Consider the following 144,179-nt stretch of genomic DNA (forward strand, 5'->3'; position numbering starts at 1 on the left):
ACAATCTGATAAAACACCAGTTTCGGCCGGCCTTATCGGCGTTTCGGTCAGTCGTTGAGCCACTTTATTACTCCCTCCTCGCCAAATTACAAAGCAGCTAGGAGGTTCATTTAGAAACAGAAAATAAAAGCCACTCTTGACTTTGTTGAATAATTTGTTTAAATGCGACAACACATCGCGCACTTGAATGGTAATTGGCTGTTCGGTTTTTATCGGTCGTAAAAGCAGAAAGAGATAGATGGCAATCGTAACTGTGGTAAGCTGGGAGGTTCTTCAATTTTATGATCATCTAGATTTGAGTCGGAAATTTCATCACAGGAAGAAGCTGCTATAATAAACACCTTGAGCGTATAACGACTGTTTACTTTTCCAATTCAGCTTTTAGATAAGGAGATTAATACAATGCTTTACAAACTCCATTCTTCTGAAGGAATGTAGATACAGTAAACTCTCGTTAATTCGGGTCATATTACACCGGACTTCGCTTAATCCGGACAGTCATTTAGATGTATGTACTGTATTAATGAAAGGCGAGTTAGAGCAACAGTATTTTTGTCAGCAGTATTTTGCAGTTTTGTAATGTATTTCGGCAATTTTCACTTATGAAGCTTTCTTTTATTCTCTTAAATTCAAAATACATTTTCGCTGCGTACAGTAGTTTGTTTATGTACCTTGGCTCAACTTATCGGTTATTTTGTTCAATCCGTACTTTCATTAATTTGAACGACCTGGATCTGCTATTAGTCCGGATTGATGAGAATCTACTGCAGTTTTATTTCATGCATAATGAAAAAGTAAGAGCCCAAGAGAGACAAAGACATGTGTCTATTTGTCCCAGAAAAGATGCAAAGCTGCAACTTTTTCAAATATTTGATTCATTTGGGATCCAATTCATTAATATTTGGATAGTTGGACGCATTATCTATATCCAACTTTCAGTTAAAAAATTTTTTTTTATATAATATATTAATGCCTGTATGAGTGTGTATGTTCCTTACAAATGCAATTTAAGTCGGATCTTTACCAAATTTGCCAAAGAGGTCCTTTGATGCTCATGAATTTCTATTGAGAGGTTTTTGACAGAAATTCCATGAAACGGAATGTTTAGGAAATGTAATTATAAAAAAATCCATTGAAGAAAATCCTCCAAAAAAAAAAAAAAAAAAAAATCCAATTTAAATTTTGATTATTTTTTTTTTTTTTTGTACACGCTGACGGGAATATAGGAATATAACTTTTTTTACTTAGCCTGATTGTTGAACATTTCATTTCAAAGAATTTTTTCAGTTTTTTTTTTCCCTTCTTTGCATAGCTCTCTCTCCTTAAAATTTTAGGTTTGAAGTTCTTTTCCTTTTTTAATACACAGTTTAGAAAGATAAAAGCTTTTCTTTGTACTAAGCGATTTTTCTTCGTACTATACCAAGTTGTGTGCTTAGATCCGTGTGTTTTTATTGGCCATGTTCCGATGCCTGACTAGACTGCGTCTTTCATCGACGCAGAAATTGTTTTTGAAATTTCTGCGTCGACTTGCGTCCAAACCAAATGCTATGGAGAATACAGATACATCGTTTTTTTTTTTTTTTTTTGGGGGGGGGGCGTTATTTTAATTAAATAAAACGCTTGGTTTTTTGCATATTTTCTTTTATTTGGATATTGGATTGGCGGTTACGTTAGAATCAATAGAGTTAAGGTAGATAAATATTATATAAATACATAGAGATAGTTATGCAGATTGTTCATAGATAAATAAATATGTATACGTAGACGGACAGTAAGAGATAAAGAAAATGTTTTATTCAAATAAATATATATAGATAGATATAGATTGATAAATACCATTGTAAAATTTATTTAAGCAGCCGCCAATAGCGGCAATCGGCGTAAAACGTGAATGGCATAAAAATCAAACTAAGCAGCTTGCGGCTAGTCTTGAATGAAAGTAGAAGCATGACAGTTTGAATTCAGATGCATTTCATTTGTGAAGTTTTCAAAAAAAATTTTAAAAACCTTTTTACAATGATTTATTTCTTGATTTATTTGCTAATATTACGAGTCTGACAGCTCAACAACAGATTGATGGAAAAATATAAGTTATTTGAATTCGACAATTTCATAAAATAAATTTTGAACTTATGAGAGACATACGTCCCAGGTCCTCCAAGTGTCAACATGATTCCAAAGCTTCTGCCATTTCGACGGATTATGAGAAAGCGCACGAACACAACAAATAAATATACAATCATCCAGCTAAACCCGAAGATGACTTCATATTTCTTCTTCCCGACATGTTTCGATCAAACCCAAAGCCCATCTGCAAACTTTCTCAAACCATTTGCTAACTGTGACGAATCACCGGCTCCGAAGAACACGAAAGTGGGCCGCGGCCGTCAACTAAGCAGGCAATTACCGTCGTATAAAGAAGCAAACTCCAGGCTGACGTTATTACAAGCTCTGGCAAATTTGCGTCGCTATCCATCACTTTGGCGGTCAGCTGATGACGATAATGATACCCCTTCTTCGAGTTGTCCAGCTGTTTTCTCCAGCGCTAGTTTGGGAGCTGAATTCCAAACTTGAAGAGTTTGTGGTGGGTTTGACGAGCGAAGTTTTGAAGGGCATCAAGGGGGATATTCTGGAAATTCAAGGATTCTTATTCGGTCAAAAACTGTTTATAGTTGGACGGGAATATTTGGGGTTTATTGTAAAAATTCAGGCAAACGTAATGTGAATTGGTTTCAAACCACTTTCTTTTGGTGAATCTCCAAAACCTCAAAGTGAATTCCTCTCCAATTACAGCACTGGGAAAATCTTCCGTAAATACAAAAGCAATAGCTATATAAAAAAAATAAAACGGAGAGTAAAATTGTGAGTTTGTGTCTTTGTCAGACGATCGCCTTATGATTAGATAAACGGGATCATAACTTTTTTTATGAAACTTCGGTTACGCTGCCATGGGTCAGATTATGATGCATTTCAAATCATTTTTCTAAAAATTCAAACTTTTCCTTTTTTATACAGTTTTAACAAGACAAAATTATAAAATTTATTATATCTCATTGAAGAAGCGTCACTCTTTTTCGATTATACAATAATCCTCGTAAAAAACTGCACAAGTTAACGTCTTTCTAGAATTCGCAGAACGATTAGTACACGTGAAATATTTGTTTAAGTATTTTTTAAATTTTATTTTAATAAATGCTCTACTTGATTTTTTTTTTTTTTAATTTCATCGTCTGCACGAGCGAGATTTAATCAGACTAAAAAAGTAACCAATATCGGTTTTATTGGAAGCTTACATGCAACGTTTGGACGGTGAATTGGTTTTAGGAAGAAACGGAAAATGCTTTGCACTTGGATGGTTGGAAATGCCAAATTGCCACTTCCAAACTATCGATTGTATTTTCAGTTCGTCCATTTTATTTTTTAATTAATTACTTTAGCTCGTCTAAGGGTCGTCGTTTTTGGTCCGGTATTGCAATTCCTAATTGTGGCAGTAGTCTTTCTAAACCGTAAACCTTTAACTTCATCAACGAAATTTACTTTGAAACCAAATATTCCTCAAAAGTTGGAAAGGCATGCAGAAATTCCACCCATTACTCCGAAATTTGTTCAGTCATATAGTGATATATTGTAAAAAAGCAGTCGAAAACTTTGTACTATGGAATGAATAAAAATGACAACAACGTGTATAAAGTACAAATAAAGTATTTTTAACTCTTTTATACTACTTTATTTGTATACACGTTGTTGTCATTTTTATTCATATAGTGATATAGCACTGTGATTGTAATTTTAATTTTCAACTGATATATTTTTTTTAAATTTATGTTTTAGAAACTATTAGCGATGGCTGGCTTCATTAAGTAAGCACTGCGAGATAATTATGAGATTAAAAAAGCTTTTGTCCAATGGGAATATTCTTGAAGGAGCAATACTAGTTCTGAAACGTGCTGTCTCGATGAGATTTGCTTTCTTTAATTGTATATTTGTTCAATAAAATAAAACAAATTTTATGTAGAGTTTTGCAGCGATAATCAGTAGTGTTGGACAAGCCTAATATGATATTTTATTCCCGGCGGGTAAGCACTGTTTTGATCCCCCTCCCTTCCGTGGCTGGGGTGGAGGAAGGTGAATTCTGGCAGTGCTAGGGGTGTCATCGCACGCGTTTTAATAAATTCTATACTGGATGCCTCTTAGTTATGTGGTAGAAGTTAGTAATGTCTCAATCGACAATATCTACATAGCCTAAGGCTCATAGTTTTGTTATCAAGATTAGCTTTGGAGTACTCAACGAGCTAATGTGACTCTGTATGCAGCAGCTGCTCGTTCGACATGCCAGCTAGTTCGAATTTGATGGTGTGGGACAGTGTGTGAAACGCAAGGAACGGAAAAGGAAAAAAATAGATGCATCTCCAGAGAGATAAGGAGATAAGCAAAGAAGGCACTCCAGGCTTAGTTAGTTCGCTCACGCAGTTGACAAACAATTCCAAGTAGCTAAATTTAGAAACTCCACAAGTATATTTAAATTAGTAACAATGGCCGACGAGATCGTTTTGCGTATCGTCCGATGAACTGTGATGAGCTTCGAAATCACTGTTCCCGCCTCTATCTTAAGAATATTTATCGCCTGTTGGAACATTCTTCTGGGAGGAGAGAATAGAATTGAGGAACACAAGATGGAGAAATGCTTTCTTGTGTGTATCTATTAATAGATTTCTGATAAACTAATCGAACCGGAAAAGCCCTGTTTGCTGGTTGGTTGGTTAACGTGTGTGAAATGGGAAGATAATTTTTATTTTTTTTATTCCACGAAAATTAAAACAGGAACTAAGCACAGGAGGGAGTACAAACTTGATAGATGTAAATTGTTATGGCTGTGTAATGTGTCCTAAAGCAGTGTTGCTTAAAGGTTGTTCACATCATCCAGCTCTTTCGAAAACTGGACTCTTTTAGAGCTTTTTTTTTTCGGCGTACTTAACTTTTGAGCAACTACAGTCGACGCTCGATATAACGACCATCTCCGTGCCAGAGTAAAAGGTCTTTATAATGAGTGGTCATTATAAGAGATAGATTTTTTTTAAAATATACACATGCATCATGTATGTTCCGTTGTTTCAATACAATTGGCACTTTTTTAAAGATTCCAGTAAAATGTCCAAATTATTTTTTATCATGGGATTTTTCATTTTTAATTATGGGTGCAAAATATGACAAAATATTTCTAAGTAGAAAATATAGGAAAAATTGTATTACAGTACTTACAAATCATTTATTTTCTGAAGATAAAATCAGAAAGAGTTGCTTTCCTTTTTAGCACATATGATTTTTGCAAAACATAATTTTCCATTCAAAGAAACTAAAAAGTCTCTCGAGCATTTGAAACATTTTTCATGCTGGGAACTTTGGTCTCAATTATTTCTTCTTCATCTGATCATGATACATTAATTTGTTTTTGTGCACAATATCGAGCGGTACTTCATTTTCTGACAGACACGTGTTTGACACATTCTAAATCATAATTGATTTTAGCATAACAGTTAAAATTTAACTTCACCAATTTCATTTTTTTTTAGAAATTTTATACATCATTTCATCTTTTTCGTCAAAATTTTCATCTTGGATTGCCTGAAAAATCGTTTAAGCATTTTTCCTTTGCTTTTTAAAATCAACATGGTGGAGGCAATTCTTGATGGTCTTTTCTGAATTCCATGCTGATTTAGAAAGATGCAAAGCTGTAAGGATACCCACTTTGTAATCTTCACCTTCTTCCAGTCCGTAGACGGTAATGAAGGTCATTTCAAGTTACATATCAGTAGCATTGGAAAAAACACCAGGAATAGTGTGAATCGCTGAATTCGGTCGCTGTATTGGATTAAATGGTGCAGAGCAGTCGTTATAGCGGAAGCAAATTAACATAGAGTTCATTGGAACAAAGTTGGGACTATTACCACTGGTCGTTATAATGGATTGGTCTTTATAATGAGTGGTCGTTGTAATGAGCGCCGACTGTATTATCAGTCTTTTAAAGACTATTCCTCAAAACGCACTTTAATATGTCAGCAATTGCCCCCTCCCTCCCAGAAAGGAAATTTCAGTCCAGAAACAAATTAGCTATTGCATTAATCTTTGTTTATGCTACAAAGAAAAAATATTTTAATTGATTTTGATCATTCAGACAAGGAAAATACCTGTTTTCGATTTATTATTAAATCAAGAAGTAATAGTCACTGGGACAGTTGATATTGTTTAGTTGCAAAATTTGTTTTATAATTGTTGTTTCGGTCAATGTACATCGTAAGTCAAGCTCTATATTTATAGCCTTTTTTAAATAAATCACTAACGATTACAATTTAGTAGTTAGATTTGATGCATATGTTTTCAAAAAATTTTGTTTTGTGACCGAACAATGACTTAACCTTTGTACTTGTTTTTACCTTTCGGAAAATCCCATTTTACCCCTTTAGGAATAATTACCGCCAGGTCGTGCCACTGCTTTAATGGCTGTCCATAAATGATCCCAAACATTTTTACCCTCTCCCATTTTGTCACAAAGTATCACACTTCCTTTTACCCCTTTCCCCCATTTCGTCACATGTCACACTATTTTTCATAAACATATTCTTACACAAAAAGCGTGATGTCACACTTCTTGTCACCTCCCCCCTCCCCCTTGTCCCAAACTATCACAATTTTACTGCCCTATCCCCCTCAAAGTGGGACATCATTTGTGGACAGCTTCTTAAGTAGAAAAATCAAGATGAAATGGAGAAAACTAAGAGAAAGGAAAATCAACACGTTATAAAATAAAAAAAAAGTGGATCCAAAGGGGTAAAATGTGGATATACTGCAAAACATGCATTTTCTATTTTTAATTAAGATATTTAATTAATTCTTTTCAGGGCCATATATCGAGGTTATAGCAAAAATGTTTGTTTTAGCTTTAGAAACTGGGACCAAGTTAGATGTTTACATGTTACGGTTTAACTTTGATTTAACGATACCCGGTTTAATAATTTCCTCAATTTAATAATACATTTCACTGGTACGGATTTGACTGTATTGAATGTCTATGCTCTTCGATTTAACGATATCCTTGATTTTACAATAATTTTTTTCAGTCCCTGGACAATCGTTAAATCGAGGTTTACTTGCTTCTGATCATTTGCAAATGGTATGGATACGAATGAACTGCTGACGAACTTTCCTCTGAAATTATTATATCAACTGATGGAAAAAACCATGAATTTATTAATTAAAGAATAGACTTTGTAGTAGAACGTTTAAGGAATAGTCTACTTAGAAATGTAAGAAAAAGTTCAAGAATGCTGCTGTTTTTTGAAATACTGTAAGAATAAGTCTTATGAGTTTTCTGAGGTTGGGTAATTTAGGGCAGCAGCATAACTCCCCTCCCCCTGCCCACAAAATGGGACATGGTTAGATTTAATTGAGTGTTGTATGATGCCGTTACAAATTTTGAAAATATGTGTTATTTTAATTCTTTTATGTTCTTAATTTGTAGAAAACTTTACTAATTTGGTGTTTATTCCATTGATTTTCGTAAAAATTACCTTCCTTTTTGAAGCTTTACTTAAACGTAGTTTTTCCTGCTTAGCAGTATTGAATATGGAACTCTTAAGGTTGGGCGAGATATCGCCAAGACAGCTTCATTTTTGGCAAATCATTTTTGAAGTCAAATTTTGTGAGAAATCACCAAATGTTAAATGAACTTAACTTTAATAACCTTTGAAATAATTTCTTTAATTAAGAAATACGTTCTTTAATGAATAAATACGTACCTTTGTGTGTGTGTGTGTGTGTGTGTGTGTGTGTGTGTGTGTGTGTGTTTTTCACCATTGAGTATGATAAAGATACATTTATTTCACTGTACTCTTACTTTTAATAAAGGTTTATCATAATTTGCTCTTTTAAATGTATCACTTTGGGTCAACAATCCAAAAAATCGAAATGGTTATACTTCATGCTAAACCCACATAAGCCCAATGTGTGTAAAGTGCATTAAAAGTTACATTAAATTTAAAAGTTTGGTCTTCTTTTAAAAAAAAAAATGATTTCCTCCTTACCTAACCCTTCCTTTTAAACTTGCTACAGTTCAGTCGACAAACTAAAGAAATACGCAAATACAAATGATTCTGAAAAGAGGATTGCTCATATAATGTAGTTACACAACTGTCAAACTGAGAAAGCACGTTTAGGTATTACGTAACCTTCGAAAATACGAAATAAAATGTTCACTTTTGACATTAAATGCAACATAATTAATGGGATACCACACAAGGAAGACAAAAATTAACCAGAAAAGAATTCTGCACAAAATCGATTGTTGCAGGGATTTAAGTTCATAAACCTTGTTATTTTCCCCGGTTTTGTGGCGAGTATCAGACTAATTTCTAGTAACCGCATAAGATGAAAAAAATTGTCATAAATGGAGGATTAATGTATCGCAAAAATATCGCTCAAAAAATCAAAAATAAAGCTAATAGTAACACAAATATTGAGAAACGAAGATTTGTAAATGGTTTTAAGATGATGTGCTCGATTTTCTATCTGCGCCCCCCCCCCCTCCCCTCTCAAAAACTTAGGAAATAATCCAATTAAAACGGGTTGTTTTTCTCAAGGATCTCGGCAAGGACACCCATTTCCAATGCTTCATTTTTTTTTATTTGAATATTTTTCGTGCAAATTTGAACAACTTAACGAGGAAATTTTAATCATGGGTAATCCCTATTTAGACCTTTTTCGATGTTGTTAGAGGGAGAGTTGTTCGGGGGCACTCCTCTAGAAATTTTTCGAAATTGAAGCCCTGAAAATAAAATTTTAGAAACTGTGTCATGATTTTGGAAAGTGGGAGCTTCGGAGGCGTAGTATTTGGAAGATTATCATACTTTCCGACCAGAAATGGGAAACAAGAGGAAATGAAAGAAAGCGGAAGGAGAGGGACGTAATTAGATGACCAATAAATCTGCAGTCAATGGAATGTTATTACTCGAAGATTTCTTTTTAAAAGAATTAAGATTTTTTTTCAACATTTTTTTTCTTACAAAAATGCTTTTCCAAGATGAGTTATTTTCAACGCTTCAGTAAAAATAATAATTTTGAAAAACATTCAACTCAGCATCCTGGAGTGGGAACGGGCTCTGTGTCCAACCTCCTTTGGTTGTGTTACTGTAATTTATATCAATCTAATGTATGTAAAATGCATCATAAGTTTAATTAAAATGCATTTAATAGTCTGATCTTAGGGCTGTTTCAAGCTTGATTTTAGTCCCACTTATTCAATTCCTTAAGTATTACGTATTAAATAAAACTTAATGTTTTCGCAAACAATTAATTTGTAATCTTTAAATATTTATTTTTAAAAAGAACAATTACTAGCACGTTATGTGGAAAGAAAAATCAATTTTTATTCTTTCTACGCTGACAATTTCGTATTTAGTTTTTACCGTAATTGATACTTCTCACCAGTAGCGGATTTCAGGGGGGGGGGGCACAGGGGGCACGTACTCCCCAAAAGGATTAATTAATTTCACTATTTTATTTATTACTTTTTAACTGACCTTTCATTTGCACTTTTTTTACGTAGCTAATTAAAAAAGAACACAATTACACATACACAGCATATTTTGAATAAAAGCATTTTTGTTTGCTAAAGAAGTATTAGTGGAGTCCGAGGCCCAGAGTTGCAGAATACATTTAACTCATTGGCTTCAAATTCAAGAGACCGCATTATCGCGATTCGTCCACTAATTCTTCTTTGATTGAATCAATAATTAACATTTCTTTTTAATTTGTAGGCGCACCTAAAAGAGTCATTTTGAGCTAGGAACCTATTTGCGAAATAATAGATTTCTTTTCCAGCTAATAAAAGATGCAAAATGAAAGAAATCACGTGGTAGTTTCTTAGAAAAACCATGATTTTTAATAGAAACGGCATGTAGTATCAATATGTTATCTCAACTGTATCATGGCTAATTGTTTTGAAATTCACACAGAAATAGTTTCTGAATTCTTCAGTGAAACTTATATATGTTATGAAGTTATGATTAAATTAATTTTTAAAAACTCAAGAGAGGTATGGGTTTATTTAATAACCTTGCCCTCGTGTTATAATCATTAAGACAATGTTCCTAAGTAAAGCCGCTCATTGTCTAGCATCTTGGTGACATTATATTGAGTTTAGTATTTAAATGGCTTGAAACGTTAAAGATGTATTCCGTCCACATTCAAAGTATATTAGTGCAATTCATGTACTTAGAAGTAGATTCATTGACCTTAAGGAATCCTAAAAAATAAATAAAAAAATAAATAAATAAATAAAAAAACACGCACATTTAAAAATAAAGTCGTCAAAACTTTGTTATGAAACATCAAAGGCGGGGGGGGAGGGGGGCATTCAATTTCCCGTGCCCCCTCCAAAAGATTTTTCTGTATCCGCCCCTGCTTCTCACTAATAAAATAAGAAGCTTCATAGCTTTCGGGAGACAAATTCGCTAACAATGTTTATGGATATTATTCCCTATAAAATGAAAAGGCAGTCAATATAGATGTAAAATGAAAGCAGAGCGTATAATTTAAACACCACAATGATGGCACCGATAATCATCTACGTGATGATTTCGTCATATAACTAATTTCAAGATATCGAGTTGCATGTTTAACAATGAAGTTATCACTTTTCTACTTGATCATGCGATAATTCAACTTTAAATACAATTTGATGATTTGAGGCAATGAGTAGCAAAGGTATGTAAATGTTTTTTTTTTTTTTTTAATTTTGAGTAACACGCGTGCAAAGTTCACATCCTATGTAGACTCTCATTGAAATTTTCCCGAAATCATGCTGTACAAGCAGCACCTACCAGGGCTATTCTAGTATCATCTTTTGCTCCAAAACAAAGAGCTTATCCATTTGTACTTATAGTCGTAGTAGTTACCGTTTGTACTTGTTACCTCCAAATTTTCAACCTTAGCTTTTAGGTACTTCATTTGTGAAATCCAATCACTCAGTTGCTGTTGACTTTTATTACTCTTGATCTCATTTATTTTATTTTTGATTTTTTCGATAAGTAATTTATTGGAATGCGCCACTATTTATATTACTATTTTGTACTGTTGTCGTCGGAAATGTTAACGTCAATCGCAATATGTTTAGATAGTAAAAACAGGGGTCCTCACCTCCATAAGAGCAAGGGCGCAACCCCCTAAATATCTCAAGGGGCATCCCCCCAAAGCAAGAACCCCCTCCCCCAAATCAGAAAAACACCCTTCAAAACACCCCCTTTCTAAAATTTCAATGACGCAGTTTGCGCCATGACCCCCCTCCCCCCGCCCTAATTGGGCACCCCCTGGTAAAAAAACAGGGCTGCCGAGTCGGAGAGAAAATGATCGACTTCAGCTCCAACTCTGACTCCTGGAATTTGAGGTTCCTTTACTCCAGCTCCTTTCCCCCAACTGATCGCCAACTCATGACGTCACTTCCGTTGTATTGCGTTTAATTAGTTCCTTTATGTGTTAAATTTTACCTCCAACATAAAAGAGAGAGGGGGGGGGGAAGAAACTGGAGAGAAAGAGAAAAAGAAAGCTGTGTCCCTGATTTATAGGAAAAAATCTTAGTTACATACAGCCAAGAAAAGTGACACCACTCAAACAAGAAGTTCGTCCATCAATATTCTTGCTAAAATTGCAAATTATTTCAAACATATCTTAAACTGATTTCTAGAAATAAAATATGCTTGCTCATCTAAAGAAAAAGATGTGTAAAAAATAAATAAACGATCAAATAAAGCCGGGGAGACTGGAGATACTTGATCCCTGGGGATACATGATCCCTGAGCCAAAGTTGTACCAAAATCATTAAGTAAAATTTTGAAACCTTACAACAATGTTAAACTTGTGCATAAAAATTGGCAACACTTAGTCTTACTTAAAATACACCACCAGCTCAGTTATTCCATCCGAGGACTGCAGTTTCGTGCTTTTTAGCACTCATCAGCCCGGAATATGAAGCACATGAGCTGGTGGCGAAAATGCTGCCAAGTGTGCTAAAAAGCACGAAACTGCAATCCTCGGATGGAATAACTGAGCTGGTGGTGTATTTTAAGTATTTCTGCCGTAGCCCTGGCTTAGGGCGGTAACTTACTACAAAACACTTAGTCTTTTTCAGTCACTCTGTTTTATCTCAAGAAGTGAATGTCTGAATGTGTCAAGAGAACTTTTTTTAAGGACAGTATTCTGAATTTTACATTGTCTGTTCTACAAAACTTTAAAAAAAAAATTGAGTAGTGTAATTTTCAGGTATAGACAGTCTTTAATAATTTAGACATATAAATAGTAACCTGCCACTGATTTTTAATAATAGAACAAATATGTTTGTAAATATCTCATTAGGGATACTTGTTCCTTTCGTTTTGAGGGATACATGATCCCAGCGATCAAGTATCCATGACAATATAAACACAATGAAAACAATATAACTGTTATTTACTTAGTTGACATTAACTTTAACTATTCAAAACCATGTTAACATACTAATATTTATCATAGTATGACTGGTAGATCTAAACAATAATTGCAGTAAATCTGCTAAATAATTAAAATATCAGTTCGCACTTGTAACCAAACTCGGTTTTTTTTTTTTTTTTTACACATAATGCCTCAAATATCTAAACCTAAGCTAACTTTACTGATGAAATATGTTTTTAGCTAGCAATCGAACTTGAACGTGTTGAAATAGTTGTCAAATCCTTGTTTGAGTGAAAAGAATGATTTCGCTATAGATTTACAACGAAAAAGAGAGTTACCAAATATGTAGGTCAAATAGAATGCAAAGTTGACTTTCCAGAGTTAGAAATATGTTTTTTAAAGTGAAAATATAATATACTTAATCAATCTATTTTTCCTGAAAACTTGACAAAAGTGTATGAGAATGAATGTGTTAAGTTACCACATCCTGATAGGTTGAGCGTGACAAAAAACGAATTGTTTGCATTTGACTTTTCGGGTTTTGAAAACATATGCTAGGCTTTCTTTTCTTTTTCATAAGTATACTGATGCTTACATTTTTCTTATCTCTTTTTTTAAAATTAATTCAATTGATAAAATTCTTAATTTTTGTATTGCAAGACAAGAAGCAAATAAGTCAATTTTTGTAGTTATCATCGTAATTTTTTTATTATTTGGCGTAATATTAGCTTCCTTACGCTACTTTTTAAAAACTATTACTTTTACTTATAAAATATATTGTTCACAACTGTATTGGAGAATATGTAACTGATCAAAAGCATCTGAAGTTCATTAAAATTGTGTACACTTTTTTTTCTTTTTTTTACAATTTTCCAAGTAGAATTTAAAACAATGTTATTTTTGTGTTCACAATTTAACATCTACGAAAGAAAATTAGAAATATTGTTATTTTTAGAAACATTATGTAGGAAACTAAAATCCATAGGTAAATTGCCGATCTAATGAAAAGTCTATGTATTTTCTAAGTGGGATCAAGTATCTCCCATGAAGGGAGCATGTATCTCTTGATGGGGGGATACATGATCCGTTTATGAAATTTTTGAAAAAAATTCTTTTACCAAGACTTTGTTTAATTTTAACTGAAAAAAATGGTGTCAGATAGAAGACAAAATTACCATTGTTCACTCAATTTTTTTTTAAAAAAACTGATTATTTACAGCAGAGAAAAAACAATTGAAAACTAAAGTGGGGATCAGTATCCCCAGTCTCCCCTATAGTAGCTCCTTTTAAACAACCAAAAAAGATGAAGCAAAATTTCCGTGATTAAAAAAAAAAAAAAAAAAAAAAAAAAACATCGTGTTTCCGAAATTTAAACTGTCAAGCTAATTAAGAAATGATGGCGTTTTACATTCAGGGGGGCCCCAATGGGAGGTCACTGTGACCTCCCGAAAATTTCTTTATTCGGAAAATTTGGAGACAAAATGTTGCAACATTGAGATTCTTTTTTCTTGTTAATTTTAAAAATTGTTTGTTAATAATGCCATAGCGTTCCTTCCGATTAAATGTTATGATTGTATGATATTCGTGCATGCTCGTATTTTATCATTCGGCAAATTGAAAATTGTTTTCATCTATGAATCAGTGATTTAAATTCCTCTGCGTTATTACGTTTACTCACTTGCGTTTCTTACCACTCCTCATTGCTCGATGATATTTTATTAGTAAATTGTTTCTAATTACATTCCAAAAATTCCAAAGAATCTGCTTTTGAAAACTGCTCATTTTAAAAATATGTATCACATTTTAAAAACTTTTTGAAGACTCCTTTTTGTCAGTGGCGGCTCGTGGGAGGGGCAAGAGGGGGCCCGGGCCCCCTCATATTTTGAGAAAATAATTTATATATTTTATTTATTTTCCCTTTTTTTTTTGTTTTTTTGTGTGTACCTGCTTGAAATCTAAAAAAAATGGATTGTACCATATTGTACCACCATTTTCACAAGATTTGACCGTTTGTTCCTTTTTTGACTCTCTGTCTTCAAGTATAATTAGAGTGCTATAATGCCAATTTAGAGAAGAAATCGTAAATTTTTTACATTATTATTGTTTTTTTTTTAGTTTTGAATATACCTTAAAAGTTATTACTTCTTCACGTTTTTAATTTAGTTGCAAAAATTGTATGTTAAATCAAAACGTATCTGTGAAACACATAGAGCAGAAGAGATTTCAATTGGAACAAAATAATGATGTTAGGGTAAATCTCAATTTCTTTTTAAAAGAAATCTTTGAAGTTCAATAGTTACAGCAAAAACATTACGGAACATCTCAACTTTCATTTGAAGATCTTCAATTTTGCAAAATTTCCAGGGAAAGTCTCCGAATACCTTATAACATCGCTTAAAATTGCTTTCAAAAATCGCTTAAAAATGCGTTTTTGAAGCTTCAATTTCAAAAGATTGCTGTCCTTTATGTTACCGAATATGGTCCTACAATCGCGTGTTTAAGACTTCATTATCAGAAAATGTTCGGGCAAGGGCCCCCGAATCGCCTTCCTTTAATGTCATCAAAAAATAGATTTCTTAAACAGCCACTTATGAAAAATTGAAGTGGACTAGTCTCTGAACCCCTCCTCGTTATATCGTAGAACATTGTGCGCTTTTAGGACTTCAATTTTGAAAAAAAAAAAAAAAAATGCATGGGAGAGCTGCAGAACTTTTCCTTAAAATCTTCAAATTTTGTTACAATTGAGTTTTTGGAACTGCAATTTCAAAAAATTGGAGGAGGCAGGAGTAATTGATTTTTATTTATTTTTCAAAAAAAAAAAAGAAAAAAAAAACACGATCGAAGAGAGTCCCGGAGCTCCATCCCTTACCCTACCGTCAATAAATATGGCTTAAAACCGCGTTTTAAGGCTTCAACTTCTACAAATTTCTGCGGAGTCCCATGTACCGTTCTTTCCACACACATCACCAAAGACAATCTAAAATTGCGTTTTTAAAATTACAAGTTTCAAAATTGAGAGATTTGATGATGACCAAATCAAATCAGTCAAATTGATGAGATTTTTTTTCCTACTATGCCCTTATGCCCCCCCCCCTAAAAATTATTTTCTAGTTGTGTGTTGTGTTGTATGTACGTATGTGCTTATATCGTTACAAGATTTTTTTATTCAAAAAATGTCTTCCCATTGTTACACAGAAATTATTACGTGTTTTAAATTACTGCTCATGTAGTTTTAAAGAAAATGTGACAAGTTATCAGTAATTTGAAGAAGATAAAAAGAGAACTTTTTTTTCTTTGTCTGCATAAAAATTCTGAATCTCACCCATGTTCGCCGGCAGATTCATATGCAGAAGCGTACACCCGCATGTAAATCACTAAGAATTTTTTTTTTACTATGTTTAATTTATTTATTCTTAGCTTTTTTTTTAAAATTAGCTTACCTATTTTTATTTTATTTTAAATTTTAATTAAATTTTAAATTATTTTTCATTTTTGTTAAAGTTAATTAATTTATAATTTTTACATATCCCTTCGATCACTACCGAACACTATTTTTGCACTTTTGTAACTTGGTCTTGTTTAAAATAAAATGAATTTTACTCATTCAAAATAATTAGGCATTAAAAGATTAAAAATAACATTGCTATTAAAACAGTTAGATTAATATTGCTTTTTAAAATTTATTTATCTATTTTGAAAAGCCGGGGGGTGAAAGTGCCTCCCTTGCCGGTTCTGCAAGGGAGACGTACTGCAGCGTCAAGGGGAGAAAGTGCACAATCCTGCCGGCAGTCATGGACATAAACATGAGATTAATATTTTTCGTGATTTACTTTAAATTTTATTAATTTAACACAAAGAAAATAATTTAAGAAAGTTTTAATGTTAAAAAAAAAACATTTTTTAAAAAATAATTCTTTTTTTTTAAATTAGGGGGGGGGGGGTGCGAGTGCACCCATGATCTGGCCCCCTCACTTTTTGAAGGCACGAGCCGCCACTGCTTTTTGTTCTTCGGCTTTTAATTGAGCATATTTCCTTCATTTTCGCTCGTCACTCATTTTCATTTGCCGCCGAAACTTAACCCATTAACAGAAAAGTTTTCAAATATTAATGCATAACTGTCATTGTGGCCACCAGCTGACTTGATTGTTTATCGAACGTTTTGTACGTAGTCTCCTAGTTTGCTTATTTTTTAACTTTATTTGACTAATTGCAACTGTGAGTTTTGTGCCTAACATTTTTTTAAGTAATCATTTTCATATTAAAAAAAAATTATATATTTTAACCTCGATCTCAGTTACAAAAGAGTAAAAGGAATGTATCGTTTGAGCAATTCGGGAAACTTCTGACGGTGCTTGGTAAATTCAAATAAGTGTTGGTATGAAAGCGCAAATCCAAAAGATCCGATGAAATATAAATGTTTTTTTAAATCAAAAGACTTGAGTGATAACCAAGCTTTCTTAGATAAAGAGTACAAAATAAAATAAGTACATGATTTATTGGTTACAACTCTGAATAATTGTAGTTAATACTAAAATCTTCATATTAAGGTTAATTCTAAAGCTGCCAGTAAAATTAAAATTAAGTCAAGAAATGTAGGTATAGTAAAAGCTATTTATACAAAGCTGTATACCGCCGCATTTTGTGTAAAATTTGTTCCAGACGTACATGTACCCGACCTCTCCCCGCAATATAGTGCAATGTTTTCGTTGAAATTTTTAAGATCAAATTTAAGATTTATTATTTTTCAGAATTAAAGTATTTCAATTTTTATAGACGCTGAAATTAAGTTGAGGTGTCAACCACCAGATGGGTGTCACCCGGGAATTAGGGGGGTGGATCGCCCTCTCTCAGGAAAAGTTTTTTGACTTAGCAAAAAAGATTTTTTTTCTTTCAAGTTACAGCTTTGAAAAATTGAAAGCGCAGGGTTTGATCAACATCTATTTGGAAAACATTAAAGGGGAATAAATTAATCCTTTTCAATCTTTTAAAGAAGGAATTTTTAAGTCATCTCACTTTAGAAACCGCAACTATTGGATAATTTGATTTTCCAACTGAACTTCTTACGTTGTATGCATCTTAGGTTTACGATGAAATACAGCGCGAAAATTTCATAAAAAGGAATTAATATTTCAATCGCTGTTTAGAGGTTTTCCCCCTTCTCATGAGGGGGGGGGGATTTGAGAAAAACAAATAAAAAAGCCGGAGTCAGACGTTTCAAAATCCAGGAGTCGGAGTGGGCCATTTTTCTTCCAACTCCGCAGCCCTCTGTTTACATCCCTTTGCTTCTCACTGCCTCATATGATCAGGGTACGACAACGCGTTGCCCAGGCGACTAAAAAAAATTCTTGGCGACTAGTTGTCTGGAATAAGATTCTTTTTTGCACTGATTTAACATAACCTCTGAAAAGTAATTTGTCTGATCCCTAAATTTTTTTCCTGCCACCTGAGATTTTGTTGCCAGTTTCTGCATGTGATGCAGATTTTTATTAGAAAAACTGAAACATTTTGAGCATTTTAAAGTTTTACACTCGCCGCGTCAGCTTATTAAAAAATAGCCCAGTCTTTTTTCCCCTCTTTTATAATAGCTGTGTTTCTGTCGGAGATTACTAAAAAGCGTGCGATTGGTGCAATCCAATTACCAGCTCCCTTTTAGGAATTGCCGCAGAAATAAAAATTGCCCCGACTTGTGTGAGTATTCGCAAATTGTGCACGTTTTCCAGCAAGGTAAGACATAAAGAACCCCATTTATGGTCCCCGCTTCATAAAAATATCATAGCATGCCCCACCATTGCTCAATGCTCGCTGTGCCCTAGGTGTAACACGAATTAATTAGAAGCTGGCTTTTGTTATAATAAAGATAGAATTCGTTTTTCTTTCCGGCAAGGAAAGCAAGATTAAAAAAGATGGGGGGGGGGGGAGGGGGGTGTTCGAAGACACTCGTTTGAAGGGAACTCTTTTGCCGATCCATCTCTACGTCATTATAAACCGTCACGTGTTTCCTGCCTTTGGGGGTTTTGTGTTCCCACAAAAGATTCAGGGTCGTAAAATTTTGCCGGGTGCCACTGAAAAGTTTTTATGAGATCATATTTGGCAACGCTCCTCTCGGCATACCATGGGCCACCGAGCTTTTTCTTCTTGCCATTATTATTATCGTTATTTTGCACTGTGTTTATTATTGCATGTCCTGTAACAGCTGCGACTTTAATACTTTTGCGGTGCGTATTGTGGAAGACGAGAATCTAAAACACTGGGAGGCAGGGAAAAAAGTTTTAATGAAAAGGATCTGAATTGATGCTTTGTTTTAGCGGCGAGGTGCGTTGTTCGGTTTGCCTGTGCTTTCGTTTATTTGGTTTTTTACCACCGTGTAATGAGTTAAGACCTTCTTTGTAGCAAGCGGCAATAAATTTTGCTGGTGGACGAAGCATTGCTAGTTTCATAAAGAAAATTTTTCTTTTTTGAAATGTTCTATAAAATTTTACCCAGAAATATCCTCACCATGTTGTATGTTTTCAAAGATACCAACTTTGTTGAGCGGTTCTAAAACTTTTTCACTCTGTATTGACAAAAACTCTCGTTTCAAGATGTGGAAATTTCATATGAGTTGAAAGATTAATTTGTTTTTGGTTACTTACAGTACGGAAAAATTTAAGGCACACATAAATCCCAAAATGTTCTTATTGAAGAGCATCTATAGAGAAGGTTTTTATTATTTCCTCTTTATTCTCTTTTAAGGATATTTTTTGAACAGTTCAAAATTTTTTAACATTAAGGACAACACAAAAAATTATTTTTTGGCACCAAAAATTGAAAACAATGTGCTTGCAACAATGAAAACTTTATCAATTTTGGTCTAAAGAAATACTAGATGAAAAAAGGTTACGAATACCATATCTCGGACTGGCGCAAGTCAGAGATGAATATGACTGAATCAAAATGAAATGAACTCAAAGCGCAAATATTTTTACTAGGGCTGTGGAGTCGATGGGAAAAAAGACCAACTCCCAACTCCGACCCCTAGAATTTTAGGGCCGTCGACTCCGACTACGAGTCTTGCACCCCAAAATCAGTCCGACTCTGACTCCATAGCTTTGGCAGAAATGCAGGCTCGGAGGAAAATGACCGACTCCGACTCTTGGAATTTTAAAGCCTTCTACTCCCGACTCCGACTCCTTCATCTTTAAATCAGCCCGAGTCCGATTCCTCAGACTTGGTTTTTATCAGAGCTGCGGAGTTGGAAGGAAAATGACCGACTAGAGTCTTGACTCAGACTTCTGGACTTATAGAGCCTTTGACTCCGACTTTCTTTTTTGCCATAAAATCCTTCGGACTCCGATTCCACAAGCTCTGGCAGAGGTGCAGACTTTGACGGAAAATGACCAATGACTTCACATAAGATCAATACAAATAATATTTACAATATGTATATTTATTTGCAATTATCAATGAAAAGAGTGCGTTTTTTTTTTCTTCATGGCCCTATAGTTACATAAAACATGTTCTCTTTCATTCTTTGAAATTTTAAAACATTTCCTTGTAATGGCAACGCAGATGAATTACTGAAAAATGATATAGACTTGAGTTAGACCTATAAGGGAAAATATAATGATAGAAAATGGGGAGATAAAGAGTAACCAAGATTTTTCTCGAATGCTAAGCATGTTAGTATGTTTCACATAAGACAGCATCTTCATTTTCAGAAAAAAATATCTAACTTCTTTGTTATTTCATTATTTGTTATCGTTTGCTCAAAAAGACATTTTGAATTTAGAAGAAGAAGAAAAAAACAGGGGTGCCCACGCACGGGGGGGGGGGGGGGGATTATGGCGCAAGTTGCGCCATCAAAATTTTTGGGGCGGGATTTTTTTTTCCATAAGGTTTTCTTTTCTTTAGAACATGAAATTTTTGAATTATGGAAAGAAAAAATATTTAAACTCATTCAACAGGAAATAGATGCATTAATAATAATTCTTTCATGTACCCCTCAGGACCGTTGCCGTAGCCCCCCCCCCCAGATTTTCAGAAGTGGGGCCGCCAATATCATTTTGGCGATGCAACTAACGAGGAAAAAGGGAAACTGTCCGTTGTATTGAAAAATTAAAATAGTAATTATAAATGAACAATTGAAATAATAGTGAAAAAAAGTATTTTTTCTGTAAAATTTTAATGGAAAATGTAATCTTAAAAAACAATTTAGGAACATCCATGATTCTCTTTTATTAAGAGTATCTAAGTAAGGGTCGCAGAAATGTACGCTTCAAACATTTTTATTAACACATAAAAAAATTATTCAGTACAGCACTAGGCCACAGAGTGGTATGTCTGCCTAGTCGGAAACTATGGGCTCGACTCAAATTATTGTTCATTCAGTAAAATTAGCATAATGGGAGGGTGGACCGGTCCCAAACTAATATTGTGCCCGCCTTGTCTCTTGGCGGCCCTGGTTATACAAAACCGTGCTTCATGGTTCTTCAGTGAAAAAAAATATATAAATAAATAGGACAGCTTCATTAGGACAGCCCATAGGATAAGAGTCGCCGAAACATTCCCATATGTTTTTTTTTTTTTTTTTTTTTTTGATGAAAAATGTCCTGAAAATCATTGCTAAGAGGAGAAAAATGTAAGGGTTGCCGAAATAAATTTGAAATAGAGAGAGAGAGAGGGGGAAAAAAAAAACAGTTTAATGCAAAGAGAGATCCAAAGTATCGTAATGAATACTCACACCAAAACTTCTAAATGTTTGAATGTAAAAATCGTAAGTAAATCAAAGCTTGATCAAGACATGCAGGTGGCATATTTAAATTAAAATGAAGTGGAATAGAGACCTAAGGTATCGCAGAAAATTACCACATCCGTTCAAAATGTTAAAAGTCTTTTTTCTAAGGCCGTAAACGCTTGTAATGCAAGAAAACAAAAATATTAGACTGGAAATTGGGAAACTTTATTATGGAAAATCCAAGCAAATATACGTGTTTGGCAAAGGAAAATTGGAAAAAAATATTGCCACAATATGTTTATCAATAATTGTAATTTACAATGAAGATAGGAGGGACGTAGTCAAACTGAAAGGAAGAGTGGGGAACTCCAAACCCTTCTTTTTACGTCCGCAAAGCTGGCCTGGAAGTGAGTTTTTAAAACTTAGGTTTTGAAAAAATCAAGGGAAAACATTCTCAAACCCATCCTTTACCCTAACGTCATTAAAGATGGCCTACACCTGAGTATTTAGGACTGCAATTTCGAAAAACCGTGAGAGTGCTTCCAATGTAACCTCCGAGAAACGCCCTCTCAATTAATCATTCATCATCATTCAAGGACTAATAAATTTCGTCTTTTGGACTTTAATTTCAAAAAAACTCCCTGAGATGTCCCGAAACTGTTGTCCTCCAAATATTACCAAAGATCCTCAAAGATTTCATTGTTAAGGATTCAATTCAGAAAATTTTTCGGGGGAGATCTCCAAAACCTTCTACCCCTCTAACATTATTTAAAATCGTCTACGATTGCGTTAATTTAATTTCAATTTCGAAAATTTACCAAGGGAGGACTCCAAATCTCTCCACTCCTTAACTTTACCAAAAAATCTTCTAAAACTGCGGTTTCAACAGATCAAAATTTTTTTCAGAGAATGCCCCCCCCCCCTTCTCTCTCTCTCTCTCTTTCGCCAACATCATCAAAAATGTCTTAAATCTCGTGTTAGTGCTTCAATATTTCAATTACAAAACATTTCTGGTCGCAAGCCCCTTCAAAACTCACATCCCCCTTTTCATCAAAGGTTGGCTTAAATTACGTTTTCGGAGCTTTAATTTCAAGAAACTGACGATGCACTAAATTTCAGCAAAAAAATCGCGCAGCATACAATCGCGTTTTTAAGGCTTCGAAACTTCAAAATATTCTGGAAGGGGGGAAGGCATCTCTCTCCCCTTTAATATCACCATAGATCGTCTAAAACTGCATTTTTCAAACTACAATTTTAAAGTTTTTTTTCGGGGGAGTGCCCCCGGACAACCCTTTACGTGTCACAATCGGAAATAATTCACAATTGGGAATGTGCTTGAAGGTTGTATTTTGAAAAATTATAGAACGATGACCCCGAGTCTCTTCCTCACTTAACATCACCATAGATCGTGTAAAACTGTTTTTTAAATAAAAATCTTGAAAACTGTCGGGGGAGAGCCCCCGGACCCCTTCTTCTGAACATAATTGAATATGACGTACGATTGTGTTGGGAACTTAAATTTGGAAAAATTATCGGGAGAGGCTATCCTGGACATCCTCTCCCCTTCCTCCCAAACGTAAAATATAGCCAAATATAGCCTAAAACTGCGTTTTTTATGTCTTCAATTTCGAAATAATGCAAGAAGGTAGCCCTCCGACGCCCCCTAATTCTGATTGAATATTATCCTTACAATTAAATTTATATTGCTAGTACTAAGGTCTAGAGTCCCTATATAGAAGTCCCTATATGAAGCGTAGCTTCTATATAGGAACTCTACTAAGGTCTAGTAATATGACTTTCCCTGCTAAACCAGAAGCCAAATCCTCTCTCTCTCTCTGCATATTTGAACATGAGTTTGAAACAATTAAGGGGCCGCCAAAAGCGTACCCCTTCCCCCTCTCCAAGTTTTTTGACCTAGCGAGAGCCCTAGAACTCTCTCCAAAATTTAATGAACGTGTCTCTTTTTCAATTGAAGGGAACATCACAGACGGCATGGAGTTGGGGTACGTTTCAAAGCTGGATCAGCCGATTTGATTTCTTTTCAATTTTTTATAAATTTTCTGGAAGTAACACAATTTTGCATGATGAATACGTGTGACAGTGATGAGAGGGAGAGAGGTCGAAAATGTTTTATTTGTAATAATTCTGACCAGTATGCTCTTAGTCTTTCCCCGAGACTTAATATTAACAGAAAACAATTTTTTAGATATTAATAATGGAAAAAAAGAAAATAAACGTCAATCACTCAAGAAACCAGTATTGAATAAACTTAAGTATAACACTAAAATCTTAGTCAAACTCCAATCTTGTTGTGATTTCTGGATAAACGCAACTACACTTTCTGAAATTGACACCCTCTTTTCGTCTTCACTTACTATTTTACGCTAATCAATTACCATGATTGAAAAACATTTGATTTTCATAAGATGTGTGAAAGTAATCATTTTTAAATGACAAGAAAAAATTGTATCTGTGAAAAATGAAAGAATGCTAATATTTTATTTTCAAGAATAAAAAAATTAATTCAAAAAAATGTGTGGTTAAAGCAAAAAAAAAAAAAAAAATGCGCCCCAGGCAACTTCTTACTCTGCCTATTGGGAAATTGGGCCCAGAGCCTAAGTGACTTTTGTTTTGTGCTCTCTCAAACCTGAGAGCTTTTTTTGTGCCCTCAAACCTGTGTGCATTGTTTTTTTTTTTCTTTCTTCCCTCAAACCTTTTCTTTTCTTTATTTTTTGCCCTCAAAACTGTGCGCCTTCGTTTTTTTTTTTGCTCCCTTAAGTCTGTGGGACTCTTTTTTTTCTTACTTAAAAAAAAAAAAAAAAAAAACTGAGCGTATTTGGGTTTTTTTTTTCATACCCTAAAATTTGTCCAACTTTTTTTTTTTTTTTTTGAGCTCTTTCGGATTTTTTTTCGCGTCCTCGAGCCTGTGTGCCTTTGGGAGTCAATCCTCGGAGACCCAGTCCGCCCCTGCATAGATACCGAACTATACAGGCAGACCTGGACAAATGAAGCCTTTTTTTAAATACCACAACGTAAAGCAATATTAAAAAAAGGAAAAATTAATTTGAATTTTGAAATTTTGAATTCAAATTATGTTTTTCGCAATCACGAGTTGCGACAGGACCCTACTCATTGGTTACTACCCTACTCACTTGTTTCTAGACACGACTCCTGTCCCTCCAAGCCTACCTCTCCTCTTGGGTGGTTACGTGTGTACAGTTGTGTATGTGTAGGCTTTTGTGTGTGCGTAGATCTGTGTATATGCACGTTGGCGAGTGTGTATGTGTATGAGCGTGCATGTGTGTAGGACATTGACGCCACCGACTAGCAGCGGCTACCGGGGGACGGAGTCGCGCCTGCAGGTGACGGTGGGGGTTGAAAAAGGCACGGACAACAAACACGGTCAAATGAGAAAAATAAGCAATCGTGATTGCTCAAAAAAAAAAAAAAAAAATCTCAAAAACTCCATGACGCAAAGAAAAGACTATTCATTCACGAAGACATTTTTCTCTGAGAAATTGATAATATTTTTCGAAAAATAAAGAAATGAAAAAAATTGTTCACATATATCCTTTTAATACATATACAGTGGCTCCCAAAAGTGTTCGTACACTTTGAAATTCTTTAGTAAAACCAAATTAACGCAAAACTGAATTCGAATATGAAGTCCAATATTTTTTCACATCATTCCTATATCGTTCTAAATAAAACCCTGTAGTGTTTTAAAAATATTGACGGATCTTCTTTTTGAAATAGGTCAAAAAACGAAGATACAGAGAAATAATACGCCACAAAAGTCATCGTACACTGAAATAGTTTCGAATCAATTCATGATTAAAATTATCATATGTCGTTTTTTTATTCTTTTCGCATTGTGTTGACCCTTAAAAGTCATTTGGCTTTAATTTTTTGATTATTTATTCCTTAATATTGTTTTTCCTCACCGTTGCGGCAAATTGGTTTGAAATGTCTCTAAATAAGTTAATTTAATCCATTCTATAGTAAAGTGCTTGATAAAATGCTTTAAAGAAAATAATCGGACCGAAAACAAGGTAAGAAAAGGTATACCGGCAAAGTTGACAAAGCGTAATCGGAGATTTAGTTTAAAAAAATATGAAAAATACACATTTGAGTGCTGTAAAAGGTTTTGCAGAGTTAAATGAAAACTTTTACATTTAATTTTCACCTAAAATTGTGCGCAAAGTTTTCTGATTAGCTGGAATAAATGAGACCTCTTCCCGCAGAAATTTTCTTATGGCCGTGCGAAAAACAGAAAGCTTATGCTTTTCGTCGCAAAACCAACGATAAATAAGCTCAAAACGTTTTGGAATTACGTCTTACTTACATATAAAAATGAATTCAACATTTTTGGTTAAATTGTTGTATAATTGTGAATAGAAGAAAAAATTTGGAACTTAATCTTAAGAACTTAGTTGGACCAGTTAATCAGGACAGTGAAGGTGTTCTTGTGTGAGGGTGCATATCAGCACCAGGACTTGATAGTTTGGAATTTTTTGATGAAATAATGAACTATGCTGTTCATTTAAATATTTTAAAAACCAATTTTGAACTCTTAGCCAAAAATTTGGTTATCGAAAACTTTTTTTTTTTTTTTTTTAATCAAGATAATGACAAGAAGCACACGGTTTTCAACGTTTGCGTTTTTTAGTGCCTCAAAAAATGTCCTAAACTTTCAAAAATACCCTTTCAATCTCCAGATTTGAACTTAATGTAACATATTTAAAGATATCTGGAGGCTAGATTACGAAAATACGGCTTTGATACGAAATTGAGCTAGAAACAGTAAGACTCGAAGTGTGGCTTCGAACACTTACTCAGAAATTACGCAAAAAAAGAATGAAATCTATTCCCAGACGTTTAAAAGGTGTTGTTGATACTGCATGATATTATACTAAATAATAACTTAATAAAAAGTTAGATTATTCAATAATATATAGACATTTTTTAAAGCGCATGAAGACTTTTGTGAGATAAAATTTCCGTCACTTTTTGGTTTTTGATTTTTAAAAAATTAAGTTTATATATATATTTTTTTAAATTCATGTAGTTTTGTTGAAAATTGATCATGGATCTTATAATTAAATACCTATTCCGAAATATTAATTCTAACCAATGGATAGAGTCCTATCCATTGGTTAGAATTAATAAATTAATCATCCCCCCCCCCCCATCTTGGCGATGACCCTGAAGAGAACGTGAAAAAAGTATTATTAATGCATCTATTTCTTGTTCAATAAGTTTAAGTATTGTTTCTTTCCAAAATTCAAGAATTTCATGTTCTAAAGAAAGAAATGTTCTGGAAAAAAAAATCCCCCCCCCCCCAAAATTTTAATTCTATTCAATGGATAGGGTCCTACTTCATTGAAAGTCGTAGGTGTACGAACAACTTTTGGGAGCCACTGTAATTTGGAAACGATTTCTCGTTTTATATTCTTTTTTTAACATTTTAGCAAACATCAAATAAATAAATAAAGTAATAACTAACAGACGAAAACGTGAAAAAAAAAAAAAAAAAAAAAAAAAGTGAGCATCGAAAATAAATAAAATAATATGATTCATAATTTTTCAAAAAACGTATCTATTCTCATGTCCTTTTGGTCTATATTGTCTCCTCCAAAATAAATAAATAGCTAAAAATAAAAAAGTTTTTTTTTTTTTTTTTAATTTTTTTCGTTAAAACTGCAAAAATTTTCAAAAGCTTCCTATTTACTTTTAAAAATGCGTAATATTACGCTATACGGAGAAGATTTAACTCCCAGCTTCTGAATTTGAAAGCAAAACTTGTTTCAAAAAAAGTTGATTACGAAACGTTTAAAAATAAATTACGTATAAACAATGTGCATCAAACTTTTCTTAAAAAGATCAAGTCCGGAAATTAGTTGAATTAATTTTACACTAATCCTTGAAATACTAAAAATTTAAATTAACGATGATATTTTAGAATTAATTTCAAAATTCTTAATATTGAATTATTTTAAATTTCAGGTTGCAGAAAAGCGACCGTAAACTTTTTTTTTTTTTTTTTTTTTTTGCAAGTTACTACACAAATGTAAATTGCTTACTTAAATATTAATATCTCTTTTGCTCGGCGATAATTAAAAGTATAACAGTTTAATTTTTAACAAAAAGCGAATGTTATTTCTTTTTTTAATGCTTTTAAAAAAGTTATTTTTTTCCATAAGGAATTTTTACCGACAAAATTCCTTCTGGAAAATGGACTCCTGAAAAACTACTATAAAAGTTATTATTTTTCTTATTTTTCTTTGAAAATACTCATTTTTTATGCCTTACATTGGAGACATTTTGCTGTACTTCAGTTTTATATTCCCCTCACCCTAATGTTTATACATTATAGTATTGGGTTGTTCGGAAAGTCATTTCGTTTTTTTTTGGGGAACATGAAAGACAGGTTTCGTATAATGAATAAATATTTTATTAAATTATATATTGGCCATTCTGGTCCAACACCTTTCGCCATCTTTCTGGCAGTAACATAATTCCCCTCTCATAAAAGTTTTGGTCCTTGCTGGCAAAAAACTGGTTCAGGTGGTTTTTGACATCTTCATTTGAGGTAAAGGTTTTGCCATCCAAAAAATTTTGCAGGGACCGGAACAAATAGTAGTCGGAAGGCGCCAGATCTGGAGAATATGGTGGATGTTGCAGTACGTCCCATTCAAGCTGTAAAAGTTTTTGGCGAGTGACCAAACTTCTGTGAGGTCTCGCATTATCCTGGTGGAACACTACACCCTTCCTGTTGATTAATTCGGGCCTCTTCTCTTTAAGTGAATCATTCAATTTGTCCAGCTGATGACAATAGACTTCTGAATTGATCGTTGTATTGTCCGGCAAAAGCTCAAAAAAAAAAAAAAAACGATTCCTTTGACATCCCACCAAACGGAGAGCATCACCTTTTTTTGGTGAATGTTGGCTTTTGACACGTTTTGAGCCGGTTCATCTTTTCTGCTCCATGACCTCTTGCGTTTAACATTGTTGTATCCAACCCATTTTTCGTCCCCAGTAATAATCCGCTTCAAAAATGGATCATTTTCTTGACGTTTGAGGAGCGAATCACACGCGTCAACGCGACGACACAAATTTCGCTCCGTAAGGACATGGGGCACCCACACATCGAGCTTCGAGGTTAAGCCCATGCCTTTCAAATGGCCATAAACAGTCGAATTCGACAAATTTAATCTCTCACCGATCTCTCGTGTGGTTATTCGCCGATTTGCATCAACTAATGCCTTTATCGCATCTTTGTCAGCTTCGACCGCCTTCCAGACCGTGGTGCATCTTCGACATCAAAATTGCCGGATTGAAATTTTGCAAACCAGTTCTGGCACTGGCGTACTGTTAACACGCCCTCTCCATACACATCCGTCAATTTTTTTCTCGCTTGGACAGCATTTTTACCTTTTCTGAAGTAAAAAAGTAAAATATGACGAAAATGCTGCTTATTGCTCTCCATATTTAAAAGGACACCAACCAAAAACTACTGCGTAGAATTAATAGAACTTTTTCACACACAAGCCTTGCAATATCAGCTCTCAAGACATATAATGGTTATGCGGCTTAAGTGTGAAGTTGGTTTCGAAAAAACGTAATTAAGTCCTCTGACGGGAAAAAACGAAATTACTTTCCGAACAACCCATATCTTATAAACTGTAATTAACGGTGTTTTGATGCACTGTAACACTTTTCTCACAAGTATAACACTGCTTGAATATTTCAAACAATAATAAATGTGAGAGTTTCAAACACTGAAACATAATTCCTAATAAATTGAAAGAATCCATTCGATATTATTTTCCCCGTAAATAATAGTGGTTTCTTTTTTTTTTCTTTTCCATATTTAAAAAAAAAAAGAAAGAAAAAGCTTGTATTAAGAAATTCTTTTATAACTGATAGAAAGGGAAGCTCATTTACAGTAGCAGATTTATAGGTTTGAGGGCCCTAAATGAAACTTGACTGGTTTTTATTGAAAATTTTTCTCTGAATTTTTCGGGAAGATTCAAGCTTTCCGACTTTTAGCGAGAAAAATTTCTGTTTTTGCCACTACAAGCGCAGTCAGAATTACTTGGTTTTATGACCAAAATAGTCCTTACACGTGTATAAACTGCTGTATTTGGATTGGCAATAATGTTAAAACCAAGACCTCTTGGGGATGTCCCCCCCCCCCCTGCTGCGCCAGTGTTTGCCACAAAAGGCAGCCTTTAGGCACTCTAGCTGCTCATTATTTTGTAGAAACCTTCCTGAACACTTTTTACTGTGTAGCTATATGATTAAACATCCATTGCTATCATTGATAGTGAAAGGGGCATGTATAGATATTTACAAAGATGCTTATAACGAAAAATCAACTTTTTAAGACAATCAAACTTTACTCTGGAGTGTACTGTATTTATTAGACACGTACTTGATCCATTTAAAGGAAACAACTTGTTTCAGGTTGGATCTCTCTTCGATTACATATTTAAAAAAAAAAAAAAAAAAAAAAACTTTCATTTTTTGAATCCTTAAAAACTACATACTTGAACTTAGCAAGGCACTTAATTTAGTCTTCTAAAATACGATGAGAACAAATTTCGAACTCGATGAGCCCTAATAACCAAAAATATACTGAAGAGGCTTGCAAAATCAAAATAAATTTACTTTTCAGTATTTGCTGCATGTATGTTCTGTTTGCTGGAGAATGCCTACCTTTTGTTACTCAATGACGAATAAAAGTTTACTTGTACAGTTTGAAGTATTTTTTATAATAATTATTGATGTTTTAGGATATTTGACTGCAAAAAAAAAAAAAAAAATCTTCTGTTAAATGTCCATGTTGCTAAATGTTGCTTTTTTCTTTTTAAATTTTTATAACTATAAAAGTACAGTCATTCAGGGTATCTCTAAACCACCATTTCTCTATTTCAAACTCCGTCACTCATACTTAGATAATTTTATTGTATTCTTTGGCATAAGACAAAACATGCATTCCTATAACATTGTATACTTATCTGAAATTAAGGAATAATAAAATTATTAAATCCATTTAAAATGAATTATTTGCCTGGTTCAAAGCTATCCTGCCTTTAAAGATCACTTTGAACCATTTCGGAAAGGGGAGGGAAAATTATCTATTTTAAGAAAAGTATTGAAATTTTAATGCAGCAAAATAAATTTTATAATAGTTCAAAAACTTTTCTTTTGACCTTCACAACAACATATAAGACTCCTATTCGATGATTTATAACATGACATACAACATTTGAAAGAATTGAAACTTGGTTTCTATTTTAAAATTTTATAATATCTATTAAAAGCTATCCCATTTTTTTTTTTTTGGTTTACTTTTTTGTTACTTATGTGATTATGTATTTTTTAAAATTAATTTTAGCTTTTATTTATTTATTAATTCATTTTGAATTTGAGGGGACTGGACAATTTATTAAATGTTAAACAGCATATTACTTTTATTGGTCTTTTTAACTTTTGTGTCTCGATCGTGAAGATATTATAGACACAACTTAAAAGAGAGACGTACTGTCCACTCATCTGCAGTTGTACGGGATTGGTCTCACGAGGGCGTTTATGAGCGCGTTGCATTGTTTACAACTCGCGTCGTCGACAACGCGGTGCGATGAGTGGAAGAGAAGGCTGGTGTTTGTAAACTACTTCCCCCTCACAAGGAGTTTTATTCTCTCTCTTTGCAGGGACAAGTGAGCGGAGCACGTGACAGCAGGTGAAGTCGGTCCCCCTTGTTTACAGAGGGCCATCCATCTCCGGCGTGTGACTCCGCCCCGGACGACCTTCGAGAGCCGCGACCTGTAACAGCCAATCGACCCACCCCGGCCAATGGTGCGCCGCTACGTCACCAGGGGGCGGAGCGAGTCCAGCCATCCGCCGATCGACTCTCTCCCGCTCACAACACGCGGCGACGCTCGCCGAGCTGAGATGTTGTTCTCTTCCTGCGACCGATGGCAAGCTCGAGCAGCCCGTACCACCTCTCGTCTGCCGGCCTGGTGAGCTCGCTCGGCCAGCCAGACAGCCCCGGTGGCGGAATGCAGGTCGCGACCTCGCAGTCGATAGCCGCCTACGCCCGGGACGCCCCGGAGATGAAGTACATGCCGCCCCAGCACCACCAGAGCCACAACGGGCACCACGCGGCCCTCGCGCCCCAGCACCACTGGGTCAGCCTGCCGCCGCACAACGACGCGTGGTCGGCCGCCATGCCCCCGCCCGGACTCCACTCGTCCGGCCAGGACGTGAAGCCGCCGGACCTGCACGCCGTGCACCACCGTCCGCCGCAGCACATGGCGGCCTCGCACCCCTGGCACCACTCCCCGCTCGCCTCCTCGCCGCACATGGCGGGCATGGGCGGTGGCGGCGGCGCCTCCCAACACCACCTGCAGCACCATTACGGCATGAACGGCATGCTGGGGGCGCAGCAGCTGCACCCGGCCATGCGCGAGATGCCCCAGCACCACCCGGAGCACCACCACCATCACCACCACGAGGAGCCGCACCCCATGGACCACCACCACCACCGGCACCCGGACGACTGCGGGCCGGGGCTGGGGGGACCCCTCGGCGGGCTGCCGGGCGAGGAGGCCCCCAGCTCCGATGACCTGGAGCAGTTCGCCAAGCAGTTCAAGCAGCGGCGCATCAAGCTGGGTTTCACGCAGGCCGACGTGGGGCTGGCCCTGGGCACCCTGTACGGCAACGTGTTCAGCCAGACCACCATCTGCCGGTTCGAGGCGCTGCAGCTGAGCTTCAAGAACATGTGCAAGCTGAAGCCGCTGCTGGCCAAGTGGCTCGAGGAGGCCGACTCGACGACGGGATCGCCGACCTCGATCGACAAGATCGCGGCGCAGGGGCGCAAGCGGAAGAAGCGCACCAGCATCGAGGTGTCCGTGAAGGGCGCCCTCGAGAACCACTTCCACAAGCAGCCCAAGCCCGCGGCCCAGGAGATCGCGAGCCTCGCGGACAGCCTGCAGCTGGAGAAAGAAGTGGTGCGCGTGTGGTTCTGCAACCGGCGGCAGAAGGAGAAGCGCATGACGCCGCCCATGAACAATATGGGGAACCCCATGGGGGGCGGCGGCGACGGCGGACTCATGATGGGCGGGAGCCCCCTGCACGCGCACAGCCCCAGCAACCTCATGCAGTCGCCTCCTCCGCCCCCGCACTCCATGGCCGCGGCCCACTGACCCGCGGCCGGGGCCGCGGACTCCGTCCATCCCTACGACGACGAAATCCCGCCCGACCGCGAGCCCCTGCCGCATACACAGTTCTTCTTCTCGCTGCTGGGGCGCCCCCACGGACAGCAGGTGCCCTACAAGTGAACGAATTACCTTCTCACGTGGACCCCCCACACACGGACCGCTCGATCCCCTTCCTCTCTGGCAGAGGAGGGAAACGGGAGAGATGCGACTTATAAAACTCAAGAGTTGTTTCTTTTTTTGTGTGCCAATCTGCGGTCCTCCTCTTATAATGAATTGAAAGGAGTGGGGTCCAGTTTCGATGAGAAAAGAGACCCCGATCTCCCCTGTTATCAGTGTGTGGCATCAGATCCGAATTCCCAGCATTCAAGTGCAAAGGTAAGCGATTTTCATCTTTTAACAGTATTTTTTAGTATGAATAAGTTCGCCTGTTTAGAGTTGCTTTTGATACTACATGACCTATTTATTATTGCTCCCCATCAATTACTATAATTTCTAGTGTTTGTCCTCAAAAAATTAATAACTACTACCGCTTAAAAATAATGCTTGCATCAGATTGTTACGTTTCTCAAAAAACTGAAGTTCGTCATTTCTTGTGAAATAAATTTCATCATTTTGTCTGAGAAAGGTGCACAACCAAGTTTCCCTTACTATACAGCGTTCTGTTTCTCGAAAATCCAGCTCAACTTTTCACAAGTTAAAGAAGTAAATCATTCTTCAAATGTGGTTCAAATTAACCCAGATATTATTTTTGTTTCACCATTTGTTATTGATGTCTTGTTTTTTTCTCTGTTAAGTGCCAAAACTTCGCAGAGAACCTCATGCTATTACTCCAAAGTGAATATTGCTAACACCGTGTGCAAAAGAACTGTGTCACTTTGTTCGCTCCATATATTCTTCATTCCTTATGATGATTTTTAATGTTTTTCTGTGCTTTGGCTTTCTCGATGATACTTTTAGTCTATTGTAGAACTAAACGTTGCTCAAAACACAGCTGCATTTTAATTTTAATTCATAAATTTTATTAACATTAAATAAAAAATTGTGATGAATTTATTATTGTTACTCTATGCTATAGAAGAGCAATTGTGCCGATTTTCATCGTGGTACAAAGTGCCTAGTGCAAGTCTGGGACTATGGAGTTAATTCGTTCAGTTTTACTTAAAATCTTTCATAATTATACCATCTTATTTGTATTTAATCTATCCATAATTCACTGAAATTGTTTTCCTTTCACATTTTTTCCTGTTGATATATTAATAAAATACGAAATGATAATGGTTATAAAGCAAAAAGTGTAATAAAATAAAGTAATTTTTAATCCTATAGACCGTTTTAGATCTTAAATTTAACAAATATTTGACCTAACAGATCTAAAAAGCATTTTCTTAAAAAATTCGAAAAATGAATGTTAAGAATTTTTGCAAAGAGTATGGTATAATTTCTTTTTAAAAATAAAATATTAAGCATAGAACTGTGCATAAACGCAGTTCTATTATGGAATAAAAATTGCTTGAAGTATGTACCATACATTTATTTTTAGAAGCACCGGATCAGATGTGTTGATTTTTTTTAGTAGTGTCATAGCAAAAAAGTTTTAATATATCTTCAAGGAGTAATTCTATACACAGTAACGATGCGCTATTATTTGTTTCAAAATCTAGAAGCTTTTTAAATTGCTAACTTATTCTATAATGGTTCGATTACTAGTTTTGATGTTTTCTGTCGTATGCATACAATAAAACACCGATCGTTTTGGTTATCACGTATTTCCAATACATTTAACATTTACCGAAACTGGACAAATTTTCCTGCTTGATGTTAATGAAATTAAAAGCAAGTGCAACTGTTATTTGTACATTTTGATGTGATTTTCTGAATTTTACTGTTCCGATATTATTAGGCAGATATGATACATGATATTTCATTTAGGATAGCATTTTATTTATTCGATTGTTTGTTTCATGATACCTCAAACTGAATTAGCTAATAAAATAGAAAATAAATGTGAGAAAGAAGAATTCTCAATTGTAAAAGTTAATTAAAGCAAAACGTTTTCTTAAAGGGGTGATAAGAGATTTCTATTATATAAAGTTTTTAAGCATAAGTTAATTTAGTCTGAAATTTTGATTGGATGAATTCAAAAGAATTGTGTTCACACTTTTGCTTTATAACTTGTGAAGATAAACGGACCAAGGGTGCCCATATGCAAAATTTTAAGGGGAGGGGGGGCTCAGATATTTTCCCCATGGTTTAGCAGGATATTTTCCCCATAGAAACCGATTTCAGTACAGATTAGAGTTATTAAAATTTGACTTTTAAAATAATTTATTCATTTCTGGATGGAGAAGAAATGTTTTTACATTTTTGCAAAGAAAGAAGTACTAAAAGCAAGGAAGTTCTAATTTCATAGGGGGGCTTGAGCCCCCACTTGCCCTCCTCCCCATATGGGCGCCCTTGAAACGGACACATGGTTATATATATAAACTACTCTCCTTACTCTCCTACAATAATAAATTAGCATTTCATCATACGATTTTTTTTGCCATAACTGCAATGAAGCAACTCTGATTGTAGGTCGAATGAACAAGGAATTTCTGCAGAGAATGGTTTTCTTTCAATATTAAATCTAGCAAGCATTTTCTTGTAACTATTATGATATTGATTGGAGTTGTATTGACATTTTCATCACCCATGGGCAAGATGAAAATTGCCGCCATTGAATCCCCATCACACTGATCGCATATAAAGCACAATTGCTAGTTTAATTCTTGATTAATTTAATTATCTCTAGCATGGCAATAAATAATGATTGAACTTCAATCATTCTTGGCCTTTTTTTTTTTTTTTTTTAGAGTTTTGTTACTTGACTTTCTTTGAAATTTCATAGCATTTAGCGTAGCCGATGTAAAATAATTAACATAAATCAAAGGTAACAAAGAATGAATGTGTCGCCCTCTATATATCTACCGCTGTGCACGCAAAAGACTAAAACTAATCACCCAAAGTATTTTATGTTTGAGAAATCTAGCATTTTTTAAGAATATCCGCCTCCCCCCTCGTTTTTCCCCTAAAGTGTCTCTAAATCATCCCTGATCAAAACTAGCTTCAGGGGGAAATAACTAATTATTGGCACTGTGAAATACCGAAAAAAGTGATTGAAAAATCTTGTGGATTTCATGACTGAAAGTGATGCTGATGTGATTGAAGACAGTCAGTTACACTCATTTCTAATATTTTCTGCCCCAGAGAACTTGAAATTGTTTCTTAATTTGATTTTCTGTCGGGGGAATCAAAATGCATTCTGTTTCTGATATCTTTTTTTTTTTTGTATGCTATTTTTTAATATCATTTGTTCAATTACTAAATCATATGCTGTCTTTAAACTAATTTATTATTTAATATTGGCATTAAAAAATTTCAAGACATATATTTGGGCTTATTCTTTCATATGCTGTCTTTAAACTAATTTATTACTTAATATATTGGAAATAAAAAAATCTCAAGACAAATATTTTTGGGCTTATTCTTTGAAGAATGTTAGTAGCCTCTCAAGCTTGCAATACTTTTGGCCAGTAGTGTATCTTATAACTTGGCCTTAGATGTGTGCCCTTGGATTCTTGGCCTTAGATTCTGTATGCCATTTTCCCTTTTATGTCTCTATTATTACATTTTTAATCAAGTTTCGTGCTCCATACAAAAGTGCTCTAATATCCAAACCTAGCATTAGTAGTACTAATAGAGCTAAAATATGTGTTAAAAAATGTAGTTGAAAAATAAAAGCTCATATATTGATTAGCTCAAATTTATATTTCAATAACTATTTGATTTTCTTTTTTTTTATATTATTAATGGTATTGCATTATAAGCAGTTATAAAATTCGATATGTAACATATTATTAAATTAAATAATTTTCTAAGATTGTGCGGCAATCTACAACTTTCCTGCAAAGATTTTTGTGTTCTCAACTTTTTTTTTTTTTGAAAAATATCCAAATATTGCAATAAAAAAGTCAAAGTGTTAATGTATAATTGTTTGTTCTTGAGAAAATCAGTTACTAAGTAATTGCTCCGAGTTTTTAATCAAAACTAATAATAACAACTACTACTTTCAGAAAATACGAGGACAAAAAAAGTAGCTTCATTTTTCCATGCTTATTTGCAGTGGCATAATCAGCCGTATCGTCAAGCTTTATGAAAATTCTTTTAATTGAAAAAATAAAAAAGAAAATATCTTTTTTAAAATTCATCTAAACGAAAAAAAAAAAAAAAAATGCAAAGAAATAAACGTGTGATAAATTCTGCTTAAATATCTCAAAATTTATTTTTGATAACTAGAAAACTGCTTCGGCTTGTTGTTCAAAATTTAAATAAAACTGATTGTTTAAAAGTTTAAAATGCTGATGATATTTTGTAAAGTGATTAAATACCATAAATATTCAGCTTTATACATTGTTAGAGGCGAATTCCACGTGTTAAAGTTTGTAATTACTCTCATCAACAGCTTTGGAATCAAATTTGGAACATCTTCGGCACACCATTTAATGAATGATGTTTTCCGTTTCCGAACGATTTGCGATCTTTTAAAAGCGAATGAGTTGAAAATTTCCCCTCGGAGTAAAAATTTGCATAATGTATGCGCATAATGATGTCAAGTAGAATGCATTATTAATTTTAAGTGCTTTTAAAAGCAAGGGAGAATCAAATTATATTCACGCAAATGCGTGCCGAGTTGTTTGTTTACTTATGGTAATTTTTTAATGTATGCTGATTTAAACGAAGACGCTACAAATTCTCTTGAAACAGAATGCATATGGTCGGCGTTCGGTAACTGTAACCGCCATGAATCATTCATTCTTCACTCCTAGTTTAAATTAATGAATGAAATGTGTATCGTAACGTCTGAATAATTTTTGAAATTTTGTATTTTCTCTGGAAAATCTGTACGGAAATTTGAAAAAAAAAAAAAAAAAAAAAAAAAAAACGCTGTTTATGAAAGACTAGTTTGCAATCATTTAGTTACTAACAAATTATTTTATTTATTGATTCATGATAATTATTTATTAAACTGATTTCTTATTGCAATTAAATAGTTGATTTTTTATTTCGATTTTTTTTAATTTTTATTTTTTATCAAACAATATCACTTTATATTTTTTTTTTCAAATACACCCTTAAAAAATATGCTAATTTTGTAATATCTTTCGTTTTAAACTTTCTTTTAAATATTTCTACTATTTTGCACTAAACTTAATTATTATTGGACTTATAATTGCAGTTTTCAAGAAAAAAATGCCTGATTATTAAAATTTTACTCAACATCTTTTCTTCATTCTTTTTTCTTTTTCTAAGACTTTTCAAAAAAAAAAAAACCTAAGTGAAATAAAAATGAATAAAACATGACTTGAGTTTGGAAAAAGTTTTAAGGTTTGAAAGAATGTATTCGTAACTCCAGAGCTCGAATACGCTACCTTGCGGTGATTAACAATACTAAAGAAAAGGGTAAAACATTCCATCCCACGTGCTTTCATTGGGGTAAAAAGAAAGCTTCCCACAAACAAGATGAAAAATAATTGTCATTCACTAAGCGTCAAAGCAAGTTATAAGTTACGGCATGTGTTTGTTTTACCTTTTTCATACGCCATTAGACAGTGGCTGCAGCGCCCCCTGTAGTTTATTGGAGTTACGAATTACAATAAGTGCGGAAGCAATACAAGGCGTCAGATTATAATTGTTTTTAACATACGCTTTTTGATAATTCGTCTGGGTATTAATTTTTTAATTCAAGGTATTCAAGAACGATAGGGTTCTTAGCTGATATAAGGGAGCAAATCAAAATTACCGATGTCAGTTGTAGTTTAAAGAAGTTGAAATGGAACTACGATAGGCAGCAACAAAGTTGCTATTTCATATTTTCTATACCAAGAGATAAGAAGAGATCACAGTGTCGTTGGAGGGAATTGTCTGGTTTTAAGGAGCGAAATGAAGAATAGCTTCAGGAAAATGAAAAGATTTGAAGTATTTAGGAGAAGTCTTTACCCTGCAGTGACTGAAAAGGTTTATGTCGGTGGGGTAGAACCCCTCCCTCCCCCAGAAAATTAAGAAATGTTATACCCCTTCCTCCAGAAGAAAATGCTAGTTGCGCAGGTGTTCCTTGTTGGAATAATCTTATCGCTGCCAAATTTAATATCATTTCGACCTGCAAAAGAAGCTGTTTCAGTGAAAGACCGAAAAGGGAGAATGTCGACTTTCACCAGGGATTCATTTAAAAATATTCGGTTTATCACCGATATCTTTCCTTTGTAAATGTTGATATTCACCGGCTAATGTCGACATCTACCAGATTTCGGAATTTTACGATAACAATGGTGCTGAATTACATCGATTTAAATCGTTTTTGAAGACTGAGTTTTGAGTATTTAAGATTTCAACTTTCATCTTAATATGGAAAAGTCTCATTCATATTTTCAATGATTTTCAACCAACAAGAACGATAATTAACTAACACTTGCTTGATCGAATAATCGGTTGAAGAGCTAAAATTCCGGGCGAGGTGGCAGGTTTCCCGCCGAAAATCCTTAGATCCTCTCCCAGACACTCTAGTAGCCTTGTGGCTGAGGGTGACCATTAATTTTGCTTCTTAGAGAGCCTTCTTTTCTCTTAAATTTGAATCTTTAAGCCCTGGGTGTTAGTTTTTCCTCAATATCAAACAACTATATCTACGAAAATTTTTAGATTATGTAAAATTAAATACTTATGTCCACCAAGTACCTTGATTCAAGCTTATGTATTTGCCATTAAAGCACGTAAATATTCATTCAATAGTTTTGAAAGAATAATGAAAACAAGTTAGTCAAATGTATCACGAGTTTATTCGTGTTTTTCTTCTCATTTTACAATCCTACAAGAACGGAATTACAATGTTTGCTTCTAATAGTATAAGTTACTCTTTTTATTGTTTTTGTTTAAAACTTGTAAATAATATTATTGCGAAAATAGTCTAAGCGGTTAATATAACTATGAAAAGTCCTGCAACCCCCACCCCCTCTCCAAAGTTGCAGGATCTGGCATTGCTTGTAAACTTAGAATAATTGTACGTTTTTTTTTTTTGGTTACGATTTTTTATCATCTTCCTTCCCTTAAGCTATCCTTTATTCATTTTTCTTCAATGAAATATTTCATTTTGGATTGATCGATTGCTTACATTTCAGATTCGTTTTGAAGCGAATTCTTTTTCCTGTGTATTAGACGGCAGTGGTGTAGCGAGTTTTCTTGGTGAAAGTTCAAATGAAATGTTTTGAAATTGAAGTCCGAAAAGCACAATTTTAGGCCCTTGCATACATGTATTCATACATATAAATTTGTTGCATCAGGGGGGGGGTATAACCCCTATCCCCCTGTCTACGCCACTGACATACAGATCTTCCCATGCCCCAAAAGCAATGGCGCGCCCCATAAACAACGGAGCACAGACAAGAACGAGACACCACGAGAAAACAAATATATGCTCCTCAAAATATCCTCATTCAATGCAGCAGTGTGCACTATGAGCCCCCCCCCCCCCACCCAATTAATAGTACTTTTTCAGAATCATTTTTATCATCAGTTATCTGATGCATCGTTTTGCTACCAGCATTCACTTCTGGGTAGCTTCTTAACCATCAATACCATTTAGATGGATTGTTCTCTCTCTTTTTTTTTCGGATAATGACGAAGTTATTTCTCGTGGAATTCTTTACTTTTCACGTGAAGCCTGATCTAATTTTTCGATATCTCAGTTGTTTTCTGCGAAATAATGTTTTCCTAATCCCTCTGGTTTGACTTCTCGCTAAATTTGAGTTGGCACTCCCATTCTACTTGGCTGAAAAATAATGCTCAACACAATTTCAAAGATTTCATGTATGATTATTTTTTCCTTATTTTATAAAATGATTTTGTAATGTAATATACGTATCCACGAGTAAAGCGTTTTAATGTGTCCAGGTACATCTGAAGTTCAGTTACATCACATTCAAGCTCATCATAATCAATGCTGCTGGAAATAACAGATTTTTTTTTTTTAAACCAAGCCCTTTTCATAATGCACTCAAAAGGACAAAATAACTTTTCTGGGTCAGAAAGGAAAGTTTAAAAATTCCTGTAGTTTTCGAAAATTTCAAGAAAATGACACCACAAACGAAGAAAAGTGTGGCTCAAGTCATGAAGAGAATTTAATTATCATTATCTAGCTTTCAATCATAGCTTTGAGTGTTGAAACATGCATATTTTTCTTATTGGGAAAGTTTGGTTTGAAATGACTAGAACCGCACATTTCTTAGTTTGTGGTGTCATTTTCTTTGAATTTTCGAAAACTACAGGAATTCCTAATTTGTCCTTTCTGACCCAGAAAAGTTATTTTGTCCTTTTGAATGCATTATTAAAAGTGCTTGGTATTTAAAAAAAAAAAAATCTGTTATTTTATTCTTTTTAGTGTAAATGTATTTCAGAAATAGAATAATTTTAACCTTACGAAACTTCACCTTATTTTTTCATATAAATGCTCGGTACTAAAAGGGAGAAAACCTATATACGTGTCTAAAACTTTAAGCAGTTCAGGGGCGTAGCTAGGGGGGGGTTTGGGGACAACCCCCCAACCCCCCGAAACGTTAGTCTCAAAAAAAAGAAAGAAAAAGAGGGAAGAGAAAGAAAAAAAAGAAGAAAAAGAAAAAAAATCAAAACGACTTTTTCTGAGTAACAAAGGTCAAAAATTCATTTCGCTCCCCCCCCCCCCATGCCATTGAAAATCTGCTCCATGTGTGACCCTCAAGCATAAAGCCGCCTTCCTCTGCTGCGACAATTTTTTGATAATTGAGTGAAAGTTGACACTTCGCTTTAGAAATGAGATTGATTTGTTAAATCCACGTATATGCAGCCTTTGTTTATCATTGATTCTGCAAATTGTTAAATATGTTTAATTTTATGAGCCGCGCAGTGGGAATATTGCATACAGTCGAATCTGTATATTTCGAATTTCACATTAAAGAAAAAAATCGAGATAAAGACGTTTTGAAATACGGGGGCTTTAAGAGACTTTTTATAGAAATTTGAAATATGATGGTGAAAATTTGAAATCGATACTAAAGACAACGTGGGCTCTTGATTAAAATTCCTCTTTATTAGTTTTGTTAGGTATTTATTCTATTATTACATTATTTAGTGCTTTATTGAGAGGTTAAGGAATCATTTTGACAGTAAAAGAAACTTTAAGCATATCTTTTTCAAGAAGAAGTCTTTTATTACTTTTTGGTCCCTGATTTTTTTTTTTTTTTTTTTTGGATTCATTATTTATGCTCTTGAGGTTAGCAATTGCAGCAAATCTAACTTATTCAGTATTCTAATATTTTCCTTTTTTCATCACTTGAAAAAAACTTTTACTTTCTTTTCACTCCTATCATTTCGGTTTTCTAAGGAATCACAATTTTAAGAAAGAGAGCTACCAAAGAACAGTACTAATCCGGATAACAGAGCGAAATGGTTTTTAACTTGAATGATCTTTAAACATGAAATTGAAATGTTCATCTTAACATTTCAAACCTGTGAATTTCACCCCTTTACTCTTCTTCCAAGAAAGTGCGCGAAACGACTGTCCTTTGGTTAATCTTCCTGGAAAGCCTATTCGTGGAACGCATTTCTCCCTTTTTTCCACTGCCTCCTAAGCTCTTGAAGACAATTCCTCTGTTTCTGAGTTGAAGAAAATGTTTTTGTTTGCTGCTTTAAAGATCATTGGGCTTTGAATCCGAAAATGATAGCATAACCGGAATTCGACACGATAGAGGTTTTTGTTGGTCTGATCTCGTGTGTGTCATAAGTCATAGTCAAAACGACCTTTGCTAACCAGAGTATCCATTGCAATCACATTGATTTTTCATCCAGTATTTACTGCATATTCTTTTGGAAACGTACAGTCTGTTTAAAATAGTACATTCTAAGTGAAAATTGTTGCATAATGAAGCGAGCAAGACCGATAACAAGCTTTTTTCAACCAAAAAAAAAAAAATTAAAATGACGAAAAGGATTGCTCTAAAAAGAGAAAGTTAACGTCGTCTGAAGAAAACGAAGTACAGTCTGCAAAGCAACATCAGTCCCATCGGGCCCTTCTGAAGATAATTTTATTTTAATTCGAAAGAAAAACTGCATAGCATTACATGAATAAAATGTTTAAAAACGAGATGAATCTAGATTATTTCTATTAGCTTGGTTCGGATTAAAAAGTAGAAAAAAAAAAGAGACTTATGTTTATAATACCCGAAAATTGCTGTTGCACTCTCAAATAGATATTTATGTAAATTCTAAAGCGGCTAATAAAATTAAAAATAAAGACTTGAGAGGAGAACAGATGGTATGCATTTGAGCGAATAACTTTCTACCGCCTATATTTCTTCCCTAACTTTTTTTACTCAAATTTTATTAACTGCTTTAGATTTAGCATAAATGTAAATACATAAAAAGCAACATATAAATATACCGATATGAAAAGCAATTTTATTTTTTGTGGGTTATAATTCAAGAAGTCTTTTTTTATTTTATTTCATACTTTTAGTACAAACCAAGTTAGTAAAAATAGTCTTTATAGTCTGACCACCGATGAGATTGAAAGTCAAACATCCAATTTACAGGCAGAAATGGAAGTATCTATTAGCTTTCAAGGATGCCAGCTTTTGTAGATGTGTGTTAGCCTCTAAATTAAGCAGTCACACTGAAATTAACGGAACACGCTCATCAGATATTTGATTTCCCCTTGATTTGGAAAGACTGGTTTTGACAAGAGAATGCTAGAAAATTTCAATTTAAATTAAAGAAAAAAGAAAAAAAAGTTGAATTTTCCACAACATTAAAAAAATAAAAAATTCCTTGCTTTTGTTTTGTTTGACACAAGTATCGGAATAGGGTCACCCCTTTCCACAGTATGTAAGATACACCTCCCTCTCATTTCTTTAATACTAAAAAATGTATATATATATATATATATTTATATATATATATATATATATATATATATATATATATATATATATATATATATATATATATATATATATATATATATATATATATATATGTGTGTGTGTGTGTGTAAAAGAAGAACCCCCCCCCCGAAAGTCGGGTCTAGCTACGCCCCTGAAGCAGTTGGCACTAAAATTTAATCCTTGTTCTTCTCTAAGATTTATGCTTGCTAATTTCATGCTTTCTTCAGAGAACCCTTGATTCAAAATGCTCATTTATGATTGCTTTTAACATTACTGTTACAAGACAACAAAATTTGTAACGATGAGTTTTATATTTAAACATTTAAGAATAAAATTACATGAAATTTGCTGTTTTCCTTCCTAACTGAAATAATAATTTTATTTTAGAATTTTAATTTTTCAGTGCTAAGTTGCACCTTAAGATTAAGCAAATCATTTAGTGAAATCCCGAAGTCTCTAAGTATTCTAGTTGCAGAGATAGAAGCAAAACCAGGACGCAGATTTCTCCGTGACAGTCAGGCCAAATATAATAGAAGTGCTTTTAAAAAAAAGATGCTGCATTTGATTTTGTTGTGAATTGACTCCACTAAGCGCAGCCAAGATTTACTATCTGGAGAGGGGCAGCGCTGTAGTTGGGAGGGGAGTGGGGGGACGTGAAGGAACGCCGGGAAGAGGGACACCCCTATACGTTACCAAAGTTTTTTAGTTACTGCATTTGAATCGAAGAGAACATGTTATATTAAACCACAAGAACTGAATAATTAAAAATTTTATTCCTTTCCATATAGTACTAGCATTTGTTTTAGATTTTATGAATTGAGCTTTCAAAAGAGCAAGTCGTTTCATAATAATCGTCAAAAATAAGTGCTAGCATAAATTGTGCATTACCTCCCACATTTTATTGAGTGCATTTTTCCACACTAAGCAATGAGTACCTTTTTATATCATCATAAATGCTCCAGGTAGACAAATATGTCGCCAAAGAAAATTGTCCTACATTACAGAGGCACATAAAGTCACTACAATGGTAGGGATCCTGAGGATCTCTACACAATGGCGGCTTAGAGCGCCATCTATCAGCTTTCGTGTGTATTAGGGAAGCAAGGTTTACTACATGTATTCATTTCTAACATGGGTCTAATGTCCGTGAAATGTTTCATAAAAATCATTTAATGTTTTTAAGTAATAATTTAAATTGATTTAAAAAAAACATGAAATGTAATTGCAGTGCGTTGTAGACAACTCTCGCTGTTCCTTTTGTATCAAATGATCGAATTGTTGTTTTTAATTAATAGAATTCAGTATTCATTATCGAAATTCACAACTTGTGAGGTGCAAAAACCATAATCATCGAGGTGATGAATTTTCAGTCGTAGCGAATAATTGTGGTACATATAGCTTGGATAGAATGTATTTCAGAAGAATTTCATGAATTTGGTAAATTTTGTGACGCTACCTAAGGATCACAAAAAGCAATATCATTTCTTATACATCGTTTAAGAGAGGCAATAATGTTACTCAAGAACTACTTTTGAAGTTCAAAATGGACATTTTAATCACAAGTGTCTTAATGATCAATTATTTTTGAACGTTATAGCTCAGAATTTTCTACTTTAAAAAATGTACTAATGGAACTTCAGGAGTGAACTATATATGGGTTCAGCCTGACTAGGAAGAACTTTTTACCAGGGTTTGAGTATCCGTTCAACCTCTCATCCCTAAACCGACATCTTGTCATATGAGTTTATCATCCGATTTTTATTTTACTTGCTTACTTTTCGCAGATATTGGTTAAAATTTGGAAATAAAGAATGTTGGATATACGTTATAACAACGTTTTTTTTTTTGTTTTTTTTTTTGAGCAATCACGATTGCTTATTGTTCTCATTTGACTGTTTTGAGTTCCTATCGTTTTATTTTCCCACCAGCACCCTCTGCCAGCACCACCGTCGCGTCGACCGGCCTCACCATGCTGCTCCTCTTGCGAAAACCGTCTTCAGGTTGCGTCCATATCCTATACACACCCGCCTACACATACACACACTCATGCCTGCGCACAGACACTAACACACACTCCTACACACACACACACACATACACACACTCATGCCTGCACACAGACACAAACACATATGCCTACATACACACACTCCTACACACACACATACACACACTCATGCCTGCACACAGACACAAACACATATGCTTACATACACACTCACGCGCACGTACACAACACGCACACACATGCATGCATACATACACACGCACTCACACACATGCGCCTACACAAACACATACACATGTGCCTACACAAACACATACACATGTGCCTACACAAACACACGCGCATTCATACACACACGCTCGTGATTGCGAAAAACATAATTTGAATTCAAGATGCCAGATTTTCAAATTAATATTTTTTTTTTAAGTTTGAACCATTTGATCGTTAGCGATTTTTTTTTTTTTTTTTTCAGATTCAAGGACCAGGTCTTTGGACCTGTGGAGTAGGCTAGACCTGAACTTCGGATACCAATTCGTAAACTAGGCTTATACCATCACCTCACTATCCCACTCTACTGAAGTGAAACAAAAAATATTTCTGCACGATTTTTTAAAATTTATATATATTAAGTTATTTATTTTTGTAAGCAACGTACAGTAGAAAATCATTGCAGCAAATACCAATGGAACGGATAATTAAACAAAATAGATGTTATAGATGTTCAGTTCCCTTGTCATTGTCGTACATTGCTTGAATCCCGTTACAACCGAATTCCGGGTACAACGAACAAAATTTGCGGTTCTTTGAAGTTTTTCATCAGTTGCAAACTAATAAACGAAATTTTATTGCCTCGTCTCTAATGTGCGCCATTTTCTTTTATGTTTCATGCAAGAACGTTACTGGAGCATTACTTATAAGCGGGCCCCTTTGTATCGAAATCGGGAAGTCAAGCATAAATCTTTCGTTCCGATACCTTCTTAAAGATGAGCTTAAAGTCCATGTTAGTTTATTTTTTTCTATATTCCGGACTTAACAGACCACCAAAAGCCAAGAAATCATTTTCTTCTTCCTTTTGGTGCGAAGCACAGTGAGCGACATGTGACAAATGACAGTGGGAATTCTCAGTCATTCGAATCGTTTGATCGGATTCCGACAGGTGTGGCAAAAAAAAAATATTTTAATCGTCGAAGTAAGCCTTATGAATGTTGCATTAAAAACTTAATCTTCTCATAACATTAATTTGCGAGTTAAATTTTGCGAGCTCGTGCTGCTGTTTTTCATTTTTTGCTCAGAATGTTGTTTCCTCTATTCAGCATTGTTCGATATGTTACTTAAAAAATGGTGGGTTGCCTTCAGCGGTCAGATGTGCTTACATTTGTTTTGGGTAACTTTCATCTATATCGCTAAACTTTGCACCATTTCATTTCATTTTTTTTTTCAAAAAAATGAACGTGAAAGCTCAGTGTTGCACTTTCCTGGCAAGGTTGTGAAATAAGTTTTCTACTCTTTATTTAAAAAAAAAAAAAAAAGTTGACTGTCTGTACGCAGCTTGTTACATCATTCAACAATTCTCTTACAGTTGTTTTGTTTCGAAGTTAGTTTTGAAGGGGTTGAAATTTCTCTTCATATATTGTGATATCATGTGGAGTGGCGCAGTGAAGGGGGGGAGGCGGGTTAAAACATCCCCTAGAGGTATTGGTTTTGACATAAATGCAAATTCTAATACAGTAGTTTATGCGTATGAAAGGGCTGTTCTGATCAAAAAACCCCTTTAAGAAGCTATTTTTGACCCAAAAAAACCCCTCCAGTAGGTATGTTTGATCAAAAAATCTCCTCCTGGAGGTATTTTTGACCAAAAAACCCCTCCAGATAGTAATTTTAATCAAAAACCCTACCCTCCGGTATTTTGGTGTCCCGGTTTTATTTCGGAAATCTGACAAGCCTACCTCAGCTGAAATAAGGGACTTTAGACGTCCCGTATCAAAGTTCCCCCGGGACGCAAAACAGTTTTTCAAAAGAAGGGACACCCTTAAAATCCGGGACGTTTGGCAACAATGATCCCCAATGAACACCATACTCGAAAGTTTTTCTCAACTGTCGAAAGACATCTTTCCTTTTCAGTTTCTTTTTCGTTCATTCATTTTTTCTTTCATAAAATCAGTTTAACTATTCATGCCTGAACATTAATTCAACCTTGTAAATTCAAGCAGAGGATATCTCTTTGTTCTGTCTGAAACCGTCATCACTTATCGAAAAAGTATGACACCGAGGAATTCGTGATGGGGGAAAAAACATCATCAAAAAGTTTCGTACGTGTTAATCGTTCTTGAGACAGCAAAAATTATTACTTTTTCTCGCAGTTGCATGAAAAATTGCGATGAGCTCATAAATCAAGCATGGTTGCGGGCTCGGGTCAAAATCCAAAGGGTGGCGACGTCATTGCTCGTGCGCGTTTTCCCATCTCCGCTTCACACTTCGAAGCTAATTTAGGTTACGAATGAAACTGTTATTCCGAAGAATTGTTTACTTTCACTGATGAGTGTCGGGTTACTTCTTTTATATCTGGTTCTTAATTCTGAAAAAGAATAATGGAATTCTCTCAGGTGTCAATTGTTTGAATCCTTTTTGAAATGTTGCCGACACAAACTATGTTGGTATAACAAAATTTTTTTAAAATAATTTACTGGACTGTAACTTTTAACCTTTCAGTGAGCGAGGCCTCGATACTAACACTAAACGTCGAGCGTATTTGTTAGATGCCCTGTTGTAAAATATAAGACAGTAAAACACCTCTTGTGCTGCAGGGACCGAAAAAGAAGGGTTTCTGTAGTACAGGGGCTTTATAATTTTATTTATTTATATTTTTTCTCTCATCATAAATATCTTTATGCAAGACGTAAATCTCAGCATAGTAATATCTCAAGTTTATGTATAAATATACTGAACAAATATAATAGTAATATAAATACATATAAATACAATAGTAATAAAAAATGAACTATTTTATCAGGTTATATCAATTTGCGTTTCTGAACCCTGCTTGATGCACTAACGAGAGCTAACTTTTGGGTTCATCATTGCCACAAAATTTTACTCCGACGTATATTTCTTTTAAATACAACGCGCGGAAAGCGACGCTTTTCCGTAATAAGTACAATCAGTAAAGAAAGCGCAGGACCTGACTAGCTAAAAGTTAGGCTCTAGGCTCACAATAATTTGGAGGCTCTCCGAAGGCTCTGTAGCGGAATGCTGTGATTGTTTTACAGGTTTAGGCCTCGTCAGAATGCATTTTTGTGGCCTCTTTCTCTATCACAGAACTATGTAACTCATTTTATCATGTGCATTTATGAATCCCCTTCAAGTCCCCTGATTGTTTGTGATATGGTTAATTCGACTGGTTGAGTGAATAAAAATCCTCCTTTAAGGACTTTTTTTTTCAATTGACAAGTCATTATTTTTTAAAATTAAGATTTTAAAAATACATGTAATTTTTCCTATAGTTGTAATGCTATGCGTAGTTCTTTAAAAAATTTGGTGCCCTTTAGGAGGACCCCAGGTCTAGGCCTAGTCGGCCTTTGCGGTAAACAGGTCCTGAAAATATGCAACTTTTTTAAATAGAGAAATGGTTTCTTAGTGATGCAGTTTAGGCACCCTCTACAACCGCAATCCTCGATTTTAATCAAAGCTGTTGTTGGGGGGGGGGGGGGGAGGATGTTTGAGGGAACTCACAAAAAGAAAAGGTGATTTGAAGCCAATTTACATTTTTTCAGCAAAGAAACAAATATTTTTTGGACGGCATGCTTCCCAATTGCAGTGCTAGTTTCAACCCATACTGCCAATGTACGGTAAAATAAGAAAAAACAACGTCAAAAAGCATTAATTGCAGATTACTGCAGCTTTTTTGTCGGATGTCACACGTGTTTCGGCGTTCCTTGCAACGTCGAAACACGTGTCTGCAGTAATCCTGGGGTTCCCACCTGAAGGGGGGGGGGGGGGTCATGGTGCAAACTGCGCCATTTTTATTTTTAGAGGGGGTTGTTTTGAGGGGTATTTTTCTTTTTTTTTGTGGGGGGGTGCTCTTTTTCTTGGGGTTTTTTCGCGATATTTAGAGGGAGGGGTGCCCTTGCTCTTAGAGGAGCACCCTGAGTAATCTGCAATTTATGCTTTTTGTCGTTTTTTTTATTTTACTTTTTATGCTTAAAGGTATTTATTTAACTTCAATAAACTGTAGTTTACATAAATGTGAAATCTGTTATGTCCCCCCCCCCTTCTCACAGGTAAATTCTGGCTGAACTAGTGCAATTCCTCAAACTTGTTAAATGCCTTCCTTTTAAGGAAAAATATAAATGCTCACCTCAATCATGCGCCTCTTTACTGGTCATAAATAAAAGGAAGTCGCATCACAAAAGATATAAAAGATACCATTTGATACCAAATGTAAATAACGCCGATGAAAGTCAACAAAATTACTACTAACTGATAGCCATTTTCTGCTTTGTCAAGAAGCATGGTAATTTGTGTACAACTTGCTGGAAAATGTATGGAAACCGTTCCTCGTTTATGATCATTGTTGGAAAACTTTCCCTGTCCTTCAGGAGCAGCTGTCACTTGTTACATATCAGGGTCCAAAGAGTTTGCTACGATGAGGGACGCCTAACTGTTGTCAGTAGTCATACAGTCACGCGACGATTTTCCATCGTTGATGTGTCTGACAGCATTTTTCTTGTCATGCCAACCGCTCCCAAAAAAAAAAAAAAAAACTACGAGCAAAAAAAAAAAAAGTAAAAAAGTAAAAAATGAGTTTTGAATGTTATGTCCTGTACAATGAGGCTAATACGTATTAGTTGAGTACAGGATTTATCTGGCAGAACTTGAAAAAATTAGAATGTGATTTAGACAAAACTGCTCTGTTTGTGTAAAGTGACAATTATTTGTTTATGCTCGGAACGGAGCATTTAACAACTATCGGTGACATCATCTGTATTTTTTTTTAATTAGCATGTTTTTATAGTTTGCGCTTATTACAATTTGTACTTATTTTTAAGTGAATTGAGTCAGTGAAAAGGGGCAGGCAAAGCATAGGGATGTAAGTGGATATTTTTGAGTGAAACGCGTTTAAAGTTGCGGTTCCTGGTAAACTTTCATTGAAAAGTTTTTCTGAATTACGCTGTATAGCAGCGCCTATCAGGGTTTACTAGAGTAACTATCTCTTGCCCCATGACAGAGGAGAGGTTCATCTATTATTTGTACTGGTTGTCTCTAAATTTTTAATTTTGGCACTTGCATCCCTTTGCTTTTCACTGCCTCAATTGATGTAATGTTATATTTTTAGTATGCAACTTAGCCTAGGTACATTCGGCACTGATTTGAAATATAAATGGAATTCTAGACAGGATTTCCAGCAATTCATACATTTCACGACACTGCGTCAAGAAATCGATAGACTTTCATACGTATGTACATTATACTACTGAATATTATAACTTGTTAAGTTAAAAAAACTAGACAGAACTGGTTAGTTAAATAAAAACAAAAAACTAATTACAAACATTTTCTTAAAACACGTAGCCTTTTATGTCTTATTTTTTATATTTTTGTATGTTGATTTGTACCATACTTAGTTAAAATGTAGTTTATTCTGCATATTCCGAATTGTTAACAAGTTCTTGCTAAAACATATTTAATGAATATAACAATGGCTTTTAAACTTAATATAACAATGGCTTTTAAACTTAGATATATTGATTTACTTAAATTATGTATGTAACTTTCTTCAAGATATGTATGATGCAAATTTCAGTGAAAGTTACATAATATCCCAAGCTATTTTCAAAAATTGTTTAAATATCTCTTTCAAGTACTTTGCGCAGAAATTGATGTCAATCATTCATGCTAAAATGTTAGTGTATTTATTTTTACTTTTCAAACTCTTTTCATCAAATTTTGCGTTGTAGATTGTAAAGTAACAAAAACATTGATTTGCTTTTATTATAGTAATTCCACCGTGCACTTAAGCTCAAGATCAGTTTCAATTGTTTTATCTTGAAATAAATTATATTGTTCTTATGATATTAAAAGTAAATTTTATTCGGATAGAAAATATTTTTCTATCTGTGATCAATAAACCTCTTAAAACCCAATAAATGATGGTATCACAAGAGGAGAACTCTGCGATAGCAATTTGTAAATAGATGTGGTTGTTTTATTAACATTAAATCACTGGAAATTACACTAATTTGAAGAAGAATATCAATTGACTTATCATTTGTGAAAAGTGGCGGTTTTCCCTTATACACTAAGGATTCTGTAAACAACACGTCTGCTCCATTATGGAGGAACATAATTGACCGAACTTAAAATGCGTTGCTTTAGTTCAGCATGATTTTTTTTCTTTTAAAATTGTAGTACAGTTTCTAAGTTTTTTTTAATGCATTAGTTTCAATTTTCTTTTCAAATTGTGTTATTTTCCGAAGGTTTTTTTATGTATTAGATTCAATTTTTTTTCCAAATTGTTGTAGAGTTTCTAAGTTTTTTTTTTTTTTTTTTTTTTTTGATGCATTAGTTTTAATTTTCGTTTTAAAATGTTGTACTTACAGTTTCTAAGTTTTTTTAATGCATCAGTTTTCTTGATTCTTTTTAAAAACTATATGATTTTACAGGAGTTTTTAAATGTGAACTTTAAAGCATTATCTTGAATTGTGTTGTTTTATTTCAGCAAGACTTTTCTTTTTTAAAAATAGGAGAGTTTTGAATTTTTATAAGGCATTAATTTTCAATATTCTTTTCAAAAACTACAGGACATTACAAGAGTTTTTAAAAGTGAACTTAAAAGTATTGTAAATTTGAAGTCAGTAGTTTTATTTCAGCAAGGTTTTTTCTCTTTTTAAATTAGTAGAGTTTTAAAAGTTTTATAATGTTTTAATTTTCAATATTCTTTTCAAAAGCTGTGACCTTGCAGGATTTTTTAAAAGTAAACTTCAACGCATATACTTATTTTAGTGATTATTTAGTGCCTTTAGAAATCTCTAATCAATTGTTTTAAGTAAGAGCTTATACTTAATGTTTTGCCTCCAACACTTGCGAATACTGTCGTATTAATTATTTTTTCTTTAAATATTATGATTACTTCTGTTAGAATTTAGTATTTGTCTAAATCCGTAAAGTCAACAATGTTTTCAACATTGAAATTGAAGCAAAGTAATAAAAAAATTACTAACTCTGTTAATAAATTTTGCAGAACTTGGATTTAATTTCTATTTTAATTTGATTGACACAAAACAATTTAAATATGAAATAACTTTAAAATTTAAGAACAAACCACATATCTGTTTCCTTGTTACTATTTAAACAATCTTAAACAAAGAAAGTTTAAAAGTTTCTTACGAAACATAAAAGTGTTCAATTTTTATTTCCAGACCATTATTCTTAGATTATTAATGTCATTATATTTATTATTACAGCTATAGGTTATACTATACTTACATTATTATTGTTATTAATATTAATTAAAAAACAATGGTGTATCTGTTTTGTACAGTTATCAACTACCATCAATAGTTTTTATAAGATTTTAAAAAAAATTAATCCATAATTTCACATATTGTGAGAGGTTCTTTCGATACAGATCTTGTGCCGATTTCCTATACATTTCCGATATATTTATGGTAGGGATGAACTGATAAACCATATTTTGGCAAGTAATGAATATCCTGTTAAAATTTTAACCAAATATTCGGCCGAACACCGAGTATTGGGTAGAAATGTTCGGACTAATATTTGCATTAGTTGTGAATTTATAATAAAAAACTGTTTATCTACTGTGTGTTTTTTGCAAAATGTATATACATTTTCGTTTAAATCCTAAATTTATCTACATTAAGAATAATTATTAATTTAAAATAAATGAAACATAAAATCAATCGCTCAAAAAACAGAAGCAAATCAATAAAGCTAATTTGCAACTCCAGAGCTCGAATACGCTACCTTGCGGTGATAAATAATACTAAAGAAAAAGGTAAAACATTCTATTCCACGTGTTTTCTTTGGGGTAAATTACAGGCTTCAGACACTTTGTGGTGTAATGTAATTTTAGAAAAATAGAAAAGAAAGTTTCCCACAAACACGATGAAAAATTACTGTCATTTACTAAGCGTCAAAGGAAGTTATAAATTACGGCATTTGTTTGTTTTACCGTTTTCATCCACCATTAGACAGTGTCTGCAGCGCCCCCTATAGTTTATTGGAAATGCGAATGGCTCATTTTTTTAATTATATTTGTGGAGTGTTAATTATTTTTTAAGCTCCATATTTCATTAAAATTTTGCAATAAATAAATAAATAAATATAATAATTGATTTAACACAAATATTAATTCAACTCTTCACATTATGAGGGTTCTCTTTTTTTCTGGTTACTGTTTCATAGTTTAATGAGATAATAATAGTAAGGTTAATGCAATGTGTCATAAGAATTAAGAAAAATTGAAAAACAACGAAATTTAAATTTATTACCTGAACTGTTTTCTTTTGCATTAAAGTACTTTGAATGTGAGAATACTTTTTCCAATTGAGTTATTTTGTACTATGGTTATCTTAACTTTCACTCTCGGCATAAAAAATATCGGTTTGCTTACAAATTGTCCAATACTTTAATTTGTTGCTAATTATTAAAGTATTCGGCGGAACTTAATTGTCTGCCGAACAGACGAGAATACCAGAATTATAAATTAATAATTATTTCTATTACAATTGTCATTTTCTATCACTATAATTATTTGTTTTCATCACATTAATGAGAAGTAAAATGGTTAGTTTTATATTAAAGAAAAGGTTTCGTTGATTTCAAGAGTTGTTCCTTCCTTGCTTTGAGAAATAACAAAAATTTCCTTGAAAACATTACATAGTCAGATTTTGTTTTATCAAAGCAAATTCACCAAGAAAAAATATGCGAGTTCGTCCCATCATTTTTTACAAATAGTCAAAGACTTTAAATCATCAAAGAATTATTAAAGGTTGATTACATTAGAATTTTTTTTTATACTAAAAAATTGATTCCCCCCCCCTGTTAAGTTTGATAGTTGATTTGATGGGAATTTTGAATAAATTCTTCTTCTCATTGTTATTTTTTTAGTACCGCAAATCAAAGCATTATCGATGAAATCAAACGTAGTTTAAAAGTTTAGTCAAGGAATTTAATCACTCGTGGTGCAAATAGTTTTGAATCGGGCGAAGCAAAACACATTATTTAGTACTTTTTCTAAATCTTTTTTTTTTTAATTTTATTTTCATCAAATTGTTATTACTAATGATATTTAGATTTTTTCTTTTTTTTTTTTGACCAGATTGAAACTTGCAAAATAACGTTTTATTTGAGTAAAATGTTTCAAGGATTGCAATTGAAACTTAAATAACGAACTAGCTGCGTCTCCCTTCTTTGCACGATCTACCTCGAAAATAAAAGTTACGTCAAGAGACATGTATTCAACACTCGGGCTTGAAAAAAAACAAAAAAAAAAAAAAAACAATAATCAGTAAAATTTTGCGGCAGATTGCGGAAAAATAACCAAAAAGTAAACATTTTAAATCCCCCGATTACAGGAAAAGCCTTTAAAACAAAAGCAAGAATTTTACTTCGAGAAAGAAATGGCAACAAATCTTTCGTCTCAATGATTTTCTTCACGCTGTAAATTTTAATAAAAGCATTGTTGAAGAAAGTTGAGATGATGCACTGAATAATAATTTGAATGGAGGAAAGCCTTCGAAAAAATAGGGATTTTATGTCGAAATATAAGTGTCATAATTAATAGTTTAATTGATATCTCCGCTAATTATCTTTGGAGGATTATGTTAAATAGCCAAACATAAAGACGGGAAGATTACGAATCCATCAATACCTGGTTCGATGGATAGTTCACTGTTGTTCGGGAGAAGAAATTTGGACATAAATGACTATATAGATACATAGGTACATATATAGGTGCATACATAGATACATACGCTCAGTTTTTAATCATGTAAGATAAAAAAAAATAAATTTAATGTGAAAAAACTTAAATTAAAACTTAAAACTATAAATCATTCATTTGAAAAGTTGGAAGAGTGTTCCGGAAATAAAATTTCAAATACGACTCCCCCTCCCCCCTTTCCCAAATTAGATCCCTAAATGTGAGCATTTATATACTTTGGAGCTTTAAATTTTTTGCGGCATAGTCCCAACAACTAATTAAGTCAAGTTTGTTACAAATTAATAATCATTAATTTCTATCTCGAAATTTATAATTTAAAAGAGAATTACAACTAACAAATTCATTAAAAATTCAGGAATTTGAAAAATAGACTTACATATTAGTAGGGTTTTTTCCTAAATAAATTTATAAAAATGCAATACTGTGTAGGCCTTTGTATATGTAGAAAATTACTGAAACATCTTGCGGCAAAATATCAAATACTAATTAAGACAAATTCATATCAATTTAATTTTTTACCTGAATTTTTTTTTTTTGAAAAGAGGATTAATAATCAAGAGAATTAAAAATGTGAGACGAACTTACATATTTTTTATTGGTGAATTTTCTTTGATTTATCAAAATCGGATTAATTGCATGTAACTAATTCATTAAAAAATTGATAAATTTTTCGAAAATCGCATTTTATACTAGACGAGGCTTTTTTCCAGCTTAGACTGCTAAATGTAAAAGTGGGGACATGTACATGCGTAGGATGTCCTTAAAACGTTTTGCGGCAAAATACTAACTAAGGTGAACACACCAGTAGTGGCCAATGCTTCAATAGTGGCTACTTCAAGGTTTCAAACGTACTAGTAGCGTCCACATCCACAGTGAAGTATATTTTAATCTGTGGGTCTACAATATTAATTACCTCTCTTGAAACGCAATGGGCGTATTATAGCCAACTCTTCCTTAACCGTCCCAATTCCTAAAAATGCCCGAATTTCAATCTGTTCAATTTTTTATCCATTTTTCCCCAAACCTCAAATTTGATCCGGTAGTGGCTACTCCAAAATCTGGAAATTTCAGTAGTGGCCATCTAACATTCTCCCATCTGAAGAATTTACATTACTAACTTTAAATTCAAATAACTGATGAATAAAATTGATTCAATATGGTAGTTACATCGTTCTTTTTTCAAAGTATACAAGTAAACTTGAAGTGGCCACTACTTGTGTTTTACCTTAATTAAAACAACTTTATACCTAGTTTATTTTGTTTTTTAAAATTTCCAGCGAGAAAAAAGAATTGCAAATGACTAATTCATTAAACATATGAGGATTTTTTGTAAAAATGCAATTTATTTTGACCTGGGTTTTTCCGTAAACAGAATTTAAGTGCAATACATTTGCACGTGCTGAAAACTCTCGAAACGGTTTGCGGCCAAATCTCAAAATCCTAATCAAGACAAATTCACACCAAATTAATTTCGGTCCCCGCGTTGCACAAATAGAGCAGTTGGGAAGAATTCGCCCATCCTCGTCCCATAACGTCTTTGTGTGCAAACCTTTCAGGTTCGAAAAGGCATAAATTAGTCTCGGCTTTTGTTTGGGTTGCGTGCGCTTTCTGGAATAAAGAACAGAAAGAGCAAACGGGAAGGCCAACCCTTCGAACGCGACGCCGTTCATTGTTTCTACGATCCTCAAACCGCGACGAAACAATTTCGAATTTTTAATTTTTTTTTATCGCACAAAAGGTGGCGAAGCGTTTCCGTTTGCCCTTAATCAGACTGTCTGGACGGCTTGTCTGTCAGATTACATATTTTACCTACATAAGTAGTCTGCTTGATTTAAATAAATCTGTTGTTTGGAGGCGCATTTAACGCTTTCACTCGTTCAAGGGTGATAGTGGTTTTACAAATAGGCCATTTTGCTTCCAAATCGCCCAGCATGGTTGGTGAAGATCAAGATGAGCGGTCGCCATTCGTCTAGTGGCGTTTAAATCAAAAATATTGGCGACTAAAATATTAGTGCCGTTTGCCATCGGATCGCCTCTTTGCCAGCAGCACTCTGCTATCAATTAGAATTCATGCCATTAATTTGATACATCAATATTTATTTAAACTGATAACTTTTATGTTTTAGTAACAATTTTAAAGCTCTTTTATGCTTACTTTTTTTTTCTTTTTGACTTGCAAATAAAAGAATGAGAGGGGTGACTAGAAAAAACATTAGTGGCGACTGATAAATTTTGTTTTTCATCAAGCACGGTGGTTGAAGATCAAGATGAGCGGTCGCCATTTGTTTTATGGCTTTTAAATCAAAAATAGCGGCGACAAAAAGAATAGTGTCGTTTGCCATCCGGTCACCTCTTTGCCAGCCCCACTGTGCTATCAATTAGTATTTATTCCATTAATTTGTTACATGAATATTTATTTATAAGCACGGTTTTAAATAAATTAATTAATAACTCGACTAAGGGAGCCAAATCGGAAAGAAAGTTTGGTGTTGATTATTAATATTCTTAGCAAGTAAGATCAATCTTTATAATTAAAATTTTCTATCAGTTTGGAAAAAAAAAATAATTTTACCATTCTTGCATATCAAAATAAAGTGCTTGCTTGTTCAGTGTGTATTACTCAAGCTATTATTTTCTTCTCCATCACAGGTTAAAACGAAAAATATTAATATAAAAAAATAAATAAATAAAATCTGAAACTAGACTACGACAAAAAACTAAAAGGTAAGAAACAAGGTAGGTGCTGTTTGATATCATTGTCTTATTGAGTAAAACAGTTCATTTGATGTGTTAGATATTCCTATTTATTTAGTTCTATTGAAAAATCTTCTGCCACTTACACATTAATAACATGATAATTCAATTTGAATACCGTAGTCGTGCGACGATATATATATATATATATATATATATATATATATATATATATATATATATATATATATATATATATAAGAACTATTGACAACGTATGAGAGAGACGACGGCATTTGCATTGAATTATAAAGTCATTAATGTGAATGTGGTAGAGATTTTTCAATAGAACTAAATAAATAGGAATATCTAACATATCAAATGACTTGTTTTACTCAATAAGACGATGATATATCAAAGAGCAGCTACCTTGTTTCTTACCTTTTAGTTTTTTTTGAGCAATCACGATTGCTTATTGTTCTCACTTGACCGTCCTTGGCGTTGTGGTTCCTTTTTCAGCTTGGACCAGGGGCCTCTGCAGCACCACCGCCCACCGGCCTCTGCAGGCGCGTCGGAATCACCTTTTCCTGGTCGGAGGCGTCCATGTCCTGTACACACACAAGCTCACGCACATACACACTCACATATACACACACGCCTACGTGCATACACACAAGTCTACGCACACACAGAAGCCTACACATGCATGCACGCGCGCCTACGCACACACACACACACACACACACACAACTATACACACGTAACCGCCCAGGAGCAGGGGCAAACTTGGGGGGACAGGAGCCGTTTCTAGAAACAATAACTCCAATGAGCAGGGCACTGTCGCAACTCGTGATTGCGAAATACATAACTTGAATTCAAAACGTCAGAATTCAAATTAATTCAATTTCTTTTCTTTTTCTTTTTTTTGCCGTAGTCAGGTTTCAGTTTTTTAAACTTTTTTTCTTTATTTTACATTGTTATTGAGATTTGCGTGCCTTATTTTAAGGAAACATTAATTTACTCCTTAAGCTTTCTTTTCCTAAACAAAATGACTTGTTTTACTCAACAAGACGATGATATCAAAAAGCATTTACCTTGTTTCTTACCTTTCAGTTTTTTTTTCGAAGTAGGGTTTTAGTTTTTTAAACTTTTTTCTTTATTTTACATTGTTATTGAGACTTTTGTGTCTTTTTTTTAAAGAAACATTAATTTACCCCTTAAGCTTTCTTTTCCTTAACAAAATGACTTGTTTTACTCTGTAAGGCGCGCACGCAATGATTTCTAACAGCATCTACCTTCAGTAAGTTACCGCCCTATAACCGGGGCTAAGATAGAAATACATGAAATACATCGCCAGCCGGGTTGATGAGTGATAATAAGCACGAAACGGCAGTCCTCGGCTGGAATTGACTGAGCTGGCGGTGTATTTCATGTATTTCTGCCCTAGCCCCGGTTATAGGGCCGGTAACTTACAGAACATACCATGCCTTGCCTTCAATCTTCGAGTTGAACCGAACCAATGCTTCGGTCACTCGTCTGGTCAGTGCTAATTCCATATTAGCTACCAGTTTTTTTTTTTTTTTTGGCACTCTTGGCTTCCTTAAGCGGTTTTCCACCTCCAGCTCATTCACTTCCTATGCCGGGCTGATGAGTGCTAATAAGTACGAAATTGCAGTCTTCGGCTGGAATTGACTGAGCTGGCGGTGTATCAAGCATCTACCTTTTGTTTCTTACCTTTCAGCTTTTTTTTTTTTTTTGCCGTAGTATAGGTTTTCAGTTTTTCAAACTTTTTTCTTTATTTTACATTGTTATTGAGACTGTTGTGCCTTATTTTAAGGAAACATTAATTTGCTCCTTAAATTTTCTTTTTTTAAACAAAATGTATAAATGGACTGTGGCTTACGTTATCTTTGTTTGCACGGAATATAATTTTTTTACCCTGGCAACAGATTTAAAGAGAAAGTACCACTTCATAAGATTTCTTTAATTCAGCTTGTGAGGTGGTGTCCCTTTTATTTCATGCTCGACCAACTTCAATGACTAGGGGGCTTTATCGCCTGTGAAATCTTACGATTAACCGTATCGTCAAAGGTCTCTTAATCCTATCAAATCTTTTGGAATTGGTGGCTGCAATTTGTTATGGATTGACATAAGCTGTTGCACACTGCTGAAGTTAGCGGGTTTATCTTTGGTGATTGTGTCGTCTGAAGATGAGGAATGAGTTTTTTATATTCTTTTGTTCCGATCAAGATGTTTTCGTCTATGTTGCTCTAGAAGTTGACTGTCAGTAGCTGTTTTTTTTTTTTTTTTTTTTTTTTTTTTTTTTTTTTTTTTTAAGAACATGGCATAGCTTAAGGATCTGGTTGAACATGAAGTGAATGATGTAATTTGTTTTTGTTCTGTTGACATATCTCTGAAGGGGGGGGGGGATACCATGCCTCTGGGCAACGATGTCTCCAGGCTATTTGGATGTTCTTTGATGTATCGCTGTCGAAAGCATGTAAAGGAAAAAAAAAGAGAAATCGTAACGTAGTAAAATAATCCCTTGTAGTATTTCATTTTAATTTTTAAAATAGTAAGTTTTCTATCTTGACAAGTGTGGTGTAAGTTAGTTATGTTAACTGTGCCAGTGGCACAGCGAAGGAAGCGGGATGGGGTGGGGGGGAGCTCTCCCTGGTTAACTGCGCCATACTCTTCCTATGATACTTATTTCTTTTTTGAGCAACGACGGATTGCTATTTATCCTCACTTCATCGTTTTTGATGTTCCTTTGGTTTTTTGGATTACCATGGCGGCGAGAAAAAGTCCCAGCTCGTTGTTTTTATATTTATTTAGAGAGACTGATTTTCGTCGTCATGGTAACAAATCGTTTGCGTTCATTCAAGGCTAAACTCAAGCAGTTTTGCATTAAAAACGGGTTGTTATGCGCAAAATCACGTTTTTTCAGGATTATAGCAAAACTTCATCCAAATAAAAAATTTAAAGTTTACTAATTCCCATCAATTAAGATTGATAAGAAATAAAAATAACAAAACGGTATGCGCTGTAAATATAATATTTAGGTTAAATCCGCGCTGTCAGTATATTACATGTATAATATTTATGATAAGTTTTTAACAACACAATATCATTTAGTTATTAGCGATTTTTTGTAACCATCACAATCTACTTTTTCGTGCGGAAATATCGGATTTTGAGCAGCATAAGCGTTATTTGTCGGAAAAATAGTACTTCTAATTTGAAGAAAGCTGCAAGTATTTTACGTGTACTGACAGAAATATCGCTCAGTAACCGGCTATATGAGTGCTGTTTTCTTCAGCAAAAAATTTCATGCACCAATGTTATAATCAATATTTTTGTGTAACCAGCTATTGATCTATTAAAGTTATTTCACGTCCTAAAAGCGTTCAAGGAATGAGTACTGTACGAACTATATGTCGTCAGGGAGGTTTTGGCGGATTTACGGTTTTGGGGTTCTGTTGCAATCAAGGGGGTTTGTGATCCAAAATTTCATAAAATTCCGAAACTTTTGGGTTACAATTTCTGAAAATTTTTTGCAACACATTCTAAAACTGATTTGAAAAAAAAAAAAAAAAAAAAAAGAAGAAAAAAAGTTTAAAATGTTTTGTTTTCAACTATGATTTTTATGGATATTTGAAGAGTTTTTGTATGTGTGTGCGGGGGGAGGGGAGTAGAACTTCCTTATAGTTTCCGAAAATTTCACCCTGTCTTCAGAAAATTTTACTTTACTCCACTATCACCCCTGGTTGCAATGCATTTTTTGGAGGCACCTTTGTTTTTCACAGAACTATGTTAACCATTTATAAAGTGATTTTTTTTTTAAATTCCCTTCGAGGCTCTTATGGTCGTTTGGCCATTTGCAATTGCGACATGATAAATCCAGTACTGGGGAGAGGAGGGGGGGGGGGCATTGCCATGAAAAAAAGAAAGAAAAGTTAGAAAACTGACCTAATCTGTGATAAAGGTTATCGAATTGTTCCAAGTGGTAATCAGTCATGTAAAATATAATGTGAGTAATGAACTTTCCATGCAGCAATTCTACTTTTGCATCATAGTTGAAGCGTTGTCTTTCTGTTTTAAACCTCAAGATTTCGTTATCCAACGAAAACCAAAGTCGGTTGGTTCAGAAGGATAACTTTTGGTACATGAAACTTTCTCTGACCGAGCATTAATTGCGACTCTGCGAATATAGCAGCCCCTCGCTGTGAGTTATGCTTCTGCTCAGCACCATCCCCCCAAACGGACTCATAGTCGACTCAACAGGTGTCCGTGGAAAGTTGCTGAAGCAGCGCGTGATCTTCAGCAACTTCACCTTCACCCGAAAATCCCATTCTCACATAAGAGGGTGAGCCGCAGACCGCACGCAGGCAGCAGCCTCCCCCCTCGCCCCCCACCTCCCCTTCATTCGCTATGCATGAACTGCAACCTAATTTTATTATTCGAAGCCGTAAAAAGCACATAGTTTGGTGGCAGCAGAGTTCCTCTAAGTGATCCTTTCTCGCTCGGAAGCTCGTTTGAATGGAAATTCGGAAAAAGAAGTAAAAAAAAAACGCGAAGGGCGTTATTTCACGGCCTAGCACGTCGGTTGTGCATCCTGCACGTTTCTTTATTTTTTAAAAATCCCCAGTCGCAGCATGAAAAGGGCAATTATTTGTCTGGCGGGGAGACAGATATGGTACCTTGTTAAGGCCTAAAGTATGCAGCAGTTTCATTTGCAGTATGGGTTTAATTTTTTTAACCCGTTTGACAATTTATGAGGTTTTTCTCGGAAATTTAGTGTTCATTTATTTAAGTAAATATTTGACTGCAAAGCAATTTTCTCATGACTTTCATGCACGGTATAGAAGTTTAGACGATGCTGAGCAGTACATAAAATGATTTCCATTCAAAATGTTCTAAAACACATTCAGGAGTATTTTAGTTAAATGGCAATTACATTCCAATTGAAGGAATGCATTTGAATACTTTTAATTTAAATGCGAACCTTTTAATATAACCCTCTTAATTGGCTCCATTCAAAATGCCATCTTTCTCACTATACAGGCATTAATAATACAGTTATTTAGAGTATTTAAATCTAGGTGAGATGACATTGCACATTTTATATTTTCTACAGGGCTGCCCCACCTTGGTTGACGATGACTGCGCCATCAAAATTTTTAAAGGGGTTGTTTGGAGGGGTATTTTTTGTGTGCGGGGGGCGCAATATGGGGGAGGTCTGTGGTGTTTGGAGGGTGTGAGCCCTTGCTCTTTCTGGGTTTTCGGCACTCCTATTTTCTAAATATATTTTAACTCCAAAAGAAGCTAAAGGATAAATGCTGCACACTGTTGATTAAGCTGTAATGTCAGTTTTATGCTTTGGATTTTATAAAGTAAGATGGCAACACTGTGTACGCAGCTGACTGTATTATCCAGTTATTCTGAAACTGCTGTTTGGAAGCTACGCTTGAATGCTGATTTGAAGGTGTCGAAATCACATTGTAATATAGTAATACAATATTTATTACATTACGTATAATGTATGTAATGTAATGTTGATTTTTAATTTTTTTTTTTTTAATGTATGGGCAATTTTTTGGAAAGGTGAAATTCCTCACCCCATGCTCATAACAACCTTTTAGGAAAGCATTTCCCATTTATTTTATTATTGTTATTGATTTGTGCATTTTGCGTCATTACCATCCAACAATTTTTAAGCTTCCATGACCACTAGGTGCAATTGACAGCTCAAATAACTTTCAATTTTAGTAGCCGCCATTGTGACTTCTTTTCTAATAATAAATCTTAAAGTCTCTCTGGATGTCTGTGACGCGCATAGCGCTTAGACTGTTCCGCCGATTTTCATGAAATTTGGCACAAAGTTAGTTTGTATCATGAGGGTGTGCACCTCGAAGCGATTTTTCAAAAATTCGATTTTGTTCTTTTTCTATTTTAATTTTAAGAACATTTTCCGGAGCAAAATTATCATAAGATGGACGAGTAAATTACGAAATTAGCATGTCATGGAATGGGAGAGCGAATGAACATAGCCAATTGGCGAGAAATTCGTCATCCATTATTAGTAAATATACTGGCGAACTGAATGACCTTTTAATTTTCAACTGTGGGCAAAGCCGTGCGGGTACCACTAGTTGTTAATAAAACTAGAATTTTGTGTGTAGAAATTTCTTTCTTCCTGATCAGGTATGGTGAAATATTTATTCTGCTTTTAGAGCCACCTATCTAGCAATATTTCAACTATGTAGTAACACATGTAGTTTATTACAGTCAAGAAAAAATTACCTCTTTATTATCAAAGAATATAATAATACAAGCAGATTTTAAAAAATGATACTCATACTGTAATATCTTGTTGTAAGTCAAAAACTAATTTTGTTATTATTCAATGATGATCAAGTTCTTGTTATTAACATTTTAAATGTAAATTGAGACCTATTAATATTCTGTGCAATATTTATTTGTTTAGTATGAAGCTTGTTTGTATTGTGGTTAGCAGTAGCGTAACTAGGGGTTGGCAGGAGTGGCTCTCGCCAGGGGCGCAGCAGCCAGGGGGGCGGCATTTCGACTGATTAAAAAAAAAAGGAATTTTTTTTGTTTATAGAAGTTGAAAAATGTTTTAAAATAAAAAATTAAAAAAAACTCGCAAGAAAAAAAACTAAAGAAGGTATATATAATCTGCCGAGAAGGGACATTGGGCATCATTGAAAACAATTCTAAAAAAGAAAATAAGAAAAAAAAAAAAAAAAACGGCTGCCTCCTATTTGTCGAATCAATTTTTTTGGGAGGTCACGATGACCTCAGGTGACTTCCCATGTGGGGGACCCTGGGGGTAGGGCGCAATTTCTTTTGTTCGCCAGGAGCGCTAGACCCCATAGTTACGCTACTGGTGGTTAGTCAACTGCATGCAGGGCAAAGTGGATGGGGAATACAGTTCATTTTATTTATTTACTCAATCTTTCATAAAATCACTTATGTATTCATTTATTAATTATTCCATTTACATTCTTCATTCAATAATTCCCGTTTTTATTCATTCATTTATTTATTTCATTCACTATTTCGTTAACAGATTTATTTTTTTCTCATTTATAAATATATTCCTTTACTTACATATTTATTCGTTTATTCTTTCATTTCCTTTTCACTTATTCATTCATTCTGTTATTTACTCATTTACTTGATCAAAAATATCCTTATTAATCAAACAGAAAAAAATTCATCAGAAAAATATTTTATTTTTCACTTTGCCGCATTAAAAAAAAGAAGTGAGATTTTTCTACCTTTTTTTGGAGGTACAAATGTTTTGCCAAGGAAAAAAAAATAGTGTTTCAATGCAAGTTTTATTATAAAATATATTATTTGTTCTTTCTTTATATACCGTAAATTTCAGAGCAAATTTCCTTCTTGTTCATTTTGAAAAAAAGGAAATAATCTTAACTATTTCACTTTGCCCCCACATTCCCCTACTAAATTATACTTCTATATTGTAAATTAAGTGCATATGGTCGAAATGTTCAGATTCAACTGCAGAGCGTCAATTCTGGTTAAAGAGGGTATTGCAAAGTCAGATATGTTTTTTTTTTCTTTGTTTAATCACATTTTACGAAACAAATCTAATTGACTAACTAAATAATCCATTTCAGAATCGACTGATTCTGTCAACCAGCAAAACACGCTTGTAGATTTTTCATTTTTGTCAACTTCTTATTTCAATGCTTAGAAACGAACCATTTCGAAGGTCACTAAGCATGTTTCCGAGGCAAAAAAAAAAAAAAAAAAATGCCCAAATGATATATCGGATCATGTTCGAGTGATTATTTTTCATATTGCAACACAATTAAGGTCAATAAAACATCAAAAGAAATAATTGCCGTGTAAAATAATTATTTTTACGTACCGATCTTAAAACTGCAGAATGCCTTTAGCGCCATTTTATGCTCTTTCTTTTTTATTATACTTACTAAAATCAGTAGCTGTATAATTGAGGTAATTAGAGATAATTTCGACCGTAAAGAATAAAACATTTTCTTATTTTTTCACGTTCGTTACGCAAAACTGTCCTTGTATTATGATATAAGAGACATCAGAATCGTAGTACAGTGGACGCCGGTTAATTGAATCAGTGGTCAATTGAATCAACCGCTTTATTGAATCAAATCGTCAAAAACAGAATAACATCCAGCTTTGCTGAATTTGATGCTTTATTGAATCAACTGCTTTATGGAATCAAAACTGTTTAGAACAAACATGATTCACATAAGCGGCGGCCACTGTATTAGGAAAAAAAAGTTATTCTTTAAGAAATACTGTTTATTTTACTTCCCTTTTCTTAAAACACTGCAAACTTCCATATCCTTCCACCGCTAAACTTATGATCATCAAAGGGTTAAAACCTCGCAAAGTTTTCGCAAACAAAAGAAGTGAATTAAAACTCAGCTCAATGTCGCCCACTTCAGATAATAATATCCGTTGCAGATGTCATTTTCGGCCTTCTGACAATCAATGCATGACTGCTGAAGTCAACCTCACTCGGGCTAAACCGGTTTGTGCCGTTCTCCGGTTTTTAAACCCTTTGGGTACACATTAAGCTAAGGAAATTTGTTGACGAATTGTCGTTCTGATGGAAAATCTGATCCTCTGATGGCAGAAAAACGAAACAGTATTTAAATGCGTATATGTTTGCTGGGCTTAGAATTACCGAAGTGTTTAACATTTACTTTGAATTTTGCAGGAAAGTTTATAGTAATTATCATTAAAACTAGAAAGTCGCCCGTCAAGGTATGACGGGTGAAAATTGCTTCTACTCTTTTACATTTGAACGAAGCAGTTGCCTGTTTGGTGATATTTTGATAATTGAAAGTGAAACCCCAACTCCAGTGGATGATCCCTAAACTCCAGGAGGTAGCGTTCATTGTTGACCAATTTTTCGTTTCTTCATTCCCCTGAAATGACACAGTCTTACCACTAAAACAATTAAGTTGCCAGATCGAGTTCAGCTTTGTCACAATAAAACCTTTCCCTGCGTGTTAAACATTACCAAAACATATTATCAAATTATCATGCAGTGGCGCGAATTTCATTGCTGAAACTCACGGATTACTCGATCATTGGCAATTATTTATATGAGGATACAGCCTGAAATCTGGTATTGAGTTAGTTGCCTTAATAGCGCAGCTAAAATCATAAGGCATAATTATTTGGTGGGAGAGCGGGCTTTTGGTCAAAGCAATTCTTACACGTAGAAATATCAAAACATTAGGATTGACAGCATGCTTTTAACCAAAGTTTCTGGGTGGTTCAATAACTGCACCCCCCTCCCTTTCTATGCCTTTGTCACTAGTTCGGCCAGAATTTTCTTCCTAGAGTGCATTCAGGAGCATATGTAGAAATTTATTTTGGGAGGGGCCCAAGCCAAATGTTGTGCGAAGTCTCCATTTTAAGTTTAAAATTATTCAATCTTTGTTTACAATGAGTTTTTTAAAAATTTATTTGCGAGAGGCCAGAACCTCTTTGGTTCCCTCTTTAAACACGCTTTTGAGAGGAGTCATAACCAGGGCTGCGGAGTCTGAGTCGGAATGGCATTGGGGTAAGGGAGTCGGAGTCGTAATTTTCTCTCCGAGTTCGCAAATTTGACAGGGCTGCGGATTGATGGACACATGACACATGTGGGTTGTTTGAATACTTTCTCATACGTCATCCCGTAATTTATTGAATTTAACATCGTTGGATATGTATAAAGGGATAGCGTATTTAATTCTAAATTTCCAACAGTCGGAGTCAGAGTCTGTCATTTTCCCTCCGACTCCGCAACTCTTGTCAAAACAAGTCAGGCTGTTCTCATGGGGAAAGGCGTCCTCAAATAGTTTTTAAATTTGTATTTATTTCTACAGTAGGTTTAGGTATACATTCTGGGGAGTTGCCCTCTAAAACCATCTCATTGCCTTAGGGTTAATTCCAATTAACTCATCCTCATATATATAATAGCCAATGATCGAGAAACGCTTCTGACGTCATCAACAACTTGCGCCACGGTATCAGAATTTGAAATCATGTTTTGGTAATGTTTAAAATACAGAGGAACACTTTATTGTGACAAGGCTGAACTGGATCCGGTAACGTAACTGTTTTACTGGTAAAACTATCATTTCAGGAGAATGAAGAAAGGAAAAAGGGATCAACTATGAACGCTATCTACTGGAGTTGTAGGGTTAGTCCACTGGAGTTAGGGTTAAAATTTCAATCATCAAAATATCATCAAACAAGCAATTACTTCGTTCAAACGTAGAAGCAATTTTTACCCATCATCTTGACGGGCGATTTTCTAGTACAGATAAACGACACTTTTCCAAGAATTCTAAATAAAATATATATATTTCTTGTTTTTCACAATATTTTCTAATATTTTACTGCTCATTTATTACAATTACACATTTTCTATTTTTTTAGTGTTATAAGCTTCTTTTTTATATACTCACTTTTATGAAATTGTTCCTCTATTGCTCGTATTTTTACTTTCTTCAATATCTAATATATGGAAGAAAGTAGTGAATTCGTGATAATGTTCGAACATCGACGGATTTGCACGTTTTGATGTGTGCTAAATCCATTTTGACCATTACAAAAAATACGGTTATGGATCGTTTTAAAAATATAGCTCAACTTTAATGTTTGTTTATTCCTGGCATTGAAAGTTCAAGAACTAACACCTCGTATTCCTCCATTTCTCCTATACGAACGGAAGTAGTTCATCGATGTTGGTGATGGGTGTATTGAGTTGCATTAATTCATTGTGATATCACTTAAGCGTAGAAATCATTAACTGCAGATTATCGAGGTAGTGTGCATGTGCTGATTCGCTATAAGGAGCCGAAAATTGTTTTATTTCTCAAATTACCTTATTTATGTGCAAATCCATTATTAATTATATCAAATACTTAGGCGCTCGTTGAAGTGAAAGCCAAGTCTTTGATAGAACAACCGCAGCATTTCTGAACGTTTGAAGATAGTAATTTATTCTTCGATGCCTAAAGAATCAAGTAAATACAATCAAACAATGAACGAACTAGATGATAGAATCAATAAGACACCGATTCCAAGAGCAATGGTGCACCCCTAATACCACGAAGAATACCAAGAGAAATAGCATATCTCCTCCCCTCTAAAAAAAAAGAAAGAAACATTCCAAAAGACAGCCTTCCAAACAATTTCAATGGCACAGATTGCGCCATGAGCCCCCCCCCCCCCCAGTCAATTTAAAACTATAATCAATTGTATTGTACAGTCGAGTCCCGACTTACACGAGGGATGCGCGCAAAGACTCCTCGCGTAAGTCGAAATTTCGCGTTGTAGAAAAATGTACGTATGCAATTTTTTTTAGAAACATACCAAATTCTTTTAGATACTGTTGAACACCCCTTAAACTGCTTTAAATCATTCCTCAAGTATACATTACAGTTTCTTACATAAAGAACTGAACTTTTACTGTTTAAAAAAAAAAATTAAAAAAAGCAGTTTTATTCACCGTAAAATACTTTAAGATGCACAAAATGAATGATCCATGGGAGGGTAAGACATAAAAAAAAATCAACACAGCACAGTATATAGTAATAATAAAATGCTGAACCGTGATAGTACTGTACAGTAGTTACAGAAATATGCATGAGTCGAAAAATAAATATGATGATGATTTATGCTCCTTGAGCAGATCGTTATTCTTTTTTAATACATTTTCAAATACGATTGCTTCGCCTTTTCTTTTATAACGTTTCCATTTATGGCAACAGCCTCTCTTTCTGAACTCTTTAATCCACAGTACAAAAGCAACTTCTTTTTTCATAATACTTATTTATTTTGGTTTCTGCAAGCTTCAATATTGAAACCAAGTTCTGAAATTTTAACGTTTTTTTTTCTTTTTTTTAATAGCATTCACGAAAACAATATTCAGTTGCCAATAACGAAGTCGATGCTTCCTTCCAAAAAATTCAAGTTGTTGACGAGGAATTCGCGTTAGCTCTAAAATTCGTTACTCGTGCAAAATTCGCGTTATAGCCCTTTTGCGTAGGTCGAATCGCGTTGTAGCGGGAGTCGACTGTATATCAAAACTATAATAACTGATAACTTTTATGACTTATCACATCAGTCAATCAAAAACTATCAGGTAAAGAATCAGACAGCTTAAAAAGTTGTTTTTTCAGTTGAATTTCAATGTTGCCTACTTTTCTTTTCTTTTCTTTTTTTTTTTTTTTTTTTGAGCCTTAAACCTTTCTTTCATTGAAATATGATTTTTTTAGCATTCCCTTGATTTTCACAAAAATAAAAACTATCAAACATTTTGCACAAGGGTTTTAAAAAATCAGTCACTTTTGGGTTGAGTTGTTTTCCCCGAAAAGTCTCACGTCTGAATGCGAGAATCGGACACCTCTGATAATCGGGAGACAATGGCGATTTCGGAGGTACTGGAGATGAAATCTTACCAACGGATAATTTTATCAGCATGCGTGTAATGCGTGGGCTGCACAGGACGTTTTACACGCTTCGACGAATCTTTAATAGGAAAGATCCTCTATGAGAGAAAATGAGAGATCTCTTTTTTACTTCCTTTATTTTTTTTTTCCGAAAGGGAAATGGATTCGCACGTGACACAAGAGAGTAAACCGGTCGTCTGCACTTGGCTTGGGGCTCCCTGTTTCTCGACTTTAATCAGATAATATCATGCAAAACAAAGGATTAAACTTCCGACTTTTTTTTCTCTTGAAAACTTCGGATGTTATTCCAGAGCTGTTTAGATATCACACAGTGCTCAGTTAATTTGCATGTTATTTTTAGCTCGTAAGCAATCCCTTCTCACTGTTCTATTCGCTGCTTGAAGTATTTTTATTTAAATGAGGTTTCACCGACTCAAGGAGAGAATAAACTTGCTCTCGAGAATTCGTTACGAGAAATGTGAAACTTTTTTTTTGTAGTTTTTTTCTTTTTTAAACTCGAGATTATAGCAACATTTCTTTAAAATAAAACGTTATTCATTCTTCATATAACTTTTACTGATTTCTTGAACTTCGCTCTTCGCTGTACTTTCATGGTTGGAGACGAGGAGTCAATCAAAAGCATACGAGTCTCACAACTGCAACCAGGGGAGGCCGCGATTAGAGATCACGGGAGGTCATTGTGGCCCCCTAAAATGTGCCTTAAAGTTCGGGGCGCTCCTGTCCGCAGCCAGAATTTACCTTCAGTATGCATATAAAATACTATACTAGAGCTGGGGCAAACCTAACCTGACTGCATTGTGAAAGCTGCTGAGATTTCAATCACAGTATTACGAGACTTCCAGGTTAGGTTTGCCCCAACGATAGTGTTGTCAAGATGACGAAAAGCAAAACTTTATGGGAGCAGGGGGAGTTTGACCCTTAAAACATATCTGCACCTGTAATGAGTCGAATCCGATGATGTGCTTTTGCGGCGAACATTTGTTGATAACTGTCCTCTTTTTTCACAAGTCAAAATTTAAAGAACGAAGCAAAAACCCTCATATAAATTTGTATATCTTTGAAACAAAAGCTTTTCTTTGTTTATTAAATGAAGAATTCCATGTTATTAAACGTCAGTAAAACTTGTGATTTGTCTCGTCGATTTAAGGATAGGTGATGTGCATTTGGTTTTTAACCTGTAACCGGTTTTTAACCGTTTTCGAAAGAGGACCGTGTGGTTGTTGCATTTTTCTTCCGTTATTCTCATTTCGTATTTTTAAACATACAACAAATTAGGCTAAACATTTTCCAAATAGCTCAAAAGGTCAGAACTACAACGCTTAAAGGGTAACATTATATTATGTTCCCTCTCATTTTTTTTTTCTAAATGATGGTTGGTCTTTCTTGTTCCACTTCCTGACTAAAATGAAACATGGATTTAGAAATACGTAACGTAAGCACGCTGGTTAGTAGCTACAATTATATACTATAGATTTCTTTCGCTTCCGAAAAATACTTCGGTAATGTATCAAAAGGATGTGAGAGAGATTTATTTGAAATTTATTCTCAAGACTAAACATTAAACTATTGATTTTATGTCCAAAAAAAAGAAAAGCATAATTTCAAAGGGGAGTTTGAATCTTGCTTGAATTTCGTTCTTTATAATCATATTTTATCCAATTCTGTAAAAGGTTCAGCACATCCTAATCCAATTCTGTAAAAGATTTAGCAAATCACAATGCATATTTGTTCGCTTTTTCCGTCATAGCACACAAAAGTAATGTTTGTGAGATCAGAGTAAAATGCTGGTCTTCTAAATATCGCTTATATCTTTTGTTAGTTACCTTGATCTAACTTTGAAGAAGTTCTCGTTTTTACATTTCATAAAGAAGATAATAAATTTTTTTACTTTTTCCTGAAAAATACATCTGAAAAGCAGAACAAGGATGTACTTGAATGTAACTATGAAGTTAAATTAGAGAAGATTTTAGAGTTGGTATACTTTGGTGACGAAATAAGATTGCTGCGAATCATATTTTGACACAAGAGGATTAAATATTACAAAAAACATAATAGAATAGGACTTAGAAATTATTACTAGCACCTTAGACTTAAATATAGACTAGAATTTATTGATTTACGCTCGCATGTTTAACATATTAAAAAGCATGTACCAGCTATCACCAACATGATACTGTAGATATTAAAACCACTGTACTTCTACCTATGGGATGTTTAAGAACAGGTGTGGCACCTGACACCCTAAGAGACCACCCGCACCTACCAATTGCTCGGTTTATCGGTTTTAAATGCTTAAATAAATCTGAGCAAGTGGGTCTCTGAGGAACTTGATTTAAATACACAAAAAAATACATTATTATCTATTATAATTTTGATTTGCTCTTCACAAAAATTTTATTAATTTAACATCAATATATGTAATAAAATAGACAAAACCAATGCATAAAAGTTTTGCAATGATACAATATAACATACACGACACTAGAGAGTTGTTGCTTTACAAAAGATAACGTGTTAAAGTGCAGAAAAAAAAAACTAAATTTAAGCGATATTAATGGAAAAAATGTGTATTTGTCAACGCCTTGAAACGTAAAGCCTTCAATAGCCAAGAGACTGAAAATCGAGTTAAGTCTGATGTGGGTATGATGTTGTGAAAAGGCGATTAATATGTTTTTATTGAGTGAAAGACTATGATTACGTCTGATATGCAAATGCGATGTTAGTGGACAGAAGAAAATGTAATGTTCTGGAGAACCTAATTCCCCGCAAGAGCAATTAGAAGAATCAGAAAGGTTAAATCTGTGAAGATATTGTGGGAATGGTCCATGGCCAGAAAAGAGAACAGGTGTGGCAAAGAGGATTTTACCAGAGTGGATTTTACTTAAAGTTAATTGCATATAAGTTTTCCCTTTATGTTTTTATGTGTAAACAGCGTAAGCATAGAGTACAGTATACGTTGTGTAAAAATTTTATAAAAATTATAAATTTTAATATAAATTGTCATTGAAACAAATTATTCTTATGATTTGTTACAACTTTTTCCTTCATACTTTATGTTTAGAGTTCTACGAAAAACATACCATTCTATTAGGTAAGAAATCAGGCTATTGAGTTAAAATTACAGAACGCTGCTCTGATTCTAGGAGTTGAGTTGCAAGCAGTACTGTCTCGCAGACGATTTGACAATTACTGGAAAATATTCGTGCTTCTATTTGTTTTACTTGATAAAAAGCCATTCGCATTTCAAATAAATTTTGAGAGAGGCCCTGTCGTCTCTGGCTAAAATGATGGCTAAAAGAAACTAAGACTGGTCCACAGGATCAGTGGCGTAGCTAGACCCGACTTTCGGGGGGGGTTACTTCTTTTATATATATATATATATATATATATATATATATATATATATATATATATATATATATATATATATATATATATATATATATATATATATATATATATACATACATACATATATATATATATTATCGCTTGGAATTTTTTCCTTTTCTTCTTTTTTTTTCTTTCTCATCTCTCTTCTTTTTCTCTTTTTTTTTTGAGACTAACGTTTCGGGGGGGGTTTTGTCCCCAAAACCCCCCCCTTAGCTACGCCCCTGCACAGGATATGAACTGTCCAATGAGACATCTGCTTGTCTGCGCAAAATTGAAATGTTTTCCCGTTTTTACTTATTTCTTAAATAACCTCCAGGTGGCGTGTCCAAGCTCTAGAGTTGCGAGAAATAAAGAATGTAGTTCGATTCTTTGGATGCGAGCATTAAAATGAAGACTTAATGAAAGTAATTTTTGCCAGTTATTTAAGGCTGCTTAGAATTTCTTTGAACTGTTTCTAATGCGTTTTTGTCTAGCAGGGCTAGACAGTCTCCATAAATCCGAATGTCTCCAAAAACCATTGTGGGTCGCAAAGGACCTCATCCTTTGTAAATCCCAAAACAAACCAGAATGTGAGCAGGTGAGGCCTCATCAGCAGAATACCAGTGGAAAGCGGCATTCCGGAAAGGTCTTATGACCGTCGCAAAATTAAGTTTTTTTTTAAATAGAAATCACTATTGAATTAAATTTTTTTTATACATTCTATCAATCTGATCGAACATTTCTGGTTATGCTTAGCAGTTTGACTTGAGAAAGACCCCTACCTTTTCAGTCTAAGTTCTTCCCGCAAAGCAGTGTTGACTCGAACCCCATTTCCGCACGAGTACACCGATAGCAAAGCAGTATCGACGAATCTTTCGGAACACACAATTGGACTAATTTCCAGTGTCCACCACCATTTATTACGATTCCGGGCGCATGCACGGACAGATAACGATCGGAGAAGATACCGACAATGGACTCGAAATCGCCGATTTCTCAGATGGTATCATTCAGACGCCATTGAGCGCCCTAAGTCCCTTAACTCTGTGTAAATATGTCATCATCCTTGTAGCTTGGCTGTCTGAGCTGCATGAGTTATGGCAGAAATTATAGTTGCTTCCTCGGAGTTAACGTCGCTGAATATTTATCTTTGTTTCGAGATTTGTTCTGTTTGAAATGAAATACTTGTTACGGTTTTGAATCCGTCATGTTTATTAAAGGCAACGATGCGTGCGTGATGGATGTGGACTTTTTTCGCTGAAAAGTGACGGGGAGGTGTTTTGCGACACGTTTGGGTAACGAAAAAAGGTTGATGACAAAAGAATTCGAAAATAGAAATGAGGAGCGTTGTAATTAGTTCATAACACTTTTATACAACACTTACAACATACTTTATGCACAAAATGATTTCAATAATCATTATCACTAAATTAGGGATCAATATCTAGGTGCGCCCCGTACTTAAATTTTTGTCAAGGCAGAAATTCTCAATTTGTCGAATGGAATTCCAAACTTCTCCGAATGACGATAATTTTCCCAAATAAAACTCTAAATTTTGCCAAAAGAGGATAATTTTGTCGAATCGTCTGACTAAATTAATCGAATGAGGAAATTTTTGGAAGGTCACAGTGACTTCCCATCGGAGCACCCCTGCTTTTATACAAGATTTACAACAGACTTTATGTACAAAATGGTTTCAATAATGTAATTATCACAAAATTAGCGTCCAATATCCTTTGTTGAAGCTAAAACCCTAATGCTCATGTTTGGAGGTTTACTAAAAGCATACAGTTATGTTTGGAAAGAGATCAATCTATTGACTTGAAATAATAAAACGCTAATATGATTCCTGGAGTTCAGATGTAAGCAATACTGTCCCGCAGACGATCCTTTAAATACTGGAAAATATTCGTGCTGTTGATTCGTTTTATTAAATAATAATAAAGCTGAAAGTCTCTCTGTCCGGAGGATGTCTGGATGTAATAACACCTTAATCACTTTAACCCTATAACTTTAAACTATGTCAAGCTTTGATTATAGGGATTTAATTTTCATATTTACATACCTATTAAACTAGCAAAATATTAAAAAAATAAATTTAATTTTATTAAAATCTTTGGTAATCCTGGTCAGAACAAAAACTAAACGTGAAATGTAGAGCAAAATAACTTCTTTGCGGAGCGGCGGAGTTTCGCTATTTTTGCGGAGCAACTCTGCAAAATGCGAACCAGTTGGCAACCCTGACTTAAATCAACGTGAATTGAACTGTTATATATTTGAGTTGCATTCTTTGGGGGGGGGGGGATGTATTATTAATGTGTTTACATGCTGTGATAAAAATGAAATGGCTTAAGAAAATACCATACGTTGAGGAAATAACTTAAATCAGTGACACAGCGAGAGTGAGTTGTGCGATCCTTGGGTCCCCCGGAATCCTTGGTATGGCTAATACTGACATGATATGGTATTTTATATTGATGTGAGAACTGCTATGAGCAATCCTGCCATCTTCCAGAAGGTTATTTGGGGGTGGGAGGGGGGGGGAGGCTGAAATAAAGTCCAGTTAATGGAATACCAATAGCAACTCTCACGTTTAATGAGCTCGCTTACGACGTTATTGAGAACAAGCCATTTTTTTAGCTAAAATTTTACTTTAATTGCTTCAAAATGAAGATCTTACCAGGACGCTTTGTTTTTTGATAATTTGGATAAATGAGACGATACCTCATTCGACTGTATTATTGGTCCAAGCGTAAGATTTGCGTGGAAGACTTTTTTGAAATTTAATCGGTAAAAAAGCACCGAATCTGTAATCTTTTTTACAAAATTTACAGAGAAAAAGATTAGGATTTCAACTCAAATCGAGGTATTTTAGAGTTTTAAAATGAGGTTTATATTTTTGCACTTTTTATTTCATTATAATCACTGTGCGAAACTAGGACAACGTTGTCCCGAAAGATGGCTGTTGCCCTCATTTACGAGACCTTTCGCCACCCACACGTAAAAGGACAAACTTTCCATTTCCTGTATCCTACTTCTTAAAACTACGAGTAAAACAACGTAGCAGAAACTTAAAAAGAACAAAATGTGTATCAGTAATTTATAATTTAATTATTATTCATCGGCTGACTGTTAGTTAGCAATTTCTTGAATTTCTGATACGCAGATTTTTCAAATCTGTTTTGAAAGCCGTTAAATCTTTGCAAAAATCCCGCCAATTGCTTTACAAAGGATTAGGGGAATGTGGGGTAAAGTGAATAAGCTGGGCATAATTTAATTGTAAACTATGTTCACAGTTTGCAGCGCCACCTATTCAGCAATATTTTAACTATAAATGTTCTTAAACATTAGTTGATTTCAGTCAAAAATAAATAGCTCAAAAAATCATGGTAAACAATAATGCAAATCATTTTCCTAACTTGATACACATATAGTAATGTTTTGTGTTTTATCAAAAATAACTTTTGTTGTCACTGAATGATAAAAAATTTTAAATCAACATTTCAATTATTAATTGAAATCTACTTATATAAAGTGCAAATACTTATTTTGTTAATATGAGGCACTAGTCGACCCGTGCGGAACTCCGCACTGTGCTTCGAATCGTTTCATGACGTATTTCGCTCTTTAAGAATTTCAAAGGATGAACAATATGAAGAAGAACCGAAAAAAAAAAGTAAACGCAGAAGAGAAGGCATGTAATTTAAAGACATCAGTAACAAAACCTCGTTAAATACAACGTTGTGATAATTTGATCATCGCTCACCTTTTGGTCGTACATATTTTTAATTCAAACATAAATATCATTAAAAGTGTTCCTGAGTAGTGACTCGTGAAAAAGCAATAATTGTGCATGTAAAAAAACAGGTTGTGGCAAATACAGTCCTGCCCATGTGAGCATCTGACGGGAAAAAAAGAAACATTAAAGAGATATTTATTGGCACGGATTCGAATTGGCGCCATTCTGATTAACAGCCCGACACCCCAACAAACCTAGCAATTGCGCCTTCCTTTTCGAAAGCTATTCATTGAAGGAATGCGTAGTAAAAAACAGCAAAAAAGCTTTTTGCCCAAAAAAAAAGAAAAAAATTACGATCATGCTTCTATGTTTTGTCATTAACCAGCATGATACGATTTAAAATTATTCGAAAAGCATGGAATTTGATTCAAGAATGACGAAGATCTCACGTAGCGATTGAAACGAACATTCTACAGAAGTAATAAATTAGATTGAAAATAAGTGTTTTTATCTTTGAATATTGAACTATTTCACATAGAAGGTTGCTTTATGAGTTACGGCTTAAATGCCCGCAGATGTTTCTCTTTTAATCGAACACTTAAAATTCAAAACCAAAACCAATTGAACTGAGTCCGTTTTTTAAGTAATTTTTCGAACGTAGACAAAATGTATTTTTTTTTCAGCAGAAAGCAGAGGAGTAGAAAATGATTTCTTGCTAATGAAGTTGATAATAATTTTAATGCTTTATATCGTATTCGTGCGAATAAAAAATTAAAGGTTTACTGGGTGAAATTCGTAGTTTTAATTTGGCGAAGTATTTTTTCATTTGTACAAAAGGTCGAACACTGCTATTAGAAACATCTACATTTCAGCATACAATGAAAATGTTTTTCTGCACAAAAAGGATTTTCTTTAGGTAAATCTAATTCTTTTTATGCTTACATTATGCTGAGTGATCTGGATGTAGTCAAAGCTTAAAAAAAGGAAGAACACTCTTCGATTAACAGTCAACTTATCCGAATGAAAACTGTAGCCTGCATAAAGGAGTCGAAACACCAAGTAGCATTCCCACTGCATTTATTTTATTACGTTTGTATGTTATGAGTACATGTAATGCGTAATACTAATATAAATTTGATTTTCTTTCGGACAGCCCAAACTTGCCCGAAGTTCAGATAGTTTATAGCCGAACGCTCTACCGAAAAAAACTTATCAATTTAACCGAACAACTAAGTCCAGTGCTTTTAAACTTTATTAAAATATGAACACACAGAAAAGCTTTTTTTTTTTTTTTTGCCGAAAGCGACGTAAAAAAAGGAAAACTGCATTAGAACTTTACTTTTAAAAATGCATAAGAACTACAGGCAGCATCAAGGTTTTGAAACAGCAAGGGGCGTTTTCGAAAACTTAATTTTTCGACCGTAAGTCTATTTTTCTTCATTAGCCAGCCTGATAAGTTTTAAAATGAGAAGGGAATAATATATAAGGTAAGATATTGAAGAAAAAATTTTTCATTCTAGAAAATTTTTACAATTTGGGTGCTTGAACCGTTATGACTTAGATGGCAGCACGTGTTCATCATTTAACAGCACGGTTAAAATACAAACTAAATTGAACTATGCTCTTTTTTAAGCGTAGTTTTTCAAATGTAGTAAAAATGTGATAAGCTTTTTGTTTTTTTGCAAAAAGAAGAAAAAATATATACTTTACCCTTCAAATTGAGGTAGTAATTTTTTTATTTGTACAAAGAGTCAAAAACTCATTAGAAGAATATATATTTCAATTTACGATTTATTATTTTTTTCTGAACAAAAAACAATTCTATTGTAGTCTGAAATCTTAAACCTGTTACTTATATTTTCGCTTACATTATGCTTTAATTTTCGTGCCAGAGCCAAAGCTTAAAAAGAATTTAAAAAAAACGTACAATTCCGCAGTAATTTAGCACAAAGTCACTTCAAGTTTTCATATCAGCAAGGAGTGTTTCCTTCTCATTTATTCTATTCCTTCATAGTTGTTATTCACTTAATTAAGTGTTCATGTAATGCGCGATATTTCTCTAATTTTTTGTTGCAGATTGTCCGGACGTGGGCCCGAACGCGCATTCTCCTGGTTACGAAGAGAACGCTCTGCTAGACCGACAGAGCTGAATAGCTGATCAAGCTATTCAGCTCTGTCGGTCATAGCGCAAATTAAAGTTATAAGTTTAGCCGAAAACCTCATTCTGGTTCTTTAAAACAGGTTTTTCGGCTGAAAAAAGCAATTTTTAGACCGTGGGTCTATTTTTCGTCAGTAGCCAGCACCATAAGCTTTAAAATAAGGCGTAAGTCAAAGCAATCGATCAAGAATTGAGGAAAATTTGGCGTAGAAACCAAAAACAGGCTACAGAAATAATATATAAGGATGTTTTGGTTTTAAATGTTTAATACAAGTTGTTAAGTGCAGTGGGGCAAAATGAAAGAATTCATTTTGTTTACTTTTTCATACATTTACTTATTCATTTACGTATCTATATCGCTTAACCCATCAACATTCATTCCATTTATTAATTCACTTATTTATTCATTCATTCACTTGTTCTCTTATTCGTTCACACCATTTTATTCACTCATTTATTTTCCTCATCTATTGATTTGTACTCGCATATTTCAAAAGCATTTTTAAAAATGAACTAGAAAATATGAAACCAGAAAAATATTTTTATTTATTTTTTTTTATTTTAAGGTACAAATTTAATGCCAAAAATGAAAAATAATATCTCAATGCTAGTTTTATTTTAAACACAGTGTTTCTTCTTTATGAGCTGTAATTTTCAAAAGAAATACGAAGAATTTTTATAGAGAAAGTATCATGGTTGGGTTTTGGATAAGACATGTGGTTTTTACCGTTCAAAACTGTAAAAAAGTATGCTTAAGCTTTAATTCAATTATTTTTTATTAACTGCAATATTATTGATGCATAAATATAATATTGATCGGAGTAATTAATAATTGATTATATTTTTTCTCTGATATATAAATTTAAAAAAAAAAGTCTAAGTAAAAAAAAAATTAATTTTCCAATAACTATCACGTAAAAACTTCACGACAGTTGGTAGCGTTATGAAAATAAATTCTCAAAACTAAAGCAACAAATTTCTAATTAAGAAGAATGCTGTGAAGTATGAAGTGTAATATTTATAAAGAAAGAAATTTGAATTTTTTAATCGTTTCTGCATGATAATGTTTTACGTGATGATTTAAAACAAAACAAAACGAAAGAATAGTAATAATTAAAATTTTAGTTTGAAAAATAATAAGTTGATTTTGATATGCACTTATATTTTACAACTAGCGCAAACTTTGTTTTGCATTTGGGCCACTTCACGGTATTTCAAACAAATGTAAAGTCTGTAAGAGGGCACTTTTTTTGCCATAACTATTTAATTTACTGCTTGATTTGCAAGTTATTTTAATTTGAGTTTGTGTGTTGGTAGGATAAACTAAAAATAAATTATGTGCTAATCAAACAGTAAATTTAAAAGTTATGGCAAAAAAGATCATGTTGCGGACTCTACATATTTGTCCAAAATACCGTGAAATAACCCATTTATATTCTTAATGCAATGTATTCTGTACCTGCAATGTGAAAACAAAAAATATGCTTTTTAGAACTTTTACTTGATACTTTTTAGAAAAAAATGAGCACTTTCCTAGAATAAATTCTTGGTGAATAGTAAGAAAAGAAGCATTAAATTAGGGGAGAAAAAAAAAACATCTTTTGAAAGTTCCTGAAGTGGGCTGGTTTTGGTGCTAAACGTTTCATTTTTAGATGAATTGTCAGGAAAGTAACAAAAACTGAAAATCGTAAGAAAAAATAACTTTATCTGCAAAAATAATTTTTCATAGAAAAGACAGTGGCTAACTCTATCATTCATCATGAAAACCTCTCTCATTTGAACTATTACAATGAAAAATACTTCAAAGAATGTACTTACAAGAATGTTTCGAAACATTGTGTTGCAATGAAGGTAGTGCGAAATTATTGTGCAAGAAACAGTTTTGGGATAAATTGCATAACTTTATATCTCACATTTACCGGATGTTTTTTAGTTTTACAAATCTAGGTAAATATTTTTAATAGAACTAAAATTATGATAATAATAGTAGTAATTACGATTCTTAACGTGAATATTGCCAAATTATATTTTATTAATAGTATTAATTAATTATATTAATAATACTATGTATATATTATTTATTATATATAATAAATAATAATTATATATATTATATATAATAAATAATTTATTATATATAATATTTGTTTAATGTTTTTTAATTTTCCAAATCTAGGTAAATATTTTTAATAGAACTAAAATTATGATAATAATATTAGTAGTAATTACGATTCTTTTCATGAATATTGCCAAATTATTTTTCATTAATAGTATTAATTAATTATATTAATAAGTAAGTAGTCTAAACAAAAGAAAAACGCAACCTATTTTTTACGCTCCTCGCTCTCCGAAAAAAAAAACAGACAATCCATGCATTAGAAAACGCATTTTGGAATTTTTAACAGTTAAATAAGTGTTACGTTTAGTAATTATCTATGTTTAAAAAAAAAATTCAAATTGATGTGCATGGAAACTCATTTGGATCTCTGAATCAATTTTTAAACAAAACGCATTGCTGTAAGTTTTAGTTTAATTTAAAGGCGCAAAATAAATATGCTTAAGTATACTTTCATAATCGAAAGTTGTTTTATCCCGAACATTGTTTTTCCTAACGAGTAAATTGCTTAATATTTTGATTTTAATTTCTTATAATCGTGTAACTTTCAATTTTTCTTGCATTTATATGCCGTAGTTTAAATTTTACTAATAATCAAAAGCTGTTTTTAATATTGTAATCTTATTTTTTTACGAAAAGTCAAGTATCATTGCACCGACATTCTGGAATAAAACAAAAATAAGTTCGTCCAAAAGTAGTCAATTGAGTGAATGAGGAAAAAAGAAAAAACAAATTGAAAAATAACCTTTTAATATAAGTTCTATTATAAATAGTGACAGACATTGTTCTTCCTTTGTGTACTGTAATTTTCAAAATAAATTTCCTATTTGTTCATTTTGGAAAATGTAGTATTGTCCAACCACGGATTGCATGGAATTTTCATACGTTTAGATAAGACGAATCTATGTGAATAAGGGGAAAAGTAAAAATTTGATGCGCGTATTCCGCTCATTTGAATGAGACTCTTCTTCTGCAAAAGCTGACATCGGTAAAAAATAATAGATTCGTCCATTTCCGGCTGTAAAACGGATGTTTGTCTTTCCATGCAATCCGTGGTCAGACAGTACATATAAAATTATTTCATTTTGCCTCACATAAAACCTGCACCACGTAAAAATAAAAATGCTTTGAAAAATATTTTACGTTTAAATAGAATTAATTACTAACTCTTTTCTTTTCCTATTTGTTTACTATTACTATTTTTTCTTCTTTTTTGACTTAATTTTAATGAATTTGGGCATACAGATAAATTATAAAGTGTAGTAACCTAAGTGCCTTTGAAATATTTGTTACAAAATATGCCTTATAACAATATTAGCGTATTTTAATGTGCAAACTGAAGTGCTGAAATTTTATTTACATTTTAAATATAAGTTTTTTTTTTTTCAGTTTAAAAAGCTCAAAATTTGATACGTTAGATTTAGGGCAAATGAATGATAGCTGGAAAGGAAAAAACGAAAGAAAGAAAGAAAGGGGGGGGGGGGGTCGTATTCTGAATAAAAGTTTTATGACGCTGAAATAGGTTCTTTTAAATCAGAACTGCGAAAATAATTTTTTTAGGAACAGCAGAGAAAATAATTAATAAGTATTTATTCTTATTAGTAATTACTAGCGATGCACCATGCAGCGAATGTCATATTTTGCCGAATAGTTGGTTAAAATTATAACTGAATATTCGGTCCAATCCCAAATATCTTATTGAAGTATTTAAATTGCAATAATTATTTCATTTTATGCCAATTTAAAATAGAAAATATTCATCTATTTTGTATTCTAACGAAAATTCTACACAAATTGATAATTAAATTATTTTCTTTCCTGAAACTTTATGCATGATTTGACAACTGATTAATCATGTTAACATGTTATAAAATTAAGAATTTAAATCGTCTAATAATCCTGCACCATGATTTGCCGTTGTTATACTTTAATTACAATGGTTATTGTAATTTCATAGTTTTTAAGCAATATTTAACATTTGAGAATGTTGTAAAACTTCAAAAGTTAAAACACTTGTAAAATTAAAATCAATGTGTTTTTTTTTTTTTTTGTATAATAATAATCACCAATTTAATAATTTGTGAAATGATAATTTATTTTTAGCTGGTATAGTTTTTAAGGAATTAGCATTTAATTGGTTTTACCAGGGGTGCCCACCGAGGAGGGGTCATTTAAATTGTTATGGGGGAAGGGTGTTTTGAGGGATATTTTTCACTTTTTTGCGGGGGGGGGGGGGTCTTCGCGATATTTAGGGGGTGCGCGTTTGCACTAAAGGGAGGGGCACTCCCGATTTTACCTATTTATGAACGCTTAATATTATAAGTTTTTTTTTTTTCGGATTCCTTTTTCATATTTAAATAAGTTTGTAATAGCAAGGCATAAGATTTAAGAAAATTTGAAATGCCACCAAACTTAAATTTAACATCTGAGTGCATTGTCCTGCATTAAAATTACTTTTAATGTGATAATATTAGTTATACTATGGTACTATACAACTACTATCATTCATTGTCTAAAAAAATATGTGTTTTAGTATTTAGATTTGTTTACCATTCGATGGTCAAAAATTAAAGTATTCAGCCGAACCGAATATTCGGTTAGTTTTCCGAATAAGTAGTTTAGCGAATACCAGCCAAAAATTAGATGCATCTCTAGAATTGTACTTATTTATATTTTTATTAAAATTTTTGAATGATAAATGCTGCTTGAAAGATATTCATTCCTATGCTGATTTCAGACAAATGGTTGATTTTTCGTGGTGTAATTCCAAAAACATATCTTTATTCCAAATGAACTAGAAACAGCTCAAACTTCAAGAGTAAAATGTATGGATGCTCACTTAAAAGTTACCCCTTTTTATGTTACTTAGTAATTTTTCGCTGAAATATGTCATCAGATCTTCCAAATAATAAATTAATTTTATTTCTTTAACGTAAATTATATATTTACATTTTAAAACTGAAACATTGTATTGACTTTTTTTTTTTTTGTTTTTGAATTCATTTTATAATCGAGAATAATTGTTTATTTGCCAGCTGTTTGTTTTGTCCTTTATTTCTTTTTCTAAAAGATAATTAAATTTTCAAAGCATTAGGATTTCAGCGCTTTGTATTTAACGACAAAGAAATGAGTTGAGTTTAATTTATAAATGTTTATGATAATTGAAAACGGTTACAGCAATTTAAAATTTTTAGTTTCTTAAAACTTTGTTTTGTGCATGATGCATGTGGTGAAAATAAAATGCAGGAAACATTCAAATATGAAGTCATAGAATCGTGAAGCAACTGACCGCCGAAGGTGGCTATTGATAAATAAACCCCCCGGCACAAATATTGTACAATAAACAAGGAATAATAAATTTTCAAAATAAATATGTTTCTGGGTTTCTCTTGAGGAGTCTTTGATATTTGCACCTTTGATTTGTGCAAAATTCACACTTTGTAGAATTTATTCAAACTTAGAATTTTTAAAATATTAAAATTACTTGATTTTACCTAGTTAAATATTAACGCAAAATATGCATTGTGCTTGCAAAAGCTTCGTTTAAATTATTAAATTTCGACGCGTAACTGATTGAAAACAAAATTCTGTATTATAGCTGTTTTTCCAGCAAAATTCTCGACCGACCCAAACACACAATATTCCACAATTTCAGTCGATTTCAATGTCAAATTCTTAAAAGCTAACTTAACATTGACCTTCAAAGCGCATAATAATAAAAATCTAAATAATCATATATCTCTTTAATGAAGAGCAAGGTATTTTTTAAAAAAGATATTTAAAAAAACGGGGAAAAAAACCGAGATATATATTTTAAGTAGCAATTGACTGAAAAGAACGTCTACTTAATGTCTAGAACTTCCATAAAAATGGCTTAAAATGAATAACACAAAACAAAAAATGTTTTAAATTTATCACGAAAGGCATTAAAAAATCCCTCAGAGAGAAGAGGAAAAAAATAATAAAATGCAAAAACAAAATGTGCCTTATACGTACGCATATACTTATATGAGAGGAGAAGAAAAAAAAAAAAAACAAATAAAACCTAAATTGGGGTCAGCGGAGAGCGCTGCTCATGCATATTCATGAGGGCCTTTTAAATGAGTCATTTCAAGGCGCACAGACGTAAATCGCCGCCGCCGCTTTTGATCCGCGGATTGCAAAGTAGCAGACGTACACAAACATTCGTGGATTTTTTAGACGGACCTAACGAGACGGCTAAGTGGTTAGAGGTTATTTTGACTTTCTTTTTTTTTTTGCAGTGAATGTTCTTTATTTTGATTTCCCACTTTCTTCATTAGGATTATTCTTTAATCTCTTTGTTGATAGAGTTTGTTCGTAGATGGATTTTTTTTTTTTTTTCCAATTTCTGTTTTGAGAATCAGTGATATTTCTTTTGATATTCAGTCGACTCTCGCTACAACGCGATTCGAATTAAAGGAAAGGGCTGCAACACGAGTTTTTCACGAGTAACGGGTTGTTGAGCTAACGCGAGTTCCTTGTTCGCCACACTGAAATATTTGGAAAGGAATCGTGGTACTGATTGTCAGCTTCGTTATTTACTACTAAATATTAGTGTCGTGAATGTACTTTCATCCTTTTAGCATCCCTGACTGCGCAAATTCCCTTACCGCATACTAGTATAAACATTGCATTGTTAGTGTATACAGTGGTGTCCCCATAGGGTACACTCCATATACATCATATACTGTCAAATTTTTTAAGACGTATAGCGTATACCCTCAAGCTTTAAAAATTTTCATACTGTGACATATGATCGTATACACATATTGTGCGTAGTGAATTACTGAGTGTGTATAAATAACCACTCCACATTTTTTTTCATTTATTTTTCGAAGTTTTAAATATGAAATGTGATGAAATAGTGTTGTTGTGCAGCGCTTTATTATTACTGCATTCTTTATGTACCGTACGGTTTTATTTTATGTCTTTCTCTCCCATTGATTATTAATTTTGTGAATCGTAACAGTATTTTATGATGAATAATGCAGATAAAAAAATGCAGTAAAAATTTATGTGAGAAACGGTAGAACTGGTCTAAAACAGTTTGAGGGGTGTTTAAAAATATCGACAATAATTAGAAATGTTGATAAAAAGTTCGTATACGTACCATTTCTACGACGCGAAATTTCGACTTACGCGAGGCGTCTTCGAACCCATCCCTCGCGTAAGTCGAGACTTTAAAAAACTTTAAAATTTTAATTTTTACGAATGCTAAAGTTACTTAAAGCAATACATGATATATTTATATGAAAATTATTTTGAAAAGTTTTGCATCAAATACTTCTGAAATTTACATTTTCTTATAACGAGGCAAAATTTGACATTTTGAAATTCTAAAGTACATTGTATGTGATAGTATGAAAAAAAAACCTGAGCCAAAGTTGGCCTGGTGATCTATATAATGTACTCAAGTATCAAGTGAAAGTCATAGATCAACTTATCAGGGACGCACTATAAATGTATTTTCATAAAATGAAAGTGAGGGGGAAAGAAAAAAACTTTGAAGGGAAAAATATAGAAAGGGTAAATGTGTTCGAAATAATCTTCGATGCCGCGATTCTTACGGAAAATAACGATCCTTAAACCGACCCCAGCCTACCCCCCTGCTCTTTCCCGTCCTCAATAAACAAAAATCGGTATCTTCCCGAACGAAGGTCGTCAACCCCCCGGTTGCCCCTTCCGATAAATTCCCTTCTCACGATTGTTTCTGTCGTCTCTGTTATGGGGTGTGACGATAGCGTTATCGATAGCTCGTCTGATCCTTTAATTGTGATGAATCGATAGTCGGCGGAAGAGGAAAATTAATCGATCCGTAATGACGCGTGGTTGGCCTTGATTAATGGCTGCTGAGTGGTGTTGCCTGGACGAACAGTTTGCTATCTGTTTCGTAGGTTTTTTTTTTTTAAATTAATATTGCTGCGTTCTCTTAAATCCCCGAGGGGCATAGTTTACCCCGGCAACTAGTTCATTATTACACTAATCAATGTCTCACGGCAATTTCTTTCGGAGTTATTTTTCAGTGTAATTTCTTAGTAGATAAGGCTAATTAATTTCAGTTCGAAAGTGATTTTTTTTTTCTCATATTTGAATCTGTTAGGAAATACGCTATGAAAGTAGCGTTATTTTTGCGCAACGTTTGTTGAAGTATGCTTCATAAAAAATGATCAAGATTTGCTGTCGGCACGTGGCGAGTAAAGAAGAAGAGTGGAAACTAAACATTTTAGAATCATACACCACTCTCGTCAACCCCACATTTGTTTTCCCCTCAATTTTGCTTATGCTATTATTTAGGTTATATAATTAATCTTTTTAAGCTGATGATTTTTATGTTTTAGTAGTAATTTAAAAGCGAATTCGTTGTCTAGTTTTTTATATTTTTTTAAATTAATTTATTATTATTATTATTATTATTATTCACAAACAAAATAGGGACTAAAAAGAAAAAGTGACGATTTATAAATTTGCTTCTACTCGCCATTGGCGACAAAAAATATTTCTTAATCTCGATCTTTACGTTTTAAAAATTTTGCTTGTGTAGAAGTAATGTTACTTTTGAAGTGGGTTATCGATAGAACTACTAAAGAATAAAATAGAAATTTGATGCAGTATAAAAATAGGGTAAGAGTGTAAATAGGGTTCACACATTGGCGCTTGGCGACTTTTTAACTTTCTACCTTGGCGAAAACAGAAAAATGTCGTTTGCATCGCCGTCATGTTTGCTGCTCATGCTTCAATTTTCGTTTGTTGAAATTTTGAATGTTTTTTAATGACTTAATGTATGTATTTTACGGGTTGTGTTGTTTTAATCGCTCGTTTTGTTTATTTGGCGGATTATTTTACATTTTAATAGTTTTTAATGGCTTACTTTGCTGATTTAACCCGAGTATTTTACATTTTAATGGTTTCTAATGGTTTACTTTATTGATTTAGCTTGGGTATTTTACATTTTAATGAAGATTTTTAATATTGTTTGACGACTTGTTTTACTTTTAAAAGTTCCTTAAAAGAAGGAATAATTTGTGATATCGCCAAATATGTAGTTTGTATGTAACTTTAACTAAACATACTGGCAAACAATAAGGTTACCGAAGAGGTAAACAAACTTTTTCTGGAGTATCCTTCGAAAGTTATTGTTTTGGCTTGTGTATCTTCATTTTGTGAAAACACTTGAATCACCCGTTTCAGTATAGCAATAACCTAAAATATTTCTATCGCATGTTTTTTCTTTTTCGTTTCTTTTTCTCTCTTTTCTTTGTACTGCTTAATTCATCGTGGTCTGGTCTTCCCCTCCATTTGAAACTCTATTTCATTCCTAATTTTTATTAGTACTGATTTAAAAATATTTTTCATCGAATTATTGCATTTTAATTTGCTACTTTAACAATAATAAAAACTCCGCTACAATTTTGTAAGTTAGTTTCTCACAATAACACTATTCTCATGAAATTCTCTTCATTCGAAGAAAAATGCTGATTAGAAGAGGCATCAACGTAACATGAATTTAACTCATATCATTAACGATTAAGAGTAAGAAGTAAAAAAAAAAAATTCATCAGTTGGGCAATACTTTTGAACAAGCATGATAACAATTAGCAAAATGAATAAGTACTGGATCGTTATTTCGAATTTTTCGAGAAGGGGTCAAAGTGTGTACTAATTTTATCGGAAAACAACAAAAAACACGCCCACTTATATAAAAAAACACTAATTTTTCAGAGCCAGGGGAGTCAATTGCCCCATTCTAATCCCCTAAATGACGGGCCCGAATAAATTTCTAGTTTCTGTTTTAAAAGAGAGAGGAGGGGGGGGGGGGAGATCGATATTCTAGTATGGGGTCGAATCAATACAAAAGTTGGGAATGGGAAATATTTCTGTTTTGTTGGAAACAAAAACATAGTGAATAGTTGTTGTACCATTAAGTTTACTTTACAGGTGACTAAGTCGTAGAAACCGTAGTGATTTTTTGTTACGATGAATTTAAACGATACATCAACACGCACGAATTTGTATCACACAGCAAGTGGATATTCAGTGCATTGACGTGCGGTGCTTCTGTGTTTATCGTAGAATGGCCCTAAATGCACTTTTCTTTTTTGATATTTTGTGAGTTTTAGTGTATAATATGAACTGAAAATAATATTAAGTTGAATGCCACGTTAAGCTGAATCAAAACTTTATAATACAAGAAGTGGTACATTTTATTTACATGTATTGCTCTACAAATGTTTTAAAAAGTGTACAATAACAATCTAAGTATGTGAATAAATGTATGGGAATTTGAAAAATCCATAATTTGCGTTGGATCTTTTACCAAATTTCGTGAGACCAACTGGGTCGTTTCCAAAAGTTTGAAGGTAGAGTAGAACCTGTAAAGGTGACTACCCTTGTAAGTTGACCACCTGTCTAAGTTGACCGCTGTTTTCAAGCACAGAATTAGACCTTATCATATAAATCAACCTCTGTAAGTTGACCACCTGTTTAAGTTGACCGCTAGCATTTTTAAAATAATTTGACAAAGTTTAATATTTTTTAAAACTTATTTTAATTGGTGAGTAGATTCAATTTTCTTTTTTTACACTTCCGCGCCTGACGTCACTGGTGATGAAATACCATTACCTCAGAGAGCAATACTTAGTTCGCTGCTTAATTCTCATGTACTGGCAACGCGGTTGACAGCAAGCGTAAACATTCACCACGCCGTATTTCAGAATTCGGACTTCAAAAGAAAAAAATTAAGTAACTGTTGGGATTTGACGTTAGGAAACACCCCCATTCAGAATTCGTGTAGGAGAAAGGGGGTGGGGGAGTTAAAACTCAAAATAAGTCCGAAGTGCCCAAAATTTAAAAATTTAGAGTTATAAAATTTTCCTTTTCTTTTCAAACGAATTTTAAAAATATTTTTGAATTGTTTTACTTATTTTTGTTTTTAACTATATATTTTGCAAAAAAAAAAAAAAACACTTTAGATATTTATGAACATATTATTTTGAAAGCCTTATTTTTTTTTCTTTTCTGGTTAACATCTTTTATTTAAATCAGTTAGTAATAGTAAGCTTAGTGTACGTGTCAGAAGGTTTAAGAAAAGATGAAAAGTTATGAAATTTTAATTTAACGCAGGAGGGTTTTCTCTCACACCAAATTCATTTTTAATGCAACAATATTACTAAGCAACAATTTGAATTTACTTCGTACTATGGTACTATACTATAACTTTCAATCATTGTGTAAAAAAAAATGCTTTTTTCAAACAATTGTCAAATATTGTTTAGTATTCGATTACAGAATACTGAAATATTCGGCCGAATCAAATATTCGGTTCGTCTACCGAATTGGCAGTATACCGAATATCAACCGAATGTTCGGTGCATACTTAATTTTCCGATTCGGTGCAATCTAGCTAAAAGGGTACACTGAGTTGAAATCTAAATGGTGGGGAGACAAGGGCGCCCATATAAGGGGGGGGGGCTCAAGCTCCCCCCCCTTTTGAAATTAGAACTTCCTCGCTTTTAGTACTTTTTTCTTTGCAAAAATCTAAAAACATTTCTTCTCCAGCCATTAATGAATAAGTAATTAAAAATGTCAAATTGTAATGACTATAATCTGTCCTGAAATCAGTTTCTACGGGGAAAATAAATAGCTAAACCACGGGGAAAATATTTGAGCCCCCCCCCCCCCCCTTGCAACTTTGCATATGGGCGCCCCATGTGGGGAGATGTTTTTTCTTTCCGCTTTTTTAATAGAATTAAAATTTTTAATAGTCTGAGAGAAATATGGAATTAATTTAGTTAACATAGAGAATTTCTCTTCATGCAATCTTAAATTACTTTTGTATGTTATTTTGTTCATATTCTGATGACTCAAAATTTCTTTTTTCTTTTTGCAGAGCAGAAAAACAAAGTTCCTTTTTCTACTGGCCAAGAACACTGCCAGAGCGTCTATGAAAATAAGTACAGAACATGTCAGTCAACAAACGATATGTGTATTTTTTTCTAATCATAATTATTTAAAATTGCCTTCAACGTTCATTGAAAACTCCGAGAATAGCGTGGTTTGTTGTTTTGTTATGATTTTTCTTTTCCATGAAGAGTTATGATTTGCCCTTCAGATCTCAAAATACTTTTCTCCATTTTGTAACGTTTATTATTTTACTCAGGATTCTCTTGAATACCACCATCGAGTTCTTATGAATTCCATGTAGCCAGTTTCAGTCCCGTTGTTTCATTCCATTTGTAATACATTATTTTTGCACTTTTGGATAAGTACAAAGTGATAATGTTCCTTTGAACATTAATAATTAATCGTATCAATGTTGAATTCGATGGTGTCCTTCCTGTTCATATATACTCTTCCATTTATTTTTCTCTTTATCGGTTTTAACTTTGTATGTATATTTTACAGATTTCAATAATGAAATACAGGGTTAGCATAAAAGAATATCCTGGTTTTAAAAATTTATGTTTCATAAAGTATTATGCATAGCACTATAAGTGATACAAAAAATAAAGATAAACTGTGGAAGTTTTTTTTTTTTCACTCACAAATGTTCGATGTGTGTGCCCTTCGTAACGTTATGCTACACATATGCGATCTTATAGATCAGCGGTTCCCAACCTTTTCCCCCTTGCGAACCCCTTCCAAACCCCGAAAGAAGTTGGCGAACCCCTTGGGTACTAAGTAATAAGTAACAAGCAAAAAAAAAAAAAAAAAAAAATTGCGCGGGCACACAACTACACATAGACAATAAAATTTGTGAGATTTAGTTTGATGCTGCTGCATAGTTTATAACAAGAACGAAAACATAATTGTAAAATATTGAATTGCAAATATTACTACGAACTAAAATGATCGCTAAAAAATGAATGAACAACAAATTCAACAAAAAATAAACACAGTGATTATTTTGTGTTGAGCTTCAATCAACTTCAAAATTATGAAAATAGGATATTTGGAACAAAGAGGCTCTAAAAGTTTGGCTGAAATTTTTCTGACCCTAGGGTACATTTATCTCTATTATCACTAAATCAGAAGTGAATTAAATATTCATCTTTAAAATACCTTTCAGAGAACTCTCAGATTATAAATGAAATTTTTTTCTTACTGTAAAATGAGAAAGATCTCTCTAAGTCTTCTTGAAAAAGACTACGAGCCTAGCTGTTTGATAAAGATTTACTGCTTACATCAATTGTTTGATTGCCGAAAAATTTTCTTGTAATTATGCTATAAATGCGGTGTAAACTGCGTATATTGAAAAATAATAGAAGCGTATATTTTCAATATACGCATTTACACTAATTTTTACTCAAAAGGTAATTTTAACAAAACAAATATTGTTAAGCTCACTCACTACAAGAAACATTTTCTGCACAAATCTCATAAATTCCTTATTTACATACAGCGCAAACTAAATTGCATGGTTAAATTCCGATGATTTTTTTTTTACTGCGTAAATCTAACACTGCCAAACTTTCACCCTCGAAAATTTTCTATAGTAATGAATTTTTCATATTTCCTGTGGTATTTTTGGTTGCTAACCGTTCTTTCCCTTTTCCAACAATAAAGCTCGAAGTAAATTATCTTAATATATAAAAATCAATGTCCTGAGATAACATATATATATACATATATATATATATATATATCAACGCACAGCCGAAACCGCTGAAGCTTCAGACTTGAAATTTGGCAGCCATGTCCGTATGATTACAAAAGTAACCACTAAGAAAGGATTTTTCGAAATCTCAATTAGTTCGGGAGAAATTAATTAAAACCCCTTAATTTCTGCGAAATTAAAAACCTGTCATTGAAATTCAAATCCCTTATTTTCGAAGGCTTTCCTCCATTCAAATCATTATTCAGTACTTCATCTCAACTTTTGGTCGATAGCGAACTATAAATTTGATATTGTTTTTGTTTCTCACGTGATTCTTCGAGGCTTTTCTCAAGTCAAATAATAATGTTTCTGTCTTTTTCTTTTATTTTTTCAAAACTAAAAACGAAGTTTTTAAGAACATCATCACAGGCGGACTATCCTTTTGAATTTAGAAGAGTGCAGTTTCCTGTTAAAGTTTGCTTTGCAATAACCATTAATAAGTCACAAGGACATTAAAAGTAGCAGGGATCGATTTTGGAGAAGACTTTTTTTCACACGGCCAATTTTATGTAGCTTACTCCAACGTCAGTTCATCTAGCAGCTTAATAGTTTTAGCACCAGGGAAAAAAAAACTAAAAATGTTGTATACAAAGAAGTTCTTGCTTAAACATAGGTATAACAATAAAATGTGGATGGCCTGAGTTTGCAAAGATAATCAATACTTTAAAAAAATCGTTAATAACAGTTGAAGATCGGTTAAAGACAAGGGCATATATCTATAAGGAGTCCAGGGTCCCCGGGATCCTCCCCAAATTAGAAAAAGTTATAGGTAATAAGTAATTATTATAGGGAATTTTAGAAACTAGGTGCACCAAGCACTGTTAACCCCTGCTAATTTCATTACCCAAACAATGCCGGGTACGGGAATGCTAGTAGTGTATGTAGGGTGAAAATTATAACAACAAGCAAGCGCGTGATCACACTTCTATGCATTTTTGACTCAATACAAGAAAAGAGCGATAGACCTTCGTCAGACTCAAATGGTAAAGAAACTAAGCATGAAAATATTTTAGACGCTCGTATATGCTCCATACTCCATGTAATGTTTCCATCAAGTTTAATCAATCCTTCCGATCAAAAGCTTCTGAGGAAACGAACGCTTCCAAATTCTTTCATCTGAAGACATTGCATTCATAAGTAAAGGACGTTAAATATGCTCGTGGTCCCAAAGTCCTCAGGGTGAAACGATACCACTGGGGGTGCTGAACCAGGGATTGCTCAGTTTCTGGTCTGGTTCAAAAAATCAGAGCTGTCATATGGGTCCCATCCAAATGGTTAAGCCACAAAAAGTGGTAGGTACGGGGGATACTGGAGTGAAGAGTAGAGCTTTTTTAGCATGTCTTCAGGGCTATCACCTATAATTGTCAATCGAGGCACTAAAACCGGCACTTCGCAATGACGGACTAAATCATTTAAATGTAAAATATGTCAGGAAGTAGGCAAATATTTTCAAGCTGAGAGTATCAAATGTGCGAGAGACAAATGAGTAGAAAAGGAGCAAAATTTGGTTGAAACCGCTTGAGCATTAAACAACATCAGAAACAGGCATGTTAAAACTCCGCCATTACAATATTTTTTTTGTGAACCCACTGAAAACCTCTCGCGAACCCCTAGGGGTTCGCGAACCACCGGTTGGGAAACGCTGTTATAGATCTTGCATTATTGCAGGCAATGGTGGTGTATAAACAGTCTCTGACGAAAATTCATGTAAAAAAAAATTAAAAGGGTTAGGTTTCGGGATCTGGCTGACCTACGCAAAAAGCGTAAATCATCATCACCTGCACGGCCAATCCAGTGTTGCGGAACGGTGTTCCCCCCCCCCAGCTTTGGGGGTAGAAACAACCACCCCCCTTAAGTTTGGGTCCCAGAGGTCTTGGTTTTAACATTGTTGCCAATCCAAAAACAGTTAATACACGTAAAAAAATGTAGTGACCAAAAAAACCCCTTCCGGAAGGAATTTCTGGCTGCGCCAGTGCGGAAGGTGCACGTACGTTCAAAAAAAAAAAAAAAAAAAAAAAAAAAAAATACAATTTATCTTCATTTTTATGAATCATTTATAGTGGTAAGTGTAATAGTTTATGTAATATGAAATATAAAGACTCAAATATTCATTTATGCTAACCCTGTATTTATTGAAGACAAATTTTATAGTCATGTAAACTGATTTTTGAATGTTTTTTAAAAAGAGCATTGAACATACAATGAAATGTCATTTTACATAATTTTTCTTCTTTTAAAAGTAATAAAGTTACAAAACGCATATCTTTTAACGAGGTATTTGCTTTAAGTGTTTTGCCTGTTAAATTGGAAAACATTAATGAAGAAAAATTAACATAATTTTCTGAAATTTTTTTTAATTTTTAAGACTTTTTTACAATGTATTAAATTAAAAATAACAGAATTGCTTGTAAACGATTTTGAATTTTCAAATCAAGAATAATGAGGATAATTTTAAATATTCACAGTCACAGACAATGTTTTTAAAGTTATCGAATGATAAAGTATTGCCCTTGTGATAGCACATCATCATTCCTCTTATTTTATGCAACATATATATATATATTTCTTTTCATGCATTCCATTTTAATTAGTTTAACCTCTTCATTCATAATTTGATTTTTTTTTTTTTTTTGGCCTTATTTAACATTTTATTTTTCTATGATTGAACTAAAAAACAAATTTGTGGTTGTTTATCGTGTATAATTTGACAAAAATTGTACTTTTTATAAGAAAATAATTTATTCTAAATACAGAAACATCTAGACTAAATTGTGCCTCTTTTAATCATGTGAATGCATTCCATTTTGTGATAACATGAAACTTAGTTTTCATTGTTCATAGTGTATCAAGTGCGGCATCTGTGCTCCAATGTAAAGTACAATAGAGTATCGATTATCCGAACTCCAATTAACTGAACTGTCCAATGGTCTGAACTGAACACACTTTCATTTTTTTTACGACTGAGAGCGCAAATCGAAATCAAGGGTAAAAACAACAGAATTTGTTATTTTTCCGTGATAGGTACATCACTTGGCTTGATACCATGTTTATTTTCTACCTTGGCGAAATTTTAAAAATAATGTTTATGTTTCACCAAGTGTGCACCTCTTTTTCTGATTTTACTTTTAACGGAACTTTTCCTGTTTTTTAATGACTCGATTTCTTCATTTGGCGGATTATTTAATATTTTTATGGAGCTTTTTTTTTCAGATTATTTTAATCGAACTTTTTACTTTACTTAATGGCTTATTTCCCCATGTGGTGAGTTATTTTACATTTTAATGGATTTTATAGTCGTGTTTTATGTTTTATTTTAAATGTTTTGTTTAATATTTTATTTAAAAGTTCTTTAACGAAGAACAAACAACGTATGTTATCTCCAAACGAGGAATTTCCATTCAATTTTGACGAAACACGGCAGCAATAAATACAATGAAAAATATTCACCAAAATTAAGAATGCGCCAAATGACTTACCCTAAAACGGAAAGATATCCAGAATTGGGCGTATTCCCACTCAAAGAGTGAAGGGAGATTGTGTGCCACATTATTTTTTAAAATCTCTGAAGTTACTGATCCAATTATTCGAAATTTGCTTATCTGAATCAGGGCCGGTCCCGACAAGTTCGGATAATTGTTGCTTTGCTATAGTTAAAATCATCTGGATCAAAAAAAAAAAAAAAAAAAGCAAGAAGTACAGAACTTTTTCTTTAAAGAAAATTTTGAAAACTTTTGTAACATGTCTTTGAATTAATTGTTTAAGAGAATTTAAACACACGTGTTTTTAAATGTAATAAATACTCTTCAGATAAGAAAAAAAAAGGTGATTCCGAATCGATTTCAATAGAATCAGAAACAAAAGGGAAAAGCAAATTAGCCCGATTTTCGCTCGCCTCGGAAAAACTTCGATATCGTTTTTGATTTTGTCGCATGGTGAATTTGATATCTGATTGGTGAATCGGATGCAATTTCATCCACGTAACTGATCGAAAACGGCACGGAAAGAAATTCGACGGGTACGAAAACTGCATTGAATGTTAGTCAACTGCAAATAATGAATAAATGCTAGTTTCCTTTTTTGTCTGCAATAAACTGAAATATTTAAAGCTTTAGGTAACTTATTTTTATTATTTAAGATAAATATGACAAAAAATATCCTATATATATATATATATATATATATATATATATATATATATATATATATATATATATATATATATATATATATATATATATATATATATATATATATATATATATATATATATATAATTTAAATACATATCGTTATATATTATTTAAAATAATTTCTGAATTTCAAAAAATTGTATTTTCTCTTCAAGAATGATTGTTTGAAAACGTAATGAATCTTTTTAATGACCTAACAAGAATATTTTAACTACTTGACGAAAAAATTCCATACGCACTTTGCATATCCTAATGAATTTCCTTATGATAAATTGATGCACTAGTGTCTAATAATATTTACAATTTATTTGTGCTGTTAAAATAATTGCATTAATTTTAACTTTTATATTGTACATAAAACGTTCTTCATCCTTTCTTTAATTAGTTGTTAACATGTTCTACCTGGTCATTCGTATTTTAGTTTGCTCACTTTCATTTTGTACTTGTGTGCGGGTATAAATGTACTCGAAAAAAAGGTTTTGCAAAATTGTGCAGTGATTCTCCGTTTCATTCATAAAACTGTTGCACGCACTTTCATATTTTTGTTTCTTGATTTTTACCTTATAAAATAATTCATTGACTATAAATTAAAACTAAAAGTAAAAAATCTTTATTTTTAGAAAATGATATGTATTCTGCAATCTGTGTAAGTTGAAATTTAATTTATTTTCAGGGCTGAAATGAAGTATTTTATTCTTTCACGTTAAGCTTGTTAACACAACCGAAAATGACTTAATTTAAATCAATCATATGTTAACAAACTGTGTTGTGCACTTTCAAAAACTGATTTTACATTTTGATCACAATTATTATTCGAAATAAAATACTTGGTATCGGTGGATTTATCTAGAAAGCAAATATGCATAATTTTTTTTTTATTCTTCAACTTTTTTTTTTTTACTTTTTTTTGCTCTTCTAAAACTTTATCTTTCTTCTCAAGTTGTTTATGTTCTTAATTTTTTTGCTTTGTTTTATTTTTAAAAGATTAACTAAGCAATGGTTCTCAACTAGTCATTAATAACTGCTCAAGAAAAAATAAACTCTGAGTTAAATGCGAGTTTGAGAAGTGCAGTGCAATTAAATAAAAATAAAATACTTAAAATAATTTATATCGCACTCAAGTGAGGGGAAAATGTAATTAGAAGGATGTAATATCTTCATAAAAAGCATTTAATTGGAATAAAGACTCAAATGCCACTAACATGTAAAACATACTCAAAGAATTTTGTTGATGTAACTGCACTTTTTTTAAGGTTTTGTACAGCAAGAATTTTACTCGTGCTAAATCAATGCTAAAATTAATATTCAAATCAAATTTTATTTCTGCGTATTTAACACTGTTTCGTTCTATTAAAAAAAAGCAGAAATATTTTGTGATTTCGTATTTTTCAGAAAGATTTATTATAGTACAAAACACCATTGCTTCAAATCAGATTTTTCTCTAAATACCTCCAAAAAATCAGAACATATTGACATAATTTATTCTTTTAAAATCTAAATGATTACGGGGCTATCCACAAATTATGTCACTCTATGAGGCGGGGGGGGGGGGCGTAAAAATTGTGACAATTCACATTTTTTTCAAGAATATGCTTTTGATAAATAGCCTGACAAGTGACAAAGGGTGTGGAGAGGACAAGATGAAGTGTGACATTTGTCACAAAGGAAGAGGGAGGGATGTCAAAAAGTTGGAAAAAGTGTGACATCATTTATGAACAGCCCCTATGTTTACTTTTCAAAACACAAAATGTATACTACAATTTTGCTGATTGATATGAAAAGTTAATATCCAAAAGCAATATACTTTTGAACTGATGTCAGAATGAAACGATATGGTTCAGTTTATGTTTCATACCAGTGCTCTGTCATGTTTTATATTGTTGGTTTCATATTGTTAACCGTAACCGAATTCTGTCCCCAGTGCTGTTTACAAAAAAATTAAGATGCTTGTGTTCTTTGTATATTGTTAGGTATCATTACTTGTTTTGTTTGTTTGTTCTTATAAAATTGTATTCATCAAATGTATATATGTAAAGGATTGAAGGCCGCTGAAAGCGGTTATTGATTAATAAAAAAATATGAAAATTTAGCAAGAATTCTTCATTGAGTCATACATTTTTAAGTGCGTTACATTTCAACTCAATAAACACTATTAGATCTAAGGAAAGAGGTTTTTCACAGACACGAAAATTTAAATCCACTTGCCCCTACTGTTTTTTTTTTTTTTTTTGAATAGCAGTAAGACAAACAATAAATGTATATAAAAAGTAGAAAATTATACATTATAGCTAGAGACATTTTTAACGCCTCTACTAGCGTACTTCATGCATTGAAAATAGAAAATGCATCTCAAAAATTATTCTAGCATATTTTCATGCTTTGCATTCTGAATAAAAGTTTAGCATCGTGGAAAATTGAAAAAAAAAAGCCATTTAAATTTAAAAAATATTTAGAACTGAATGATTTTTTTTTTTTTTTTAAATTCAAAATGGTACAATCTTTCCAAGGTAAAAAATCAAAATAGTACACATCTTTTCCTTACCTTCCATCTTATTCTTAGAAAGTTTTTTTTTTTTTTTGTATAGGAATTAATCACTACAAAATTAATTTTCGCATATTTCTCTCTTCCATAATTAATTTCCGTCCACGGAAAAGCGTCGTTCTCTCACCTTGAAAAAAAGAAAAAAATACATAAAACAACTAGCAATATCACTGATCAAAACTTTCTTTACTTTTTATTGCTATTTAATTTCTAATCGGCACGTATCCAGAAAATTTTCAAGACAGGGGCGATTTTTTAATTGCCATTACTTATCCTTTACTACGTGTCCTGACTTATAAATGTTGATCACAAATGACTTCAATTCCTAAATATTTCTGAGGAAGATCCCAAACTTCCCTTTCTATAACATGAAAGATAGACAAAAATTTCGTTCTTTCAAGTATAATACCGAAAGTGGAGAGTTCTAAAGGGATAAGCGATCGCCCCCTCGAGTCCCAACCTCCCAAACATCCCGAAAAAGCAGCAGAACATGTTTGTGCGTCCTTGGCATTGAAATCGATTATGAACTGTTTGCACACATCGGATGGATACACAATGCCGTATTTCTTCATTTACAGAGGGCTGTAATGAAGTTGAATGAAAATGAGGTCGTTTCCAAAATTTGAAAAGTATTTTTTTCTGAAAGAGCATGCTTAAAAACATAGGATCTGACCATTTTTTAAATAATTTGTTTAATATTTAAAAAAAATTACTTAAATTGGTGTGCTTTCATTTTTTACGCTTCTGTCGTGTGACATCACAAATGATGAAATGCCATTCAGTGTTGCTATCACGGCTCAAAAAATTTTATTCGCATCTTTACTTACGTGTATTGGCAACGATATGGTTGATAGCAAGCGTAGAGCGCAATTTTAATTCGCTTCTTGATTATCATAACGTGAAAACGCAATAGAAAGATGCGTCAAAGGACATCATTTGTGACGTCATTAAGACCACGCATTGTTTTCAAAACCGGACATTTAAAAAAATTAATTAAAAAATAACTGATGTTAAAATGAAAGTATTTTCTGGGTCCATGTTATTTTTTTTTATTCATTCTATCAATTTCAGTGACTAAAAGTAGTATTTTTGACTAAAGGAAACAACCCCATTGCAATACATTTTGTTTTGAATTGATTGCAATTAGTAAGACTTAAAAAATTTTTATAACTTCTTTTTTTGTTGAAATTATTTTTATTCTTAGGAACTATTTAAAGTATTCAGAACGTTGCAAAAATTAAGATTTCAGTTCAGTCTTGAATTAAGAATTAAATAGTTTACTACTCGTCCGATTTTGTAAATAAATCTTTACAGGGTAATAGAATCAAAAAATTAATATTGTAAAAATGGAATTTTACGCATACACACACACAACTTTTTGTTCAGCTAATTTTTGGTTTTAAAAAATAATTGTAACAGCAAATATTACTTATTTACTTATTAACAGAAATGTAAAAGTTATTAACTCTTTTAAAATCGAGAAAATTTGTCTCCTTACTTGAAAAATACGATTGCACCAAGACAACATAACTTAATTTTGAAACATCTGTATTTTAAAAATTTTGTTCTAAACAAATTTGTGTGAAATAAATATTTCTCTTTGCATTTCCCACATTTGGTACGCCTACAGTAAAATTCTTTGATATATTTAACAAGTGCAATCGAAAAACGAATGTCATTAATAAAGTTTAGTATCTAGAAACATTTGTAAACAAAGTTTGATTTATTGAAGGCATGTTAACTGCAGGGTTGCCAGACGTCCCGGATTTCAAGGGACAGTCCCGTATTTTGAAAAATTGTCCCGCGTCCCGGGAAACTTCTATAAGGGACGACTAAAGTCCCGTATTCTAGTAATAACAATATTTTACAAAACGAGACATTATTTTAAGGGGGGAAAATAGCGTAAAACAAAAAATGTGAAACAAACAGCAATAAGAATCCCATGTGGCAGCAAATGCAAAATTATTTTCGTTTCAACTTGGTTTTTATTTTGGCGGTAGACTATGAGGAGCCGAATGATTGCTTCCTCTTTGCTCATTAGCAAATGTTGGAAATATATCTCTGCGCATGCGACGTCAATTGCAATGAAAACTATTTTTACACTTTGATCAGCGACATTTTGAGCTAACTAATATTACAAAAGAAAAAAAAAAGATATTAGAATTTTTGTAAGTATGGTTTAATTTTTTGTTACGATTTAATTTTTCAGATTTATCGTGAAGAGACGTTCTACGTCGGAAAGCACCCCTTAAAAATACACCAAATACAGTAAATGCCCTCAACCCCCCCCCCCCTTCTTCACTCCTAGAAACCTGTTCCGTATTTACTGTGCTTAAACCTGGCAACCCTGGTTAACAAATTTAATTTCCTATCAAAAGCGATGACAATTTTATCAATTAAATGAACAATAGCTCTAAGAGAAAACAATAATAGCACAATAAAGGAAAGGTAACTTTCTGTGTGTGTGTGTGTGTGGTTTTTTTTTTTTTTTTGCATAACCTCACGCCAAAGATAATTGAAATTCGGCGAGAACATTTCACAGAACGCTTTTAAAAAAGGTAATCTAACTATTAAATTCGCTAGCTATTAAATTAATTTTTCTTTTACACATGAAACGATATTTATGTGTGTCATGTTCCAAATGCATGATTAATTTTTTAAATACATTTTTTAAAAAAAAAGTAATAAGTTCAGGGAAAAAGTATTTTCTTCCAGCAGATGGTTGAAATGGCAGTGCGGTGATGAATACTTGTATCACTTTCAAAAACATTTTTGTTAATCAAAATCATTTAGTATCACTTTCCTTCGCTTTTGTTAAAATTCCTTTTTTCAGTCCATTTTTTAAATTTTTAATAAATATTTTTTGTCAAGCATTTAGTGCTTGATATATTTCAGCGCCACCTAAAAAGAAAACTTTTTAATGGTTCTCAGATTATAACAATGTCCAGCTATTAAAATTGGTGATAGAGTACAGAGCTGTAACGATAGGAGTGTTTTAAGGTCAACCTGTCCCGTGCGCTATGTTACTAATCCCATTATGGTAATATACAGGATCCGACGAAAACTGTAAAGTCTTTGTCGCCAGTAAAGAGTTTTAGAAAAATTTAGAAACTGAAGCCGAAAAAAAAAACCTTATAGTGAACTATTTGAAAGACTTATATATTCTAAATCCTCAATGTTAAAAATAATAATAACTTTAAAATTCAATTTCCTTTCAACGATATACATATTATGCAGCCGTATTAATGTGCAGAAATTTGTGTGGAGTGAATTCTTCAATTATGAATTAAATTTCAAACTACTAACTTTTTTTTCATCAGTTTGCACAGATTAATAATTCACAAATCATTTATAATATATCGTTCAGAAATAAACTGGGAAATGATGGTCGAAAAAACTGAATTTTATCAATGTTATTTTACTTGTAAAATATTACTTGGAATTTCAAAGCAACAGAAAGTGATACTTCACTAGATTAAAATTATATTCGTGTTGGACTTTTTTTTTCTCAAGTTCTGGTAGAATTAGTTTTCAATATATATATATATATATATATATATATTTAAGTTTAGACTTGGTAATATATGTAGAACTGTTGCGATCCCCCCCCCCCCCTAGCAAAAAAAAAAAACGCCACTCATTGAAAATTTCGATCTCAAAAGCAACCGACAATGTTCATTTTTTTAACGAGTGAGTGGGTCAAAAAAAGTTTTAGAAAAAATGGAGTAAAGTTTTGCTGCATAATTGTCGCTCGGAATGCTTTGTATTCAGTTATGTCTCTGAGTGTTTACGTAACATAAATCAAATGCATTCTAGCTATTATAACTACTCCTGCATAACACAAGTAAAAACATTTTCCTCCCTTTATTAGTTGAGGGAAGAAGTCTCACGAAACGTATCCATTATTCACTTTCACTTTTTTAAGTAGCAAAATGACTACTTTCCGAATGTGTACTCACCTTTCTTCTACATCTGTCATTTCCTGCTTTGTTAAACTCAGTGTCAAATTATAGGTGTTCTGTATCCCCTCCAAGCCCCAACCACCTCTCGCTGCACCTAAACCGACCCACCCTATAAATAAAGTCTACCGTTTTGAACTTCGACCTCGGATTTTTTTCAACCCCCACCTCCCATGCTCTCGGGAAGTATCTTTTCGAATGTTGGAGAGGGGGTGTCGTCTGCGAAGAGAGCTTTGACTGCAGTTGCGCGTGAACAGTTGCAAGAGGGTTGCGGTTATGGTTCTTAACCTGCGCGGAAGACGTAATCAATCATTGCTCTTTTTTTTCCGCCTTTGTTTGTGAAAGATGAAGGAAACCATTGCAAGGTGATGCGGGTAAAAAAATTAAGTAAACGCTGTTGGCGAACAGGAAATGAAATGCGTGAAATACAAATGGACAAACTCTGAATTGGCTCCAAAACAAGTATATAAGTATTCAAAATTAAGTAATAATAATTTTTAATTCCATTTAGAATGAATTATTATTACCCTTGTTTAAAGCTATTCCACCATTTAGGATCAGTTTGAGTCACGTTCGAAAACGGAATTAAAATAAATTAAGGGCAATTTTTATATCGGCAAAATAAAATTTCTGAATATTCAAAAACTCTCACTTCCTATTTCACACCGTTACAAGATTTTTATCGTTTATATTGTTGAACAGAAGATAACATGTAGGAAGAGAATTTTCAATTTAAAATTGCTCAAAGTTAAACGGCATGGTTCAAAATAACCCTGAAATACTGCAGCGCTAATCGTAAAGGAAGTCAACCGATTCTTAATTGTTAAAATTATTGAAATAGAATGCAAGTGTTTCACACAGAAAAGGTTTCGATATATTCTTTGACGTAAATTTCACGTAAGGTCTAAATTAAAGAGAATGACGATTCCACCCCCCCCCCCCCCAAAGAAAACTTTAGATAAAAATTTAGCTCAATTTCATCAGTTGATTTTTCTTAACCACTCTCGCTAATTTCTGCTTATTTTTACATTGTTGGAAAAAATCACGCCATTTAACATTCTCCTTTGTTCTGAAAAGACGATTCAAAAATGCTCCGATAGCTTCCTGATTTTAAAAAGCTTAAAATTTATAAATTTATCAAACTACAGAGTACATTTTTCAGGCAATCTTCAAGTTACTTTTTAAATCTTATTATGTTTGTGAGAACTCATTAGGCAAACTTTGGGGCTATTCGGCAAAATTATCATAATTTGGAAAGATTTGGAGTTCTATTCGGAAAAATTCGAATTTCCATTCGGAAAAATGATTATTATTCGGCGAAATTTTGAATTCTACTCGAGGAAATTTGGAGTTCCAATGGGCAAATTGAAAATCCGAAAAATGTAAGCTTGGAGTGCCCCTGAAGGTATTATGTGGTCTATTTCAAGCAAGTTGCATTATGAGATTACCCAGGGGCTTGTCAAGGGACACTTGTTGGCCCGGGCCCGAACCTGAAGGGAAACCAATATTTTTGAAATAAGGGGTGAAATAAGTGGGTAAACAGTATGGAGAGAGGGCAGTAAAAGTCATTTGTGACGGGCCCCAAAATTTCTGTGCAAGTCCCTTGACTACCTTGCGGTTCTGATATGAAATAAGCTTTCATTTAAATACGTATTCTTCCAGTATTTTAAGATTATCTTTCCGTTTGTAAAATCTGTCAAAATTGTTCCCCCAATACGTCTTCCTCTAGTATTTAAAGATTATATTTTCCATCAGTGAAATCTGTCAAAACTGTTCCTTCAACCCGAGGTTACGCAAAGCTATTCTGTTCATCTAACACCCGTTCCTCTTCCTCCCTAGTTAATAAGGGTACACGCGCCATGCAGATTATGTGCAGTATGCGGTTTCAAAATGAGGGAGGTCGATGATCGATTGTAATTCCAACTACTCCCCCCAGCCTAACACATCTCTCCCTACCAATTACTGAGGAATCTCATCACTAGGAATAGATGCTATTGGAATTCCTGTTTTCCAGCTACTAACAGCTGCCAGTCTTGGAAAATTTGCACTTTTCCTTGTTAGTGGATAAAGAATGTTCTTGTTCTGGTAAAAGGTCTTAAAGGTTGCACCCTCAAGAACTTTTTATTTTTATTTTTTTTGCAGACACCCTTTTGCTGACAGTTGCTCTTCGAAAACTGATTCTTTCCTGTTATAATCACGCCGTTATTTGTATGGTCAAAGATGTTCCGAATGTAATTTTTATGAATTTCTACAAATCCTGGATAACGACATTCCTATAAAAATAAAGAAGGTATACCTTCATTATTTTCATAGCATTTTCATAATATTTTAACATATTTTTTTCTTTTAGTGAAATCTGTCAAAATTGTTTCTTCAATGCGTATTCTTCCATTGTTAGAATTTACTTCTAAATTTTAAATTACGTCCTAACGGTGAATGAATACACCCCAAGTTTGTTTTTATTTAAAACAAATAAGGTTCAAAAAGTTTTTCTTTGAAGGATTGGTAATAGAAACTTCCTTCTATGATTCCGGAAAGGAAACTACGTAAAAATCAAATGTTAGTGCATTGGTGCGGCGTGTTAGATCTGAAGTAGTAGTTTTATTATCAGTGCAACACCCTGTAGATCGAAACTACAAAAAACTGTTAACACCCTGTGTATCAAATCCAGATCTTAATGAAGTTTTAAATAAATACCTTTGTGCTTAAAAAGTAAAATAAGAAAAACCTAGGTCAAAAAGCAAATTGCAGATTACTGCAGACACGTGTCTCGGCGTCACGAGGAACGCCTTTTTCAATGCAAAAGAAATGAGCCCATGGATGAAAAGACATTCGACAAAAGTGAAAAGCCAAATAAGCAAACAGCTTCAACACCAATAAGAAAACTATAAACCAATAAAGAACCAATAGGAATGCAGACAAAGAGCAAGAGCTTTCTCACAGGTACGATACAAGAAAACGAAAGAACTCGATTGGACGAAGATTAAACCACAAAGCTTAAACAAAAAAGACAATGTCAATAACTGTGAACCGCAAGAAAGGAACAAATTGAATGAAAGAAAAAACACCGAAAATAATACAAAAATTTTCTGAAAAATTAAGATAATAACGAAGAGTTTTTCTTAAAAAATAGTAACTCAAAATGAGACATTTGTTTTAGAGATTAATATTGTAATTATTCCTTAATTTGCATGAGAGGTCAGGTTAGCTCAGCTTCCTTACATCCTTTTGATTTTACGTTAATTTTCACGTATTTTGCAGAACTTATACGTATTAAAAATCAAGTCTGAGGGTTATACTGCCATGTTAAGCATATAAGTCGTATCTGTATTTATTTTTATTATTATCAAAATTGAGTTACGGTTGCCAAGTGGTTCATTATCACATCCTTCACCTAAATACAATGTTATGATCATTTGACAACGATAGATGTTTTTTTTTTTTTGAGCAATCACGATTGCTTATTGCTTTCATTTGACTGTTTTTGGCTTTCTATCATTTTATTTTCCCCCCGCCACCCTTCGTACCATCACCATCGATCGGCTCCTTACGATGCTGCTCCTATAGCGAAAGCCGTCTCCAGGTTGCATCCATGTCCTACACACACAACTGCACACACATATGCACGCACGCATATACACAAACACATACATACAGAACCTACACATACACACACATACACACACATACACACTACTACTCACACATTCATGCCTGCACACAGACACATGTGCCTACACACATACACATACCCCCCCCACACACACACATTCATACACACAACTACCCACACACTTATGCCAGCACACAGACACAAACACACATGCCTACACAGACATACATATATCCCCTACGCACAAACACACATACCCCCCACACACAAACACACACGCCTACATACACACACTCGTGATTGCGAAAAACATAATTTGAATTCAAGATGTCAAAATTCAAATTATTATTATTATTATTTTTTTAATCTGAAAAAGTTGCAACTGAATGGCTTCGAGGCGCAAAACTTGGAATTCCGATTTTGAACTCGGTTTCAGATACGACTTTTGCGCTTAGCACGGCATTCAAGGGATCCCGTATTTTTGTTAGAAATTAAACTCTCAGTAGCATGATATTTATAAACATGCTTTTATATTTTTGTTTGAGTTAGAATTATTAAAAAATATATACGTTATTTATTTATTAATTTTAAATTGTTAAGTAAAAAAAATACATTTATTGTTTTTGAATGGATTTAGTTTTTAGATTTTATAAAAATTATAAATTGGAAAATGTTCGTCAGAGAATATTTCATTTCAATATTTTAATGATGAATAATTTCGAATTGACTTCAACGTAAAAAATAGTTTGTAAAAAAATAAAATAAATAAAATTTTGAAGCGAAGAAAATAATTTTTTTCTTAATCCGTCAGAAGATATTATGTAGCATATTGCAAACAATTGGAACTTTTGAGGTAAAACTTGAAGGGAGTAATATTAAATTAGTATTGCAGAAATTACCTTTATTACAAAAAGAGAATGAAAATTACAAACAGTTCTTACATAATTTAGTGCAACATGAGGAAATCTCTAATTGAAAATTGTGTTACATAAAATTAGCCTTTTGAAAGTAAATTTCCTTACCGTCTTGAAACTTTGTTGCAATGATTGTCAACACTTAACCTAACATAATTACTTAAAATTGTGTTATAAACTAAGTATTAACCAAATATTTGAGATGAAACTTTTGGGAGCGGTCGAGGTTATGGAGTCGTTTTCTTTGTTTTAGACCTTTCTTGTTACATAAAAGGTAGAATTCAAAGAGTAGGGGGGGGGGGGTCATGGCGCAGGACTGTGCCATTGAAATTTTTATTGGGGATGTTGTGAGGGATAGGTATTTATTTTTTAGGGAGCTCTCCTTCGTGGGGGATCTTTGTGATTTTTTTTTGGGGGGGGGGGTTGTGCACCCTTGGCTTAAATTGAGGAAAATCTTTTGTCGGCAACCTTTTTACTCGAATATTCCTTTATCTCGAAGTTTTCATTGGGTTTCATACCCTTGAACAGGCTATGCAAATTCTCATAACTTGAACTACCTATAATTCAAAAGTGTAAGTCGGTCCCTTAGGACTTTGAGTTGACTGCAGTATCCCTTTTTTTTTTGCAATGAAAACCATTTTTTTACTCAAAGGTCTAAATGACTTCCGTTCTTGCTTGCAGATATTAATGTTCCTTCATACATTAATTAATGTAGTAATATATTTGTAATAAATAAATTCACAAAGGTTGCCTTTTCATTTATGTGGTAACGATCTTACCAATTATTTAATTTTTTTGTACACTTTAACGTCCTTATTTTATTTTTTAGGTAGTGATCGTGTGACGTATGAGTTAAAAAAAAATCATTTTTTAACCTACCATTTTTCTTAAATCTAGTCGGCCTATGGCCAGTGGCGACCGCTAATTTTACACTTTAACATCAGGTCCTGGGAATTCAAAACATTTTAAAAGTTTTATTTGAATTCTCAACCTATCGTGGTTTTAAGAAGCAGTATTCAATCTTTTTTTTTTTTTTTAAATCGAGAAATGCATAACTAAAGCTTCAACAGAAAGTTGTAGAATAAAATGTTGTTATTAAAATCAGTCTCGAACATAGAGTAAACCTTTCCTGATCGTAATTTCGTAAACATTGATTCTTACTTCATAATACTAAAAAAACAAAAGTGTAACTTAAACTTGAACAGAAAGTGACGGATCGAAAGGTAATTGTTAAAATCAGCGGTCTAAAATAATGCAAAACTTTTTTATCATAATATTAAAAAGAACTTCCCATTCTTTATTTGTGAAAAATGTATAAATAAAACATCAATAGAATTTAATAGAACAAAATGCTCTTAGTTACAGAGTAAATATTTCCTCACCGTACTTTTAAAACATTTTTCATTCCTTCTTTATGAAAAATGTGTAACTGAAGCTTCAACAGAATGTAGTGGAACAAAATGTGGTTATTACTATCTATTATTGAGCAAACATTTCCTTATCGTACTTTTAAAAACTTTAAATTACTTTCTATGAAAAAAAGGTGAAGCTAAAGCTATAGCTAAATGTAATGGAGAACAATGAAGTTATTAAAATCATCCGTCGATTGTAATGAAAATAATTCCTCATCGCCAGAACTTGATTAACGCTCAAGCGGACTTGGACCCGGGGTCCCATGTTCTTAAGGGGCCCCAATTTTTTAAATACTTATGTGTAGCATTAAAACTATACGAACAACATGTATGTTTTAAACAAAAATATTAAAACATTAATGATTTATTAATTAGAAAAAAACTTCTTCAAAGGAGAACATTTATTCAGCTTGGATTTACCATGTCGAATTTGCTTGACCATAGGGGTCCTTAAAAGGGGATTCAAAAATAGACAAAGGTATCCTCAAAAATTCATTCATTCCGACGAGCCTTCTTACCTGTAAATCAACAACTGCGTTTTGCCATTGAGTCTTCAGAGGTCTTGCAAATTATTGTGGGCCTTGGGCTTCACTTTCAGTTAGTCGGGCCTTGCTCATCGCAATTTAAGAAAACAATTTAAATTAACATTGTGAGGGAAAAAAAAGTGTAGCGTTCAAGTGAATGTAATGAAGCAAAATGTAGTTATTAAAATTTTCGTCGAACATAGCGCAAATCTTTCCTTACCGTACTTTAAAAACTTTTCATGTTTTCTTTGCGAAAAAAAGGTGAAACTAAAACTTCAGCATAATGTGATGGAACAAAATATAGTTTTTAATAACAGGCGCTGAACATATTGCAAATTAAAAATATTATTTTAATCATTTATTTTTAGAACATTATAAAAATATTGAGCTATGTAGGGATAGAAATAAATTAGAGTGGCATTTTAACTAAAATACATTTCATCCTTACAAACACATTGTGCATGTAAGGTTGATACAGTTGTTAAAAACGCTGCATGTATATTAAAAAACAAGTCCTCCTGATTCAGAGCTTTTATCTTGCGAACGGTTTGCCCTACCCAGCTAAAGCGAATATCTAATCAAAGTTAATTACATTTCAACGCAAGGCAGACGATTTGCTTCCGAGAGATCACGCTGCCCTGTCCCAGGGGTCGTCAAATAGGAGGGTCCAGCCAAGCGAGCACAGCTCCCGAATTCATCTGGCCATTTAACCTAAGTAACGAATCTGCTACTCACCCTCACTCGCAATTAAATAGCGCAGAAAAATTTGTAACTGCGGACAATCTATCCTGAACGATATTCTCCTTTGAAAAAAAAAAAAAAAAACTTATATTTTTCATTACTATTTACAGTTGTGAAAATTTGAATTTTTTTTGTTTCAGTTTATTTCTTTCTTTGTTTTTACATTTGCTACATATCCAAATTAATATAGACAACATCACGCCTCGATAGGTTTCGATATCCTTTTTGACTCGGTTTAGTGATGCACTTTATATCCGATTGGAGCGCAATTTTATCCTTTGTCCGGTCGAAAACAACAGGGGAAGAAGTTTGATCAGTATGAGAATTACCCTAACTGCACTGTTAAAACCAGGGGTTCCAGACGAGTGAAAATATTCCCTCTAAGGTGAAAGCATAGTGCCTGAAGGTGCAGCACAGGCTAGAAAATAGAGCAGAGGAGCCAGAACATCATGCAATCGCAGAAAGACTCATTGCGCATGTGCTTTTTGCCTTAGACATACATTCAACCACCTTAATATGGCGGACAAATGATGATTGCGTTTGTGTGTCTTTCACATTGAATGAAGTACACTATTGGATTAAAACCCAACTTTTCTAGGATTAATTATCCGAAATTACAAGTAAGTACAGCTTTTGATCACTTTGTAGCTTTTAGGGCTTTCAAACATAGTTAAGTGTTTAAAAGTGCATTTATTGCTTTTCAGAAACCGTTAGTCTTCTAGTTCTCGTTTACCGTTACTATCGTGAAATTTCCATCATTCAAAACGCTACTAAAAATATCTGTCATTATTTTCTTGAATACTCGATAAGCAGCTTTTGTTAGTCACCAAAAGAACCTTAATAAAAATGTTTCTTGTGCTTCGTAGATTATAACATAAAGCTAGCGAAAAAAAAAATCTCTCTCAGTCTAGCTCTTTTTTTCTTTTCTTTTTTTTTTTTTTTTTTTTTGCTTTTTCATTCAAGTGTTAGAATCATTTCCAGTTAGCGGCCCTCGAAAGCATTAGAACTTTCTTTCGGTTTTTTATTTAACTGTTGAAAAACTTTATGTATATTTTCTTTTGTTACTCTTGATTAACGTTTATGAAACGATTTTGTTTTTCCGTAATTGTAATATCCCTGAATATTTTTGGCTCATCATTTAAATAATCCATAAGTACAGCTATGCTTCATTTTCGGAATACGTCGGAAGTTTTAGTAAATGTGTAATTTCTCACATGTTTTAAATAATTACTCGTTTTTAAATTATAACGTATTTGTGACAGATCTTTGATACAAGGGAAGGGGTAGATATTTATTGTTTTATTAATTTTTAACATTACTTTTTGTAAAAAAAAAAAAAAAAAAAAAAAAAAAAAACCCATCAGAACCCTGAATTTTTTCACGTGTTTTTTAACGTCCCCAGAGTTATTATTCATATTTATTTTATGATTCTTTAAGAAAACGATAAAGATTTCACCGGTCCGCAAAGTTTTTCATTTGCTTTTACCGCGCCCGTGGGTCAAAAGAGGTTGAGAAACACTGAGTTAGAGCACGATCAGATGAATTAACGCTATGAGCAGTTCTTAACTATGTTGAAAACTCTGAAATATGATCAAATGCTGTAATTACATGTTTTAATCATTTCCAATATAGAGTTCAATGTGAAAAATGTCCAAAACGTAGAATATCATAAATCAAAACAAAACTAAAAAAAAAAAGTACACAACTGTATTCAAAAACGCACACAATACGGGGGAGGGAGGAGGAAGATCAAAAGGAAGGGTGCCATTTCTCTCTCCGAAGGTTCTTTTTTTACTCCGGCTGTCTAGTTTTTAAAAAGTGCCTGTTTTTCACCCTATTTAGAGGTGCGATTTCGGCTCCGTATTGGGTGCCGCTGGTGAACAAGCGTTTCTCCCCTGAAAGGTGCCGAATGCATCCTGTAGTTTTAACAGTGTGTTACGGAAAGTCTAACAGGCGAAAAACTCTTCTGCGAGAATTTTGCTCGACATTTTAATCATTGAAGCAGTCCCAGGTAGCGACGTAACGTTTCAACGTTTATAAACCTGGGGTAAATTTCACCGGACAATTTATGAAACAAATTGTTGAAATAGTTTTTTAATGCAAGTGATATTAAAACTACGTGTTATTGTCTTCTACGAATACGTAAATCTCTAAAAATACGTAATTCTATTGCAATGAAGGAATAACTCACTTTAATTTCTACAATAACCTGTTGTTTGAAAAAATAAAAGAAACCGTCTATTCTGCTATTCAAATGTGTTTTTTAGAAGTATGTAAAATGTTACAGTGCCTAAAAAGGTCGCATTAGGACTAATTTTTACTATATTTCTAATGTTTTTGGGTACTTTGTACTTTTCCGTTACAGGTAGGTCTCTCGGCATAGCAACTTGTCCACTTTCTACATTTGAGAAAATTGAAAAATCACGTTTAAATCGTCACCATGCTTGCTCTTCTTTTTATAATAATGCAAGTTAATGGAACTTTAAATGTTTATATTTATTTAGCTGAATATTTTGCGTGTTGATGGAGCATTTCAAATTGTTTTCGTAAATTATTTAAGTGAGATTTTTTTCACGACATTTAATGGCAGATTATTTTACTTTTAATGGCTTAATTTAATTATTTAGCGGATTTTCTTTAGTCGAGTATTTTACTTGTTAATGGAGCATTTAAAATTAATTGTTTTAGTGAATCATTCAAGTGAGATTTTTCACGACATTTAATGACCATGTTTTTTATCTGTCAGATTATTTTATTTTTGACAACTAAATTTAATTATGTAGTGGATTTTTTTTAGTTGAGTATTTTACGTGTTAATATTTAAAATTGTTTTGGTGAATTATTTAACTGAGATTTTTCATGTCATTTAATAGCTTATAATTTTTTTATCTGGCGGATTATTTTACTTTTGATGGCTTGATTTATTTATTTAGCGGATTTTATTTTTATGGAACATTTAGACTTGTTTCGAGGCTTGTTTTGTTTAAAAGTTATTTAAAAGGACAAAATAATACAATACTATTGTCAAATAAGTAGTTTCCAGAGACGCCTACTCCGGGTGTGATGAGGTGCTCAAAACTGCATTTCCAATGAATTTAAAAAGCATAAAAATTCGTGAGATGAAAGTGTCAGGCTTTTTTTTGAAGTGAGATCAATAAACAATCTTCTTGATTGCTAAAAGAAAAATTCCTCGTATTGTGTTATAGTAATAACATTTACCTAAATCCTATAATCATTGTTTTTTTAACAATTAGTATTTTTATTTAAAGCTAAAACAAAAAATATCACTGGTAACTCAAATACAATAAAAAGAATTTAAAATTATGTGTACATTTTTAAAGTAACATGAGACAATAATCTCTTGAAGTGCCAAAGTTTCGCTGAGCTTGGGGCAACAAGTTAGAAGGAGCCAAAATAAATTGAATTTTACGACCGCTTTTTGCAAATCCACTATATTTGACGTTGGTTATTAAGTTCCACAGTACAGAAATAGTATTAATAAAGGCAAAATTTTGTGTCTTTTCTCGTAATTTTATCATTTGAATACATAATTCGATGTTAAATCTCTGTAAAGCGGTTTTCCTGTTAGTGTCGGTTGCGAAAGGTGAAATGGAGTTTAGGGAAAAAGTCTCTTATCTTAGCATCAGGAGCAGGCCAGGATGTCAGAGGCTTGACGTTTCTCAGGGGAAAAAAATAATAATAACAATAATAATAATAGATAAAATAAATAAATAAATAAATTTAATTTGAATTTCGACATCTTGAATTCAAATTATGTTTTTCGCAATCACGAGTGTGCGTGCGTGTGTATGTAGGCGTATGTGGGGGTATATGTGTGTGTGCGTGCGTGCGTGTTTGTGTCTGTGTCCAGGCATGCGTGTGTGTATGTGTGGGTATATGTGTGTGTGCGTATGTGTTTGTGTCTATGTTTGTTTGTCTGTGTGTGTAGGTAGGTGTGTGTATGTACGGAGGCGTATGTGTTTGTGCCTGTGTGCAGGCATGAGTGTGTGTGTAAGTATGCGTGTGTGTTTGTGTCTGTGTGCAGGCATGAGCGTGTGGATGTGTGTGTGTAAGTATGCGTGTATTTGTCTCTGTGTGCAGGCATGAGTGTGTGGGTATGTACGTATGCGTGTATGTGTAGGATATGGACGCAGCCTGGAGACGGTGTTTGCTAGAGGAGCAGCATCGGGAGGGGACGGTGGTGCTGCAGAGGGAGGCGGCGGGAAATAAAGTCATACGACATCAAAACCATCAAGTGAGAAAAATAAGCAATGTGATTGCTCAAAAAAAAATGTAATTAGTAGAAAGCAAGTCGCGTGATTCGCTGTCCGTTTGGTGATTGGTAAATGCAGATCTCTCACTTAATGTGACTTTTACCTACAGTGCCGTGTACGCATATAATACGGAGATGCGGTAATCATAAGGTTTTTTTGAATCAGATGAAGTTAAAAAAATTTCTTATGCCAAATATATAATATCAAAACTCAATAAGGGTATTTTGTATTTTCATTTTTCCTGTTTTGAAAAAAATATCTATACTTACTATTATTATTTGCCTGATTACAGTTCTTTGACCCCCCCCCCCACCATAGAAGCTTTTATTTTTATTTCCTTTTACAAAAAATTAAGTATTGTATTCGCGAAAAAAATCTCATTAAAAAATCGACCTTAATTTCCATTTTACTCACCCCCGAATGAATGTTGAGTTTATTTTTTCGACTCGACCACACGTGGATAAGTGCCTAAGAACGTATAGGCACGCGAAATATCCATAATGACGATTCCCCAGTTAATTACAACGAATTTCCTTGTGACGTCTGTATGTACGTATGCATGTGCGTATGTGCGGATGTATGTCGCATAACTCAAGAATGGAAAGTGCTAGAAAATTGAAATTTGGTACGTAGACTCCTAGTGGGATCTAGTTTTTCGTCGCCAAGTTTTTTTGCCAACTTGGCGACAAATTTGCAATTTTTTTTAAAAATTCAATTCCGTTTTAATTCCGTCCGTCCGCCACTATTGGTGATATTTAGAGAGTAGACTATTGAATCTCATTAAAATTGCCAGTAATGCGGAAATGACATTAAATTGGAGTAAAAGGAAGTAATGTGATGCACACATCAGCTCGTTTAATATTAAAACTACGCATATACTTTAAAACAAAGATTTTAATAAAAAATACCGTTCCCTGTACTATGGTACAGTTTTCAAAATATTACGATCAAAAAGTGTTCATTTTGTATAAAATATTTAGTATGATTAAAATATTTGAAAAGAGACTAAACTTATACAAAGTTATATTTTTTAAATACACAGAGAGATCAGCTATAGAAATTCGAGGGGGGGTGGGACAACAAATAAATAAGTAATAAAAAAGTTAGAAAAATAAAAATATGATTAAAAAAAATATTTTAATAGGTGGCTGTAATCCTTGATTGCTAAAACTTTAATTTGTGAGATACTTTTTTTTTTCTTATTGTACTTCATGCCGCTATCTGAAAATCAGTTCAGCTCTGCGGACGAAATCGGCAAGCCGATAAACACGACAGATTTCTCTTTCTCTGTCGCTAAAAAATAGCCATCCGTGCCGATCCTTAATAGGGCACGGGTCGAGGAAAGCAATCTCCCCCGTTCTAACTGTGGTGCGTAACTGCTCAATGGCCTGGAACTGACTACCGGTTTCAGTTAATCTTGGTAAAACACTCCGAGCCACTTGCGGCTGCCCCCTGATTACGTCATTCGCGACCACCCCAAGGTTATTTGGATTGTGGGGATCGGCTCCCCCGTCCCCATTTAACGATCACTAGGTTTTATGTGGAATAGTGTTGATGTTACTCCAGGTCGCCGGGATTGGTAAATCCAATCCCCCTGTCCCCCCCCCCCCCCCTTTGCTAAAGAAGTGAGTTCACGCGTTATCGTTTTATTAAGAAATCGCCTTTTCATGTTGGAGGTTTTACGCTCAGCAAAATATTTTTGAACCCAATAAATGAATAAAAAAAATAATTAATGAATCATAACGAGGTCATTCAAGATATTCTAATTCCCCAATTTCTCTATTTTTAACTGCTCACTCATATTTGCATCTATTGGCATAACATTTATGAAAAATTGTAATTGTGTATAATTGCCAAAAAATTGAGAAAACATACTTATACAAACACAGGGAAATGAATAATTAACCAGGTCTAAAGTTATTGTGCCACTATAGCCGCGTTCATAACGCACTTTTCGACCCGGTAAATTCCCGCTCTGGCTCCACAAAAAACCGATTGAAAAAATTCTCCGCTTCCATGTAAAAAGAGGTTCTCCCATTATACCAGAGAAAGCGGCTTTTACCCAGAATCCTCAGCGGCTAGTAGACAAACTTGTTTCGCGTAATGCATTCTGGGTAAAAACACCGCTTTCACTCCAGAAGATAGCAGGAGTAGAAAGATTCCACATAAACCCCGCAAATAACCGGAATGCGGTGAAAAGCAGGTTTTCTCCGGGTTCGAAAGTGTCCACGGAAACAGCCCTTTTGGTTAACTTTGACCCACGTGCAGAAAAATGACGAAAAATAATTATCTTTAAGTAGTAAAACTGTCAGACCTCAAGAAAAAACAGCAGCCAAAAACATTTTCACGGGAAAACTAAAATGGAAATTTACGTTATTATTCTTCCCGATTACAGTTCCTTCACTTTACATATGAGGCAGTGAGAAGTAAAGGGATGCAACTGGACATTTTTAATTTTTGAGTTAAACACGATTAAAGATAACATCCTAGGTAGGCTTTTATTGAAAAGTTATTCTAAATCATGCTGTGGAGCCGCATCTACCAGGATTACTAGTACAATCTCTTGTGGTTCTTCCGCGGCATCCCTTTTTCTTTAAGCTAATTTGAGCGTCGTTTCGCATAAAACAAGAAGTTCTATCTAGAACTAGACGAGCCTACTTTCCCGTACACCCATGTTACTTTCTAGTACCTGATCAATATTCTCAAAAATAGCTAAAATCGCAAATGTTTTCAAACATATTTAAAAAATACTTTAAGCTAATTTCTAGGAATAAAATATTCCTCACTCATCTAAAAAAAATTAGAAAAAAAAAACCGAACAAATAAAATAGCAGCAACTTTTAAACAAAGCAGCTAATACACTTTTTTCCATTAAAAAAAATCTTTAACAGCTTTCAAAACGAAAAAATAATAATTAAAATTAATAAGCTCATTAAAATAAATTTATCATATAAAAAAAATCGTTTCTTTTTCCCCTGTTGCCAAAAACAATTTTTTAAATGAATTAATGCACTTACAATAAAATGTCAACTTAAAGAAATAATTTTCATTGCCAAAAAAAAAAAAAATCGTCTGCGGATATCTTTAGCGTAAAAATAAAAATAAGTCAGATCAACAACAATTATTTCACTGTCAAAACCATAGCTGCGGAGTCGGAGTCAGTCATTTGTCCTCCGTGTATAAATTTTTGCCAAAGCTACGAAGTCAGAGTCGGAGTCCGATTAATTGTCGGGCACAGAAGTCGGAGTCGAATGCCTCTAAATTCTCAGAGTCGAAGTCTGGAGTTTGGCGTCAAGAGCTATTTCCAACAAAATTTGTTTGAAGTAAATCCGTCTTCAAGTACGGAATCTACTTTGACTTTCAGTTTCCCCGTAAGCGCTAATGTTAAGGGATTTGAACTGTTCAAAATTGAACGGAAAATTGTTCAAACATGTTTTTCATCAAAAGCTTTTACCTACAAAGTTTGTTTGAAGCAAAGTCGCCTCACAGTTCGGAATTGCCTTGAATTCCCCCGTAGGCGCTAATGTTAAGTTTTTTTGAACTGTTCAAAATTGAACAAAAAATAGTTCAAATCAAAAAGTGAAATATGGGAATGAGGTGTCCTTGCCGAGATCTTTCGAACAAAAAAAGTTTTTTCCAATCGGACTATTCATTCAAAAGTTATTGGGGGGGGGGGGGGCAGACAGACCGACAGACATTTTCCCCCATCTCAATACTCTACTTTCCAATTTTTATTTTTTCAATATTTATTTAATTATTTTATTTAATTTTGACTTTTTATTGTTTTTCGCGATATTTTTAAGATGCATTAAGCCTTCTTTCATGCTTTTTTCTTCTTTTTCTGACTTTTACTGAGAAAGTAGACTAAATAGAAGCATACGAGCTAAGTTTCCTTCATTTGGTGGTCAATTTGTTATCAGGATTTCAACTTCATAAAATTAATCGATTGTTTCATAGGACTCGTTTCATTGTTGGAAATTCTCATTTTGTTCCATTTTTCGTGAGTTTACTCGAGAAAGTTAAATGATGAACGTTGAAAGTTGATTTATGGTAAAAATACTATTTAGTCTTGTAACCACCACAACAGAGGAGAGGCGGAGAGTGTCACCTACCTTTTGTACTGGTTCTCTCCAAATTTTTGATTTTATCACTTAGCTTCTCACTGCCTCATATGTCAATAAAAAATAAAAGGTTATTTTACCCTGGAATAGAATCGAAAAAGTACGTTTAGTTATCAATTTTACCTAAAAAACACCTTTATGTTACAATACAGCAAGAAGGAGACTTGAGATGCACCAGGCAATCCTTGGCTATGTTAGGCAACGTTTAGCTGAAATCATTCCTGTCAAGTCATCCGAAGTTCATTCCATATGGGTAAAAAGGAATACCGTTTCTAAGTCCTTCAGCGCCCCAAAAGTGTTCTTTTTAGTTCATCTTTTTTTTTTCCTTTTCGGTTTTGCCCTCTGCCTCCCATTGTGAAAGTCGAGAGCACGAGGGGGGCATTCTCGAGGCATCAGGTGGCAAGTGGCGTGGAGTGTTGGCGGAGCAGAGCTCTCCACTCTTGACTTGGAAGCCCTCGAGATGCCAAAGCAGAGGTACGTATCCTGGTCGTCTGACGAAGTAATTAGCCTCTGTCTCTGAGGTGGTCTCGTTGCCCGGACTTGCCTCTTGAGCTGACCGTGGATTTGTTTTTTAGCGCCGATGAGTTTGGAAGACATGGTTTGCTAAACCAACTTCAACTTCTACAAATTTAACTGAGAACGAATCGTACTCTGACGATCATGCAGTGGTCATACTTGATAAAAATAACAACAATCAAGCTGGTGCCATATTGTTCATAGAGCATTTTCTATTTTTTCTTTTTTTTGGCATGGAACATGTTTTTTTTTTTTTTTCTTTTCTTTCGACATGGCAGAAAATATACTTGTGCAATTCCTCTAAGAAGAACGAAGAACGGTTTTGGGTTGGATAGAAAAATAAAGAAAACGCACTTTTAAGCGATCTTTGGTGATCTTAGTGAGGTGAGATATTTGGGGCTTTCTCTGAGACCTTTTTCAAAATTGAAATCGTAAAAACGCGATTGTAGACCACCTTTAGTAACGTTTGCGAACTGAGAGGGTTTGATGACTTTCATCCGGCACGTTTTCGAAACTCAAAAAGGAATGTTAAACGATATTTTGATGATGTTAGGGAAAGGGAGATTTGGGCCTCCCGTGGAGTAATTTAGAAATTGAAGTTCTCTAAAACGCAATTGAATTACCCAGCTTTAAGGACGTTAAAGGAAGGGGTTCAGTTTGAAACTGACAGAAATTTTTCGAACTTGAAGTTCTGAAATGGCAGTTTTAGACCATTTTCGATAATTTTAGAAGGATAAGAGATTAGAGCCTCCCATTTCCCCCCTCATGGGTCTCTTCCCCTCAATTTTTTAGCATTGAAGTTTAGTTCAAACATACACATTTTTAGCTAACCTTTGACGATCGGAGTCAGGCTCTATCCCCGGAAATGCTTTGAAATTGAAGTCTGAAACGATTGTGTTCAACATGTGTAAACCAGAATACTCATTAAATGGTGAGTAATAAAAATTAAATGGACACTCCCTCGAAAAAATTCTAGATCCGCACTTGTGAGGTGGGGAAAATTCCTAGCATGGTAGTTAATATTTTAGCGCCGATGAGTTTGGAAGACATGGTTTGCTAAACCAACTTCAACTTCTACAAATTTAACTGAGAACGAATCGTACTCTGACGATCATGCAGCGGTCATACTTGATTAGAATAACAACAATCAAGCTGGTGCCATATTGTTCATAGAGCATTTTCTTTTTTAGTTTTTGGCATGGAACATGTTTTTTTTCTTTTCTTTTTTTTTTTTTGACATGGCCGAAAATATACTTGTGCAATTCGTCTAAGAAGAACGAAGAACGGTTTTGGGTTTGGACGGAAAAATAAAGAAAACGTACTTTCAGACGATCTTTGGTGATCTTAGTGAGGTGAGATATTTGGGGCTTTCTCTGAGACCTTTTTCAAAATTGAAATCGTAAAAACGCGATTGTAGACCACCTTTAGTAACATTTGCGTCACTGCGTAACTGCACTTGCGTAACTGCATTGTTAATATCAGAGATGCTGAACGGAGGAAAACTTACCGAATCCGACCCCTTGGCTCTGATTGCGCTAGTGATTTGAATAATTAATTCCGATAAAATAAGAAACAAGCTAAAAATTTAGCGTTAATGAAAATTGAGCAAAATTAAGTATTAGTGCTTTTTTTATGGCAGACACTGCCTCTCTTGAAAATTCCCTAGGAGCCTGTGTTCCGGTAGAGTCGGTATTTATACGAAACATTCCATCTGTTTCCCATTTTAATTGCTATATCACGCAATGAAAATTGTCAGCAGTATTGTTGATATTGTACTAATATTCGATTTCAGTTAGGCACTGTTGATATTTCAGAAAAAAGCAACCATTGGGATTCCATAAAACTCTCTTTTCTGACGCTATTCATCAATTGTTAAAGGAAGTAGTTCTTTTTTTAGTCTATCTAAAAAACCAATAAGCAAAGAAAAAAATACAAAGAAAACAATTGTAGAGTAATTGTTTACTGCCCCTGAAGTTATCACGCAACCGTTAGCGTGACGGGGCTACGGAAAAAACGAATGTTGTATTGACTTTCGGCAATTCTCATCGTCTATGCGTATGGGAAATATTGGATCAGATAAGCGGGCCTGTTTTTTCCAGGTAGGATGTTCTATTCAGTTCTGTTTTCGGGGTGGGTCGAACACTGCATGCACTTCCGGGTAAGAAAGATCATCCTATACTTAAAAAGTGGTTCGAATGGTGTGCCAACAGTATTTCAATCAAGCTAATTTTTGAAAGCAGGAAGGAAGAAAGGAAATTTTACCTTCATGTTGGGGAACCAGCGGTTTTTTTTTTCCGGCGGCTTTACCTGTCATTTAGCATTTCATCTTATAAGCTTTTAAGACTGTCACATGCAGTGTTACGGAGTCGAAGGGAAAATGACCGATCCTGGCTCCAACACCAGGAATTTTTGAGCCTTCGACTCTGACTCTGGCGCCTGTGCCTTAAAATCAGTCCGATTTTAAACTCCGCAAGCACGAGCTGAGTTGAGGACTTTGAGGGAAAATGACATACTCCGACTTTTGAAATACTGAACCTTCGACTTCCGACTCCGACTCCTTTACCCAAAATCAGTCCAACTCGAACTACACAAGCACTAGCAGTGTTAAGGACTTAGAGGGAAAATGACAGACTCCAACTTTTGAAACACTAAATTTTCGCCTCCGACTCCTTTACTCCAAACTCTGTTCGAATCTGACTTCACGGCTCCGACTCCGAAGCTCTGGCCACAACATAATAAATTTTGACAACATAATAAATTGGTGAGATGGAGTGTCATACGCCCCAAAAGAGTTGGACTTTTTTTATTCAAGCGTTTTGCAATGTTTACGTAGGTATATGGCTTCATGTAAGTCACTGTTTTCGGTCGTATTTATGTAGATAAGTACAGAAATGATTCGAAATTTCCTCAACTTTGCTAAATTTGGTGAAGTACAGAAGAACTATAATGTTGTTAAGCTCCAATTCACCACATACGTTACAAATATTCGCATCACAAGGTACTTTTGGTGCGCATGTTTTGTGAATATTCGGATTTAAAAACAACGAGATTCTTATTATTATTACAGTCGAACTAGCTTATAACGAGAGCAAAGGGACCATGATATTTGCTCGTTATAACCAAGTGCTCGAAAAAAAGAGAGTTCATGAAAAAAATCAAAAATTCATCATAGTTGCTTGTTTCTTCTTTTAAATCACCGTTTAGTCCCAAATAAGTTGATTACTTTGCTTTGAACTGTCTGAACGTATCGTTCTTATGCCATTGCTTTTGAGGAATAGGCATATACACCAGCTGTCAACACTTGTTCTCTGGATTTATGATTGATCACTAACTTTGATTGACTTTGGAATGTCAAAGAAAATTTACCAAAAAAGGATAAGATGAGCTGAAAATTAATAGAAATTTTACTAATCACAAAAATATTGCTCGCTTTTAGCGGGGTTTGCTCGTTAAAAGCGAGATATGCTCCCATAGACTTAACACTGTACCAAAAAAAAAACACGTGTTTCTGATTTCCTCGCTGAATCCGGAATCTCGTTAAATCAGTGCTCGTTATACGTGAGTTCGACTGCATTATTATTTTTGAGTAGTTACAAATTTAATGAAACATGGATTGCCAACGATGAAAACCAACGTAAATACAGCACACATTGTCAAGAAAATACTCTATTTTTGCTATTCGAACGTTGCAGTAATCGAGACCCTTCAACGGCAGTTCAAAACACAAGAAGAAAGTCATGAATTGTGATTGAAACTGTTAACTCATGATTTTCTTGTGTGTTGAACACTAAGTACTTACACAAGTATGTAAGCTTTAATCCAAATTCATCCATACTTTTTGGGGGGGGAAATGCGATTTGTGAGCATAAATAACTGGACCATAAAGGCAATTAAGTGAAGTTATGAGAATGTCACATACAAGCGTGGCCAAAAACTTCTAAAGAGGTTGGTCTTTAACTGGCCAACATTTTCTCCTGGATGGTCAGGCTTAGCAATATTGGCGGGGTTTCGAAGATTTGGGTGTGTTAACCCTTCACTCCTTCATAGTGCCCCTGACGTCAGATCTTGAGAAGACTTTTGTACCGATTCAAAAATACAAGGTTCGGAGAATTGAATGACTAACGAATATGCGTGCGGTTTTTATTACGAAATTACGATTTTCTTCCCATTACACAACAGTTCTTAAGCGAGAACTAGAACCATTTTGGTTTTAAAGAGCAGTTTGTGGGCCTTTTCATCGAAAACGGTCATTTTTTGTAACGCACGTGATGCCTCATATACTTCATTAAGAATAATACTTTTTATTATTAATGAACACATTTTTTCTGCTTAACTAATTACAAACTTACATGTATGTGTGTTTTCTTCAGCAAAAAAAAAAAAAATCGTCATTACCCTTTGAAATTATTACTTTTTAAAGAAATATGTGGACCGTCAAGTGCCGGACAAAGGGTTGACCATCGAGAAGAGATTAAATGGAGAGAGTGAAGACTTTCATTCGTGAAACAAAGACACCAAGTCATATGATAAATTTTAAAGCGAAGCATTGGAATAAATCAGGTTTCTTTCGCTGGGTTTCACGCAAAATGTGTCCACCATTCGTCGTTGTTTAGTCACGTGACTTGAGACCGTTGCCCAAGCTTTTCCTTAGCCAATGATTGAACTTGCTCCCTCCATCTATAATTCTTGCTCTAAAGGGTTGACTTTTTCGTGGAATAGCCCATGTTTGGCAGAAAACAAAGTTTTTCTTATCACCGTCACTCGCAAGGTTGGCAAAAACCCAGGTTTTTTTTAAAAAAAGCCCATGAACCCAGGTTTTTTTGGGTTTTTTAAAAATAAAACCCAAAAACCAAGCAAAGCTGGATTTTTGAAAAGAAATGTGGTTTTTTCTTTCTTTCTTAGGGAAAGGGTGGGGACCTTGTTGCGTATGATAGCGTAAGCATATGGACAAAGCGTAAAAATTGTCTTGGGGTGAAAAAAGCTGGAAAACTAGTTGAAATCCAGCGTTTTCGGAAGAAAAGCAAAAAAGACTTGAAATCCAAGAATGGTGAAGTTTCAGATTTTGTAGGTTCTACGATTACCAACAGTTTAGGCCAAGTTACTTCTCAAGTGATAAAATCTGTTGATTCTTTTTTAATTACTACAGTTTTTTTCGCATTTTACTTTATTGTATTTCATTTTGTTATGCAAACTACAGTACAACCTCAAATTCTCCAAATCCCTTTTCACTGAATTTCAGCTTAATCAAGACATTTTGTTTTCTGAATTTTATAAGTTGCTTGTTTTTCTATTTCTTTGAAGAGAACAAAAAATATTAAATGTTTTTGTAAGATAATAAAAATATTGTTCATCCTATTCTGTTTTCTGTCCGACCGTTTGTAAATACTGTTAATTTCTAAAAAAATAAATATATCTTGTTTATTCGAGTTTTGCGACACGTGTTGGTTTGCAGAAAATAATTCACATGAAAGCTTTTTGGTTAGTGTAGTGTTCTCTGTACAATCTACAAATCTTGAGAAAATAACACTGACAGGACTTAGTCAAGGCATTTTGAGTTATTTCTTGATCAGTTAAAGTAAAAAGAAATATATGTTTATTTAAAATCTTTGAAGTATTTTTTTTCAATGCCGTTAAGACTTAAGAAACACTATTAAAGTTCAAAATTCATTTTTTTATGTCCACTGTCTGTAGTAAAGAACAAATTAAAAGCAAGTTTAAATTGTGAAAGTATTTAAATTAATTAATTTTATTAAAAACTTATTATTGGGTTTTCCAAAAAAAAAAAAAAAAAAAAGAACTGTGACCCACTTCCCCAAGTCCACTCTAATTTGAATTCTGAAACTTTTAATTCAAATTATGTTTTTCGCAATCACGAGTTGCTATAGACCCTACTCATTGGAGTTATTGTTTCTAGAAACGGCTCTCCCCCCACCCCAAGCATGTCCCTCCCCCTGGATGGTTATGTGTGTATAGTTGAGTGTGTGTGTGTAGGCTTATGTGTGTGCACGTAGGCGTGTGTATGTGCGTAACGGGGCACGCATGTGTGAGTGTGTATGAGCGTGGGTGTGTGGGACATGGACGCCACCACCCAGCAGAAGTGGATTCCGGGGGGACACTACTACGACCAGAGGAGCCGTGCCGGTGGGCGGTGGTTCTGCAGATGCCCCTGGTCCAAGTTGAAAAAGGAACCACAACATCAAGGACTGTCAAGTGAGAACAATCAGCAATCGTGATTGCTCAAAAATTCCTAAAAGTGGGCTATATTATGGAGTTTTTTAAATGGGTTTTTCAAAAAAAAAAAAAAAAACCCATTGGGTCCAATCCGGCCAACCTGGTTATTCGGAATGATAAAGTAACTTTTAGAGGAGCAATACAGCTTAAAAGGAAACGCTTTTGTGGAAGGCGTTCATCCCCAAACCCCCTTTCCGCCACTGCACTCCTGGCTTTAGTCATTATGAAATTAAAATTTTCTTACAATAACATGACAGGTCTGCCCGCGTGAATCGGAGCCATTTACTGTCAGAAAGAACGGTATGTCTTGCGCAGGAAACAAAGTTAGCACCGTGACCGTCACTGTTATTAGGATCTACAACTGACCAAGCGAAAGGTTGATACCCGAATCAAGTAGATACCATCCCCGTGGTTTACAGTTATAACTCATAAACAAAGCAATCTGGAAAGCAAGTTATAAACAAGGCAAATAGTTGAGGTTCTTGAAAGGAACAACATGTGTGGTGGTTTATTATCCCATTTGTTTATTTCTTTCAAGTACCATTCAAAGCTAGACCTTATTAGTCGCGCCACATAAGAGAACTGTTGGGAAAGGAGGTTTTTCAATTCCTAATTGCTTCTCTGTCGTAAATTTGTTGTTTGAGCATCAATCAGTTAGTTCCCTTTAGACGTTTGGCCGCTTCAGCAACAAACGTTTTTAGATTCTCTTTTTTTAATCTAAGTGATTCATTAGCATTTTTGCCAATACTGATTAATATATTTACTCTCATTCACGTGTAACTTATAAATGTTTTAGACATGTGACTGACATCCATGTTAACTAAAAGCAGCGGCTAAAAATTTTTGGTTGAGCAGAAATTTTCAATTTGCAGAAGGAACTCCAAATTTTGCTGAAGGATAAAATACGGGTATGCGAATATAAGTATATCTAAGGAAAAAAGACATTCGGTCATTCAAAAATTGCAATATTGAAATCAAGGTTCCAAAATTTTCCAATTAGTCAGACAATATCCGTCGAAAAAGAACCTTTTTGGGAGGTCACAGTGACCTCCCGTGACCTGACAAAAATTTCCGAATGTGACCATTTTTGGGAGGCCACAGTGACTTCCCGTGTTCTACCGTCGGAGTGCCCCGAATTGGAAGTGGATGAATATAATTGCTATCAGCACGCATTTTGTTCTGATAAAAGCAACAATTTATCTATAGTTTTTTATTTAAAAATAACAACAAATAAATTTGAGCAACTTTGTTCTTGAAAAAATATGCAAATAAATGTAGTACCACATTCTTTATTTTCGCGTTATTCATGGTCTTCTCATTTTAAAATGTGAATCATCTACAGAGTCATGCGGTTTTTAAAAAAACTACATAGACAGAAAATAAGATGTCCAGTGTTTAAGCAAGAACTGAATTGTGACGTCACTCATGTTTCACAGTTAAAAACCTTACCAATGTGCGCAGTTAGAGCTATAGCGTTGAGGTCAAGGACAAAACTTCAAACACGCGCTCTTTTCCAATTTCAGGCTGAATTTGGGATCATGAATCAAAGGGTTTACACTTTATTTGAGCGTCAACAGCGTACAGATTTATTACTCGGCGAATTATGGCTAGTTGAGAGTTTGGGAGTAGTAATAAATAATCTTTCTCGCAAAGAGAGAGTTCGAGGGAGGAGAAAACGCTTCAGAAAAAGTTAAAGGACAGATTTTGCTGTGATTCTTGGGCCAAAATCTACCAACTAAAACATGATTAAAAAATTCAATAAAACTGAAGCGCTAGAATTTTTATCCTATTTCATGGCAAAAAAAAAGTTTGTTGTTATTATTATTATTATTATTATTATTTTCAAAATTCAGTTCACTTCAACGAGTAAAATAAATTTCTAAGGTTAGAGAGCGTATTTTATTTTGCTCATTGCAAAAAGTCAGGCAATGCAACTGCTTAATAAATTCGAATACTAACAACAACATTAATAATAATTTTTAAAAATTTTAGTTTCGCTTCTAGAATAACAACAATAACAGCAATATTTTTTTTTTCTTAAGTTTCACTATAGTTTCAAAATAACTATAATAATTACCAACAGCAATAATAAAATACATTTCTTGAATTTGGTTTCAAAAATATTTTAACTGCTTGTCACGTTATTTTCTTTTGCATTTGCATCATGTACTGTCTGACCACGGATTATATGGAAAGACAAACATCCGTCTTACAGCCGAAAATGGACGAATCTATTTTTTTTAGCGATGTCAGCTTTTGCAGAAGCAGAGTCTCATTCAAATAAGCAGAATACCGGCATCAAATTTTTACTTTTCTCCCTCATTCAGATAGATTCGTCTTATCTGGACGGTTGAAAATTCCATACAATCCATGGTCAAACAGTAACAGGGAAACGCATCAAGTGCATGTTTTGTAGGAAATTAAGATTAGAGGATTCAACAGAAGGGGAAACTGATTAAAATAATTTTTATGCTCTTCGTTTAATAGGAAAGAAGCGCTTCTTCAGCGGAATTGAATGACAAAAAGGGTAAATTTCGCTGCTAAAAAATATCACACTTCATAAACGTCACGAAAAGGTAAACGGTTTGTTGTCTTTTCACACTTTCTCACAGCACGAAATGCAAGTACGGATTGGTTCAAAATGAACTTCCTTTATAGATAGTCTGTCCGCTGAACCAATCGAACCAAAATTTTAGATATGGTTATTTGAAGGTATACGCTTCAGATTGTGATGATTTTAAACTAAGCAATGCTCACAGTTTCTGTCATAGTGAAAGAATTTCGAAACATTTAGTGGCAACACCCATTTTTTTCCTTGTGTAAATTGATCAGCGTATTGAGAAAGTACAAATTGAGTTGGAATGATAGCTGCGTAGAAAATTGCAGTGTAAAGCATTTGTAACGAAGAAAATTATAAAGGGCAAATGACACACGAGAGAAGAGGAGTTTTGACTTTGCATTATTCACAGGATTAGACAGTAGTAGAAGCACCAATCACAGAACATCACGTGCGAAATCATACTTGTGGAAAACTTTTCATGAGCAGTGTGAAAATCGTGCTTTTTTTTTTTCACTCCGATGTCCGAATTCGTCAACTAGCAACTTTCTTTGCGCGTTAATCGTTCCAAAACCGTTTACTGGTTTTTAAATACGTTGCTCAGTTTGTGCAAGGAAGAAACGATTGTTGCTATTCGAAAATTTCAAAATTCATCCTTTCGTGACCCCATTTCATGAGCCCACAATTCCCCCCCTGCATAAGGTCCTAACCACAAACTACTTAAGTATACACAGACATCATGAGAAAACATTTGATATTTTCCTTTGAAAATGGAGGAAGAAAAGGGAAATTTAGCTCAAAATTAGAATGAAAAACTTATTCTCAAGTACGAATAAATATCTTTGTGCTGAAAATTGAAATAATCAATTATCCAACGTTATGATGCGCAAAATATTGCAAATTACTGCAGAAACGTGTTTTGGTTTTACAAGGGACACCTTTTTCAATGCAAAGAAGTATGAACTTCTGGATGAACTCATACTTCTTTGCATTGAAAAAGGTATTCCTTATAACACCAAAATACGTGTCAGCAGTAATTTGCATTATTTTGCGTTTCATAACGTTGGATAATTGATTATTTTAATAAAGATTTCAGTTTAACGTGTTTATGGCATTGAAAATCTTCATATTTCTCATTTTACAACTATTAAGTAGTAAATCACATTACTGACGCCACTACCCCAGGGTAAGGGTAACACCGATCAAAGCTGATTTTGCAATATTTTTTATAATACCAATAGGTAAGATTAATTAAGGCTCAATTTGAGTCTGCAACGGGTAAAATATACGATATGTATGCAATTTTTCATGATTGCTTTTCAAATTTTCAAAAAAGTAAAGTTTTATATTAATTTTCCCTCAGGTATTTGTCATTACCCCGATCTTCTATAAACGTGTAATTTACTGATAATCAAAGTAATTAAACATTTATGCCGAAAAACTCCCACTATTGAGTCTACGGGGAAATGTGTTGCTCTAAATTACATCAGCATTACAAAAGCATCCTATGGCTGTGAAGTTCATGATCTTTAAATGTTTTAAAGTCGTGTAGTACTTTGTGAACAAAATGGTAATTCAGGATCGGAGGGAAAATTCTCTTCAAGTAATTTTTTTAACTCCTACACAAAAAAAAAAAATCATTTTTTTTTCTCATTTTGATATTTTGATTGTACCCACGACTTAGTTTCTAACAAAAGAAGTGTTGGAACTTTCTTGTCAGTACTAATTTTCATTCAAAAAAAAGTAGGGATGATTCCCGCTCCCTATGGACGATGCAATCCCTCCCAAGAACGAGAATCCCCCAAACCCAGACCAAAAATCCTCCAAAATTACCCTCCTAAAACTTACAACTTGTGCAGTCTGAGCCAAAACACATCCCCCTCCCCTATTGTAGGCAAAGGCGCCCATATAGGGGGGCAAGGGGGGCTCAAGTCCCCCTTGGAAATGAGAACTTCCTTGCTTTTAGTGCTTTTTTCTTTGCAAAAATTAATAAAAATTACTTTTCCAGCCATTAATGAATAAGTTACTAAAAATGTCAAATTTTAATATCTCTAATGTGTACTGAAATCGTTTCCCATGGGGAAAATATTCTGCTAAACCATGGGGAAATTTTTGAGCCTCCCCCCTTAACATTTTGCACATGGGCGCCCTTGATTGTAGGTAAAGCCCTAGATCATAGCTTAAGTAGCGACTCGTTCGCCATCTTGGGACTAAATGCCGCTTTTTTCCTATTTCTGCTATTTATAATGAAGTAACATGTTTTGCTTCTTGATTGTGGATTAACATGGAGTTAATAAGCAACCACAATCAAGGAACAAAACATGCTACTTTACCATAGCAGACATAGAAGAAAGCATCGTTAAGCCCCAAGATGGCGGACGTGTCGCTACTTATTCTACGATTCAGGTTCTTTACTCGTGGGCACCCCAGTAAATAACTTCTTCTCCGTCTGATGTGTGAAAATATCCATAAAATTGAAAAGTACAAGCTGAGCTCTCATGAGCTCAAATGCAAACCAAGCCCTGACTAAAAGAAGCGCAAATCCAGGAGTTGATCATGAGGGTCATTATCACCATAAAGCAATCCAAGTTGCTTTTTGGGGACATTGGAAATCACTAGAAATCAGACGGAGAGCCCCCTCCCCCCCTTCCCCAGTCCTCTTATTTGCCTCTTATTTAAGCCCGAATACTTCTCTTATGAGCCCCCTTTCTGATTTGTGAGCTCATATCTTAATTACGACCCCTTCTAGGGCCAAAGCTGGACCCGTTTTTGGCTTGTAACCCATAACCCGATGACCGATAATCTTACGTACTTGTATCGGCTAAAAGCAGACCAAGCACGAAGCTGGGAGCGGAGCGGCCCGTCATTTCAAAGTTTTTCCAGGGGAAGGGGGGCAGAGGGTATAAATTCAATGCTTTTTACAGGAAAAAAATGCATCAAAAGGCAACCCAAAATGCACAATTACATTATGTTTCTAAAATCCAGGGAAGACAATTGCCTCCTCCCGATTGCCCAAATGACGAGCTTAGCTGGGAGACCAACGGCTTAAAACAGATTCCGAACCACTTGCACATGACCAGGAGGAATACTTTGCCGACCAATAGCGTTCTTGCCATGACCGTTTTTCTATATTGTCAAAAAAAAAAAAAAAAAAAAAAAAAAACCTCCTTGTTTACTAGCAAATCTCTACGAGACTGGATTTGCATGAAGACTTTTATAAGCAGCGTTACTTAAGAAGAAGTTGTAAAGTTACAACGTTACTTAAGAAGAAGCTGTAGGGGAAACTGGGGAGGTTTGACCCACTTTTTACGAAGGTATTTAAAAAACAAAGTTTCCATAAGAAAAATTCCTGGTTGACTTTTTTTCGAAAGGAAATATATCTCACTAGTCAGCAACTTTTTACATTGTTGTTTTTTTATTTAAATTAAAAATTATTTTCTTTATTAATGATTTTTCAAGAGTGCCCAAACTGGGTCAAACCTCCCCACTTGTGTGAGGTTTGACCCACCATAAAGAAGGTTTGACCCACAGAGGTTAAAAGTTATAAAAAACTATACTAAAATGTAAAGATGTCTGATTTACTACTATTATATGATACAAGCAACAATTATATCAAAAGAAAAACCATAAATTTATTTAATGATATGAGAATATTTCACGTTTCTACTCACTGTTTGAACAGAAGTGTAATCTTCGTTTTACTGTTTGTGTTTTAAAAACATTTTTAGACATTTTTTTACTCTTTTTCATATTATGCATTTTTTCTATCTCAGCTTTCACAGGGGTGTCTGTCAAAATGCTAGATGTGATCCATTTTCTACCTCCTTTGACTTTTCTAGGTCCTGCTTTGACAGATGAGCACAGCTGTTCAGGTGTTACGAGTTGTGAATTGGATTAATAAGAGCCTGTATGAGTTGAATATCTTAACAAGTATATTAAGCAAAGTGGAAAAGCAAATTTCAGTTGTGTTTAGTTTGATCAGAATTATTCACAAACAGAAAGTGTTTCAAATGACTATTATCTGTACTATGTAAAATGACTTTAATTACAAGTCAAGAGCAATTTTTTTTTCATTTGAACTAAATACAATCTTACTTAAAACAAATAAAATAAAGTACATTGTTTAAAAAAATGTTAAACCAACAAACGGAATTAAATTTGGAGGTTTCACTCGGGTCCAACCTCCCGTAACTGACGTGGGTTAAACCTCCCTTTATAGCCATTTTAGAAAATATAATAAACGATCTGATGTGTGTCTCACATAACTTCCTTTTACTCCAATTTAATGTCATTTTCCCATTGTTGGTAATTTTAATGTGATTCAATAGTTTACTCTCTAAATATCACAAAAAGTGGCCAAATTGAAACCAAATTTAAAATTAAAAAAAAATCGCCAAATTTGTCGCCAAGTTGGCGACAAAACTTGGTGACAAAAGACTGGCGATATATCACCAAGTGTCCGACGAATTATAACACCACTTGAGTTCACATCGAAATTAACAATGATTTCCCCCCTAAAAGGGGCAAAAGACCCCCTTAAAAAAACCCGAATGCAACCAAAAAGGAAGGTGCACAACTAGAAACCACTAGGAGTCTACGTACCAAATTTCAACTTTCTAGGACATACCGTTCTTGAGTTATGCGACATACATACGCACATACATACGTACATACAGACGTAACGAGAAAACTCGTTGTAACTAACTCGGGAATCGTCAAAATGGATATTTCGCGTGACTGTACGTTCTTAGGCACTTATGCACGTGTGGTCTAGTCGAAAAAAAAGCCCAATATTCATTCGGGGGTGAGCAAAATGGAAATTAAGGTCGATTTTTGAGTGAAAATTTTTTCGCGAATACAATGCTTCCTTTTTTGTAAAAGGAAGTAAAAACGTATTAAAACAAATTATGAATTATAAAAGTAAGTGTACAGGCTTTTAGCACATTAATCAGAGTATATAAAAAATGAAACTTACTTCTCTAAAAGTGAATGGCAGATCGCACAGAGGAAATAAACTTGCAACGAAAAATTTTACTTTTTTGCGTGAAAAAGCTATTACACGTGATTTCTTCTTAATTGTACTTCAAATTTGCTAAAAAATGGAAACGGCTTTCGGTTTAACTAAATATCATGCTGCCCTCCAGTGCTCATCAGTTAAAAATGTTTTTAAATATGCAAATGATGGGGTGAGTCAATCCTCCCGTATGTTCAAACCTCCCCAGTCTCCGCTACAATAGGGAAGTTGCAACCTATTAAATGTTCATATTTTGGCTATTGGCTATTGTTAATGGACCCTCAAAACTAAAAAATTCACCATCGCCGAATTTTAAAACACCGTGGTTGATTTTTCATGAATTTTTAAAAATCCATGCGCAAAAGTGCGCGCTTCTGAAACGTCACGAACCTACGTCACAGGGCGCGAATGGGCAGCCTTCCACCGAAGATCCCTTGTTTTCGCTAGGGACATTTTGTGCGCGCTGATATTTTTATTTTTTGGAAATTCAATAATCCTTTTGAACACACTATGGAGGTCGGATTCGTTAAAGCATAATCTAAATAATCTTCCTCAAGTAATATCAATGATGATATTCGAATATTTACGAGAGGATGAGAGGTTTAATGTTCCAGAAACGCGAGGACGAAAGCACGTTCTTCGGTTTCTCCCATGACATGGGAACCGGTTCGCTAGCGTTTCTCTCCTATCGGAAAGCGCATGACGTCACTTCCTATGCCATTTGACGTCACAAGGGCTTGAACTTTAAAAATTAATTTAAAAAAAAACTACTTATCGTATCGCAAAAATTTTTTCACCTATGATGTTCATACATGATACTCTATCATATAAAAATAAAATTGAAAAATCGAAAACTTCCCTATTGCAACGTTGCTTAAGAAGAAGCTGTACGGTTACAACGTTGCTTAAGAAAAAGCTGTACGGTTACAACGTTGCTTAAGAAGAAGCTGTACGGTTACAATGTTGCTTAAGAAGAAGCTGTACGGTTACAACGTTGCTTAAGAAGAAGCTGTAAGTTTACAATGTTACTTTAGAAGAAGCTGTGCGTTTACAACGTTCCTTTAAAAGAAGCTGTACGGTTACAATCTTACTTTAGAAGAAGCTGTGCGGTTACAACGTTACTTATGAAGAAGCTGTATCGTTACCAGAAACCTTTTTGAAGCCTAGTTTCTTAAAGATTTTTCTTTAAACGGACATTTTTTTTTAGTGTAACCCAACCTTGTATTGAACTGCCCATGGAAATCGAAGACATACCACTCCTTAGTGGACTAGGCGAAAAATGATATATTTCAGTTATTATTTAAAATGTTATAACAAAGAAAAAAAAATGAATCATTCATTTCTTGAAGAACATTCGTAAAGAAAACTTTTTCCTCAGCTACGAATAAGTTTTTCAGTTTCATTTCCAAAGAATTGAGAGCGACCTCCAGTTATTGATAATCACGAGGAAACACGGAATAGAGAGAAGAAACCGGGGGCTGCAGAAGATTCTAATAGATAATTGTTTTCGAAATCAAAATGAAAGAGAGGGGGAGGGCCGAGGTTAGAAATCAATGGGGCAAGGGAACAGGCAGCTGTGGGTGATTGGCGGGGACATTGACTTATCACGAAGGCATGCAAATGAGTCGTAGTTAGTCCAGCGCTTTTCCAATTTTTCGCCGAGTTCCGAGCTAATTAAAGATCAGATTGCGGCCGCGCAAGAATATTGAGTGACCCCATCTCACTCCCCTCTAAGTAGCGAGGGTCGGTTGATCCGTTATGTTTTCATTAAGAACGGTTCTGCGTGAGTAATGGAGGTTGCCTCACGTGCCACAGAAAAGAGATGGCTACGGCTCTCTTCCGCGCAGTGGTGGGAAAAATCTGTACGCTGAAGCAGAAACGTTGAGTTTTTTTTTTCAATATCAAAGAATATCTTATAGTTCCAAAAATATGTATGAAGAAATGTCAATGTAAATAAGAAATTTAATTTTTTTTTAACCGAGTTTTTGAAGTTGTACTTTTGGATCAACTAGTGCAGTTAAAATTTTCGCCTAGGAGAAGTTTTCGGTCAAACCAAGCCAGAATCTTCGCCTGGGGTAGGGTTTTGGTCATAACAAGGTGAAAATGTTCAGCAGGAGGAGGTTTTTGGCCATGACAAGTCAGAATTTTTACTTGGGAAATCTTTTGGTCATAAGTCAAATGTTTCACTTGGGGGAGGCTTTTGGTCGTAACGAAGTCAAAACTTACGCCTTGGGGAGGTTTTTGGTCGTAACAAGCCAGAATCTTCGCCTGGGGTAAACTTTTGGTAATAACAAGTCAAAAGTCTTGGGGAAGTTTTTGGTCATAACAAGTCAGAATCTGGCCCTTTTGGTCATCTAATAAAAAGTCAAAATTTTCACCTGAGGGAGGCTTTTGGTCATAACAAGACGAAATGTCCTCCTAGGAGAGACTTTTGTTTATAGCAAGACAAAATGTTCTGCTGGGGGTTGCTTTTAGTCTTAACAAGACAAAATTTTCTTCTTGGGGAGTCTTTTGATCTGACCTCTTTTGACCAGAATTTTGAAACGACCCTTAAAATAAAAAAAATCAAAAGTTGCTTAGTATTGATCAGGTAATTAAATCCAACAAGTCCTATTTCTTTCATACCACCCTCCAGGCCCCCTTTTTTTTTCTTTTTCCTAGTCGACCTAAAAATAAGAAAGTCTTTAAAATGCTACACTTCGCAAGCCCCCTCCCCCCCAAAAAAAACCATTAAAGAGCGTCTCAAATCTCGTTTTCAGGGCTTCATTGTCAAAAAATTTTCAGGGGACAGTTACCAAACACCTTGCCTTCTAAAAGCATCGAAAATCTTTTAAGATTGCTTTTGAGGAGCTTCAATTTTGAAAAATTGCCGAACCTTTTGTGTTACCAATTATGGTTCACAGTCGCGTTTTTAAGACTTCAATTACGTAAAAATTTCGACGAGGGCCGGACCGCTCCCGCATAAAATCTGAATGAGAAACAACTATAATTTCGAAAAAATTAAGGTGGAGAACGTTTAATTCCTCCACCTTCGTTTTTTAGGACTTCAATTTCGAAATATGGGGAGAGCCCCAGGGTAGTTAGTCAGAAACTGCAATTTTAGAACTTTTCGAAAAATTGGGCAGACGCGTGATTGATTTAGCACTATTTTTTAAAAAAAATCGTACGGGGACAACTTCAAAAAGTTCTATTTCTTTCATGGCCCTAACGTCACTAACTATAGTCTATAATGGCGTTTTTAAGATTTCAATTTCTAAACATTTCCGCAAAAGGCCTCTCGAATTTTCCTTTCCCCGTACCATTACCAGAGACTGTTTAAAATTGCTTTCTTAGGAACACAATTTCAAAAAAATTCCGGGGAAGGACCCCCACACTCCCCCCCCCCTTCCCATGAGAAGAGACCATTTTTAAAGAGTGCCCTCCTAAAACTATTATTTGGTTGCGCACCTGTTTGATAGTATGAAGTCCTTGCGTCACCTCAAAAAAAATGTGAAGATGAGGGCATTGTCACTCTCCCCCCCCCCCCCCAAGGAAAAAGACTTAAACCAACGAAAAAAAAGTGGGAGAGGGGAGCTAATCTTGGTTGCATCGGCCTTCTCCAAAATAAAAACATATATACGCCACTGACAGAAGTGGATGATCCAAAGAGAGTACAAGAGCTGTTAATGGTATTTTCTTATGGCATACTGTGTGAATATAGTTCACAACATTACAACAGATGTTTGAAGTTATCGTCATTAAAATTCTACAGTCAAAGAAGCTCGATATGTTTGACCGTCGGTGGACACTGCTGCTGGTGGAGATGTGCTCGTTGGAGGACGGTGGTGCTCGCGGTTGCCCAGTTCCAAAAATTAAAAATCGGATGTCATTCAATAGTCAAAGGAAAACAATAAGCAATTTGTGGTTCTCAGTTTAAAGAAAAAAACCCCTCCAAATAAATGTTTTAAGTCATTAAAACAAAGTTCTTTCAGATTTTTGCAGTTGTAGATATGGCGAATCGTAATTTGTATCTAACTTTCATGATGGCAATAAGCTAAATTGGAAAAATGATGACTGGGATGAAAAACGTAATATTAAAATCTCCCATAAAAATAAAATAAAATGCCAAATATCAATTCATTAATAAACATTTAAGTTTCTTGGAATGCAGGATTAGAAAAAGAGTAGCGGCGATGTAAAGTTATTTCTTTTTGAAATGTTAGCTAAGGTAGAGAATAAATTCGCAACTCCAACGAACTATAGGGGGCACTGAAGTCACTGTCTAATGGCGGACTTAAAAACCAAAACAAACGCACATGGTAACGAAGAAAATGCTAAAAGTATTGTGATTTTTGTTCGTACGTATGATTTTTTCGCTTTATTCTTTTTAAATTAATTTTCAAAGTCTTGTGGATATTCTGGACCACGTAGAAAGAAATGAGAATTCAAGAAGCATTACTAAACGTCAAAGATTAATGCAAACTACGTAGTTCGTAGTTCTAAGCAGCTATTTCCACGATGTTGAATTCGATATTTATCAATTCTTGATAAAACTAAATAATAATTGTGGCCTGACAAGAATAACAATTAATGCTAGAAAATTCAATATGACATTACAAATTGTTATCGAAAGAAGATGATACTTTTTTGCCTTGCTTGGCTAGCGCTTATTGTTTTCCATTTGTCATCGAGGTATTTCTCTCGAATTCCCGAATCGGTTCATTTAAAAATTTTCTGTTTCGATTTTTCTAATTTCTGAGTTACGATTTAATTGTGTCATGTTATGCAAATCATCAACAAAATTCTCACGGATATATGGTGGTAGTTTTCTTTTCAGTTGATTGACCATTATTTCTTTTCACTTATCGAATTCTGTAATCTTACTACCATTTCATTCCACTCATGATAAAAATTAAAAATGGTTTAACTAAAAACGCGAAATCTCGCCAAGGCTACTTTGCTCGCACAATACTAAAAACTATAACCCTAAACAAATTTGACGCAACCTTTCAGCTGAGAATAAAAGGAATAAAGTAAATTCTTTCTCGGTTATTCATTTTGTTCTACGATAATATATTCAAGAAAATATTTTGCATACTGTCCATTCCAACTAAATGCTGCTGTAAAATATGGTAAGTTTAATTAATTTAAGATTAAAAAAACCCATATTCTTACAAAGTCATACAAAACAATAAAATTTTTTACCTTGTATAACGTTATCCAAGTTTGTTAATCCAGAATTTTCGCTTTCACCAATTATTAAGGAAATAATGAAAACTAACATTATTTTGAGAAGCTCGAGAATACTACTGAGGGACGAATTAATTTCTGTAGCTGAAAGCAAACTAAGACACACCGATTGCGTTAATAAATACTCAGAACAAACTGCCTGTGTTTACGTCAACAGACACACGTGTAACGCAACGTGGCAATGTTTTAGTTTCATTTGCTGTTTTGTAAATCACCGCAAGGTAGCGTATTCGAGCGCTGGAGTTCCGAATAAGTCGCTAAGCCAAGTGACGTACATTTCACGGAAAAGTAAAAATTTTATGGTTTCAAGAAATGTGAGAATTAATTTAAGGCACTGCAATATCATAATTTATTCCGAATAGTTACTAGTATAATTCGTTTTGAGTTTATAGAGGTTAAACAGTTGCTACGTAAATATCAGTTGCCATGCATGTGACGTGTGCATCACGCATGTGAATATTTTTTAACACGAGATTTTCTTTTAAAATGGGGCATTTTCTTTCAAATTAAAACCACTGACGAATTAGTTTAAATTTTCAAAACAGAAATTGAATATTTTACACTATGGATAGCCTAAATTCTCAGGAAATTAACCCACTGATTGCAAAATTATCAGTCCAGGAACCGGTCAACAATATTAAGTGTGGACTTATAATCATGGATGGCAAATACGAGATTGCTGATAGAGCTAGACGCAGAAGTAGAAAATCTGGAGGTAAACGCAGGAAAAGCTCCAAAACATTGGAAGGACGGAAAAGATCTAGATCCAGAAGATCAGGAGGTAGGAAAAGGTCAAGGTCCAGACGACGACGCTCTTCTGGCCCTCGAAAAGCATCTGGAGGGCGTCGCACTACAAGAAGACGACGATCAAGGAAACATAAGCATACCCCTGGCGATGAATGCGATATGTGATAAATTTTATGTTTTTAATGTCCGAAATGCCATCTCATCGATTTGAAAAACGAACAAGTTAGATAGAATCAGATATCGACTCCTAAAAAAGATATACTATTCGTTTAAATTCAGTTCTGTTTCTAAAGTTTTCGATTATTTGACACTAATCTTATTGAAGCTTAAAATTAATAAATATAAAAACAACGCATTATCGGTCAAAAAATATGTCACTTATCTCAGTGTACTTTTAGATTTTAGGGGGGATATTTCGATAATTGGGAATCTGGCGAGGTCGGCTCATTTTTGGCGTAAATAATTTTATTTTGGCAACCCTGCTGATGTATAGTAACCGTATGTGAATAGATGTTTCCGTTCCCTTTGTTTAGATTTGCAACGAAAAATACCTCTCGAGCAGGAGCTGAAGCCAAAAATTGACGCCAATGAAGAAAGGTCGCCAGATTCCCAACTATCGAAATCTTCCCAAGCCTCAGAATTTCCTTGACAAGCATGCCAAGTATAGTAAAAGTACTTAATAAAAAGCCCCAGGTGCACACTCCTCAGCCACGAAGTAATTTCGTAGCGAATTTCACGGCGGTAGGTGCTATGGGGTCTCCTGGACGCAGGCTCTTCCTTTCGCAATTTCTTTGACATTTCTTTTTTTTAATATACACTGGTGTGCAAAAATTAAGGACGAAGTCGAAAACTTAGCATATCAGCTGAACGAAGAGGCAGAGCGGACAGAAAAACCAATCAGGAGATTAAGTAAGGTGATGTACGGTAGCATATGCGCAGATATGCAGGCAGACGTAATGGGGGAGTGTCTGAGTAGTATAAAGCATGTTGTCGGTGTAAGATCAGTATTTCTCGCAAAAGAGATTGCACGCCGTATAGCAGTTAAAATCACACCGAGTTGCTGCCTCAGCGAGAAATGGCGAATAAACAATCTGTTAGACGACATCTGGATGCTTTTACCCGAGGTCGAATCATTGGGAAGTTGGAGGAAGGCCGCAGTGTGACAAGCGTGGCTAGAGAGTTCGAAATTGCTCACGGCATCGTTTCACGACTTTGGAGACAATTTCAAACTACAGGAACAGCTATCCGGGGGTTCAGTGGTGGTCGTTCACGAGGAACCACACCCGCAGATGACCGGTTTATTGTCTTACAGGCCAGAAGAAACAGGCGGCAGACAGCGGGAGAAATCGCTAGACACATGACACAGGCGATTGGACGACCGATATCGCGGTTTACCGTAGCCAGAAGACTGCACGGTGGTGGTCTGTTTGCACGACGCCCTATACGGTGTGTACCTCTAACGTCTGCCCATCGGAGAAGGCGTTCTCTGTAGTGCCGGGAACACTGGAATCGGAGAGACAATGAATGAGGACGAGTACTCTTTACAGATGAGAGCAGATTCAGTCTGAGTAGCGATTCTCATCGCATACTCATCTGGAGAGAGCGGGGAAGCCGCAATCATCTCTCGAACATCATTGAAAGGGACAGGTATGGAGGTCGCGGTGTTCTCGTTTGGGGAGGCATCATGCTTGGTAGTCGTACAGACCTTCACATCTTCGACGCAGGTTCATTCAACGGGACCCATTATTGTAACGAGATTCTTCTTCCATATGTGCGTCTTTTTAGAGGCGCTATGGGTCCGCAGTTCCTTTTCATTAACGACAATGCACCATGTCATCGCACAGCAGCTGCCGAACCTCTTAGAGAGTGAGGATATTGAACGTATGGATTGGCCGGCACGATCTCCGGATCTCAATCCCATCGAGCATGTATGGAATTTTCTAGGCAGACGCTTGGCAGCTCGTACCTTACTACCAGTAACGATTCGGGAGCTTCGATTGGCGCTGCAAGACGAATGGGCATCAATGCCTCAACAACTCATTGACACCCTCATTCTCAGCATGGGCAGACGTTGTGAAACCTGCCTAGCAGTCGGGGGAATCATATACCCTACTAAAGACCGGATGTTTCTTGCTGGACACCCTTCACAGGGATGTTTCGGCCTTCAGTCGCATTGCACTCCATGCTACTTTTTCAATAAAGCTTCTTTTTATCCCTCTGATTTCTCTTGATAGTAATTTTGATAGTAAGTGTTGCTTACATTACACATGTCCTTACATATTGGGGATCTTACGGTACTAAATGTGTTGATTTGGAAAGCTTTTGTACAAAGTTATATTGAAAAAACAGTCTCGTCCTTTATTTTTGCACACCAGTGTATAGAGATAAAGATTATATACAAATTTAAGATGTCGAAGAGTAAGATTTTTGAAAGTTTCCTGAAAATCTGAGGTGGTCGTGTTGAGTGCCTTCTTGATTTCAAATGGAATAATGATCCGTTTACTTTAATTGTTTAACTTTTAAAACAAATGCAAAGTAGTGAACCGTTTTTTTTTTCGTTTCATTCACTGCAGAATTTCTTATTTATCGTGACCAACACTTTTCGAGACGCCCGTAAAGCGAGGGTTCCTAATTTCTAAATAGAAGAAAAACATCTTTTAAGCCAAAAATTAGGAAGTTTTAAGTACACATTTTCAAACAAAACTTGAATGCATTACACAGGGGTGCTCTATGCTCACCCCCACTATCAAGAGCAAAAGCGCGTATCCTCCAAGATAAAGAGACCCCCCCCCCCTGATTTTTATTATTAAAGGATAATAAAAATCAGAAATTCAACCTTAATGAAAACCTTAGTTTTACTGATAGTTTTAAAATTTTGAATTAGTAACAAAAAGTTCCGTCTAGAACTATACGAGCCTACTTTCCCGTATACCCATACTACTTTCTAGTACTTGATCAATATTCTCAAAAATAGCTACAATCCCAAATTGTTTCAAACATATTTTTGCTAATTTCTAGGAATAAGGTATTCCTCACACATCTAAAAAAATTAGATGCGTTAAAAAAAAAAAAAAAACAGCACCTTTTAAACAAAGCATATAATACACTTTTTTCCCTTTAAAAAAATTCTTTAACAGCTTTCAAAACGAAAAAATAATAATTAAAATTAATAAGCTTATTAAAATAAATACATCATATAAAAAAAAATCGTTTCTTTTTCCCCTGTTGCCCTGTTATTCGCCGAAAACTGAATACCTAAATTAAAACTTTAGCGTGAAAATAAAAACAAATCATATCAACAATAATTATTTCACAGTGAAAACCATAGCTGCGGAGTCGGAGTCAATCTCATTTTGGCATAAAAGAATCGGAGATAAATATCCAAGAATCGGAGGAGTCGGAGTCCGATTAATTGTAAGGCAAAGGAGTCGGAGTCAGGTGCCTCTAAATTCTCAGAATCGGAATCTGTAGCTTGGCGTCAAGAGCTACTTCGAACAAAATTTGTTTGAAATAAATCCGCCTTCAAGTACGGAATCTACATTGACTTTCAGTTTCCCCGTAGGCGCTAATGTTAAGTTTTTTTGAACTGTTTAAAATTGAACAAAAAATAGTTCAAATCAAAAAGTGAAATATGGGAATGAGGCGTCCTCGCCGAGACCTTTCGAACAAAAAAAAGTTTGTTCGAATCGGACTATTCATTCAAAAGTTATTAGGGGGACAGACAGACAGACCGACAGACAGATCGACAGACATTTTTCCCCATCTCAATACCCTACTTTCCAATTTTTAATTTTTCGATATTTATTTAATTATTTTATTTATTTTTGATTTTTTTTTCGCGACACTTTTAAGATGCATTCAGCCTTCTTTCATGCTTTTTTCTTCTTTTTCTGACTTTTACTGGGAAAGTAAGCTAAAAAGAGCTATGGGTTAAACGCAATAA

General features: G+C 34.1%; 1 protein-coding gene across 1 annotated transcript; it reads left to right on the plus strand.

Annotated features, from left to right (window-relative positions):
* The first annotated feature begins 31,005 nt into the window (after positions 1-31,005).
* LOC129225074 (silk gland factor 3-like) lies at positions 31,006-92,561 on the plus strand. The gene is made up of 2 exons (XM_054859623.1): positions 31,006-32,793; positions 91,886-92,561. The coding sequence occupies exon 1, from the start codon at positions 31,174-31,176 to the stop codon at positions 32,401-32,403; it is 1,230 nt and encodes a 409-aa protein (XP_054715598.1). The 5' UTR covers positions 31,006-31,173; the 3' UTR covers positions 32,404-32,793; positions 91,886-92,561.
* Positions 92,562-144,179: the final 51,618 nt, after the last annotated feature.

Source organism: Uloborus diversus, chromosome 6, assembly GCF_026930045.1.
Source record: "Uloborus diversus isolate 005 chromosome 6, Udiv.v.3.1, whole genome shotgun sequence".
NCBI classification, from domain to species: Eukaryota; Metazoa; Arthropoda; class Arachnida; order Araneae; family Uloboridae; genus Uloborus; species Uloborus diversus.

What these genes read in the sequence shown, in the direction of transcription:
- LOC129225074 (XM_054859623.1), top strand. Translation starts at nt 31,174, where the DNA reads ATGGCAAGCTCGAGCAGCCCGTACCACCTCTCGTCTGCCGGCCTGGTG.